The sequence below is a fragment of the Mesoplodon bidens genome (genome assembly GCF_964165515.1).
Source record: "Mesoplodon bidens genome assembly, chromosome: 8".
Taxonomy (NCBI): domain Eukaryota; kingdom Metazoa; phylum Chordata; class Mammalia; order Artiodactyla; family Ziphiidae; genus Mesoplodon; species Mesoplodon bidens.
In genome coordinates, this window is record NC_138165.1 from 29,651,222 (window position 1) to 29,780,618 (window position 129,397).

At 39.8% G+C, this 129,397-nt stretch overlaps 2 protein-coding genes across 4 annotated transcripts; one reads left to right on the forward strand and one right to left on the reverse strand.

Moving 5' to 3' along the window:
* Nucleotides 1–5,694: 5,694 nt before the first annotated feature.
* On the forward strand, nt 5,695–103,316 carry ABCB11 (ATP binding cassette subfamily B member 11). 3 transcript variants are annotated; one of them, XM_081243140.1, is made up of 29 exons: nt 5,695–5,781; nt 14,594–14,696; nt 16,000–16,021; nt 18,663–18,717; nt 19,483–19,721; nt 28,460–28,547; nt 29,898–30,031; nt 38,978–39,149; nt 42,020–42,144; nt 43,374–43,548; nt 49,574–49,687; nt 52,069–52,179; nt 54,408–54,533; nt 55,458–55,508; nt 55,925–56,128; nt 57,708–57,878; nt 58,392–58,593; nt 59,504–59,579; nt 63,900–64,002; nt 77,930–78,094; nt 82,819–82,923; nt 83,011–83,172; nt 85,406–85,609; nt 86,879–87,120; nt 89,856–90,012; nt 91,163–91,360; nt 95,674–95,880; nt 97,222–97,368; nt 98,447–103,316. In XM_081243140.1, the coding sequence occupies exons 2-29, from the start codon at nt 14,621–14,623 to the stop codon at nt 98,645–98,647; spliced, it is 4,032 nt and encodes a 1,343-aa protein (XP_081099266.1). In that variant the 5' UTR covers nt 5,695–5,781; nt 14,594–14,620; the 3' UTR covers nt 98,648–103,316. The 3 variants fall into 3 exon arrangements, with proteins under 3 accessions (XP_081099266.1, XP_081099267.1, XP_081099268.1); XM_081243141.1 differs by lacking the exon at nt 55,458–55,508; XM_081243142.1 differs by lacking the exons at nt 86,879–87,120; nt 89,856–90,012.
* A 6,056-nt stretch (nt 103,317–109,372) lies between these two features.
* G6PC2 (glucose-6-phosphatase catalytic subunit 2) lies at nt 109,373–116,245 on the reverse strand (the record flags this gene model as incomplete). Its single annotated transcript, XM_081242171.1, has 5 exons — nt 116,013–116,245; nt 115,328–115,437; nt 112,805–112,916; nt 110,679–110,794; nt 109,373–109,884 (listed from the first exon to the last, which is right to left on the reverse strand). The coding sequence occupies exons 1-5, from the start codon at nt 116,228–116,230 to the stop codon at nt 109,373–109,375; spliced, it is 1,068 nt and encodes a 355-aa protein (XP_081098297.1). The 5' UTR covers nt 116,231–116,245.
* Between the last annotated feature and the right edge of the window lie 13,152 nt (nt 116,246–129,397).

Here is a 129,397-nt window from a genome sequence, read left to right on the forward strand (position 1 = left end):
ACACTGGCTGGTCTACATTAGGATAAACCAACATTGCAATGCAGACAAAGACCTAGAATCCACAGAAACCTTGCCTGTGATGTCCAGATGAAGGCCCCATCTTTTCTGCAGAGGGTAAAGTCTTTAGGGCAGCAAAGCAAAGACTGAACTGCAGCTAGTATTTGGAGAGTGCCCAGAGTCTCTAGATATATTTTTAAAAATCCTTATTAGTATAAATTTTATGAAGCATCCTTTTAGGCATTACCGTTTGTCATGAACTTTATTCTTTTTATGTAATAACATGCATATTACAGACAGAGATAGTTTTCTCTTATTGTATCCAATTTAGCAGACACAGAAAAGCACAAGGCAGAAAATAAAACTCACCCATGTTCACATTTTTATAACCTACAGATAATCACTTTTATATTTTCATGTATTTTCTTCTAGCCTTTTTTACACGTCTATAAAGCAAAATTAGGAATATACTAATTTAGGTAGATAGAAGTTTCACCTCCCTTCCTGCCTGGGTGTGAGTCACAGGATAAAAGAAAGTAGAAGAGGAAAAATCCATGGATTACTGGTTCACAGTGTTATCCTGCCACACTGATCTCCAATAATCCCCACACAGCCATAGATCTCATTGACTTCTTGGGAAGGGCTTCTACTACACGACTATTGATACCTCATCATGGGCACCCTTGACTAGGCAAAATGGGATCGAGAAACTTCATTAAAAAATGTTTTTAAACGTATATTTTTCATGGCAGAGCCAGCTGTAGGATGTGATTAAGGAGGGTGTCTAATCGGTGGCTTGGGGGATGTTGGTGTGTACATCCACGTGCCATCCAGATAGACTAAAATCTTAGACTCTAAACTAAAATTTCCTAATCTTAGGGCATTGTCTCTAGGAGTCAGATCAACTTGGTGGTACCCATGCTGGAGGAGAAACTACTCTGCCTCCAGATCCAAAACACTTTCCTTCCCACATGCAGCGTATTTGCTCAGGATCTATGGCACAGGGAAGTTCAGACAGGCTTCATTACCCTATACATCACTCCCATTTTACAGATGAAGAAACTGAGGCCAATGGAGATTAAATAACCTGCCCAAAGTCACTTGGCTAGTGTGTGAACTCAAATCATTGTGATTCCAAAGCCCGTCTCTTGAGATTGGCTAGCTTTTAGCCAAATCTCCTGTGCTCATAGCTAGACGTCCTCTCCCAGTCTCTCTGGCAAGTAGATGTGACCATGTGACAGAGTCCTGGCCAATGGAATGCAGTGGAAGGGATGGATGTCATTTTCAGGTTTGGCTGTGGAAACTGTCCACACATAATGTTTCATATTTTCTCTTCCCTTGTGAGATGGCTAGATGCCAATGTACAAGGAGACCTTGAAAGCCACATGTTGAGGATATCGGCACCTCTGTCAGCCTGGGCCCCTGAGTGACTTGTGGATCAGAGCACCTTCCCCTGCTACCAATTTTCCTTCACTCAAGACCCATTGGACTTCATAGGAGTCCAAGTATCATTAACAAGTCTCATTACCTTAACTAAATCACATCGCAAGTAAGTGGCAGAACCAGAATACCAGCCCAGTTCTTCTGGCTCCATAAACCTGTGCTTTTTTCACTGTACCATTCTGCCTCCCTCTGTAATGAGCTAAATTACAGAAATTTTACCCTTCCAGGGAATTACCTGGCGGTCCAGTGGTCAGGACTCCGCACTTCCACTGCATGGGGCAGAGGTTCGATGCCCAGTCGGGGAACCAAGGTCCTGCAAGCTGCATGGCACAGCCAAAAAAAAAAAAAAAAAAAAAAGAAAAGAAAAAACAGAAATTGTACACTTCCACACAGTTGGCTTTAAAAACACAGAGCTACCCAAGGGTGCTCTAATCTAGCCACTTTTCTCTCTACTAATCTCTATGCCACAAAAACACAGCCAGTTATGTGTTAACTGATTCAAGTTGGCTTTTTGCAATTTATATTGATTTTCAAAGTGGTAATAACCAAACAAAAGAGTCCATCACTGTTGTACATGTGCAAGTTTCCCTGGACTGAAGTTCCAGTCTTAGACTGGCTGCAACACATCCTGCTGGAATCAAAAATCCTTCTTTGCCGGTCTTTCCCTATTTAAGCAAGCTAGATGCCACTGTTGCCCACAAACAAAACACCGTTTTCTAGTCTCTCCTCTCAGTAGACATCTGGTCCTTCTCAATGCTGCCTGCATGTGTTCTGTGACCTTGCTCACGCTTTATTTCTGACCTGGTCCTTCTCCTACTTTGAGACATAACTCAAATTTCCCCTCTTCTGACACTCTTTCTCTGATGATTCCTGTCCCTACTGATGTGTCACATTTTAAATACTTGAGACGCATTGAACATTTTGACAATTGATGTTTCGTCTTTTTTTTCCCCCTTAATTGCTTTTTATGTGGAGCCTTATCTTCCCTTTAAGATTTGAACATTCTCAGGGACATTAACTTAATGTTTACAAGTTGGAAATCGGCATAACACCTGACATGGTGTCTTGCAAATAGATGTTCAATAATTTGTTCTTAAATGGTTCAAGGAATGAAAGTAATGGTAACTTCTTTTGTTTCTTCCACAGTGAGTGCCCACAATGATCCTCAATATAATTTTTTAAACTGTTGGTTGAATTCTGTCTTCATGGTTTGGGGCCTTCCCTGAGGCATTTTGGTGTATGATTTTGAAACATGGCCCAAATTGGTCTACAGTGACCTCCAAGGCTCTACAATAGAGGTTTTCAAGCTTCAGCATGCTGGGGGCCGTCCACAGAGTTTCTGATTCAGTAGGTCTGGGTAGGGCCCAGATTTTCCAGTTCCAACAGGTGAGGCTGCTGCTGCTAGTCTAGTGGCCACAGCCTGAGAACCACTGCCTCCTTCCACCATACTGATACCACCTGCTACTGCTCCGCCCACTTATTCTACTCTAGCTACAGGGACTTCTTATGGCTCCTGAAACTTACCAGGTGTGCCCCTGCTTCAGGGATTTTGCATTTGCTGTTTTCCCAGATACTCACGTAACTTTCTTCCTTATCCCAGGTCATTCCTTACATGTCATCTTCTCCAACCACCTGATTTAAAATGGCAACACTCTCCGTCCCTCCCCTGTCTGCCACACGCACACATACACACATTCACACATACACATGCTCCCTATCACGTCCCTTTCCTGCCATGTTTTCCTCCATAGCATTTATCACCATCTGACATACATGATTTTTTTTTACTGTCTAGCTCCTCCCCCCACCAGAATATAAGGTTCCTGAGGGCAGGGATTCTCATCTGTTTTGCTCATTCCTGTATCTCAGAGGATAGAACAGTGTTTGGCACATAGTAAGCACTCAAATAGTTGATTTTTTTTTTTTTTTGCGGTACGCGGGCCTCTCACTGTTGTGGCCTCTCCCGTTGCAGAGCACAGGCTCCGGACGCGCAGGCTCAGCGGCCACAGCTCACGGGCCCAGCCGCTCCGCGGCATGTGGGATCTTCCCGGACCGGGGCACGAACCCGTGTCCCCTGCATCGGCAGGCGGCCTCTCAACCACTGCGCCACCAGGGAAGCCCCAGTAGTTGATGTTTTAACTGGAGGACAGCAGGGACCACGACCTTACCTGTTTTCAGACCATAAATCATAAAGAAAACACACCTACTGCTGAAACAAAATAGGAATGATTAACACGGTATTCACTCTGCCTGGGCCAACCCTGTCAAGGGGCCAGAGTTGAAGGAGCAAAGGAAGATGCCATTAACCCTCCCAGGGCCTCTGGAGGGGTCACTGCTCTGTCCTCACTTCTCATCTATAAGCTGAGGGGTGGATGAAATATCTGCAATGTTGTTTCCTTCTCTAAAACTCCAGGCTCTATCTTCCTCCTGGTCTATATGCCCCACAAAGGGAGGTCTTAGGACAGTAGGACCAGTGAGAAGCTCTGCTCAGTTTTCTCCTGAGCATTTTCACCCTTTGGCTTTTGTCAACAATTTCACCACAACAAAGTTAGCAAAATTCTATTGAGAATCTTCCCCCAATTAAAGGTACAATCCCATAGCTGTGCTGCCTTTTTGGTTTTGTGTCAATTTTTTTTTCCTGGGTCCTAATTGGTGCCAAACGCAATATTATTATATTTGCATTGTCTCAGAAGTCAGTCTACCCCAGGGATTCTCAAACCAGTTTAGATAGGGGAACATCAAGAAATCTTTCTTGCCTTTGCTGACCTTGATATATTGAGATTTTTTTTTTTTTTTTGCAGTACGCGGGCCTCTCACTTTTGTGGCCTCTCCCGTTGCAGAGCACAGGCTCTGGACTCGCAGCCTCAGCGGCCATGGCCCATGGGCCCAGCCGCTCCGCGGCATGTGGGATCCTCCCGGACCGGGGCACAAACCCGCATCCCCCGCATCGGCAGGCAGACTCTCAACCACTGCGCCACCAGGGAAGCCCTATTGAGATTTTAACATCTAAATATAATAACACACAAAATTTGGGGCTAAATCACAAACTATCGAAATCCTGTATATAGATTCCAGTAGAGACAAACAGTAGTGGAAGCTGAATTTCAAAGAGAAACTTATGGCCGAAAAATTTTAAATTGAGAAAATTTGATCTTATCATTTAATTTGATCTTGCTTTCTGCAAACTGGGAAACATTGGTCCATCCACGGCATTTCAGAGCATGGGGTGGAAGAGGGTTAGCTTAGAGTGGTCAGGAGCATAGGTTCTCAACCTACTAGTTGTAAGACCTTGGGTGGATTATTTCACCTCTCTGAGCTTCAGTTTCCTCTACTATAAAATGGGAATAACAATGATAGCACCTAACTCCTACGGTTACTGAGAAGTCCAAATAAGGTGGTACAAGTTAAACTCTTCAACTGAGTCAGGTACCCAATAAAGTGATGACCAGTGTTGGGTATTTACTATTCATTGCTGAAGGCCATAGTGAGGAGTGTTTAGGAAAGGGTTCACTCAGGTAGGGAGAGGAAGAAGAAATAAGAGCATTTGAGAAGATGGAAGGACCAACACGAAGAGAGAGGAACGGATATGGGTGGCAGCAAAAAGCTGTTGGAGAAGCTTTATGTGTTGATTTGACTTGGTTTTCTGTTCATTTGAACCTTTTAAAAAATCATTAATCTTTACTTACACAGGGCTTCATCTGGTGGGTAGAGCCTGAGGTTATTGACTGTTCAGACCAGGGTGCAAGGGTCATCTGAGCACACAGAGTTTTGAGCAAAAGGCTGTTTCAGGTGTTCTTTGAGGTTATCTGTCTCCATGAAACTCTGGGGCTGGGGCAGGAATATCAGCGCCTGCAACCTAAAGATTTTCCAAGAGTGATCTTTTAAATTGAGGAGGAAAAGCTTTAAGGTATTTTTGTCTGCCTTGTTATGTTTTCAAGCAACTCTTCAAAAATAATGGCCTATAAACAGAAGAGTTGGACATGGCCAGAGTCACAGTGCTCTTGCTGGGCACCCCCCGCTGGCTTCTCACCTCTCCTTCGAAGCTGAATCAACACTTTCCAAAGCCTGTTGACACCCTCAGAGCGATTCCCAAGTGCACTCTGTGTTTGGGGTTATTATTTTGAGTGTGTTCAACCTTTCCTCAGATGTCACTGAACTCTGCTTAGGCTGGCCTTCAGGGCATTGACCCTTAAGCAAATAGATAGAGTTCTCGAAAAAGCTTGAATTCTGTTCAGTGCTTTACAATGATGAAAACTGAAGTTGGAACGGGTTAGAAAACTATTTGACTCTCCACAGTGGAGTCCATTGTTTCTTCTGGCTTCTTCAATTTCACATTCACAGGTAAGTGACGTATATCATCTAGAGCATGGGAAGACCATGTTCTGCAAATTCATCTCCTCTAAGTCTTACTTTGTGGTGTGTTGTGTTTCTGATTCATTAAAGGCTGGCCTCTTGTTATGCAATAAACAATGCTACAGGGCTTGGCTAGGAACTTGCAGAATACATTAATGATTTCATAATATTGTATATAATACAGATAAATCTTTGTTGCTATCTCATTTATAGTAATACTTTTTTTATGCATCAATTTTCTTGAGAATGTGTGTGCGTGTGTGTGGTGCAAATGGGCAAATAGATTGAATAATCAGCGCAAAGTAAAAATGTTACTGAACTTTTTAAAGTTGGCTTTATGAAAGCACAATTCTGTATGCACTGACCACCACAAATCTTACCCCAGAAAGCTGGTGCTGGTTTAATACAGAACTATACTGACTCCATTCTCCTAGTTTTCAATAATTCAGATGCTGGAAAATATGAGCTCTGGATTCATGGCTAGAAGGGGAAAAGTTGAATTCTAGAATCTTATTTCCATTTTTCGGTTTCCCTAGACAGTAGAAAGCACATGTTGCTGATGATTTGAACACATTGATCAAATATCATTCACATTTAAGACTGGGAATAAAGTGCATTTTTTCCTAATGTTTTGAAGGGGGGAATAGCTTTCTAGACATTTTAGAGGCAAATTATAATGATTGTACTTAGAACTCAATATTGGCATCTAATAGTGGTTATTACTAAACTTTTAAGGTATTAACTTATTATTTTTTTATTTATTTTTATTTTTTTGGTATTAACTTATTTACAGGCTATTTCTTTTTTTTTAAAAAAATACATTTATTTATTTATTTATTTTTGGCTGCTTTGGGTCTTCGCTGCTGCGTGCAGGCTTTCTCTAGTTGCAGCGAGCGGGCGTTACTCTTGGTTGCAGCACGGGCTTCTCACTGCAGTGGCTTCTCTTGTTGCAAAGCACGGGCTCTAGGCACGCAGGCTCAGTAGTTGTGGTGCACGGGCTTAGTTGCTCTGCAGTATGTGGGATCTTCCCGGACCAGCGCTTGAACCCGTGTCCCCTGTATTGGCAGGCGGATCCTTTTTTTTTTTAACATCTTTATTGGAGTATAATTGCTTTACAATGGTGTGTTAGTTTCTACTTTATAACAAAGTGAATCAGTTATACGTATACATATATCCCCATATCTCTTCCCTCTTGCGTCTCCCTCCCTCCCACCCTGCCTATCCCACCCCTCTAGGTGGTCACAAAGCACTGAGCTGATCTCCCTGTGTTATGCGACTGGCAGGCGGATTCTTAACCACTGCACCACCAGGGAAGCCCTACTGGCTATTTCTTAATAGAGGTTCTTTCTGTGTGCAGCCAACCCTCACCTTATGCCCCCCTCCCCCAGACTTAGTTACCCTCCTACTCTGCCTGTACCACTCTTGTCATTATCTGTTTGAAACCTCCATCTCCCTGCCTAGAGGTTTACATGCCCTTCCCCCCACTAGATTGTAAGCCCTTGAATAATTTGTGTGTCCTACTACTAAGCGTAAAGGTGACAAATATTTGCTGATGAATACTAGAAGTGGATTTGGAAGTAATTTAGGAAAAAAACACTGCTCACTCTGTGGTTTTAAAAGACACTGAAATTGCTAGAAAATGCCGAATTCCTTAGCAGGAATCAAGTATTAGGTTTACTTTGCTTTATGAAGGTGAAAGAACTATACATATAGAGACCAAGCAGAAGAGCAGGGAGGAACCTTGGTGTTAAATCCTGTTTTCTTCAAGAGCAGTTCCTTAGTTCTCCGTCTCATTTGCGATCCTGTGAAGCAGGCCTATCCGTCTGCCCCTTGAGGATCACTGTGTATTTCTTTCCCTTCTCAGTCAGCTGTAGCCCCCATGGCTAAAGGGCCTCTGCTTCATCTTATCCCGGGACAGTGTCTCCACGTTGTTGACACACACCTGCTTATCTGCAAGGCAGTATTTTTCTATTTTCCTTGCTTCTTGGTATAAATCAATATTTCTTTTCTCCTTTAATGATCCTTTGGAGAAAGAAATCATTTGCTGGGTTTGATCATAATAAGGGTGCCCTTCCTACATACCTAAATGTCAGCCGTGAAAGACTTGTTAAGGGCTTTTTAAAAAAAAAAACAGAATTTGTGGCTTCAAAAGGGACTTCCAAATTCACGAGGAGCAGGTGCAGTTCTGCTCTCTGAGCAGCTCAGGGAAGGGGAGAGTGTGGTGCTGGCGGCCTTGAATGGTTTTACAGAGGGGAAGACTTCACGAGAGAAAAGCTAAAGCCAATATTCACAGTGTGATGTGAGGTGCAGACGCTGTTCCATCCCCGAGACTGGCCTCCCGCCCCTCAGTGGCTGCTAGAGCATTTAGATCCTTCGAGGCCTAAACGTGGAAAAAATCTCAGCCTCTTCCTCCTGAATTCAGTCTAGGCAAGATCAATGTTTTTCAAAAATAGCATTTGGAAGAAAATGAACCGGAATGCAGAACAGATCTCCCCAGAGAAAATTCAAAGCCGAGAACACTGGTAGAGTTGAGAAGCTGTGTCCTAAAGTGACAAGAGCCTGGGCACCGTTGGCCTGGCTGTCTTGCATCACACAGCCTGTTTCCTTTGGTCACCTCAAGCCTGTCTGCACAGGAGTGAAGTGAACTGCATAGGCCCCTGGCCTTGGTAAACGAGGGGGCACCGCTGCTGGGCCTGGGAGATTTCTGTCCTTCCCAGCCCAATCTCCCTGTCTCTCTGGGTGTGGGCTTATCAGAGTGTTGTGTTTTTTGAAAGTATAAATACGATCATATCTTTTTCTTGTCTAAAAGCCCTTACTAGTTCCCATTGCCCTGGGGATAAGGACCTAAGTCCTCAGCATTAAGGATTATGAGGCCCTGAGGAATGAAGCAGCCACATCCTCCAGAGCTGCCCCATCCATGTTCCCTCAGACTCACTGGACACCCTTGGGTCCTTGAACCTATGTATTGTCTTTTGAGTCTGGGCCTTTGCATGAGCCTGGAGCGGCCTTCTCTCTCCTGTTCCCTTGGCTAACTTTCCCTATGTTCAAGGTCCCATGTTAACTGTGCTGGTTCCAGAGCCTTCCCTTACTCTCTAGACAAGGGCAGGGCCCTGCTTGAGGGTCTAGGGGATACCTGTACTTCTCTTTTACTCACAGTCACAGTGCTTACTTCTTACGTGTCAACTGCCTTCCCTGTCACAATGTAAGTTCCATGAGGACAGGCAGGTTGGAGGGCTGGTGTGCCATAAGATTTTTAGGCTGGGTAAATCAGCTCTCCAAAGATTTCTTCCTGGGCTTCAGGCTGTCCTGAACTGACTTCATAATGCAGGGGTCTGCAAACCTATGTGTGAGGAACTAGACAGTGAATGTTGAGGCATTGGCGGGAAGGTGGGAATGGCCTATGTCACAGCAACTCAACTCTGCCATTGTAGCCCCAAAGCAGCCAAGGGCAAAATGATAACAAATGGGCATGACTGTGTTCCAAGAAAATGTTATGTACAAAAACAGGCAATGGGTTGAAAGTCCTGATTATTATCATATCCTTCAGCCTGGAAGGATTCCAGCTACTGGGAGAACTGTTTTTACCCCAACCTGTTCCTTCCTTCCTGCCCTCTTTCCTTCCCTCCTTCCCTCCTTCCTTCTTTCCTTCCTTCCTTCCTTCCTTCCTCCCTCCCTCCCTTCCTTTCTTTCCCAATTCTTCTGCAGTATCAACAGCCAGTTGCTAGTGTTGACCCAGCTTTTGGTGAAGGTCAACCCACTCATCTGTTGCTCCAGGCTGGTGTCTTGAGGTCACACTAGCAGCCTTGGTGTGATGGCCCATGGTGGGCTCTGACGTGTTGTCCTCAGGATCTTTGATTTGCTCCTGGCACAGCCTATAGAACCTGTATCTCCTCCAGCTTTGACAGCCTCAACCCCCTGTGCCGCTGCTCCCTTAGCCCCTTTTCTGAGGTCTCTCACTGTCCCAGGTTCTCTCGGGCGACCATCCAGGTGCTGCTCTCTGTCTCCTCTCTCTCCTCCCTGGCAGTTGTCTTCCAGAATGCTGTTGCTAATGTTCTAAGGTAGAAAAATCCTTGCTATTACTACCAATAAAGGTCAGGAGGCTGTTCTCTAATGTAGATTTCTGTGTTGATAAGATTAGACATTTTATTAAAGAAAAAGAAACTTTGACCCTGGAGAGTGAAACAGAAGCGCAGGTAGTACTCAGGGTATAGACCACGTACCATTTGGCAGAGGGGGAAACTGGTGTTTCCAGTTTATCGTGGGCGATTCAGAATTCTTGGGGGATTCCATGATTAGGTGGCCAAAATCTGCTGATCAGTGCTTAGAAAGCTTGATTTCCTACTTTTAACTCCTAGATTCTCTTAAGTTTATTGAAAGACAATTTTTCTGGGAGACCTTGAAAATTCTCAATCTGTTCCCAAAGAGATTTTTTAGAGATTAAAATAATTTACTATATAAAAAGGTAGAGTAAAAAGGAAATAGCTTGGTAAGTTATTTTCAAATCTGAGTTCTTTTGTGTGGGTTAAAGTACAACTTTGTTATTGTAAATTGTTAAGAAACCCTAATTAAAGCTTCTTGCAATGCATGATACCCAAGTACCTTTCACATGCTTCAGGAAGCTCAAGAACAAATTGTTAGCTTAAATGCTATAGATAATAGCTGAGAGAGTAGAATTAGATGACATGACTTCTGCTTGCACTCTTAAATCATAAATGTACCAAGTGAGGAAGAGACATGCTCTCACCACCCTGTACAACAAATGTGCTTGTCACTGAAATCTAGATTCCCACTATGTTTCCAGGGTTTCAGAGACTAACAGAGATGTTCTCCAGCATCTGCTCTAAGAATTTCCCAGGATCTCATCTAATAAAAAGGGAATTAACCAGTGGGGAAAACATGGTCTAATGATACATCAGGGTACACTTATAATGGTATGAGGCCATTCATCTAACATCTAATTTTGGAAACAATTTTTTTCTGGAAAATACCACAAGCAAAGTCTTCGTTTATTCTTTCTAGTAATTTTAATATCTCATTGCACTTCTCCAAATGTAGTGTTATGAAATTGCTACTATCTTTGTGGGTGCACACAAGTAATTAACATTTTCAACACAATGGCCTTTAAAGGTCATCACGGAATTGACCGGAGATAAGGCAACTAGCTTCCGTTTCTTTTTTTTCCCTCTCTTTTTATTTATTTATTTATTTATCTGTTTATTTATTTATTTATTTATGGCTGCGTTGGGTCTTCATTGGTGCACGCTGGCTTTCTCTAGTTGCGGCGAGAGGGGACTACTCTTCATTGCAGTGCCTGGGTTTCTCACTGCGGTGGCTTCTCTTGTTGTGGAGCATGGGCTCTATGCACGTGGGCTTCAGTAGTTGTGGCATGCGGGCTTCAGTAGTTGCGGCTCATGGGCTCTAAAGCGCAGGCTCAGTAGTTGTGGCGCACAGGCTTAGTTGCTCCGTGGCGTGTGGGATCTTCTCAGACCAGGGCTCGAACCCGTGTCCCCTGCATTGGCAGGCTGATTCTTAACCACTACGCCACCAGGGAAGTCCCCTAGCTTCCGTTTCTGACTGAGCAACCGATGCATGTCCTGTAGCACTGGAGAGAGTGTGTCTTTTAAAACATAGCTCCTTGGAGTGGACTACTGAAGTCCAGAGTGATGCATTGAATATTGAGGTAGAAAACAAACAAAAGAACAGTCCCAGATATTTGGTTGCTGGCCTGGTACTCACAGCTAAGCTGTGTTATTCTCCTATAAGAAATAAACAATCTCATGGAATACTAACTGAATTAGTCAGGGTTCTGCAAAGGAACAGAAAGAACAAGATTATATATAGATACATAGAAAGAGATTTATTATGAGTCATGTGATTATAGAGGCTGAGAAGTCCTACAATCTGCCATCTGCAAGCTGGAGACCCAGGGGAGCCAGTGGTGTAGTTCCAGTTGGAATCTGAAGGCCCAAGAACCAGAAGTGCAGATGTCTGAGGGCAGGAAAAGATGATGTCCCAGCTAAAGCAAAAGGGCAAATTCACCCTTCAAAAAAATTAATTAGTTAATTTTTTAATTGATACATAGCTGACATATAACATTGTGTCAGTTTAAGATATACAACATGTTGATTTGATACATTTATTTATTACAATATGATCAACACTGTAGCTTTAGCTAGTACCTTTATCACATCACATAATTATTATTTCTTTTTTGTGGTGAGGACATTTAAGATCTAGTCTCTTAGCAATTTTGAAGTACACAATACAGTATTGTTGACTGTCATCACTGTGCTGTGTATTAGATCTCCAGAACTTACTAGTCTTCTAGTTGCAAGTTTGTACCCTTTAACAACATCTCCCCAACTCCCCCCAACCCCCCAGGCCCTGGTAACCACCATCCTACCCTCTGTTTCTACAAGTTCAGCTTTTTTAGATTCCACATAAAAGTGAGATCATCAATATTTGTCTTTCTTTGTCTGGCTTATCTCACTAAGCATAATGTCCTCAAGTTCCATCCATGTTGCTGCAAATGGTAGGAATTCCTTCTTTCTCATGGCTGAGTAGTATTCCATTGACTTAAAGCATGGAGAAATCGGGGCCTGGAGAAATGTTAAAAAACATATCCAACAACATAGAGTGAAGCCATAGGCAGTACTGGGATCTGTGGAACTCCAAAGTTCACAGGCAATGCCAATTGCCAATGGTCTCTAAACACTGCCAAATATTTGCACACCAGTGGAAAGAAACCTTTTTAAATGAAGAGCTAAGCCAGGAAAAAAAATAATTGGAGACTGGAGTTTTAAAAAAATGTCTCATTTTGGGCTTCCTTGGTGGTTCAGTGGTTGAGAGTCGGCCTGCCGATGTAGGGGACACAGGTCCGTGTCCCGGTCCGGGAAGATCCCACATGCTGTGGAGCAGCTAGGCCCGTGAGCCATGGCCCCTGAGCCTGCGCATCCGGAGCCTGTGCTCCGCAACAGGAGAGGCCACAACAGTGAGAGGCCCGCGTACCGCAAAAAAAAAAAAAAAAAAAAAAATTCTCATTTTAAAATTAGGAAATGCAATATTACAATTATGGTTCATGTTGTTTTATTATTTTCTCATTATCAAAGAGTTTCTTTCTTTGCTTTTTGAAAAAAAAAATTTGGGTCAAAATTTCAAAAACGGTATAACCAGCAAACATTGCAGCCTGAATGTAATATTGCTATGTTAAAGAAATTTTGTTGTTGGATAAAAAATTCTGAATTTGTTTTTTTTTAGTATTTTTTTAACTGACCTCATAAACTACATAGTTAATGTTTCACACCCTGCACTTTTTTTTTGGCTGTGCTGGGTCTTCATTGCTGTGCGTGGGCTCTCTCTAGTTGCGGCGAGTGGGGGCTACTCTTTGTTGTGGTGTGCAGACTTCTCATTGTGGTGGCTTCTCTTGTTGTGGAGCACGGGCTCTAGGCTGATGGGCTTCAGTAGCTGCGGTGCATGTGCTCAGTAATTGTGGCACACGGGCTTAGGTGCCTCATGGCATGTGGCATCTTCCCGGACCAGGGATTGAACCTGTGTCCCCTGCATTGGCAGGTGGATTCTTAACCACTGGACCACCAGGGAGGTCCCTCTCACTCTGCTTCTTAATATTGAGTTTATTTTTTAAAATTTATTTTGTATAAATCATATTGATAGATACCATCATCTTGATAGTACATTTGATATGACGTAATGAGAAGGGTACTTTATCTCTGTGGTCTTCCTCCCCAAAACACACAACTCCTGTCTAATCATGAGAAAAACAGCAGATAAATCCCAATTTCAGGAACATTCTGTAAAATAACTGTTCAGTACTTCTCAAAACTGTCAAGATCATCAGAAAGAAGAAATTTATGAGAAATTGTCATGGCTAAGAGAAGCTTAAGGAGATTTGACAACTTAGTGTAATGTCTTTATATCTTCACAACACTTTGCACTGTTGGATATTTAATCTTTGTCAGTATTTCAATGAATGGTTTTAGTATTTGTCACTGATCAGTACCCAAATGCATTCATTGGGTTGCAACATAATGATTTTTCTAATTTTATGGGCTTTTAAACATCTGGAATGGATATTAATTTTTACTGAATACTTTTTCTCCATCTATCAGGATGATCCAATTTTTTTACATTAGACAATCATTGCATTTCTGGGATCAACGTTGCTCACTATGTTTTTTTCATAAACTGCTAGATTATATTGAACATATTTAGCATTCTAAACTCTACTTTCAAAAATAATTATAATTCTATTTTTTTCTTATAACATTTTTATTTGTTTTAATGTCAAGGTTATACTTATGTTATAAAATGAATTAGGTAGCAGTTCTCCTGGTCCATGCTGGACTTTCCATATTCTGGATCTAGGGGTTGCATTTACAAAGGAGCACTGAAACCTACCCAGCAGTATTTGGGTGTTGTTGTTCAGCTCTACTGACCCAAGAATGTCACCAGTTGGCTGTGCCCTTCTAGTGCTTTTTATTTTTACTCACTTAAAAAAATCAATCAATCAAACAAGTAAGCACAGATAAGCAGAAAGAACAAATAAATAAAAAACAACCATCCATCCAGGAACCAGAGAAAGTCATAATCAATGGTTTGGGTTTATGTTTCCTAATAATTAGACTCGTTCATGGGGTTATTAACCAATTAAAAAAATCTACTTTTGTCTGAGATTGTTAATGAAGATAATTTCTTGAACCAAATTATTCTTTCACTTGGCTACTTTGGTTAAGGAAGAGAAAATAAATAATAATCACAATGATTCTTTTATTTTATTTTCTAGAGTTATTGGCTGTGGACTGCAATTACCATGTCTGACTCAGTAATTCTTCGCAGCGTGAAGAAATCTGGAGAAGACAATCATGGTTTTGAGTCAGATAGATCATGTAAGTGGCCTTTTTCTCTTACTGTCTCTTGTACAAAGAGAGGTGAGAACAAAAGTGGAACAAGCTAGTGAAGGTTTAAGGAGAAGAGAAAAATCAATGGCAATAAATAGAACTGTTATTGGATGGTCTTCTAACATACTCTAGGTGTTTCTCCCTAGAATCCATCTAGTGGAATGGCTGAGAGTGTTAGGTAAGAACACACAAATCCTGGGTGAGTGAAAGCATCTCACCTGTAAATATCTCTTCCCTGGGTAGAGTAGGGTTGTTCTAGCACTGGCTATTATTATTACCTTTATACGTATATTGTTATAATTGATTATAGTAGTAAATGTTTAGTGAGCGCTGCTCCCTGAGAGGAACAGTTCAAAGACTCTGCTGGCCAGAGTGAGGTAATGTGTGTAGCACTAGTACATGGTGTGTAGTGAGGGCAGATGATTCTAAGCTTTTTTTTTTTTTTGTAAATCCTATAATTTTACATTTTATAGAAGAGGAAACAGAGAGTTGGATACATTTTTGAAAACTTGGCAAAGATCGTGTGACTAATAATTAATGGAGCCGTAATCCTAGTCTGGTTCTGATTCCCAAACCTAAGAGGTTAATCTCTATCTACACTGTAATGCCTCTTTACTCTTAATGAAATGAAATGACGTGAAATTTAAATGCCAGGGGAACCAGGATGTGCTGTCCTATGACAATGGTTGGCATTAGCACCTCGGGTTCCTTTCCTTGTGGTTTCCCTACACTCAGGACCCTGAGCACCCATTTTCACCTCCTCCCCTCCATCTGCTCTGACTTATGCTGGGGAAAATAGTACGTGGCTCAATCCTATGGCTTCTACTGGCATGGGGGTGTCAATGGTATCTTATTGTTTAGTTGATTTGTGGTCTGCATTTTAAGTAGACAAATTCTGATGTTTATAAAGAACCAAACAAGAAACAAATATTCATTTTATTTGGTAGTTCAAAAAATCAGACTTTCTTTAGCTAATTTAGAAATGTTGGTCTTTAGTTGACATCCAGAAGGTAAAAAGATTTCATTTTCTAGAGAAAAGTCAAGAAATGTAGTCAAGGCAGCAGTCCTGAATGTGAAAAAAATGTCTTCTATAATATGGAGAGAGAGAGAAAGAGAAAGAAAGAGAGAGAGAGAGAGAGAGAGAGAGAGATGAAAAAGCAAAAAATTATTTTGCATTATTCCATGAATAAAAGTAATTATAGAAATGTTTGTCCAGAGCAAAATTGTTAATGACTATGTTTCATTTTGTCATTATTATTAACTGCTTTTTGTATTGTTTTTATCCTGACAGATGACAATGATAAGAAATCAAAGTAAGTGACTACTCAACAATGCATCACATCTTCAAAATAATTTCCTAATATTCCCATAAAAGGCACAAAGCAGAAGCAATATTTTTACACACATTGCACTGCCTACAAAATGGTATATATAATCCATTTTTTTTCTCTTTAAAACATTACTATAATTTGATTTCAGAAACCTTTGGGAATATTCCTTCTGGATTAGGTCCAAATCTCCCCTATATGTCCAGGAACACCACAGAATTTCTGAACTAAATGAGCAGAGGAAAAATTGGACAAGTATGATTTCATGGGCACAGAGAAGAAAGCCCAATTCTTCCCAAAAGCAAATAGTAGAAAGCTAAAATGTAATTATTAGATGTTTCTCTTTAAGAGTTTAAATTCTCTTATAAAACAAATGCCACTTAATCATACTCGGCATGAGGGCAGGATTAAAGGAGTCTAATGTAGAAAACAAGGAGGTACCAGCTAAGTTTCTGAAATAGAGCTGGTGGAAAGGGAGAGGTTGAAGGTACTTAAGACATTTTAAGTAATTCATGGCAGAGGGATGTGGTAGTTGTGGTAACATTAGCTTTGGACTTGGAATGGTCGGGTCAGCTGGGCGCCGAAGAACCATTCTTCCTCACTGGGTGGGAAAGAGATGGAAAAGGGCATGGATGCAGATGAATGAGCTACAATGAGGATGAGCAGGAAAGCTGAGTGAGTGCTTTGGTTTTTAGAGGATATGAACCTTTCTCCTGATAAGTGTGGTAACGTAAACATGGAAATGGAGATTTGAAATGATGTAGGGGAGGGTTGAAACTTTAAAGACTTTGGCCATGGAAGTTTCCATTGAGAAGGTGACTTTGGAGAGAAGGTATGAAGGAGGTGAGGGAGTTGGCCATACAGATATCTGAAGAAAAAGCATTTTGGTGAGAGGAAGTAGCAAGTGCAAACACCCAGAGGTGGGAACAAATTTGGCATGGACAAAAATCAGCAAAGAGGCCAGGTGGCTCGGGTGGTGAAAATTGGACTGAAGTAGGAGAAAACAAGGTCAGAGAGTCAACTGGCCAGACCACGGAGGGCTATGGATGTGTCAGCAAGGATCTGTGATTCTACTCTGAGCTGGAAGGGAAGCTTAGGGCAGCCAAGTGCTAAGCACAGCATGTGCAGCACCTTTCAGATGGTGGAGAGGTTGTTTCTAGCAGGCCCAGCAGCCTGGCTTCAGGAGGAGAAGGGGGAACAGCTGGCTGAATGCAGAGATGGGGTTTCCAAGGGTGGATATGGGGAAAAGGATTGAGGATGATGGTGAAAGTGTGGTCCAAATGGCCAGCAGTAGGACCTAGGATGCTGAGTAAGGAAGCAATATCTTGATGGCGTTTAGTGATTGTAAGTAAATGGAGAGTTTAAAGGACTGCGGGTCTCAACTGAGATGACAAATAGGTATAGAAGGAGGAAGGAAGTGAGAAAACAAGATGCGTGCTCAGTCTCAAAGAGCCGATAGAGTAGACTAGTTCCTGGTGAAAACAAGACCTGCGGTATATTCATGAATGGATGACTCAGGTGAAGTGGAGATCCCTGGAGTTGAAAAGTTCAAGTTTGGGTTGAGTACAATTTTATGAGCAATAAAATGAATAAGAAATAATAAGTAAATATGAGTTTATGGGAAGTATGGGAGTTTTTTTGAATTTTTTATCATGTCAACATTATTTAATGTAGTTGTAAAATTTTTAAGTGCAAGAAGGAAGCTGTAAATTAGATAATCCAACCACCTCAACTTATAAGGAAATGTAGGTAGAAAGAGGCCGAGGTTCAAAGCTGAGGTCCAATAGTTATTTGCTACTGTAACAGGGAGTACAGAGTACTTTTTATTTTCTCTTAGCACCTCTCAGAAAGACCTCAGTGAATCTCTACTGAAAAAGAGATACAGCTATACTGAAATCTCTAGAAGAGGTAAATCTGAAAGTAATAGCCAGTTAAAAAAATTTTTTTAATTTTATATTGGAGTATAGCTGATTAACAATGCTGTCCTAGTTTCACAGCAAAGTGATTCAGCTATACATATAAATGTATCTATTCCTTTTCAAATTCTTTTCCCATTTAGGCCATTACAGAATATTGAGCGGAGTTCTCTGTGCTATACAGTAGGTCATTGTTGGTAGTTTTTGTTTTAGTTTTTTTTTTAATAAATTTATTTATTTATTTTTGGCTGTGTTGGGTCTTCGTTGCGGTGCACGGGCTTCTCATTACGGTGGCTTCTCTTGTTGCGGAGCACGGGGTTTCGGCTCACGGGCTTCAGTAGCTGTGGCTCGAAGGCTCTAGAGTGCAGGCTCAGTAGTTGTGGCATGTGGGCTCAGTAGTTGTGGCTCACAGGCTGTAGAGCGCAGCCTCAGTAGTTGTGGTGCACGGGCTTAGTTGCTCCACGGCATGTGGGATCTTCCTGGACCAGGGCTCGAACCCGTGTCTCCTGCATTGACAGGCGGATTCTTTACCACTGGGCCACCAGGGAAGCCCCCTGGTTAGTTTTTAAGATACCAGTTTTGGAAAGAATTTCGCAGCTAGTGGGGGCTTTCTTTCTTACTAAAGAATGACTCATAAAATCACCATCTAGGAAGAATTTCTCATTGTTTTGGAAAGGACGGTCTGTAAACCCCTGTGTTTTTATCCTCAGGTTAGAAGATAAGAAGAAGAAAGGTAGCAGCAGTCAAGTTGGCTTCTTTCAATTGGTAATAAAACTGTGCTGATTTATGGCACAGGTTTTGCCACTGTGAGTTGTTCAGGTGGCGGAGGAAGTGTTATAGTCACATTGGCAGGTTTTTTAACTATGATGATCACTTTTTCAGTCATAAACTGTCTACGTGATAACATGTTGAATAGCAATTAGAAATTTATTGCTGATTAAACACAAATTCTATCTGGTAAATCATAAAAGTGTTCTAGAAGATAATCTCTAAGCCCCTAATTATCATTTTAGTAAGGAAAATTATCATAGTAATAATGTTATGTATACTTATTCTTATGATGTCTTTAGAAACTCCATAGTGTAGGTATTTTTCTCAAATTTGCAGAGTGGAGGCATTTCTGGGCACAAATAGGTGCTCTTCATTGTCAATATCAGTTCTGGGAGCCGATATTGCTGAATAACCCACACAGAATATCTACATGGCAATAGCATGTGTGCCAGTGATTGTTTCCCCCTTAAGCTGGGAATGAATATCTAAGAACTAAAGTCAGCTCCTGAGATAAAGAGAATGAATTATGAGACTAGGAAAGAGATAACATGAACTAACAATGTAAGAGTCTAATGATTTAGATAATCGATGTACTGTTTATCTCAATATTAGTGAGAACTCTACCTTTCAATTAAGATGATTCCCTTAAGACTTGGTGTTGAATACTATTTATCAGAATCTAGTAACTAAAATTAAATAGCCCTCCTACCTCTCCTGCTTTTCACCCATAGATGATCTCTGAATCCTTTGTTTTTCAAGTTTCGATTTTCTTCAAAGACTGACATTTGGCTGATGTGTGTGGGAAGTTTATGTGCATTTCTCCATGGAGTAGCCTATCCAGGCATGCTACTGATTTTTGGCACAATGACAGATGTTTCTATTGAGTATGACATGGAATTACAAGAACTCAAGATCCCTGGAAAAGCATGTGTGAATAACACGATAGTATGGACCAACAGCTCTCTCTACCAGGACGTGACAAATGGAACGCGCTGTGGGTAGGCTGCTATTTTTTACTTTTCACTTTTTTGGCTTGTATCTTAGATTGTAATTCAAAATGTGTGAAAAGAACCTTATGGACTGAGCTGGAGTGGTGTCTAACACAGAGCAAAAAGAAACATAAATTTACCCTTATTTCTATAATTACTCTGTCCTGAAGTTCTTCCTGTCCTACCAGATTTTTAAAGCTTAACAATTACAACAGCAAAACACAGAACTGGAAATTGCTCATTAAATACATCACCCAAATTTCACCACTTTGTAGACAACAGCCTTGAGGATGACACTACCAATACTTGATGCAGTTGGAGGATGACGCATGAATTTTACTTGAGTCCTTGTCATGTCTCATATCCAAGACTTCCTTTTTCCTCTTCCCTGTTTCTTCCTTCCTTCCTTCCTCCCTCCCTCCTATCTTTCTTTCTTTCTTTCTTTCTTTCTTTCTTTCTTTCTTTCTTTCTTTCTTTCTTTCTTTCTCTCTCTCTCTCTTTCTTTCTTTCTTTCTTTCTTCCTCTCCTCCCTTCTGTTCCTCAGCTGCTGTGGCCGTGGCTGATGTCCCACTTGATCCCCAGCCTTCTCTCTACAATGGGAATTTCATCATTCCTGTGCTCTAGGACTTGGAATAGGGGCCGTTGGTCTCAGTTAGCAGTTGGGTTTCTGTGGAAGAGTGATGTGGTGCTATGAATAGAAGACAACCATGCAGAATTAACCAGAGCTCACCATGCTCCTGTTTTGTCTGTCATAAGCCCGACAGGCTGCCTTGTAATCAGTGAGTCTGTAGGGTACACAGAGTTGATTCACTGTCATAGCATGGACTTTGCAGCCTGCCTCATGCTGCCTCAGGGCCAGAACAAGCTCATTTGCACGTATGAACCCACTCAGGTTCAAGAACCAAGGGCAGGGCACATCCTAGCTAGAAAGACACTTGGAATGGTGCCCCCAAGTGAATTTATATTTTTTTCCTTCATTTAAAATTTTTTCTACAGACTTGATTCCAGATATGACAAATCCTTCTAAATCACTGATGTTCTTCCATAATATTATTTGTTGTTAGCATCTTTCATTCATTTACTAATTTAACCAAAATTTTTGGAACACCAATTATGTACCAGGAAAATGTGTAAGCATCATGGATACAGTGGTACCTTATGAATCATGGTCCTTGTATTTGTGGAGCTTGGGTCTAGTTGGTGAGACCATAATGAAATCAACCACCATGCAAATAAGTACGTAGTTATAAACTGGTTAGCACTTGACAGGGAAGTACAGGATAACATACAATGTGCAGAATTAGACTTAACAAATAATAAGCCTACTCATAAGAAATAAATTTCCAATGTCTAAATATGTATATTTCTCTTCTAAATTTGGAAGTAACACTCAGAACAATTTGCATAAAAGAGAGACTGTCTTCGGGCTTCCCTGGTGGCACAGTTGTTGAGAGTCCGCCTGCTGATGCAGGGGACACGGGTTCGTGCCGCAGTCCGGGAAGATCCCACATGCCACAGAGCAGCTGGGCCCGTGAGCCATGGCCGCTGAGGCTGTGTGTCCGGAGCCTGTGCTCCGCAACGGGAGAGGCCACAACAGTGAGAGGCCCACGTATCGAAAAAAGAGAGACTGTCTTCAATGACAGTATTTATTTATTTATTTTTGGCTGTACCACACGTGGCTTGCAGGATCTTAGGTCCCCAACCAGGGATCGAACCCGAGCCCTCAGCAGTGAAAGTGCAGAGTTCTAACCACTGGACAGCCAGGAATTCCTAATGACAGTCTTTTAAGTCTTTCATTTATATTGGAGAACAGAATTGAACTGATTTTTTTTTTTTTTTTTTTTTTGCGGTACACGGCCCTCTCACTGTTGTGGCCTCTTCCGTTGCGGAGCACAGGCTCCAGACGCGCAGGCTCAGCGGTCATGGCTCACGGGCCCAGCTGCTCTGTGGCATGTGGGATCTTCCCGGACCGGGGCACGAACCCGTGTCCCCTGCATTGGCAGGTGGACTCTCAACCACTGCGCCACCAGGGAAGCCCCTGAACTGATTTTTACAGAGTGGTATGACTACAAAATGTAAGCTAATCCATTTTCCCCCTTTGAAAAAAATCCATTCAGACTTATGTATGATGTAAATTGACCCCAATCATTAATAATGCTTGAAGATAAATTCTTCAAGGGAAAATTCCTGAAAGTATATCCTGTTATGTCTTAAAAATTGGAAATAAATGTTAGAGGGACCAAAATTTGAGACATATTTTTTCTCAAATGCTCATAAATATTTATTAGATGAACTAAAGAATGAATCTGCCTTTAACGTCTGCATCACTGGCATCCATTAGAAAGGAATTCACCATGGCTACCCATTACTTTATTCATTTTTACTGGGTCCTATACTTGAGGGTGAGTAAATAATTCAGAGCAAATAGGGGTTTCAGAAATTCCTTGGCTTTGGCTGAATTCACATGATACCAAACATGTAAATAGATATTTGATTGTGTAGACCACACCTTTCTCAGGCCTTTCCTTTACCAGGAACTCCATTGATGAGTTAAATATTTTAATCGTGAGCTATTATGGTCATTGACATGAATACTGTTTGTTGCACTTCTGAATAAATGTTTAGCTTTCGTGTGGTAAGATCACTGTGAAAATGGACTTGGGTGGGACAGAAGAGAGGGAGGGGACATTTTCTTACCTGTAAGTAGTAAACATGCCTCCAAAATTACCCAACTCTTTCACAACTTTCTTTCTTGGAAAAAGTATATCATTAAAAGTACAATGTCTCCACCTATTATAATTGGTGTGTTAGTCTTGTACTATACAAGGCAACCCAATGATTTTATCAACATAAGCATACATGTATAATGTAGGAGCTGGATTTTCTCTTTCATCGTATTGGTTTCCACATATCAATTGTAATCCATTGGATGGAATTTTAGGCTGAAGCCTTCCAAATGGCTCTCGGAGAATAAGGCTAAAAAGGATTACAGAACGTTAGGCCTCCTGATTAGCTTCTCAGAATTTATTTGCTCAGAATAGTCAAATAATAAGGTAACAGAATGAAAGAAGAAGAAAGAAGGAAATATCACAATGCAGTTTTCTTTCTTTCTTTCTTTCTTTTTGGCTGTGTTGGGTCTTTGTTGCTGTGCACGGGCTTTCTCTGGTTGTAGCGAGTGGGGGCCACTCTTTGTTGCGGTGTGCGGGTTTCTCATTGCAGTAGCTTCTCTTGTCATGGAGCACAGGCCCTAGGCACATGGGCTTCAGTAGTTGTGGCATGTGGGCTCAGTAGTTGTGGCACACAAGCTCTAGAGCACAGGCTCAGTAGTTGTGGTGCACGGGCTTAGTTGCTCCATGGCATGTGAGATCTTCCCAGGCCAGGGCTCGAACCTGTGTCCCCTGCATTGGCAGGCAGATTCTTAACCACTGCGCCACCAAGGAAGCCCCATACCTTTCTTTTCTTTTATCCAGTTAAAGTGTAGAAACTCAAATGGAGGCTACAATGTCTTGTAACTTAATTGTGGAAGTGACATACTATCATTTCTGCCATTTTCTCTTGGTCACACAGACCAGCCCTGGTATAATTTTGGTGAGGATTACACAAGAGTGTGAATACCAGGAGACAAAAACAATCAAGGGCTCCTTGGAGGCTCAGTACCACAGCCATTGGGAAGTTTGTGTCCTTACCTGCCCCACATATGGATGCATCGATGCAAAAATCAAAGTCTGTACTTTCTCTTGGATTTCAGTCTATTTTCTTAGCAACGTATATTTAGCTTATGCACTCAAGTACTATTTTGAAGTTAAACACTGTAAGACAATGTACTTTGAAAAACAGCTTTATTGAGATACAATTCACATACCATAAAATTCACCCACTTAAAGTATAAAACTCAATAGTTTTTAGTACATTCATAGAGCTGTGCATTCATCACCACAATCAATTTTAGAACATTTTTATTAGCACACAATCCCCCTACCCCATATCCCTTAAATTTCACTCCCCAATTCCCCATCCCCCCTCAGCCGTAGACAGCCACTAATCTACTTTCTGTCTCTGTAGATTTGTCTATTTTGGACATTTCATGTAAATGGAATCATATAATATGTGGTCCTTTGTGACTAGCTTCTTTAACTTAGCCTGTTTTCAAGATTCATCCACATTGTAGTGTGAATCATACTTCATTTCTTTTTATTGATGAATAATATTTCATTGTATGGATATAATACATTTATAGCCTGGATATAATGAGTGGAGTTATCCATTCATCAGTTGATGGACATTTGAGTTGCTTCCTCTTTTTGGTTATTACAAATGATGCTGCTATGGACATTTATGTAAAAGGTTTCTTGTGGACATATGTTTTCAATTCTCTTGAGTATATACCTAGGAGTGGAATTTCTGGGTCATATGATAAATAAATGTTTAACCATTTGCAGAACTTCCAGACTGTTTTTCAAAGTGACTGTACCATTTTACATTCCCACTAACATGTGTGAGGCTTCCAATTTCTTCACATTCTTACCAACACTTATTAGTATCTATATATTTTTAAATTAATTAATTAATTTATTTTTGATTGCATTGGGTCTTTGTTGCATGCGGGCTTTCTCTAGTTGTGTTGAGCGGGGGGCTACTCTGCATTGCGGTGCCCGGGCTTCTCATTGCGGTGGCTTCTCTTGTTGCAGAGCATGGGCTCTAGGCGCAGTGGGCTTCAGTAGCTGTGGCATGTAGGCTCTAGAGCACAGGCTCAGTAGTTGTGGCACATGGGCTTAGTTGCTCCGTGACATGTGAGATTTTCCCAGACCAGGGCTCAAACCCGTGTACCCTGCACTGGCAGGTGGATTCTTAACTACTGTGCCACCAGGGAAGCCCCAGTACCTATATTTTGACTGTAGCTCCAGTAGGCTGAATAATGGCCCCCAAAGATATGTAGGATATCCCTGGAATCTGCAAATGTTACCTTGTATGCAAAAAAGAGTCTATGCAGATGTGATTAACTTAAAGATCGTGGGTCGGGGGAGATTATACTGGATTACCCAGGTGGGCCCTAAATGCAATCACTAGTATTTTTTAAAGGGACAGTTACTAAAAAGAGGCAGAGGGAGATTTGACTATAGAGAGAAAAAGAGAGGCAAGGTGACTATCAAGGAAGAGTTTGAAGTGATGTCCCAAGCTCAGGAATGCCAGTAGCTACCAGAAGCTGGAAGAGGGAAGAAACAAATTCTTCCCTAGAGCCTTTGGAGAAAGTACAACCCCGTCAGCACCTGAATTGCAACCCAGTGAAGCTGATTTCAGACTTCTGGCCTCCAGAAGTGTGAGAAAGATGGAAGTATGTGTATATATCAAAGGGCAACAAGAGGAATCTTTTTTTTTTAATTTTTAAAATTTGTTGGCAGAGGTTTTATTAATTAATTAATTAATTTTTGCTGTGTTGGGTCTTCGTTTCTGTGTGAGGGCTTTCTCTAATTGTGGCAAGCAGGGGCCACTCTTCATCGCAGTGCACGGGCCTCTCTTGTTGAGGAGCACAGGCTCCAGACGTGCAGGCTCAGTAATTGTGGCTCGCGGGCCCAGCCGCTCCGCGGCATGCAGGATCCTCCCAGACCAGGGCTCGAACCCATGTCCCCTGCATTAGCAGGCATATTCTCAACCACTGCGCCACCAGAGAAGCACCCAAGAGGAATGTTTGAATGATGAGAATATTCTGCTCTTCATTTTATCGATGTCAACATCCTGGTTGTGATATTGTCCTATAGTTTTGCAAGATGTTACCATTTGGGGGAAAACTAGATAAAGGGCATATATAATCTCTCTGTAATATTTCTCACAATTGCATTAGCCATTCTGGCAATATGCTACCCTAGTGTGTGGGTATTCTATAAAGCAACTTTACCCAGTGACAAACCATTTGTCCATAGGTCAATGTCCCATGCATTAATGAACATGGACCTTTCAACATTTTGGAAGTAGGATATGGACACATTTCTGCCAATTTGGGTTGACACTGATATTCACTCTAAGGTGTCAATGCTACTGGGTTTACAGGGCATCAGAACCATTGAAAGGAGCGCTCCTGGTGAGGCAATGCACCTTGTCATAAAGACCTCATATTGTTGTAAAATATCTTTTACCTTTTCCCTCTAATTGTCATTTCTCTCCCCTCTTCTCTCTTCGACAAATGCGTCAGGGGAATCTTAATTTATCCAAGTAGGCATGTATCAATTTTGTTTTGTTTTTCTTTCTGTTGAAGAGAAAGACAGTCTGTGGTCCAAATCACCTTTAAACTTTACAGAATCCTTACTAGGATTTTATAATCACAAGAGCTTTCCACCATGCAGATGATGAAGTCTGATGTGCAGTCAAAGGAACCAAGTTGACGTCCCCTTTTCCTTCCTATCAGTTTTTCTGATAGGTTTGCTCTGTTGTCCCAGAAATATTCCCAAGTAGTCTTTAAAACTCTAAGGATTCTAATGACTTCTTCCCAGAATCAAATAGAAGTGAGTTAACCATTCGTTTCTGGGGTGCCTCAGGAGTGAAAGCAATCACAAACTACACATGTTCTATCCACACCCCCCGACAGTGATGTTATGTTCCTGAACTTTGCTCCAGTAAATCTCACAGCTGGGTCAGTGCTCAGAGCTCTTAGTCAAGTACATTCATTCATGACTGGCAGCTGCGGTTTTCACGACAGGCCCTCTCACCTCTGCTTACAGTGTCTGAAGAATAAATGCACCACAGGGAATCTAAGTAAAATTTTTGGACAAATGCTCATAGTTTTCTGTTTTGGGACACCCAAATTTTATTTCACAAACAGAAACCAAGAGTATGCACTCATTTATTTATTTAAAAAAATTTATTGGAATATAGTTGCTTTACAATGTTGTGTCAGTTTCTACTGTACAGAAAAGTGAATCAGCTATATGTATACGTATATCCCCTCTTTTTAGGATTTCCTTCCCATTTAGGTCACCGCAAAACACTGAGTGGAGTTCCCTGTGCTATACAGTAGGTTCTCATTAGTTATCTATTTTATACATAGTATCAATAGCATATATATTATGCACTCATTTATACATTAGAAGTCTTTACTCATAAATACTGCATTATACACTCTATACAAAGATACTTAGCTTTTGTAAGGGCCTCTGATCATGGATACTTGTATACAAGTTTATGACTTTCTAGATCTTTTTCATTCTGGGGGTTCCCTTAAATCATCCTGAAAGACTGGGAATGTGGTGAACACAGACATATTAGGTGGTTTGGAGATCGTCAGAGGGGTTGACCAAGGCAGTTGTTTCCCTTCCTCATTAGTATTTTGAAAGTGAAAGAAAAGTCAAGAAACATTCACTGAGTACCTACTTAATGGGTAAGGTATCGTACCTGGCTTCGGGAGTGGGAACAAGCAGCTTACTTAGTCTTTGCTGGCAAGTAGCTTGCAGTTTACTAGCAAGAGAAACATTAATATACTCCATATAAATATATTCAATAAAAATATTGAATAATAGTGCAAGGTGGCAATAAAATCTGCCATGGAATAATAGTTTGTTCTGAATTAAATAAATTATACTTAAATACTTGGTCTGAGTTCAGTAGAGGGAGAGAACAATTCAAGCTTGGGTCACAAAAAGAAGGCCTGATAGAAAGCAGAAAGCTGGTAGACTGAGAGCATCTAGGATAAAGATGCTACTTTCTGATTCTCTAAAGAAATAGACATCATCTAGCTTATCCCTGAGGATCGGGTATATCAACAACCAATATGTTAATTTTTTAATGATAAAATTTCTTATTTCCCGAAAGCGATTTCAGAATCATTTTTTCTCCCCTCCCTGCCCCTGCCAGTTCCAAACCCTGTGTCGCAGTGTGATACTTGTAATGGGAAAACACTGTGTAGTTTTCTTGCTTTCCCACAAGTTCTTTGACTTCAGCCTTAGAAATTGTCCTGGGGAGCGAGGATTCCTGGGCTGTGGTCAGCACAAAGACTGGGTTAATAAAGTGTTGTTCTCTCTCTATGGGAAGATGACACACACATTTCTCCTAGTGTTACTCTGAGAGAGGAAGGAGTTGAAAAGCTGGCTTAAGATTGCTGGACAGGTAACAGTAAGCCTCCTGATTTACAGCACACATCTCTCTACCTGTGCCTTTCCAGACACTTGTCTGGCTTTTTTTTTTTTTTGCAGTACACGGGCCTCTCACTGTTGTGGCCTCTCCCATTGTGGAGCACAGGCTCCGGACGCGCAGGCTCAGTGGCCATGGTTCACGGGCCCAGCCACTCCACGGCATGTGGGATCTTCCCGGACCGGGGCACGAACCCACGTCCCCTGCATCGGCAGGCGGACTCTCAACCACTGTGCCACCAGGGAAGCCCTGTCTGGCTTTTTAGAACATTTCTCTAGCTGTGATTGCACCATCACTAATGATGAGCATGAGTGAAAGGGGCCTTAGTGGACAGAGCTCCGGGCTGCCATCTAGGGTCCCCTGTCTTCCAACAAATGCCCATTAATTATTTCACAACCCTCGCATCTCTGCCTGTAAAAATGAAGGAGGTAGGCGTCTTTGCTATGATGGATACCATGAGGTCTGTTTGGGGATTTGGATTGATTGTAATTCTACACAGGTAAAATGCCTTACCCATATTTAATAGAAACATACAATATGTATATTTTAAATTCCTCTGTACTCACAAATGCAATCTTTGTTAGCTAGATCCTACCTGTGACTCTTACCATTTTTTCCCTCTTTTGAAGGTTTCTGGACATTGAAAGTGAAATGGTCACCTTTGCCATTTACTATGCTGGCATCGCTGTCATGGTACTTGTCACAGGATATATTCAAGTTAGTGACGCCTCCATTTTATTTATAGATCAGCAGCTGGGTTCACAGACGTGACAATGAAATGCAAAGTGTGTTCTTTTTTTTTTTTTTTTTTTGCGATACGCGGGCCTCTCACTGTTGTGGCCTCTCCCATTGTGGAGCACAGGCTCCGGACGCGCAGGCCCAGCGGCCATGGCCCACAGGCCCAGCCGCTCTGCAGCATGTGGGATCCTCCCAGACCGGGGCACGAACCCGCGTCCCCTGCATCGGCAGGCGGACCCCCAACCACTGCGCCACCAGGGAAGCCCCCAAAGTGTGTTCTTTAAAGCTATTCAGAAGCCCCAAGGACTACAGCTTTATTTCAGGCAGACAACAGACGGTGGGGAAGGATTTTTCCTCTCAGTTGGGGAGGAACGCTTGTCCAGAGAAATGGAGAATAGACTTTTAGCTTCAGTGTCTTGTTCTCCCCTGCCCTCCCTGCTTCATCCTCTCGTCTAAACTCAGAAATAGACAGCTGTGGGTGTGTTCATACAGGGAGAGCAAGTACGAACCTTCTTCGTACCTGGAAAAAGCTGGGAGTGGGGAGTTGGAGGAAACCAAGCTTGACTTTCTTTTTCTCTGTTTTGCTAAAGTCACACCAAACTGCAGTCCAACCCAAGTTCTGTAAACTGAATCCATATTCTAGATTTCAGTTATGAGAGGGTTTGGAGTTAACTCTTATTAAGGAAGAAAAGTATTTCATCTTTTTCCTACTAACGTAGGAAAAATAATAAATCCCCCCTACTCTCCATTCACTAAAGAATTCCAGGAAGTTAGTGTTAGTTGTAAATATAAATGAGTCAATTTTCACCATTCTGGCACTGGAGTTTTAATGACAGTCTTATTTTGCTTGCATGGGGAAAACTGTCAGCAAGATTCCCTGCTTATGTCATAATGTTTGCCTTACTTTCTCTGAAAATCATTGTCCAACAGCTGGAAAACAATGTATGAATGCTTATTGGCAGGCTTCTCAGGGGAAAAATTCATCAGAAGTGGCATGCAAAAGTAGTGATTTAAGAGCAATAATTTATTTTTGGTGTAATAAGCCTTTTTTTACACATGAGGGAAGTGAAGCTTAATAAGGTTAACTCTGCAAGTGGCCGAGCTGGATTCAAACCCAAGCCTCTGGCTTCCCTCTTTACAGTGGTTCGGCTCAGCCCCACTTTCGGCTGCAGATGTCAGAGCTCACACCTTAATTCCCAACAAGAGGCATGTTGTGAATTACTTTTGTCCTTTTCTCAACTGTCATAGTGAAAATATTTTCTTCTGAAAAGAGAAGGAATTAATGATTATTTTTATCACAATGCTAAACATTTCTTGCTCCATTTACAGATATGCTTTTGGGTAATTGCTGCAGCTCGTCAGATACAGAAAATGAGAAAACTGTACTTTAGGAGAATAATGAGAATGGAAATAGGATGGTTCGACTGCAATTCAGTGGGAGAGCTGAATACAAGATTTTCTGAGTAAGTGGCTGGTAGGACATTTTAATGAATGTGTGATTTTTCGCTAATGAAACACTTGTTTCCAAATTAAATAACAATTGGAAACACATTTTCAGTTCTTTTTGATGCATTTTGTCTCTTAAGTTGGGCTTTTATAGGGAGCATGGCTTTTTTCATAGGTTTCATGGCTTCATCAAAATGACTATTTTTTTTTGAACATCTTTATTGGAGTATAATTGCTTTACAATGGTGTGTTAGTTTCTGCTTTATAACAAAGTGAATCAGCTATATGTATACTTATATCACCATATCTCCTCCCTCTTGCACCTCCCTCCCACCCTCCCTATCCCACCCCTCTAGGTGGTCACAAAGCACCGAGCTGATCTCCCTGTGTTACGCGGCTGCTTCCCACTAGCTAGCTATTTAACGTTTGGTAGTGTATATATGTCCATGTAACTCTCTCACTTTGTCCCAGCTTACACTTCCCCCTCCCCGTATTCTCAAGTCCATTCTCTAGTAGGTCTACGTCTTTATTCCTGTCTTGCCCCAAGGTTCTTCATGACGAATTTTTTTTTTTTTTGGATTCCATATATATGTGTTAGCATACGGTATTTGTTTTTCTCTTTCTGACATACTTCACTCTGTATGACACACTCTAGGTCTATCCACCTCAGTATGAATAACTCAATTTCGTTTCTTTTTATGGCTGAGTAGTATTCCACTGTATATATGTGCCACATCTTCTTTATCCATTCATCTGTCGATGGACACTTAGGTTGCTTCCATGTCCTGGCTATTGTAAATAGAGCTGCAGTGAACATTGTGGTACATGACTCTTTTTGAATTATGGTTTTCTCAGGGTATATGCCCAGTAGTGGGATGGCTGGGTTGTATGGTAGTTCTATTTTTAGTTTTTAAAGGAACCTCCATACTGTTCTCCATAGTGGCCATATCAATTTACATTCCCACCAACAGTGCAAGAGGGTTCCCTTTTCTTCACACCCTCTCTAGCATTTATTGTTTGTAGATATTTTCATGATGGCCATTCTGACTGGTATGAGATGATATCTCATTGTAGTTTTGATTTGCATTTCTCTCATGATTAATGATGTTGAGCATTCTTTCATGTGTTTGTTGGCAATCTGTATATCATCTTTGGAGAAATGTCTATTTAGATCTTCTGCCCATTTTTGGATTGGGTTGTTTGTTTTTTTTTGATATTGAGCTGCATGAGCTGCTTGTAAATTTTGGAGATTAATCCTTTGTCAGTTGCTTCATTTGCAAATATTTTCTCCCATTCTGAGGGTTGTCTTTTCATCTTGTTTATGGTTTTCTTTGCTGTGCTAAAGCTTTTAAGTTTCATTAGGTCCCATTTGTTTTTGTGTGTGTGTGTGTGTGTGTGTGTGTGTGGTATGTGGGCCTCTCACTGTTGTGGCCTCTCCCACTGTGGAACACAGGCTCCGGACGTGCAGGCTCAGCGGCCATGGCTCACGGGCCCAGCTGCTTCGTGGAATGTGGGATCTTCCCGGACTGGGGCACGAACCCATGTCCCCTGCATCAGCAGGCGGACTCTCAACCACTGTGCCACCAGGAAAGCCCCCATTTGTTTATTTTTGTTTTTATTTCCATTACTCTAGGAAGTGGGTCAGAAAGGATCTTGCTGTGATTTAAGTCATAGAGTGTTCTGCCTAGGTTTTCCTCTAAGAGTTTGACAGTGTCTGGCCTTACATTTAGGTCTCAAAATGGATTAACATTTTGAGTTTATTTTTGTGTATGGTGTTAAGGAATGTTCTAATTTCATTCTTTTACATGTAGCTGTCCAGTTTTCCCAGCACCTCTTATTGAAGAGGCTGTCTTTTCTCCACTGTATATTCTTGCCTCCTTTATCAAAGATAAGGTGACCATATGTGTGTAGGTTTATCTCTGGGCTTTCTATCCTGTTCCATTGATCTATATTTCTGTTTTTGTTCCAGTACCATACTGTCTTGATTACTGTAGCTTTGTAGTATAGTCTGAAGACAGGGAGCCTGATTCCTCCAACTCTGTTTTTCTTTCTCAAGATTGCTTTGGCTAATGTCTTTTGTGTTTCCATACAAATTGTGAAATTTTTGTGTTTCCATACAAATTGTGTCTTTTGTGTTTCCATAAAAATTGTGAAATTTTTTATTCCAGTTCTGTGAAAAATACCAGTGGTAGCTTGATAGGGATTCCATTGAATCTGTACATTGCTTTGTGTAGTATATTCATTTTCACAATATTGACTCCTCCAATCCAAGAACATGGTATATCTCTCCATCTATTTGTATCATCTTTAATTTCTTTCATCAGTGTCTTACAATTTTCTGCATACAGGACTTTTGTCTCCTTAGGTAGGTTTATTCCTAGATATTTTATTCTCTTTGTTGCAATGGTAAATGGGAGTGTTTTCTTAATTTCACTTTCAGATTTTTCATCATTAGTGTATAGGAATGCAAGAGATTTCTGTGCATTAATTTTGTATCCTGCTACTTTATCAAATTCATTGATTAGCTCTAGTAGTTTTCTGGTAGCATCTTTAGGATTCTCTATGTATAGTATCACGTCTTCTGCAAACAGTGACAGCTTTACTTCTTCTTTTCTGATTTGGATTCCTTTTATTTCTTTTTCTTCTCTGATTGCTGTGGCTAAAACTTCCAAAACTATGTTGAATAATAGTGGTGAGAGTGGGCAACCTTGTCTTGTTCCTGATCTTAGTGGAAATGGTTTCAGGTTTTCACCATTGAGGATGATGTTGGCTGTGGGTTTGTCATGTATGGTCTTTATTATATTGAGGTAAGAAGTTCCCTCTATGCCTACTTTCTGGAGAGTTTTTATCATAAATGGGTGTTGAATTTTGTCGAAAGCTTTTTCTGCATCTGTTGAGATGATCCTATAGATTTTCTCCTTCAGCTTGTTAGTATGGTGTATCACATTGATTGATTTGCATATATTGAAGAATCCTTGCATTCCTGGGATAAACCCCACTTGATATGGTGTATGATCTTTTAATGTGCTGTTGCATTCTGTTTGCTAGTATTTTGTTGAGGATATTCACAACTATGTTCATCAGTGATATTGGCCTGTAGTTTTCTGTCGTTGTGACATCTTTGTCTGGTTTTGGTATCAGGGTGATGGTGGCCTCGTAGAATGAGTTTGGGAGTGTTCCTCCCTCTGCTATATTTTGGAAGAGTTTGAGAAGGATAGGTGTTAGCTCTTCTCTAAATGCTTGATAGAATTCGCCTGTGAAGCCATCTGGTCCTGGGCTTTTGTTTGTTGGAAGAGTTTTAATCACAGTTTCAATTTCAGTGCTTGTGATTGGTCTGTTCATATTTTCTATTTCTTCCTGGTTCAGTCTCAGAAGGTTGTGCATTTCTAAGAATTTGTCCATTTCTTCCAGGTTGTCCATTTTATTGGCATAGAGTTGCTTGTAGTAATCTCTCATGATCCTTTGTATTTCTGTAGTGTCAGTTGTTACTTCTCCTTTTTCATTTCTAATTCTATTGATTTGAGTCTTCTTCCTTTTTTTCTTGATGAGTCTGGTTAATGGTTTATCAATTTTGTTTATCTTCTCAAAGAACCAGCTTTTAGTTTTATTGATCTTTGCTATTGTTTCCTTCATTTCTGATCTGATCTTTGTGATCTCTTTCCTTCTGCTAACTTTGGGGATTTTTTGTTCTTCTTTCTGTAATTGCTTTAGGTTTAAGGTTAGGTTGTTTATTTGAGATGTTTCTTGTTTCTTAAGGTAGGACTGTATTGCTATAAACTTCCTTCATAGAACTGCTTTTGCCGCAACCCATAGGTTTTGGGTCATCATGTTTTCATTGTCATTTGTTTGTAGGTATTTTTTGATTTCCTCTTTGATTTCTACAGTGACCTGTTGGTTATTAAGTAGTGTATTGTTTAGCCTCCATTTGTATTTTTTACAGATTTTTTCCTGTAATTGGTATCTAGTCTCACAGCGTTGTGGTTGGAAAAGATACTTGATACGATTTCAATGTTCTTAAATTTACCAAGGCTTGATTTGTGATGCAAGATATGATCTATCCTGGAGAATGTTCCATGAGCACTTGAGCAGAATGTGTATTCTGTTGTTTTTGGATGGAATATCCTATAAATATCAATTAAGTCCATCTTGTTTAATGTATCATTTAAAGTTTGTGTTTCCTTATTTATTTCCATTTTGGATGATCTGTCCTTTGGTGAAAGTGGGGAGTTAAAGTCCTCTACTATGATTGTGTTACTGTGGATTTCCCCTTTTATGGCTGTTAGTATTTGTCTTATGTATTGAGGTGCTCCTATGTTGGGTGCATAAATATTTACAATTGTTATAAATTCTTCTTGGATCGATCCCTTGATCATTATGTAGTGTCCTTCTTTGTCTCTTGTAATAGTCTTTATTTAAAGTCTCTTTTGTCTGATATGAGAATTGCTACTGCAGCTTTCTTTTGATTTCCATTTGCATGGAATATCTTTCTCCATACCCTCACTTTCAGTCTGTATGTGTCCCTAGGTCTGAGGTGGGTATCTTGTAGACAGCATATATATGGTTCTTGTTTTTGTATCCATTCAGCCAATCTGTGTCTTTTGGTTGGAGCATTTAATCCATTTACATTTAAGGTAATTATCGATAATGTATGTTCCTATGACCATTTTCTTAATTGTTTTGGGTTTATTATTGTAGGTCTTTTCCTTCTCTTGTGTTTCCTGCCTAGAGAAGTTCCTTTAGCATTTGTTGTAAAGCTGGTTTGGTGGTGCTGAGTTCTCTTAGCCTTTGCTTGTCTGTAAAGATTTTAATTTCTCCATCAAATCTGAATGAGATCCTTGCTGGGTAGAGTAATCTTGGTTGTAGGTTTTTCTCCTTCATCACTTTAAATATGTCCTTCCACTCCCTTCTGGCTTGCAGGGTTTCTGCTGAAAGATTAGCTGTTCACCTTATGGGGATTCCCTTGTGTGTTATTTGTTGTTTTTCCCTTGCTGCTTTTAGTATTTGTTTTTTGTATTTAATTTTTGATAGTTTGATTAATATGTGTCTTGGCATGTTTCTCCTTGGATTTACCCTGTATGGGACTCTCTGTGCTTCCTGGACTTGATTAACTATTTCCTTTCCCATATTGGGGAAGTTTTCAACTATAATCTCTTCAAATATTTTCTAAGTCCCTTTCTTTTTCTCTTCTTCTTCTGGGAGCCCTATAATTCGAATGTTGGTGCATTTAATGTTGTCCCAGAGGTCTCTGAGACTGTTCTCAATTGTTTTCATTCTTTTTTCTTTATTCTGCTCTGACGTAGCTATTTCCACTATTTTATCTTCCAGGTCACTTATCTGTTCTTCTGCATCAGTTATTCTGCTATTGATCCCTTCTAGAGAATTTTTAATTTCATATATTGTGTTGTTCATCACTGTTTATTGGCTCTTTTGTTCTTCTAGTTCCTTGTTAAATGTTTCTTGTATTTTCTCCATTCTATTTCCAAGATTTTGGATCATCTTTCCTATCATTATTCTGAATTCTTTTTCAGGTAGACTGCCTATTTCCTCTTCATTTGTTAGGTCTGGTGTGTTTTTGCCTTACTCCTTCATCTGCTGTGTGTTTCTCTGTCTTCTCATTTTGCTTAACTTACTGTGCTTGGGGTCTCCTTTTCACAGGCTGCAGGTTCATAGTTCCCCTTGTTTTTGGTGTCTGTCCCCAGTGGCTAAGTTTGGTTCAGTGGGTTGTGTAGGCTTCCTGGTGGAGGGGACTAGTGCCTGTGTTCTGGTGGGTGAGGCTGGATCTTGTTTTTCTGGTGGGCAGGTCCATGTGTGGTGGTGTATTTTGGGGTGTCTGTGGCCTTATTATGATTTTAGGCAGCCTCTCTGATAATGGATGGTGTTGTGTTCCTGTCTTGCTAGTTGTTTGGCATAGGGTGTCCAGCACTGTAGCTTGCTGGTCGTTGAGCGAAGCTGGGTCTTGGCATTGAGATGGAGATCTCTGGGAGATTTTCGCCGTTTGATATTACGTGGAGTTGGGAGGTCTCTTGTGGACCAGTGTCCTGAACTTGGCTCTCCCACCTCAGAGGCACAGCCCTGATGCCTGGCTAGATCACCAAGAGCCTGTCATCCACACGGAAAAAGAGAAAAAAGGAAAAAAAATTATATATATATCGTTGCTCCCAAAGTCCACCTCCTCAATTTGGGATGATTTGTTGTCTATTCAGGTATTCCAGAGATGCAGGGTACATCAAGTTGATTATGGAAATTTAATCTGCTGCTCCTGGGGCTGCTGGGAGAGATTTCCCTTTCTCTTCTTTGTTCGCACAGCTCCCGGGGTTCAGCTTTGGATTTGGCCCCGCCTCTGCATGTAGGTCGCCTGAGGGCATCTGTTCTTCACTCAGACAGGACAGGGTTAAAGGAGCAGCTGATTCGGGGTCTCTGGCTCACTCAGGCCGGGGGGAGGGAGGGGCACAGAGTGCGGGGCGGGCCTGCGGCGGCAGAGGCCTGCGTGACGTTGCACCAGCCTGAGGCGCGCCGTGTGTTCTCCCGAGGAAGTTGTCCCTGTATCCCGGGACCCTGGCAGTGGCGGGCTGTACAGGCTCCCGGGAGAGGAGGTGGGAATAGTGACCTGTGCTTGCCCTCAGGCTTCTTGGTGGCGGCAGCAGCAGCCTTAGCGTCTCATGCCCGTCTCTGGGGTCCGCGCTGATAGCCGTGGCTCATGCCCGTCTCTGGAGCTCCTTTAGGCGGCGCTCTTAATCCCCTCTCCTCGCGCACCAGGAAACAAAGAGGGAAGAAAAAGTCTCTTGCCTCTTCGGCAGCTCCAGACTTTTTCCCGGACTCCCTCCCGACTAGCCGTGGTGCACTAACCCCTTCAGGCTGTGTTCACGCCACCAACCCCAGTCCTCTCCCTGGGATCCGACCGAAGCCCGAGCCTCAGCTCCCAGCCCCGCCCATCCGGCGGGTGAGCAGACAAGCCTCTCGGGCTGGTGAGTGCCGGTCGGCGCCGATCCTCTCTGCGGGAATCTCTCCGCTGTGCCTTCCGCACCCTTGTTGCTGTGCTCTCCTCCGGGGCTCCAAAGCTTCTCTCCCACCCCGCCCTGCCACCCGCAGTCTCCGCCCGCGAAGCGGCTTCCTAGTGCGTGGAAACCTTTCCTCCTTCACGGCTCCCTCCCACTGGTGCAGGTCCCGTGCCTATTCTTGTGTCTCTGTTTTTTCTTTTTTCTTTTGCCCTACCCAGGTACGTGGGGGAGTTTCTTGTCTTTTGGTAGGTCTGAGGTCTTCTGCCAGCGTTCAGGAGGTGTTCTGTATGAGTTGTTCCACATGGAGATGTATTTCTGATGTATTTGTGGGGAGGAAGGTGATCTCCACGTCTTACTCTTCCGCCATCTTGAAGCTCCTCCAAAATGACTATTAAAAATTGAAAGTCGGGATGCTATAATTTGGTTTGTAGGTCCTGGACTAAATACTAGAAATGAAGTATTATAGAAGAGAGTTTAGAGGACGTAGGGTTATTTGATCTCGGAAAAAGAAATTGAGGGATGTCACAATCTATGTACCCGTAAGGAAAACAATATGATTAGAAAGAATTATCTTGCTTTGCCTGTTGACATAATTTCCACATATAATGACAAAAACAAAAAAAAATTCAAAATAGTTTGAGAAAGATTCAAACTGAAAAACTAGATTTAAATCCAGTTTACACCTAAATACTAGTTTGGGTCATTAATAGTTTCCCCCCACCCCCGCCCTGAGTAATGAGAACCGTTGAACTGTGTTGAATTAAAGTTTGAGGTCCCATGAAAGACAGTTAGTGTGTAGTGTAGTGAAGATAAAAGCAGACTGAATGTTGGGGCCCCTAGACTCCAGCACTCATTCTGCCCTTTACTTACTTTGACCTTGAAGAGATACTCAACCTTGCTAGGATACAATTGTGTAATCTCTCTGTAATGTCTAAGGTCCTTTTCTGCTATCAAGTCCTGAGCCTTGTTTGCTCCATCTGGGCAAGAGATTATGGGAATGTTCATAGGAATATGAATTTAATGTAATTAAATCAACCAATACTCTGGAGCACTTACCCTATGCAAGGCATAAAGATATACCACAGAGCTCCTGATCTCAAGGAACTTACAGCCTAGTAGGAGGGATAAAGGGTTCAAGCAAATAATGAGAGCTAACGTACATTGATTGTTTACTATATGCTAGGCACTGGTCTACATATTGGGTTGGCCAAAAAGTTCGTTCGGATTTTCCATATGTTACAGAAAAACCCGAACGAACTTTTGGGCCAACCCAATACTTTATGTGTATTAACTAATCCTCACTGCTACCGACTGAGGTAGGTTCTGTTTTTATCTTCATTTTATAGATGAGGAAACTGAGACACAGAAAGGCTAAGTAACTTGCCCAAGAAGAGCTTGTGTTTAAATTCGGAGTCTGGCTCCAGAGTCTGTGCTGTTAACCACAATTCTATACTGCCTATAAGCAGAAAGCAACAATTACATACACATACATACACACATGTATACAGATTAATTACATTGCTATGGAAATACAGGAAAGTAGTTATTACTTCTCCCTGGGGGATTATATAAATTTTTATGAAATAGGTCGTATGTGAGTAGAACCTTGAGGCGGAAAAGATTTAGCAGGTATAAAGGAAAGAAGGGCTGTTTAGGACCAACCAAGGATATTAGCTTTAAGAAAGAAAGGGACAAATAAGAGGGTTTCCAAAAGTCTTTGCCTATGTTGAATGAACACTAGTCAGGAAAACTGGATTAAGGACACACTCCCTTGGCTATGAGGAGAGAGGCTTGCTGCCCTCCCAAGCTGCAGCAAAATTTCCAAGATGTGAGAAGCTATTAAGTTTCCCAAGGGCAATGGGGTACAGAAATAGGAGTGTTTAGAAAGGAAAGATTGTACTTTCTCAGCAAGATATTGAATTGACCAAATTCAGTTTTAGTGACCAAAGCCTCTCTTGTTTCTAGTGATATTAACAAAATCAATGATGCCATTGCCGACCAAATGGCCATTTTCATTCAGCGCATGACCACGAGCATCTGTGGGTTCCTGCTGGGATTTTACCGGGGTTGGAAACTGACCTTGGTTATTATCTCTGTCAGCCCTCTCATTGGGATTGCAGCATCCATCATTGGTCTGGTAAGAATGTCTTCTCACTTCTCTCCATGGGAAGACTTTTGCACTGAGAAACAGCCAAAAATATGAAGCTTGATTCCCTTCTCCTGAGTATGTTTAGTCAACATCATTATCACCATTTTGATTTATTTTGTTTGATTATTCCTCAGTATCAAATAACATTCCATTATTAGATTAGGGATTAATAATGTTTTAATAACACAAATATTATGGTATTAATAACAATAACAACTACATTAATTGAATATTTACTATTTTGCCAGGCACTATTAGGAGCCTCAAGGACATGATCTCTAATTTTACAACAATCTTATAAAGTATTAATGCCATTTTAAATATAAGAAATGGAGGTTCAGAGAGGTAAAGGGACTTGTCTGGAACTGCACAGCCAGTGAATGACAGAATAGGATTCAAATTCAAGGAAGCCTGATTCTAAATCCCCACTCATTCTGCAGTGTGCCTGTGGCTTCCCGTGGTCTCCCAAGTTCAGATGCTCCCCTCAGAAAGGCCCAACAAATAAAAGAGATTTCTGCAATTACACTGTGTTCTCCATTCCATCTGATCAGTTTCAGAGAGAGGGTTATCTGACCCATTCAGAGAAGTATCCCAGTCACAGTTTCGATTTCCCAGGTATGCAGGCCAAGAAAAAGTATAGGAGTAGGAATTTGGGGTCATCCCAGTTAAAAAACACTCCCAAGGATTGAGAAATTATTCTACTAGAGCAGCCACATTAGATAACAGGTCATGGGGTCAGGGACACTAATAATTTGCTGTAAATGAGAATAGAATTTAAGTGAAAAGCTGCACATACGTTCACATCATTGAGCTACAGGTACCAATCTTCATGACTGTATTTTCTAGCAAAATACTCTCTGCACTCCGCTGGCTGTATTACTCAAATATTTCCCAGGTAATACAGAGGGACAATAGCAAAGAGCTCATTCCACTTAACTAGGTCACCACCTGGCTCTACCACCTGGCTCAAGAAAGATATGTTCAACTTGTCAAAATGTCAGTTTCCTCATCTTTAAAATAAGGTTAGTACCTCCCAAAGTCATTATGATGACTCAAGGCATTATCCATGTTATGCACTTAGCATGGCATCTGGCACAGAATTAATTACTAAAGAGATATTAGTTTTTATTTTTTTCCCAATCCACCAAATCATGCAAGTTTTACAACAGTCTTTCCTACCAAATGCTTTCCAGCTGCACTCCAGGGAAGCCTCAGCTTCCACAGAGGGTCACTGGGGAGTCTGCAAACATTTGATTCAGGCTTTTTTTCCCTTCAAAAAAATTTAATCTCTTTCTTCAAACCCACAAAAGGTTAATATTCACACTCAAATGGATCATATGTCACGTTTTCACATGTTGGAGACCAACAGCATAAACTGGTTAACTTGATTTCAGATAAGCTCAAAGCACAGTTTCTCTTGTTGTCTCAGTGTCCATATTTCAACTTCTTGTAAATGTGTCACCGATTTGGAATGTTGTAGCTCTGCACTTGTTTCTTCTTGAATTCAGGTGTGTGCATGTTTGTGTAAAATGATTCGAGCAATTTCACTAAGTTCAATTCAAAAGCAGGACAAAAAAAGGTGGAGGAGGCAATATATGACACATTAGAATATGACATATTAGAACTGATTGTAGGTTTTGTATGCCTTTGTATGACTTTTATATACCTACGATGGGAAATATGAACAACTGTTAGATATTTCCCAATATACATCTTTTAAGTTCCTATATCAGTTTAATTGAAGTATCCAGAGATTCTTTAATGTGCCATTACAATAAAAACTGATAACATTCTCAACTACTTAATTTTCTCATTACTATGCTCATTACATATTTCAGAAGTAAATTAGAAGAGGATTGTGGTAAAAACTGCCATACCATCCAACGTCAAATTTTAATGTTGATTAAAATAGCCTTACTTTCCTTTATTGTTGCCTTTCAATTCACAAGATTTATAAAATGTGGACTTGTGAAATAAATATATTGTAATAAAATACCACTTTTACTTATCTTATATGTTAAAATTCTGTCTAAGATTTTGTTTGATAAGGGTTTTGCTGCTAAAAGTTCAGAAAAACTTGGAAGATAAACTTCCTTAGTCTGGGTACTATATATATTTTTAGGTTTCTGAGTCAGTTAATCTTCCACAACATTTGCTTTTTCCCCTTCTTGTTTCTTAATCTGTGCCAGAGAAGTCTTTGGTGGTTGATTCTAACTAGGACTCAATCCAGGTCCAATTTTAGAAAAACTAACTTGTTTAATATTAAGTGCAATGTCTTTTTCTTTCCTTTTGTAAAAAGCAAAACTAGTTAGTTGAGTCCCTACAGTTGAGTCAAGTGGTGTAATATTTATCTGAAGCTTTCTCCTATGGAATTACCTCTGCTGCATCATGCCTTTGCATGCTCAGAACCTCTCCCTTATTCTATATTCTAATGAATATGACACCTGCATGGGCCTCTGGTCTTTGCATGTGGTATTTGTCTGTAAACTGTGACATGGCCTTTGGACAATAGCAATGAACTCTGACATGGTTTGACTTGAAAACGTCATTAATATGATGACTGAAACACTGTGGTCACATAGAATGCCCTATTTAGTACATACTCTGTGAGAAGTTTTGTTGAGGCTGACTTTTAATGGAGTCATTTTGATATGTCAACAACCAAACACCCATGGATGAGGATTAACATGGCTCAAACTTGGACCAAATTCTTTCCTCGGTAAACGCTGTTCCAGTGGGAATCTAGTCTTGTATTAAACTGTGCTACATGTTTGCTCTGCTAGATGAATCAGTGAATGGCGGAGTGACTTACCTAATTATCTGGTCTTCACATTTTATTTTTTTCGTTTGGACTTCAGAGTGTGTCCAAGTTTACAGACCATGAATTGAGGGCCTATGCCAAAGCAGGGGCAGTGGCTGATGAAGTCCTCTCATCTATTCCAACAGTGGCTGCTTATGGTGGTGAGAAAAAAGAGGTTGAAAGGTTAGTTAATTGAAATGTCTGCCACTTTCCTGAACTTTGTTGATCTGCATATTACCCTGAATCTTCCCCATTTTGTATAAAGTGGCAGATTCACTTTGCTATGGTACCCTGAGGGAGCTTTTGTTCAAGAGGTAGCTAAGCTAAGCAATTAGATTGGTCAAAGCACCTACAAAAGACTCCCAAGACTTTAGCTCTGTGTTCTTGAAGATGATGCAGTTGGTGGCTTTTAGAAAGCCATCTTAGGTTGGATATTTGTTTCAAACTCTGATGGTGTGTGTGTGTGTACACACACCATACTTCATGCCAGTCTAAAACACTGTCTTCTGACATTAAGGAAAATCCTACCTGATCTAAAATGCAATTTTGCACATTTTTATTGAGCACTTTTTATTCAATGTGTTTTATTCAGCTACTACTGTACTATATACTCTTTTTAAGTCTAAGATTTCCATTTAATCAAATAAAAGTTAGCATTGATATATTATAGACCATCATTATAGAAGATTAACTGTTAATGAAAATCAAAACCTAAATGACCAAAACAACACAGTTGTCAAAACTTTGATTTTATTTATTCTTCCATTTATCTAGTATTTGTTGAGTGCTTATCAGGTGCCAGGTACTGATTTTATAAAACAGACACCAACTTAACTAAACTTTTATTTCATATGTTGTAGATCTAGTATGATCACATTCTCAGTTGCTACCAAATTCACCAAATGAAAAAGAGAATAGGATTTACAACCTCTGATTATCCTCTTTTCATTTTTTTTCTTTTGCTTCTTTTGTTTGTGAAGTGATTACCTTACTTCTCATAAAAAACTGCATTAGCATATTTCCTCCACTATGGAAGATATTATCTTTCATGTCATGTGACTTAATGAGAGAATTCAAACACAAATAACACTAGACCCCTCATGGTCAAATATTAGTGTTGAAAATTCTTTTCTCTTGGGACAAAGCTTACCCCACTGTACTCATCCAAGAAGTAATCAACTATGAGGCTTTGTTAGGCATCATCCTTTCAACACATTGTCATTGCCAGGTTGAAGCAAATTTTAAGGAACTACACAGGCATTATTGTTGTTTTCTTTCCCTAAAGCTGCTCTGTGTTTGGAATGATTTTATAATCATTGATTAAAACCACTGCATTGTGGCCTGTTTTAAACATTTTAACTTGAACTGCTGCTGCTGTTGCTGAAATAGACTCAAATGTTTTCTCTTCACAGGTATGAGAAAAATCTTGTGTTTGCCCAGCGTTGGGGAATTAGAAAAGGGATAGTGATGGGATTCTTTACTGGATTCATGTGGTGTCTCATCTTCTTGTGTTACGCTCTGGCCTTCTGGTACGGCTCCAGACTCGTCCTGGATGATGGAGAATATACGGCAGGAACCCTTGTCCAGGTACTTCCATCTTGATGACCTAGATAGAACATTTCCTGCCGGTATCTCAGAAAAGTCCACAGTGAAGGCATTCTGTTTATCCCCTTAGTGTCTGAAGGAGGAAAGCCTCAATGATTTGATGGAGTCCATCTGTTGAAACAGCAATACTTATGCCTTTTATAGTAAAGGGATGCTGAGCATTTGAGTTCATGAGACTCGTGATTTCATGCTTTCCAATCAACGGAAGATTTTATAGCTGTAAAACAATGATTTTTCTGATTGAGTCCAAAAGATGAAAATGGAAAGTCAGGGATCTCCTAGTTAAAAATTAACAGCTTATGTGGTTGAGCTTAATAATGGCATAAGATATGTGCTAATGGACATAGTTGTTACATACACTCACTCATAGTTACTAAACTACAAAGCCAATAATATCCTCAACTGAACAGGTAATACAAGTATATTTTATTCCTCACTTGCACTGTAGCCATGCTATAGCTAATGCCTTGGCTACTTTAATTTCCAGTATCTTTTCAGTTGTCTTTTCAAGAATTAATTATTGAGCATCTACTATATGCCAGACTCATACAAAGTGTAGAGAATTCAGTAGTGAGCAAAAGAAATGTGATATTTGCCTTGATGGAATTTACAGTTTAATGGGGAAGCTAAACAATAAATAAACACATAATGCGTAATGACGATGGTATTATATGCTACAGAGGACAGGGACCTCGACAGTGGATAGCAGGTGTGGATGGAGTCAGGGAAAGCTCTTTCTCCCGCTCACCTTTCCTCCTTAGTTTACACCGCCTCTCCTTACAGTTAGACTGTTGTCATTGTTCAAATTCCCAACTGGATGGCACTTCCCCAGTCAGGTCTCCCATGCTCATCCAATCTTTTATTCTCCTGCATGGTTTGCTGAACTTTTCCTTCAGAGTCCTTGAATGAATCTGAACACTTGCATTTATTTACATTTGTTCCTGTCCCTTCCCACCCTCACACAGTAAGCTCCATGAGGTCAGGGAGGTAAAACATGAAATATATGTTCCATTTGGTCTGTTAATTATTCAATAAATTATATTAATTTAAAAAGCATGGAAGTGGTTTCATATAAGATTCTTAAAAAAATATTTTGGCTCCAGATTCTAGGTAGGACAGGCATCAATTAAATAATGCAAAATATCATAATTTTGTGCACCAGAAATTTGCTAGCCAGAAGCCTTCAATTTAAGACCTACTGCTTTTATATAAATACTTATCTAGGGAAAGTTGAATAGAAATTTCACTTGCAAATAGAAATGATTATTAGAGGTCAGACCATAATCATTCTAAGGCACTGACTTTATTTCATTAAGAGCATGGTAATACACTAAGAATGACTTTTTAAAATTCAGTTTTTCTTTGAAAGATAAACAGATGGCATCACTTGAAGTTTGTTTAAAAAAATTAAATATGATAAATCATGTTAAAATGTTTTATAAACCTTAAAGGGATAGCATAGATGGAAAGTGTTACTATTATCGTAATTTAACCACTTTCTTAATAACTTTAATATAGCTTTGCACATTTGAAAAGCCAGTGAAAGTAGTGCAGGTCTAAAATCTGACTATAAAGTCCTTTGTCTTTATTGACCTAATGATTCTTAAGAACTTTCAGCTTTACCACACTAGAAACCAGTAGTTGACTTTAGTCTCAGCAGCTTGTATCTGCTCGCTATGCAGAAAGATATGCACTGAGAAAAGACATCCTTCTTTTGATTCCTTGCCTGCAAGGAGGGGACAGAAGTGTGTACAGATAACGGTTCAGAGGGAAAGATGAAAAAATGGTAAATTGAAAATACACAATTCCAGTTGGAATCACTGAATTACCACTGAGTTACCCTTGGTAACTCTCTCCAGTGAAGATCCAATTTTATGGTTCTGTTAAAAGATAAACTGAAGCATATTAAAATTTTTAGAAGTTTGTTTGAGAAAAAATAATTCCTTTTGGGCACAACAAACCAGAAATGGTTAGGGGGGTCTATTAATAAAAGCTAGGGGAAAGACTTTTATAGAGAAGTGGAGGAAGCAAAGCAAAGGAATTATTTGATCGACTGTAACTTAAGTAGTTGCCTTATTGGGGAAAGCCTAATTGGCTGTTCGTGATTGGTTGTCCTTAGGTTTTGATTTCTTAGCCTTGAGGCATGCAGGCTTAGGTTCTGGTCGCTTAGGTAGGCTGCTACATTAGGTGGCATTAAAGCCACCTCGGTCTGACGGCGTCCTTGTTTAACTCATTTAACAAGTTCTCACCTTCAAGTTTCCTGCCCGTTGGATTATAGGCTACTCTATACCTTCTGTAAATAATTCCTTCTCTCAACTGATATTTCTTGAGTACTTACTATGTGCAGACATGGCACACTATGTGTCTCTAACATTTTAATCATCAATAACTAACCTCACCTCCTTTTCCTAAACTTTTCCTTGCAAGCCTCCACTTACATCTTAAGAAACTTTTCTCTGGGAAGATGAGAGGCATTCTTTAACAGTATAATCATTGGTAAGCATTCCCTTTCTGGTTCTCTCTCTCCCTCTCTCTCTCCCTTTCTCTTGAGCGTGCATGCACTTTTTTGGCCATGCTCTGAGCAACAAACTATAAAGGCTGAGTTTGCATAAGCTGAGTTGAGTGTTTTTAATACATTAAACTAATTAACAATTAGGTTAATCTAACACATTTTGTGATGCACAAAATCATTATTGGCTGCATGGTAATTGGGCATAAATGATAAGTATTTCACATAAATGACTGTAATTAGTATCACTTGTACATGGACAAAAAACATACTCTATGATCTATTATGAAAAAAAGATGAAAGGGAACTGAATGGTGCTGATGGCTGCTCTTTCTTGCCCCTCTTAAGTTTCAGGACTCGATAATGAAAAAGTAACAGCAGTGATAGAGAGGAACATTATTCAGTGTATACAAGGTGTCAAGCACTGAGTGAAGTATTTAATATAATTACCATGTGTAATACTCACAACTTCATTCTGTAACTGATGCCATTATGCTACCAGTTAAAAATGAAATGGAGCCATGAGGTTGAGAAATATATGCCAGATAGCACAGGGTGGGATTTGTGCTCAGATCCCTGTGACTCTGAGGCTTGACCCATTAACTACTGTCTTCCTGTTTCTGAATCTCTTCCAAGGGGCCACAGATCCCTTTTTATTTAATTTATTTATTTACTTATTTAATTGAACTCTAGTTGATTTACAATGTTGTGATAGTTTCAGGTGTAGAGCAAAGTGATTCAGTTTTTTATATATATATATATATATACCCTTTTTCAGATTCTTTTCCATTATAGGTTATTACAAGATATTGAATATAATTCCCTGTGCTATACAGTAGGACCTTGTTGTTTATCTATTTTATATATAGTACTGTGTATCCATTAATCCCAAACTCCTAATTTATCCCTCCCCCCTTTCCCATTTGGTGACCATAAGTTTATTTTCTATGAACAGATCCCCTTTTCTCCAGCACAGCACACCCACAGATAAATTATTCCGCAGAGGTCTCTTTTGCCCTCCCTCTTCCCACACCACAGTCCACAGGGCTGAAGAGTGAGATATTTGGGGTGAGAAATGATGTGTGCTAGCTACTGCGATGGTATTAGGATGTGTACCTCTGTCTGTCTCACTCCCTCTTTCCCTGAGGACCCCGAGAGAGATGTTTGCTTGAGGTAGTGCTTGCAAAGCCAGGCTGAGCAAGGGTTTGACTCCAAACTTCAGTTCAGGCCACTAGTGAGTTGGTCTAGAATCAGCAAACCATGGCCCACAAGTGAAATCCAGCCTGTGGCCCGTTTTTGTAAATAAAGTTTTATTGGAACATAGCCACAGTCATTCATTTCCTACCGTCTATGACTGCTTTTGTACTACATAGTCGGGGAATTGAGTTGAATAATAGCTTCAGCCCATATGGCCTAAAAAGCCTAAAATCTTTACTAACTGACCCTTTATGGAAAGTGTTTACTGACCCCTGAACTAGGACATGTGGAAGGCTTCATTTGCTCAGTTAGAAAGACCTCTGATGCGGGTGGTCTTAACACAAATTAGACCACAAGTACTGTTCTATCTGTTCATCTTCTCACTTCCTAAGTGTGGAATCTCACTTCTTTCATCATCATCATCACTATTATTTATGTGGCTGACATTGGATTAATCACCTTTACACACATTATCATTTACTTCTCATAACAATCCCTTGAGGTATATGCAATCATTATCCCTGTGTTACAGATAATGAACTACTGGGGCTTGAGAGAGTAAGTAATCTGCCAATGAGAGGAAGTACCTGCCATAATTAAGGAAAAGGACAGATGGACAGATGAAGGACAGATGAAGGGAGAATGTTTGTCCCCATGCATAGAATAGGGAATTCAGGGAGAAGGCAAGAAGGGGCCGGCCCACAGCATCCGGATATATAGAATAGAGAGGTTCCTGAGAGGGAGGAGATGCCTGACTGGCTTTGAGAAGCTCCATGGTCCAGCCATAAGGGAGAAGGAGAATGGGGAGGGGCTCAGGTATTTTGCCCTGGTGTGCTATAACCCGTGGGAAGAATCCAGCTCATGAAACCACCACAGACTAGGTTTATTTGATTACCCGAAAAAGACTACATTCATACAGGTGCCAACCTTTATTTTAGCTCAGAAAAGAACTCCAGTCCTCAATAGATGGTGGCCAACGAAACAGCCTCCATGTGAGTCACATGACTAAAGCTTGTTCTTTGGTTGAAAGGGTGAAGTCTTGTGCTTCTCCTAGAGGCCAACATGAGGAATTGTCTCTTTGCTTCTTTATAAACAGCACTGATTAAAAACAGAGTGCTCACCTACTAGAGAATGGACTTGAGGACACGGGGAGGGGGAAGGGTAAGCTGTGACAAAGTGAGAGAGTGGCATGGACATATATACACTACCAAACGTAAAATAGATAGCTAGTGGGAAGCAGCCGCATAGCACAGGGAGATCAGCTCGGTGGTTTGTGACCACCTAGAGGGGTGGGATAGGGAGGGTGGGAGGGAGGGAGACACAAGAGAGAAGAGATATGGGAACATATGTATATGTATAACTGATTCACTTTGTTATACAGCAGAAACCAACACACCATTGTAAAGCAATTATACTCCAATAAAGATGTTAAAAACAAAACAAAACAGAGTGCTGTTGGGTAGGAACATCTGATCATGAGCAGGTAGCCTTCCCCTAACTTAATGAGATGGCCACGTTGGTGAATCAAAGAAGAGCTTACCCAGCTCTACACAGGAACCTGGCCACTCCACTTGTGTGCAGCAGCAGTAGATGAGCCTGGGAGCTGGACAAAATGTCAGTCAAGAGCCTGGATTCAAATAATGCTCTACCCCTTAATACACGATGAGACATTGTGTAAATTAGGCAGCCTCCATACACCTCTGTTTCCTCTTCTGTTGTAAGGATTAAATGAAGTAATACGAGTAGAGCATTGAAACACATGCCTTACTATTATTTTTATTATTGCTAATAGTAGTATAGCAGTAGTTATCCTAAAAACTAGTTCACTAGTAGCAGGAATATAGCAGTAGCAGTAGTAGTAGGCATATTTGCACGTACCAGTCTCTAGGACAATCAAGCTAATCACAGTGTCTTTATCATTTCAGCAACCCTTGAACCAGAAGTCTTTAACATTATAAGGCTGTTTATAAAACGAATCAATTATCGTATCACTACTCGAACCCACTCAGTGTCTATATGCTGCCTTGCTTACACCTCTTACTGATCTAAAAACATGTTCTTCTTTGTAGAATAGTGATGTTCAATCAAAACTAATGTAGTCTTTTAAATCCAAACAGTAGAAAAATTGGAGATACTTTGCAGAACAAAAACTGTTCCTAGTGTTTCCAAAGAGCTATTTAGCTTTCAAACTCCCACAGAAGAATATTTCTGAGAAATCTTTGAGTTCACATGGGCAGCCCAAATGACAGTGAAGACTATTTACAAATTGATGAAAACTATGTTTGTCTCTTTTTATTACAGATTTTCCTCAGTGTCCTAGTAGGAGCTTTAAATCTTGGCAATGCCTCTTCCTGTTTGGAAGCCTTTGCAGCTGGCCGTGCAGCAGCCACCAGCATTTTTGAGACAATGGACCGGGTATGTAAAAGCAAAAAGTAAAGGCCATTAGCAGGTTGGGGCTGAGGGGAGGAATGAACTCATGAGGAATTTATCCTCAATGTTAAAAAATATGAGAAACTATCACAATGCCCTTAATTCAGCAGTACTTAAATAAGTGCTGTCATGAGCCAGACCCCATTCTGAGCTGGCAGTGCAGGAGTGAAATAGAACAAATAAGGCCCCTGCTCTCATATCATATGGGAAATAGGCAATACCGAAGTAGGCACATTCAAAGATAAGATAATATTGGATGGTGATAAGTACAAGGAAGGGAGTAAAATAGGTCAGTGTGAAAGTGCTTGGGATGGGGGATGGAGCATTTAAATTGAGTGACAGTGACACCGTTTCTGAGCTGAGAACCAAAGGAGGTGAGTCAGCCATGCAAAAGGGGACTCGTGGGAGGAGAGATGCCTGAGAGGTGAGAGCAGGGAGGTATTCATGGAAGAGATCTCCAGGTTGGAAAAGGGCTTGGTGAATGTAAGGAACTAAAAGTCAGTGTGACTGAACAGAGTGAGCAAGAGACAGAGGCTGGAGGAATGGGAAGGGGCCAGATCACGCAGGACTTTAAGACCAAGTTCATAAGATTAGATTAACTTATAATTGTGACAGAAAGTCTACAAGATTGTAAAGGACCCTGGCAGCCTGGCTAGGATTTCCCTGGTTAAGTTATTGAAGACATCAGAGGTCAAGCTAGAGAGGTCAAAATTCAAGAACAGAAGGGGGGAGGTGGCAATATGTTGTTTTATATTTTGGGGTTTCATTTATTGGGGTATAAAAAGATTGTTGAAAACCACATAGAGCTATCCAAAGTTTACCTCATTCTTAGGGTTGTTGCATGCTCAAATTAGATGACGAGTCTGAAAGGCCCCTGAAACGATTACAAAAAATTAAGGCGTTTAAAAATTATTTTATTGGGGCGTCCCTGGTGGCGCAGTGGTTGAGAGTCCTCCTGCCAATGCAGGGGACACGGGTTCGTGCCCCGGTCCGGGAAGATCCCACATGCCTCGGAGCGGCTGGGCCCGTGAGCCATGGCCGCTGAGCCTGCGCGTCCGGAGCCTGCGCTCCGCAACGGGAGAGGCCACAACAGTGAGAGGCCCGCGTACTGCAAAAAAAAAAAAAAAAGAATTATTTTATTATTTTTACTAGAGACCAAAGAAGAAGAAATAGATAACACTGTAGCCCCAAATAGAGTTATTATGATGAATTTCTCTCACTAGTGAGGGAGAGGAAAAAAGTTGACCCTGGATTGTTCTGGTAGTCGGAGATGACCCTCACTCTTGTCTGATGACCTAGCATGGTTAAGTTCTTTTTTTTTTTTTTTTGCGGTACGCGGGCCTCTCACTGCCGTGGCCTCTCCCGTTGCAGAGCACAGGCTCCGGACGCGCAGGCTCAGCGCCCATGGCTCACGGGCCCAGCCGCTCCGCGGCATGTGGGATCTTCCTGGACCGGGGCACGAACCCGTGTTCCTTGCATTGGCAGGCGGACTCTCAACCACTGCGCCACCAGGGAAGCCCTGGTTAAGTTCTGAATTAGGCTCACCACTAACAACAACAGAGGTGGAATTCAGCATATCAGTTGAAAGTTGGTATATTTGAAGACACCACTTGAGGAGGTTTAGTTAGTTTTAATCATCATCTACAATAGATACTTAAATGTTGGATACTACTGGACCTTGGCCTCTTGAGATGTCTCTACTTCCTCAAGTGAACAAATGGGCATATCACCTGTCTAGTTAGGTTACAGTGATGTTTACATAAATGAAAAAAGCATATTAAAGCACCTTGTACATTGTCTTCTGTGGTATCTCAATTGATAATACTCCATAATAATATCAATATATTATATACTAATATATTAATTATAGATCAATACTATATATTTCCATAACATCTTATGGAAAAACCCAAATGAACTTTTTGGCCAACCTATTATATTATTTTATTGTCATTATGTAATAATATATCATAGTAGTATACAATAAATACTAATTAATTAAATTAATGTGATAATATTTTATACCAATTATATGATCATTGACATGTTTTATATTAATTATAATTAATTGTATATTACTTATTTATGTAAGTTTTGTTATATATAAATATATGAAATATATTAATACTATTATATAGTAATGGTAATTACAATAGTAATAATCTCACATTAATTTCTCAGTGAATGGTAGTGAATATTATTGCTATCATTAATGCATATTTAATGTGGAAGCAACTTATCTTTGGCATATCACTGCAGTGTTTTACCTGGTTGTTGTTCTGTTTTATGAATCAGTTCAAACCGAGATGGACCGTAAATGCATATAATACATGCTGTTGCTATATTCCTTTCATATTCTACTCCAGAAACCCCTCATTGACTGCATGTCAGAAGATGGTTACAAGTTGGATCGAATTAAAGGTGAAATTGAATTCCATAATGTGACCTTCCACTATCCTTCCAGACCAGAGGTGAAGGTAAGTGCCAAATTCTTCTTGATGATTCATTTCCAGAGCCACAGAATAACTGTTTTTATGAAGCATGACTTATTTTCCAGGAACGAGGCGGAGAGACACGTTTCTCTGTAAGTATCCTCAGGTGTCTTGCGTTCCTCAGGCCACAAACCATATTCCTTGTGATAATAATATATGCAAATCTCTCTGGTGGCAACACAGTCTGGTAGCACACTCAGGTTAAGTCAACTGAGTGATGCTCTGATAAAATGAGTGGCAGATCCTGTCACTGTGAGCACAAGCTAAACAAACTGCAAAACAATCAGAACAATCCAGAAGGATGGCTTATCAATCACATCCTTAAAGCCTGCAGAAGGCGGGACACTGAACGGGTAGGGAATGAAGTGGCAAAGGAAAGCTGCTGTCTTTGACCTTTTTTATTTCCTATCTGTAAGTTCACAAGGATCTCTAGATCAGTCCTTTAAGGAAAGGTAATCTTGTGATATTGTGGTCACATGTCTTGTACTAGGTGATTGTCCAGGGCACATGGTGAAGAAAATTTACAGTTTTCCCGCACCTACTGAGCAAGTATCTTTAAAGCCAATTTACCCCACAGGAAAATTAGGACCTACTCCCCAAATGAACTGGCTTTGGGAGGAGACTTATTCTTCATTTTTAAAAGAGTATCTTTAGCCACCCTTTCTTTTTATTTTTTTAATTGAAATATAGTTGATGTACAATATTGTGCTGGTTTCACGTATACTACATAGCGATTTGACATTTGCATAAATTATGAAATGATCACCACGATAAGTCTAGTAACCATCTGTCCCCATACAAAGTTATTACAATATTATTGACTACATTCCTTATGCTGTATATTATATCCACGTGCCTTTGTTTTATAACTGCAGGCTTGTACTTCTTTATCCCCTTCACTTATTTTCCCCTCTGGGAACCACTCCTTTGTTCTCTGTATCTCTGAGTTTATTTTCATTTGGTTTTGCTTGTTTATTTATTTTGTTTTTTAGATTCCACATGTAAGATCATACAGTATTTGTCTTTCTCTGTCTGACTTATTTCACTTAGCATAGTACCTTCTAGATTTATCCATGTTGTCGCAAATGGCAAGATTTAATTTTTTATAGCTGAGTAATATTCCATTGTGTGTGTGCGTGTGTGTGTGTGTATATGTGTTTATATGTGTATACCACATTTTCTTCATTCATCTATTGATGGATACTTAGGTTGCTTCCATATCTTGGCTATTGTAAATAATACTGCAATGAACACTGGTATGCATGTATCTTTTCAAATTATTGTTTCTGTTTTCTTCTGGTAAATACACAGAAGTGAAATTGCTGGATCATATGGCAGCTCCATTTTTAATATTTTGAGGAAACTTTGTACTGTTTTCCATAGTTAGCTACCCTTTCTTAATACTATTTCTATTACCCCCACAGAACTCAATCCCATGCAACTTAATTCTAATACTACATACTTATAATGTAAGTAAATATATATATATATATATATACACACACACACACACACACACACACCTCATACACATCTGTATATAAAACATAGTTACATATATTCTGAGAACATTTCTGAAGTATATTTTTGATTACTGTAATATAGCACATATATATATATATATATAAACATTAAATGTCAAAGTATGTAAAAGTGCTTTGTGAAATATAGATCACAAGGTAGTACTTACTCAGTAAGGATTTTTGAACAGATGACTGAAAGCTTCATTTATAATATCTGTTTGGAGCTAGTTCATAATAGCTGTTCAACAAATACCGGTTGAATTGAAATACATTTATGTCATTTCTGTTTTTTCTTCTATTCCCAATGCCAGTAGTTTGTTTTAATAAAGTCTTCTACTGCTAAGTGGCTTTCTCCCCTAAGCTAATTGGGACAGTCTCCTTGAGGTATCCTGACGTGTCAGAAACATTTTAAATTAGATTCTAGAACATACTTTTCAAAGTCGGCCTGGCTTATTTACTTCAACAGTGTTTTATTTGTTGGCTACAGCTATCAGTTTATTGCTAAGTAATGAGCTAAATGCTAAAACCACATCCTAGGCATTGTTTACTAATTTTTCTGGTTATTGAGGGAAATCAGTGGATATTGCTGTGAGGGCATAAGTAAACACATACACAGTGTCCTCACAAAGCATTCTAACTTGTAGCCTAATTGACAGCAATCTGAACATTGCTCTTTTCTTTTCTCTGCAGATTTTAAATAACTTAAGCATGGTCATTAAATCAGGGGAAATGACAGCTATGGTAGGATCCAGTGGAGCTGGGAAAAGCACGGCACTGCAGCTCATTCAGCGATTCTATGACCCCAGTGAAGGCATGGTGTGTATTTTCTAGAAAATTCTTAATCCACGGGGATAGGAAATTGCAAATCGTTATACATTGGTCAGACACAAAGACCTAGCATACACTGAGACCATCCTGACATCTGCATAGTTGACAGTGATTTTTGACGGAACCAACTGGACTAATTCCGTCCATGGTGGTTGTGTTCGATAAATAACCAGTCCATATGCTCAGTGATGTAACTGAATGTGCAGATACATTCAAAATGGTATTGCTGCCTCTTTAGTGAGGGAACATTTCCATTTCTTTCTTCTTATTGTAACAAAATTATTATTTTTCCCTAAGGTTCTCCAAACACTAAGTATAAGAAAGTTTACATGACCAGAATTAACAGAGAACAGCTCTTGATTATTGCTTTGAGAAGTTAGGTTAAAAAACTACTGTTTCTTTCTCCTTGTGTTTATCTGACTATAAACATAGATTGAAACTTAAAAAAAAACTTAATAGTTGCTATTTATCAATATTATATGTCAAGTGCTTTATGAAAATCATCACTTATTTTCACAGTGACCTCCAAAGATAAATATGCCTGTTTTGCAAATGAGGAAGGAGAGAGATTGAGATCTGAACCCAGATCTGTTGGATGCCAAAGCCTATGCTCTTTTCACTCTGCCTCAAAATCATTCTTGTCAACATCTCCTTGATGCCTTTAGATAGGATCATTTGACTGTATATTAAATGACTTCCATGCAATGAGCTCTAAATAATGCATGTACTGTCAGAGTGACATGGCAAATGTGATAGAGTTCTCTTTCTTCACAGACACTTTGTTCTCTGATTGGGTATTCTTTGCTACATACCACCATAACTATATTCTGAATATATAGAAATCATGTTTTCTTGATGTAAAATTTTTACTTTTTTCTAATAGTAATAATTATTTACTTATCGCACTTACAGTTTCAATTGCTTTTGAACAGCCAAGTGTCATTTGATGAGTCTGGCCAGAAAGTAAGTTGTTCTAAACACATATATACAAGATAGAGATCATTGCTTATTTTCATTGTGTCTTTTGAAGTTCATTTTGGCCTCAAGTCAAAAGATAAAAATATTCAAAGTATGGTGAATAACTGACTCTACTCTTTATTAAGGAATTAAAAACTTTTCTACTCCTGGGCCGATCATGTTAAACTATATCAAGTGAACTTTATACCAATTGTGTTTCTACAGTGAATTGTCCTACAGCTATACTTGATTTCAATTTTGTTGTCATCCTTATATTAACAACCACATTGTAAGAGGAATTGTTTCTTTTACAATCTCGTTGGTCTCTTTTTTTTCTCCCCATAGATCAAGTACAACCTAGTAGTATAACTCAGAACTCTGAAGGATTCCAAGAGAAGTGACCTTGTATTCTTGTTCTCTAGGTGACCTTGGATGGCCATGACATTCGCTCTCTTAACATTCAGTGGCTTAGAGCTCAGATTGGGATAGTGGAGCAAGAGCCTGTTTTATTTTCCACCACCATTGCAGAGAATATTCGCTATGGCAGAGAAGATGCAATGATGGAAGATATAGTCCGAGCTGCCAAGGAAGCCAATGCCTACAGCTTCATCATGGACCTGCCACAGGTATCCCTAGCCTCTCATTCCAGAGGGAAACCCAGAAGTCATAGAAGGCAAAAAAATTACACAGTAATGTACATTTCTTTTCATTTGATTCCTAAATTATTAAAATCTTAATGTCATGTTTTAATTTTATGCCCAGAAGTGTATCTTGAGTTTCTCCCCTTTGTCTGAAAATATGTTGTTGTTAATATATTAAAAACCTACCAAACTGGGGTAGCTTTCTTTTAAAAGCTCCTTTGACCCAGATACAATTTCCTTATTCTGTCTATTAAGCATTTGTCTAAGTGGATGATAAGTTTGTCATGTGGCAGTAACTTTCACAATGCCCTTTTGATGGCTATCATTGTCAGTGCTCTTTAATTTTCTTGTGCTTGGGCAGCTAATACTGTGTCTTCAGTACTGTATCTCACATATTCAAAATTTCCTCATTTATCTTTATTTTATACAACACGACAACAAAAACCAACTCCCTAATAGTATACTTGTACGGATTTTGTGGCCAATGGTCTGCTAAATGGAAGAGTTATTATTACTAGTTTACACATAGTTAGTGCTTACTACATATCAGGCACTGTTCTAAGCACTTTACATCTATTAATTCATTTAACTCTCACAATCATCCTGTCAGGCAGCTACTATTATTATCTGCATCTACTGATGGAGAATTGAGGTTCCAAGAGATCAAATCACTTGCTCAAGGCAGGAGAGACAATTATCTCATCCAGGTGGTCTGGCTCCAGAGTCCGTGCTCTAGAATACTTCCTACTCAGCCTTCTGAAATATTTGTATGAATAGGATTTCAGCTGTATTATATAGTCTAGTGGTTAAAAAGTATAAAGCTTTAGAATCAGTCTGCCTCCATACAAATCCCAGCTTCTCTACTTGCAAGCCTTATGAACTTGGGCAAATTACTTTGCCCCCTCAGGCCCCAGTATTTCCTTATGCATCAATTGAGCAGAATAGTAGTACCTACCTCATGTGGCATCTGTGAGGACTAAATATGATGATATGTGTAGAGGGCTTAAATTCATGCTTTCTACATGGTAGATGCTCAACTCACGTTGGCTAATAATAAGCAAGATAAGAGTCTGACCACAATGCCCCATTGTGAGATTCCAATATAACGCTAGACATGCAAGATACTCAGTAACTGTTTGCTATTCATGATAATGATTTTAAAGCTACTTTGATCTTTCATTCATAATATATAGACAGTTTTAGCGTTGTGTTTTTCTGTGTTGTCTAGCTAGAGAAAAGAGACAGTGCTTTGATACATGCTCTAATCCTCTAAGATGGATTTTCAGGACCCTGATCCACTTTTATTGTGGTGGAAACATGTTATTTGAAGTTGAGCTAAAGAGAAACATTTTTACATCCCAGAATGAAAGGATAAATCAATATCTTGATTTTATACACAAATATTGATTAGATAATACCCTGTTTCAGGAAAGAGTCTTTTTAAGTGAAAGGCGGACCTGTGAAAATTCATGCTTGAGGAGGAAGCTAGAAAGGACCTTTGTGAAGAATCGGTCAGGATCCTTCAAATTCTACCTCTTCATTACTGATGTCACCTTCTTCCTAGCAATTTGACACTCTTGTTGGAGAAGGAGGAGGCCAGATGAGTGGTGGCCAGAAACAAAGACTAGCCATTGCTAGAGCCCTTGTCCGAAACCCGAAGATCCTACTTTTGGACATGGCCACCTCGGCACTGGACAATGAGAGTGAAGCCATGGTGCAAGAGGCACTGAGTAAGGTTTGTTGAAAGTCTGAGTTCCTTTCATAAGTCTGTGTGGAAATTCTTGTTTTGCTGTAGGGAAGGCAGCTGTGGAGAGAGGAGAGACAGAAAGAGGGACAGAGAAGGACTACATGGGTCAGTGTATCCACCTGGAAAATATTGGCTCACCACTATGTTCCTCACAGTTGAATGGAAGACATTATGATTTGCTTCTAAAAGCTGCACATGTAAAATTTTAAATCTTGTTAAGTCTAACATAAAATATGTGATTTAAAAAATTTCCATTTTGGTTTTCAGCTGTTGATTAATAGCAGCAACCAGACCAATTGCTGATTGGTGTGATGTGATGTGATGTGATGGCATTTATTAGCCACAAGAAGGCACGCTGGCATTTTCTAATGTCTGTACAGCCTATTTAAGGATCTTCCCAGGAACTGAGGCTCTGTCTTACTTGTGGATTCAGAGACTGCCCAAATGTCAATGTCAGCTCTGTCTTACAGTCTGGCTTAACTGTGCACTGTACTCTTACAGGTTCAGCATGGGCACACAATCATTTCTGTCGCTCATCGTCTATCCACGGTTAGAGCTGCAGACGTCATTATTGGTTTTGAACGTGGTACAGCAGTGGAAAGAGGCACCCATGAAGAACTGTTGGAAAGGAAAGGAGTTTACTTCACTCTAGTGACTTTGCAAAGTCAAGGAGATCAAGCCTTTAATGAAAAAGACATAAAGGGCAAGTGCCTTTTCCATTATGCTTGTACATTATATTAAATAGTTAGCTATATATAATGCTTTTTGGATTTCTATGCATTTTAATATACAGTATCTTATTTGTTCTCCTCAAAGCCCTGGGAGACATTGTATAGACGATAAAGGAAAGAACAATGTTCAGGAGGTTTAGTTATTGATCAAGTCATAGAGCTAAAACACAGGTCTTTTGTGGAAGAACTTTCAATTCCATCCCTTTTTTCCCTCACAGTTTGCAAATAGGAGAGTCTTCCTAGAGTGTCCTGCACTCAGTAGGAGCTCTCCTCTAGTTGGCTGAGTGAATTAACCAATGACTAAAAAGGTTTATGCTTATTTTCACTAATGTAGATAGATACTTCAGGCCCTAGTGTACCTTCTCTTTTTCAATCTGAATTTTCAGGTTTGGTGGTTTACCTCAACCTGCATTAACCAAACATTCAAAACTTTCTCTACCATATCACATCTGGATTTGTGAACACTATTGGGTAAAATGACTGTATACATTTAACACGTGATTTATTCTGAAAAGTTTTGGGTTTTTTTTAACTTGGTGCGTCTTTTTTTTTTTTTTGCCACCTCTAGTGGGCTTCTCATAAGTTTTTTGTGGTTAATATCGGCTATATCTATAGGTTATCTATTTCTGTGGTGATAACACATAGGCTATCATATAGTTCAAAAGATTCAATCTTGCTCAGTATTTTTATTTTTTTATTGTTGTTTTTGTTAGAATGTGCTGGACAAGTGCTCACTTTCATTTATTGCAATAAAGTTAACAGACTGTTTTAGCATCAGACATAGTAGTGATATGCTAGGGAAATATAGTAAATAATAATTTTATTTTGATATGGTTCTGCTTGTTGTATACACTAAGGGATCACTTGTGTTGTGTTGAATAGGAAAAGATGAAACTGAAGATATCTTACTTGAGAGAAATCAGACCTTTAGCAGAGGGAGCTACCAAGCTAGCTTAAGGTAAGCTTAAGTCACGGGACAGATTTTAAAGTTTTCAAATGTTCTTAGGAGCCCTCTGCAGCTAAGATCCTCTGGCAATACCTCAGGTACAACCTGGAGAGCCCTTACTTAAACACAGCCCCAGGTCTTGTGTAATAATGAACATGCAAATGAATCCTTGCTTGCTATATTGACATTTCTGTCTCCAATTCATAGAGATTTTTTGTTTAAGTTTGGCTTCTCATTTTATTGAGGGTAGGGGACATGATAAAGATGCTCTGTAGTTAAAATGTTGTTTATTAAGCTTAGAAGGGGGATTTTAAAAAAATCTGTTCAGACTTGTCTCCCAAAGCTAACTGTGGTATGAAGCACTGTCTTAAATGGAGGTCAAATTCATGCCTTTAGCTTCATTCTTTAACCTACTGAGCTGTAATTGAATTACAAATATTTCTGCTCCCAGAGTTACCCATCCAAAATCAAATCATTCTTTAACTAGATGAAATAAGAGATTCATTGTCTGACGTTTAAAGAGAATTTTCCTAAACATGAATTTATTTTTTCCTAGATCAATACATGGGCATTGACTTCCAAAGCATATTTTTGGAGCATGCTATATAGCAAGACTATAAATTTAGCTTTTCATTCTGGTTTAAAAGTTTAAAAAAAATAGTTCCTTTAATGTTAAAAGTCTATGTATTAAGAATAATTCTGCCCAGGAGTATTTGCCTATATTCGTGAAAATGTTATTCAAGATCTTTTTTTCTTAAGGTAGGAAACTATTTGTAAGCAACAGACTGACAGCATATTTCTCCACCATGGAGTTTACCATTTCTAGGACATTTAACTCAAGGCTGTGCTCTGAACAAAGACTCAGTTTAGGACTTGCTCTTTCAAGGTAGCTAATTGTTTATTGAAAAATGGTTAAAGAAGCTTAAAATATAATATTCAGATAACAACTCCAAGTCGTTCAAACACAGATTTACTTACTTTTAATATTCACTGATTTTTATTTTTCCTTTTAAGAACAAGTCTATTCAGAAAAATTCTAAGAAATGCTAGTTTTATTGAATTTTTTGAATTTGGAAAGTAATAAAACAATAGCTTCATGTTTCTCTATAAAATAAAAGATATAGAAATTGCCAAAAATGTTAGGCAATTTTTATAGACATCTGGTATTATGTTTAACCAGCTTTTTTTCTGATTGGAAGAAAAAAATTATAAAGGTCATTAGAATCACAATTTGAAGATACCAACTAACTTCTTAAACACAGAAAATGACTAGGCAACTCTTTTGATCACTAAGTTAAAGGTTGCAAAGAGGAGATGTATCTCACGGTCATGTCAACAAGAAAATTAATATTTCCTTAATTTTTCAGATGAACAGAATTTTTCCCATTCTACATAGTTTACTTACAGTTTACTATTAGGAACAGATAACCATCTTTAATATAAATATTTTCTATTTGGCTATTAGTTCTCACAAATTCTCCATTTTGGTGACTAGGAAGAGAAACACAGAAATACCACCTATACACAGAAAGTAGCTATTAACCTCCTGCAGAGAAAGATTTATAAGTTTGAGTAAGAAGGTCTGTTAAAAATATCTTATTGTGTATGCTGACAGATCTTTAAGATGACTCATTGAAATGTTCATTTGTATCATATTTCCTTGGCTTCAGTCCTTCTGATGCCTAAGTCTCTCTTTAGTAATATATTTTAGGTTCAAGAACAATTTCATGGATGACAGTAATTTCCTAAATAATAATGTTGACAGAGAGAACATATATTCCCAAATTAGCTGTTTTTATTTGTGGTGAGAAGTGGCACTCGGCTTCTCAGGAAGGGAGGAGCAGATGTTGTAAGTTTCTGAAAAGGGGTGTGATAGAATTCTAATGCTGGTGTTTATGGCAGACCAGAGGGGGCAGGTCAGGCCCCTGTCTCGCACCCTTACTGCCCATGGTCTCACTGGGACAGCTTATGCTAGACAGGTGGAATGGTGGGCAACAGGGAATGAGAGAAAGAGAGATTTAAGAAATATAAGATGAAGTAGTAGAAATTTGAGGGGACGAGGATCAAGGTCTTCTGTGCTCCGAACTGAACTGTGGGCAGCTATATTTTGATGCCCTCTTCTTCTGCACATACTCCTACCTTGGCTTCTACTGCTCTGAGTTTCTATTTAGGCCCATAACCTTAAGTCTCAGCCCTGTCATGCACTCTGCTCTCTCTAGCTGACACATACCTATTTCTCACACCTTTGGGAGATGACCTCTCAACCTTAGTTAGCCTAACTTAAAGAGATGACTCTATTGCTGCAGGGTTTCAGGCCAAGTGGGAGGGGATTGGGGTGTCCCAGAGGCCAGTTTGGTAGCAGGGAATCGGGGTGAGGTGTGGTTTCATGCCTGATCACAATAAGACTTGGCAATAGTTTGAGCAAGAGCAAGGAAGATGGAGGACTTGACATAAATGCGCCTGTTGAACCTGGTGACTAAGGGGATGGCGATGCCATCAACAGAATGTGGGAACAAATTAGAGTCATGCAGTTGATGTGTTGCTGCCTTCTCAAGAAGGCTAGATGAGCATCAATAATAGGCAGGCACCACCTTGGTATTTGTTTTAGTCTAACTTCTCCTGGATACGGATGACAGAGAGAGACTTATGAATAGCTCCATCTAGATCTCACTACCACAGCCGATGCAGGTCTCCTCATCTCTAAATCATTCTCTTTACACCGTACTTCTTCAGATTAAGTGCTTTGATAGTGTAACTTCTGTCCTCTCAAGTCTTCAGGATTGCCTCTATCACTTAAGACTCTATTTGCAAATGGCTGAAAACCTAAGCCAACCTGGTTTAACCTTTAAAGGGAAAGAATAAGTTAACATAACTCAATAAATAGTCCAAGGAGGCTTTGGCATCAAGCAAGGCTGGGGCTTCGATGATTTGTCCAAGATACATACAGTTTCTTTCTCTTCCCTTCTCTGCTCTACTTATTTTTCAGTATTCATTTTTCAGGAAGCTTCTTTCCTTGACATAATTGCCAACAGCTTCCAGTGTCACATACTTTCAAGTTTAATCTAGAGGAGAGTAGGAGTCTCCTTCCCAGAAATCTCAGGGAAAAAACAAAACAATTTGAATCAATCACTTCCTGTATCTGCTCTATACTAAGTATATATAACTAGTAATTCTGTCCCCATGCTTCTCTTTATACTGTTCTGTCAATCAGCAATGCTCTTCCCTCCAGCCTACAGATACCCAGATCCTACTTTAACCACCTCCTCTGTGAAACCTTTTATGGTAACACCTGACATACATTCCTTTTTCCTTTAAATTTCCATACTGTTTATTTAAATCTGCCTTATAGCACTTACCGCATTCTCCCTTACATCAGGGTTGGATGCATGCATTGCTCTTCTATAAAGTTTTAAGCGGGCTTCCCTGGTGGCGCAGTGGTTAAGAATCTGCCTGCCAATGCAGGGGACATGGGTTTGAGCCCCAGTCCGGGAAGATCCCACATGCCGCAGAGTGGCTGGGCCTGTGAGCCATGGCCTCTGAGCCTGCGCATCCGGAACCTGTGCTCCACAACGGGAGAGGCCACAGCAGTGAGAGGCCCACATACCACAAAAAAAAAAAAAAAAAAAAAGTTTTAAGCTCCTTAGGGAGAAGTCTGTAATTGACCAGTCTTTGTATCCCCCAAAGCACCTGGCACTGGTTTGCATGTTGTAGGTGCACGGTAAGCTTCTGTCAAGTGAATGAATGAACACACCAAGTTAAATTATATTTCAGTAAGAGATTTGTTAACTAAATCCATCCCTATGGGCAGTATATAGCCTGGAGAAAACCTCACTAGTGGCCCTCTTTCCTCCTACTGGTCCATTTGTATCCAGGTGGCATTATGCTAAAGCAAACATCAAGGTGAAAGAGAAAGAGAGAGAGGGAGAGAAGGAGAAATATCAAAACTACAACCTACAAACAGAAGGGAGGTAACAGTGATGGACCATTGCCATTATAGCAATTAGTAGAACCATGTGGGTTTGGAATGGATTTGAGTCTTGGACCTTTTTTTTGGTGGACTAGTGGAACAACTTTGCCCCCCTTCTCTTTCTCCCTCCTCAGTTATACTGTGAATCAGAGTCTAGCCTGCTGTCTACAGCAACCAAACTGATTAGCTTTGCCTTAAGAATAGCTCTATCAAACTTGATCAGGAAGCTCCCTTATCTGGTTACCATGTAACCTAGCAAACATTTCTGTTCATTTGACACAAGTGATGTAAACTTGGAACCAGCTGAGTCCTGTTCCAACCTGCCCATAATTTATAGGCTAATTCATCTTTCTGTTTACTTACAGAGCTTCCATCCGGCAACAGTCCAAGTCTCAGCTTTCTTACTTGGGACCTGAACCTCCATTAGCACTTGCAGATCATAAGTCTACTTATGAAGAGGACAGAAAGGTCAGGTACCGATCGCTCATGGGGGGATGGAAGAAGTCTCTCCTGGAGACTACTGTATGCCCTTTAAGTGAAGATGAGTTTTCAAGGCCTTTATCTAGTATTATTTCACTAAGTCAAACTAAATGGGAGACTCCATTAAGACCTGATGGAAACTCTAAATTTTACATAATGTTTTACATATTTTAAAAGAAACACAAATTAATTAAATACTTTTAAGAATACATGGTGGGCTCCCCTGGTGGCGCAGTGCTTGAGAGTCCGCCTGCCGATGCAGGGGATACGGGTTCGTGCCCCGGTCCGGGAGGATCCCACATGCCGCGGAGCGGCTGGGCCCGTGAGCCATGGCCGCTGAGCCTGTGCGTCCGGAGCCTGTGCTCTGCAATGGGAGAGGCCACAACAGTGAGAGGCCCGCGTACCGCAAAAAAAAAAAAAAAAAAGAATACATGGTAACTTAAACTGAGCTATTAAGGGTTAATTGATAGTTCTTAGATGAACCATTCTAATAAACACAAGCAAATTACAGGTACTTAGCAGATTATTTGATTATGTAGGTATCATTTAAAAATTGTTAAGGATATCTGAAAACTGTTTTTGTAAAATTTTAAATCTCCTTCTTAAATTATAGTAACCTTGACAAAAGTGTTTGACAACAGAAATGTTTGATATACAAGTTATCACAAATTTTAAACTAATGGGGACTGATTAAGTTTTATGGGCATTTGTTCAGTTCATACAATTTTATAATAATTGTTTAAGAGTGCATTTAAAAGTAACACTATTAATTTTAACATCATTCAAAACAACATAAAAATGAAAGAGATAGGAGAAGAATCAACACATATAACAATATTAAACTTTCTTCGTCAGGATGTCTATTGCTGTGGTGGGTACAGTCTAACTTTCACATAAGGTGACCATCCCTCCTCCTCAAATCCTTGCTTAATCACTGAACTTCATTCTTCAGCCCTGATACTCCCATTTTCGATCCCCCATTACTTTTCGTTTGAATCTTTTCATGGCAGTTTTCTTAATTGAGGCTTATTTCAGGTCATGTTATCTTATCCTGTTACTAAATTATAAGCTTCTTAAAGTTAGTGACTATATATTATTTATGTTTGTATCAACTTGGGCACCTTGCCTTGCCCTGAGAATAGCTCTGTCAAACCTAACCGGAAGGTCCTTTATTTGGTAACCATGTGACCTAGCAAACATTTCTCTTTATTTGACACATGTAAACCTAGAATCTGTTGAGTCCCATTCCAACCTGCCCATGATCTACAGACTCTTTGATCTTTCTGTTTAGTTACAGAGCTGCATGTAGTAGGACATCAAGGGATTTTAAAACTAGGATGCAAAATTAAATTTTTATAGTAAAATAAGGTCCAAACCACAAGATATATCAAAGAAAATGAGTCAGAGAATATTTTAATTACAAGCACATCCATTGTACATGATGTAATTTCAAATTGTCTTTAAAGAATTTCAGTATGAGAATCCATTTTGGGAGTAATTATAAACACTGATTCACAATGCTAAATTTGGAATAAAGTACTACTTAACAATCTTATAAATATGATGGAAGGATTATTAAGGCTCTCTTTTGGCTTTAATATATTGATAATAAATAGATAGAGGTCTCAATATCTAATAGAGATGGTTTAAATAAATTTCATAGAAGAACACCTTGTCTCAGGAGCCGAAGGATGAATCCAGTGAGAGAAAACGTTTAGCAAGCATGGTTGCTTACTGCATCTTGTAATTAAGGACTCAGCACCTCTTCTAGTTCTAGAAACAGGTTCTTCATTTATGTCTATGGTGCTGCCACTCATAACTACAAGATGCATTACGTAACGAGTTTAATAAGCTTCAAGGGATAAGGAACTAAACACTGCGCTGACGTTTCAAACATAACAGCACCAATCGTATTCAATTTTTTAAATAAATTTATTTATTTTATTTATTTATTTTTGGCTGCATTTAGTCGGGGTTTTTTTAACATCTTTATTAGAGTATCATTGCTTTAAAATGGTGTGTTAGTTTCTGCTTTATAACAAAGTGAATCAGTTATACATATACATATGTCCCCATATTTCTTCCCTCTTGCATCTCCCTCCCTATCCCACCCCTCTAGGTGGTCAAAAAGCACCGAGCTGATCTCCTTGTGCTATGCGGCTGCTTCCCACTAGCTTTCTATTTTACGTTTGGTAGTGTATATATGTCCATGCCACTCTCTCACTTTGTCCCAGCTTACCCTTCCCCCTCCCTGTATCCTCAAGTCCATTCTCTAGTAGGTCTGCATCTTTATTCCTGTCTCGTCCCTAGGTTCTTCTGACCATTTTTTTTCTTTTTTTTAGATTCTATATATATGTGTTAGCATACGGTATTTATTTTTCTCTTTCTGACTTACTTCACTCTGTATGACAGTCTCCAGGTCCATCACCTCACTACAAATAACTCAGTTTCATTCCTTTTTATGGCTAAGTAATATTCCATTGAATATGCGTGCCACATCTTTATCCATTCATCTGTCGATGGACACTTAGGTTGCTTCCATGTCCTGGCTATTGTAAATAGAGCTGCAATGAACATTGTGGTACATGACTCTTTTTGAATTATGGTTCTCTCAGGGTATATGCCCAGTACTGGGATGGCTGGGTCATATGGTAGTTCTATTTTTAGTTTTTTAAGGAACCTCCATACTGTTCTCCATGGTGACTGTATCAATTTACATTCCCACCAACAGTGCAAGAGGGTTCCCTTTTCTCCACACCCTCTCCAGCATTTACTGTTTGTAGATATTTTGATGATGGCCATTCTGACCAGTGTGAGATGATATCTCATTGTAGTTTTGATTTGCATTTCTCTCGTGATTAATGATGTTGAGCATTCTTTCATATGTTTGTTGCTAATCTGTATATCTTCTTTGGAGAAATGTCTATTTAGATCTTCTGCCCATTTTTGGATTGGGTTGTTTGTTTTTTTGATATTGAGCTGCATGAGCTGCCTGTATATTTTGGAGATTAATCCTTTGTCAGTTGCTTCATTTGCAAATATTTTTCTCCCATTCTGAGGGTTGTCTTTTCATCTTGTTTATGGTTTCCTTTGCTGTGCAAAAGCTTTTAAGTTTCATTATGTCCCATTTGTTTAATTTTGTTTTTATTTCCATTTCTCTAGGAGGTGGGTCAGAAAGGATCTTGCTGTGATTTAAGTCATAGAGTGTTCTGCCTAGGTTTTCCTCTAAGAGTTTGACAGTGTCTGGCCTTACATTTAGGTCTTTAATCCATTCTGAGTTTATTTTTGTGTATGGTGTTAGGGAATGTTCTAATTTCATTCTTTTACATGTAGCTGTCCAGTTTTCCCAGCACCTCTTATTGAAGAGGCTGTCTTTTCTCCACTGTATATTCTTGCCTCCTTTATCAAAGATAAGGTGACCATATGTGCGTAGGTTTATCTCTGGGCTTTCTATCCTGTTCCATTGATCTATATTTCTGTTTTTGTGCCAGTACCATACTGTCTTGATTACTGTAGCTTTGTAGTATAGTCTGAAGTCAGGGAGCCTGATCCTCCAGCTCTCTTTTTCTTTCTCAAGATTGCTTTGGCTATTCGGGGTCTTTTGTGTTTCCATACAAATTGTGAAATTTTTTATTTTAGTTCTGTGAAAAATGCCATTGGTAGTTTGATAGGTATTGCATTGAATCAGTAGATTGCTTTGGGTAGGAGTCATTTTCACAATGTTGATTCTTCCAATCCAAGAACATGGTATATCTCTCCATCTATTTGTATCATCTTTAATTTCTTTCATTAGTGTCTCATAATTTTCTGCATACAGGACTTTTGTCTCCTTAGGTAGGTTTATTCCTAGATATTTTATTCTCTTTGTTGCAATAGTAAATGGGAGTGTTTTCTTAATTTCACTTTCAGATTTTTCATCATTAGTGTATAGGAATGCAAGAGATTTCTGTGCATTAATTTTGTATCCTGCTACATTATCAAATTCATTGATTAGCTCTAGTACTTTTCTGGTAGCATCTTTAGGATTCTCTATGTATAGTATCATGTCATCTACAAACAGTGACAGCTTTACTTCTTCTTTTCTGATTTGGATTCCTTTTATTTCTTTTTCTTCTCTAATTGCTGTGGCTAAAACTTCCAAAACTATGTTGAATAATAGTGGTGAGAGTGGACAACCTTGTCTTGTTCCTGATCTTAGTGGAAATGGTTTCAGGTTTTTACCATTGAGGACAATGTTGGCTATGGGTTTGTCATATATGGCCTTTATTATGTTGAGGAAAGTTCCCTCTATGCCTACTTTCTGGAGGGTTTTTATCATAAATAGGTGTTGAATTTTGTCGAAAGCTTTCTCTGCATCTATTGAGCAACGTGTATCACGTTGATTGATTTGCGTATATTGAAGAATCCTTGCATTCCTGGGATAAACCCCACTTAATCATAGTGTATGATCCTTTTAATGTGCTGTTGGATTCTGTTTGCTAGTATTTTGTTGAGGATTTTTGCATCTATGCTCATCAGTGATATTGGCCTGTAGTTTTCTCTCCTTGTGACATCTTTGTCTGGTTTTGGCATCAGAGTGTTGGTGGCCTTGTAGAATGAGTTTGGGAGTGTTCCTCCCTCTGCTATATTTTGGAAGAGTTTGAGAAGGATAGGTGTTAACTCTTCTCTAAATGTTTGATAGAATTCGCCTGTGAAGCCATCTGGTCCTGGGCTTTCGTTTGTTGGAAGAGTTTTAATCACAGTTTCAATTTCAGTGCTTGTGATCCGTCTGTTCATATTTTCTATTTCTTCCTGGTTGTGCATCTCAGAAGGTTGTGCATTTCTAAGAATTTGTCCATTTCTTCCAGGTTGTCCATTTTATTGGCATAGAGTTGCTTGTAGTAATCTCTCATGATCCTTTGTATTTCTGCAGTGTCAGTTGTTACTTCTCCTTTTTCATTTCTAATTCTATTGATTTGAGTCTTCTTCCTTTTTTTCTTGATGAGTCTGGCTAATGGTTTATCAATTTTGTTTATCTTCTCAAAGAACCAGGTTTTAGTTTTATTGATTTTTGCTATTGTTTCCTTCATTTCTTTTTCATTTATTTCTGATCTGATCTTTGTGATCTCTTTCCTTCTGCTAACTTTGGGGATTTTTTGTTCTTCTTTCTATAATTGCTTTAAGTTTAAGGTTAGGTTGTTTATTTGAGATGTTTCTTGTTTCTTAAGGTAGAACTGTATTGCTATAAACTTCCCTCATAGAACTGCTTTTGCTGCATCCCATAGGTTTTGGGTTGTCATGTTTTCATTATCATTAGTTTCTAGGTATTTTTTGATTTCCTCTTTGATTTCTTCTGTGATCTGTTGGTTATTAAGTAGTGTATTGTTTAGCCTCCATTTGTATTTTTTACATATTTTTTCCTGTAATTGATATCTAGTCTCACAGCGTTGTGGTCGGAAAAGATACTTGATACGATTTCAATGTTCTTAAATTTACCAAGGCTTGATTTGTGATGCAAGATATGATCTATCCTGGAGAATGTTCCATGAACACTTGAGCAGAATGTGTATTCTGTTGTTTTTGGATGGAATATCCTATAAATATCAATTAAGTCCATCTTGTTTAATGTATCATTTAAAGTTTGTGTTTCCTTATTTATTTCCATTTTGGATGATCTGTCCATTGGTGAAAGTGGGGTGTTAAAGTCCCCTACTATGATTGTGTTACTGTGGATTTCCCCTTTTATGGCTGTTAGTATTTGTCTTATGTATTGAGATGCTCCTATGTTGGGTGCATAAATATTTACAGTTGTTATAACTTCTTCTTGGATCGATCCCTTGATCATTATGTAGTGTCCTTCTTTGTCTCTTGTAATAGTCTTTATTTAAAGTCTCTTTTGTCTGATATGAGAATTGCTACTGCAGCTTTCTTTTGATTTCCATTTGCATGGAATATCTTTCTCCATCCCCTCACTTTCAGTCTGTATGTGTCCCTAGGTCTGAAGTGGGTCTCTTGTAGACAGCATATATACACGTCTCGTTTTTGTATCCATTCAGCCAGTCTATGTCTTTTCTTGGAGCACTTAATCCATTTACATTTAAGGTAATTATCAATATGTATGTTCCTATGACCATTTTCTTAATTGTTTTGGGTTTATTATTGTAGGTCTTTTCCTTCTCTTGTGTTGCCTGCCTAGAGAAGTTCCTTTAGCTTTGTTGTAAAGCTGCTTTGGTGGTGCTGAGTTCTCTTAGCTTTTGCTTGTCTGTAAAGGTTTTAATTTCTCCATCAAATCTGAATGAGATCCTTGCTGGGTAGAGTAATCTTGGTTGTAGGTTTTTCTCCTTCATCACTTTAAATATGTCCTGCCACTCCCTTCTGGCTTGCAGGGTTTCTGCTGAAAGATCAGCTGTTCACCTTATGGGGATTCCCTTGTGTGTTATTTGTTGTTTTTCCCTTGTTGCTTTTAATATTTGTTATTTGCATTTAATTTTTGATAGTTTGATTAATATGTGTCTTGGCATGTTTCTCCTTGCATTTATCCTGTATGGGACTCTCTGTGCTTCCTGGACTTGATTAACTATTTCCTTTCCCATACTAGGGAAGTTTTGAACTATAATCTCTTCAAATATTTTCTCAGTCCCTTTCTTTTTCTCTTCTCCTTCTGGGACCCCTATAATTCGAATGTTGGTGCATTTAATGTTGTCCCAGAGGTCTCTGAGACTGTCCTCAATTCTTTTCATTCTTGTTTCTTAATTCTGCTGTGAGGTAGTTATTTCCACTATTTTATCTTCCAGGTCACTTATCTGTTCTTCTGCATCAGTTATTCTGCTATTGATCCCTTCTAGAGAATTTTTAATTTCATATATTGTGTTGTTCATCACTGTTTATTTGCTCTTTTGTTCTTCTAGTTCCTTGTTAAATGTTTCTTGTATTTTCTCCATTCTATTTCCAAGATTTTGGATCATCTTTACTATCATTATTCTGAATTCTTTTTCAGGTAGACTACCTGTTTCCTCTTCATTTCTTAGTTCTGGTGGGGATTTGCCTTGCTCCTTCATCTGCTGTGTGTTTCTCTGTCTTCTCATTTTGCTCTACTTACTGTTTTTGCGTTCTGCTTTTCGCAGGCTGCAGGTTTGTAGTTTCCTTTGTTTTTGGTGTCTGTCCCCAGTGGCTAAGGTTGGTTCAGTGGGTTGTGTAGGCTTCTTGGCGGAGGGGACTAGTGCCTATGTTCTGGTGGATGAGGCTGGATCTTGTCTTTCTGATGGGCAGGTCCACGTCTTGTGGTGTTTCTTGGGGTGTCTGTGGCCTTATTATGATTTTAGGCAGCCTCTGTGCTAATGGATGGGGTTGTGTTCCTGTCTTGCTAGTTGTTTGTTATACGGTGTCCAGCACTGTAGGTTTCTGGTCATTGAGTGGAGCTGGGTCTTGGCGTTGAGATGGACATCTCTGGGAGATTTTCGCCATTCGATATTACGTGGAGTTGGGAGGTCTCTTGTGGACCAGTGTCCTGAACTTGGCTCTCCCACCTCAGAGGCACAGCCCTGTCGCCTGACTGGAGCACCAAGAGCCTGTCCTCCACATGGCTCTGAATAAAGTGAGAAGAAAAGAAAGAAAGAGAGAAAGAAGATAAAATAAAATAATGTAAAATAAAATAAAGTTATTAAACTAAAAAATAATTATTAAGAAAAAAATTTTTAAGTGATTAAAAAAAAAGAAAAAATCGGACAGACAGACCCCTAGGACAAATGGCAAAAGCAAAGCTATACAGACAAAATCACACACAGAAGCATACACATACACACTCACAAAAAGAGAAAAAGGTAAAAATATATATATATCGTTGCTCCCAAAGTCCACCTCCTCAATATGGGATGATTCATTGTCTCTTCAGGTATTCCACAGATGCAGAGTACATCAAGTTGATTGTGGAGATTTAATCCTCTGCCCCTGAGGCTGCTGGGAGAAATTTCCCGTTCTCTTCTTTGTTCGCACAGCTCCCAGGGTTCAGCTTTGGATTGGGCCCCGCCTCTGCATGTAGGTCGCCTGAGGGCGTCTGTTCTTCGCTCAGACAGGACGGGGTTAAAGCAGCAGCTGATTCAGGGGCTCTGGCTCACTCAGGCCGGGGGGAGGGAGGGGTACGAATGTGAGGCAAGCCTGCAGCAGCAGAGGCCGGCATGACGTTGCACCATCCTGAGGTGTGCCGTGTGTTCTCCCGGGGAAGTTGTCCCTGGATCCCGGGACCCTGGCAGTGGTGGGCTGCACAGGCTCCCCGGAAGGTAGGTGTGGATAGTGACCTGTGCTTGCACACAGGCTTCTTGGTGGCGGCAGCGGCAGCCTTAGCATCTCATTCCCGTCTCTGGGGTCTGCGCTTTTAGCTGCGGCTCTCGCCCGTCCCTGGAGCTCCTTTAGGCAGCGCTCTTAATCCCATCTCCTCGCGCACCAGGAAACAAAGAGGGAAGAAAAAGTCTCTTGCCTCTTCGGCAGGTCCAGACTTTTTCCGGACTCCCTCCCGGCTAGCTGTGGCGCACTAACCCCTTCAGGTTGTGTTCACGCCGCCAGCCCCAGTCCTCTCCCTGGGATCCGACTGAAGCCCGAGCCTCAGCTCCCAGCCCCGCCTGCCCCGGCGGGCGAGCAGACAAGCCTCTCGGGCTGGTGAGTGCCGGTCGGCACCGATCCTCTCTGTGGGAATCTCTCCGCTGTGACCTCCGCACCCCTGTTGCTGTGCTCTCCTCCATGGCTTCGAAGCTTCCCCCGCCACACCCCGCCACCCGCAGTCTCCGCCTGCGAAGCGGCTTTCTAGTGTGTGGAAACCTTTCCTCCTTCACAGCTCCCTCCCACTGGTGCAGGTCCCGCCCCTATTCTTTTGTCTCTGTTTTTTCTTTTTTCTTTTGCCCTGCCCAGCTATGTGGGGAGTTTCTTGCCTTTTGGTAGGTCTGAGGTCTTCTGCCAGCGTTCAGTAGGTGTTCTGTATGAGTTGTTCCACATGTAGATGTATTTCTGATGTACTTGTGGGGAGGAAGGTGATCTCTGCGTCTTACTCTTCCGCCATCTTGAAGCTTCTTCATTTGGTCTTTGTTGCTGTGCGTGGGCTTTCTCTAGCTGCAGCAAGCAGGGGCTACTCTTCGTTGTGGTGCTCGGGCTTCTCATTGCGGTGGCTTCTCTTGTTGGGGAGCATGGGCTCTAGGCACACGGGCTTCAGTAGTTGTGGCACGTGGGCTCTAGAGTGCAGGCACACTAGTTGTGGCACACAGGCTTAGTTGCTCCACAGCATGTGGGATCTTCCCGGACCAGAGCTCAAACCCGTGTCCCCTGCATTAGCAGGCAGATTCTTAACCGTTGTGCCACCAGGGAAGTCCCAATCATATTCAATTTTTGCATTTTAATTTTTTCCCCCTAGCTTCTGGGTAAATATTTGACAATAAAAGTAAGAGCGTTAGGAAGGAAGGAAAAGAAAATTCAATTTTGTTGTTTTTGTTGAAGCTGGTAGATGACTCAGCATTGTTGCAGAGAACAATCAGATTTCCTGGAGGTCTGAAGATCAGGTTCCCAGAGTTCTCATGAGGCAGGGAAAACTCAGAAGGGAGATATTTAAATAAATGGAAACCTAAATCAAATATAGAGATGAGTTTTAGAGAAACAAAAATGTTCCCTAACGCAGTGTAATTTTATTAAATTGACACTCTAATTTCTCTCTCTAGTTAAGGAAGGAAAAGGAAAAAGGGAAGAAAGTGACAGGGACACCAATGCGATTTTGCTAAAGCTTGAAGCAAATAAAGGTCTTATGCTTATATTAATACTGCTCATTTGTAGGATAATTATATTAGAATCTTTTTAATTTGAAAATTAAGTATTTTTTAAAAGTAAACAACAGAATCAAGGTTAATAAAATTTAATCTTGTTATGGACTTTCTCATCCAAGTACATTTTAAAGTTTTTTAATAGTTAACTAAATTCTGTAAGATTAAGCACTGGCAAAATTCTTTTTTTTTTTTTTTTTTTTCTTATTTTGATGAAGAAGCTCTAACCTGACCTTCTGTTAATTGGGAGATGTTCTACCTTCTGTGGCAGTGCAAAAGTTTTACTTACATAAAGGAGTTATCTCCACCTTGTGGTCTCTTAGAGTTTTGACTCCGAAAACTTCAGGAAATGGTTTCAAAAGTCTGTCCTTCCAAACTCTAAGTGGGGTGTCTGACCCAACATCTCATAGTTAGCTGGTGACAGAGCCATGACTACAGCCTGTTTTCTCTTCCTCTCCAAGCTATACTCTTGGCTCTCATAAATGGAGTCAGATCTTAGTTACAATGCTGACAAAATTAAGATTAGAATTAGGGGAAACCTGCAGGCTAGAGGTTCCAGTCTCTGATATCTAGGCATCTCTTTTAGGGAAACTAAAAAGGTAGAATATATAGGAGATTGAGTCAAGGTCAAATATTAGAAATCCATAGCTTCATCACAGCTAATTTGGAGACAGGGTTTAGGCAATGGTTGAGAGATAGGACAGAGGATCTATAGAAATGACTATCAGTTTTTGATTATTTGGGGAGTCCCTGCTTCTTGGTCATAGTTACCATTTCCTATCATCATATCTTAAAGTCGTTATCGAGGCAGGAGACCCCTATGGATTGGCATGACAAAGTCAATGTAACAAAGTATAGAAATCGGGACATAAGACTTAAGTAGGAAGTTATATTTTCACCTGACCTACACAAGGAGATGGAAGGAAGGAAGCTGGGAAAAGCTCATTGTCTAGCATTGTACCATCTACATTATAAGTGAGTGATCAGTGCTTTTTAAATAAATGTTTTGTTGCATGTATGTGCCATGGGCATAAAAGCTTCATTCATTCTTTCATCCAATAAACACTGATTGCACACCTATCACGTGCCAGGTATTGTGTTAGGGATGCAAAGGTGAACAAGAGCCACTGTCCTTCTCCTTGCACTGGAGCTGCTAGCAGGATCCTTCATGACATATGATAAATAAATGAGCACTGTGCAACTTGACATTGACACAATAGAGGCAGGAACCCTGCAGTGAGGAAGCATATATAAACTTTAATAATTGTATCTATCTGTGAGTTACTTGTTTGCTATATATAATCTTTAGCTTTTTAGCTTTTTTGAGATGTGTAAATTCGTCCTTAGCTTTGCAAAATCCCAGAGGTAAAAACCCTTCTGTACATAGTGACTTTAATTTTCTTTTATTCTTCTACTGTCTTTTAGCAATATCAAATAAAAGTCAATCAAAAGTCAATTACTGGGCTTCCCTGGTGGCGTAGTGGTTGAGAGTCCGCCTGCCGATGCAGGGGACACAGGTTCGTGCCCCGGTCCGGGAAGATCCCACATGCCGCGGAGCGGCTGGGCCCGTGAGCCGTGGCCACTGAGCCTGCGTGTCCGGAGCCTGTGCTCCGCAACAGGAGAGGCCACAACAGTGAGAGGCCCGAGTACCGCAAAAAAAAAAAAGTCAATTATTCAGGGACAGATTTCCTAGTTTTTACATCATTCAATCTTAATAGCCTCATCTTTTGGGGGGTTGGGGCATAGTTTCCTTTAAAGTCAAATTTTTAATGAAAGGGGAAAAAACAAAATTATTCAAATTAATTAAATTTTGCTTCCTGTTAGCCTATCTTGGAATGTTAACTACTGGACAAAAGGTACTTCATACTGCTTTTAGATGTCTTTGGTTTTGTTGTTAAGGTTTAGGGATACCTTCAGATATCAGAAGACCAGGGAAATTTGTATCATATCAGACTGTGGGTGGACCATCTTGTGGGACAGTGGTTCCAGGAAATGTTGGAGTTTAATGTCCCTAGATGGTATAGCACAGCTGACACTTTCAAAACATTCAAACATGGCACCCCAAACGTTTAGTTCTGGAAGAAGTTTTGGAGATTGTGTACTGCTGAGGACCTCAAAAAATGGGCTTTGTCATCAGAATTACCTGAGGAGTATTTTTTAAAACACAAATTCACACTTAGGCTTACTAAAATAGAATTTCTGTTGATGGGACCCAGGTATCTGTAATTTTAATCTTCGACCCACATGAGTCTGGTAAGCGTCCAGAACTGGACACCAACCACTGTTTAGAACTGTAAAGGGTCTGATATCTTGCTCTATTGCAAGCTATAGCCTGACCCAATTTCATGGATGCTGGCAGAATACACAAGAGCTCTGCATCAGAGACAAACGACCTTTTACTCAGAGCACAAGCAGGAGCCAGAATATAGCATTTGCACTAGTTCCCCAGCCCAACCCCACTTCCCGTTAAGTTGATGCAAAGAGAGCCAGATGATACCAGCAAATGAACAGGGAGAGGAATCCTGGGCTTGAGGAACCTGATGTTTTTATAATGGGCAATAAGCACATCTGTCCTTTTCTTGGGTTGGAGACACTACCTCTGTCCTCCAAGGCTATTTGCTGTACAAATATGCTTGAAGAAATAGCCTGAACAGAGGAAGTCCATGCCTCTTTTCACAAGATGTGCAGAAACATGAGAGACCCATAGAGAATTGTCTTCCCCACACAACTTTCCTTTTGAGGAGGAGGTAACTGAGCCTCAGAGAGTTAAAGAACTCAGTGATATATTCCATTAGTGACCATATGAGGCCCATCCAAGAACCTCATTCTTTCTACACCTGTTTCCCTCATGCTTTCCCAGCCACCTGTCTTCCTCTCTGCATTGATTTCCTAGAGTTTAGTAAGATGTCAGAGGTGAAATCATTGAAGGATTTGCTGCATGAGTGAGTAGTAATGACAAGTGCAACTGTTGAGGGCATGCCAAGAGAGAACTTGAAATGGAGGCATTGAGAAATCTATCACCAGCTGAGCTGCCTTCATCCGTCCTATTTGGCTTGCAACTAGAATGAGAGGGACACCAGCCTTTTATTTCAATTGACTTGGTAATGTAGACTTTGACTTTGGAAGCGAAAGTATAGTATTTGAAGTTCCTTGCTGTCTTCTGTTCCTGACATTCAGCTCCCTAAGGCGTAAATTACTGCGTATTAATGAAAGAGAGCACTAATAGTTTTGTAGTCAATTTGCTGTAGACATTTTTAGTATATTTTAATAGAAAAAGTAAAAAATAAATCAATACAGATCTATATACGTCACCTAAAACCCTTTCTCGAACAAAGTGGGCAATAAATTTAACAAATTATTGAATAATGGGCCTAAAGACCAAGCACTGAACAATATCTATAACAAGGAAAAATGATGGTAAAAACGATGATGTTCTGAATATATTTGCCTTTAAGAGGATAAAAATTTGCTAGCTCTGACACTTTAATGGCAACTAAAGAAATTGGAATAGGGAAATTTTGAAATAATTTTTACTCCTTGTGAAGAAAATGCAGAATTTAGAAATCCAAATTGATTACCATTTACTTCTGGGCACTAGTTAAGGAAAACCTTAGAGAAAACATGCAATTGATAACCATCGACACCGCTTAATACATTTTAAAAATTATTTTGCCTTGTTTAGATACACTGGCCTGCCCTAGAGCTTTAGCCAGTTACAAGATTTTAGAGCTTTGACATTTATGAAGGACATATCTTGAAAATTTCACAAGTCCTCAAATATGTAAATACCACTATAGCAGAAAAACTTTCTAAAATTGGGGGGTTATTTTTCTTACAGATCCAACATATTTATTACTCCCCAAGAGTTAATACCTATGCAATTGTGAAATGAGAACTACGAGCTCACCTTCAGATGAGTAGACACTCTAAGATCGATCCCATCCAAGTCACAGCATGGTGGCAAGCAATTCAGAACGATTTTTCACAAAATAACAAATCACTTCGTCTCATAGATCGTTAAGGTCACTCCTAACCAATCAAACTATGACTCAAATCTGTGAATACCAAAGGGTCTGCTGTATAACAAAAGAGTATATGCAGAAATTTAGATGATTAATGTAACTCCCTCTTCCCTCAAGGACAAGAACATTCCTGTGGAAGAAGAAATTGAACCTGCCCCAGTGAGGAGGATTCTGAAAGTTAATGCTCCAGAATGGCCCTACATGCTGGTAGGGGCTGTGGGCGCAGCTGTCAATGGGACAGTCACACCCTTCTATTCCTTCTTGTTCAGCCATATTCTTGGGGTAAGCAAACAGCTGGACCAGCTTTATTCTCCTCCTACCTTTGGTTTGTCTATCAGTGGATATTGTCATTTTTGATAGGTTGACTCTTTGTTGTAATGTATTTAGCTCTTTTTTATTTTTAAGCTTTTTTTTAGCTCTTTTTTCTCATCTCTAAAGGATTAAAAATGTCTCGAGTCTCCATCACACAGGAGGTAAGAAGGTGAAGCGGTATTTTATTTGGGCTGGCAGCACCCTCCAACAGGCATTGTGTCTGTAAAAAAACAGCACTATGGCTGCAAATTTAGTGTCAAAAGAGGGCAGTTTACCTATATGCAAACCAAATCAGAATGCAAAGCAGGTTGGTTGAATAATACAAAAGGATTGGGGGGCCATTTTGCTCTTGCTGAACAGCTGAGGTACAAAGTTTGACTTGAAATAGCAGGTGTTCATGCATGTTGTATAATGCTCTTCTCTTCTGCTGGCTGCACCATTGAAATGGGGAGGTGGGGAGGAAACAGGAAAAGGAAGAGAGAAGTAAAATAAGGCATGGATAAAGCATAAGCTTATTTCAGTTTTTCACCTCCTAGGGGTTTTGATATTCTCCATCTGACTTCATTGTTATAATAATAATAATAATGACTACAAACAATAATTAGGCACTATCTAAGAACTTTATATACAGTAGTTCACTAAACTTTTCTAATAACCACCTGTGGTAGGTATCCTTATTGATCCCATTTGACAAAAGAGCAAACCAAGGCGTAAAGAATTTAGGGGAGTGAGTGGTAGATCTGGGATTTAAATCCAGGCAGTGTGACTGCAGAGCCAAGTTCCAATAAAACCTTATCATTGCAAAATTAGTTCTCAATAATCTATCACATTTTCTTAGTTGAAATTTACACACACACAAATCCTGTGAGGTCAACAAGGAGGCAAACCTAGAATCTAGAGAACTGTAACAACTTGTTCAAGGTGACACAGCGTCACACTGGGTGATGGGACCAGGACGAGCACCAGCCTTTTTGAAGGATTTGTGAGAGTCCTAAGTTTTAGTTTCCTCCTCTGCTGTTCTTTCTCTCTTGCGGTCTCTCTGTCAGAGTTCCTGACAAGAAGTTAAGTCCCCTCAGACATGAGTTGTATAGAAAGACTTGTATAGTCCACAGGCAAAATCAAATCAATCCTATAGGGAGGGCCTCAGCCACCGCTTCAGTTTTCACACTGCCCCCTTGTGTTAAGTGAGGAAATCATCAGAAAGGTAGGAAATTGGAAACACAGGGGCCAACTCTGGTAAACTGAATTTCTGGTTATGCTGAAAATATTTTAATAATTAATTTATATTCATTAATATCTAGTAAATACCATACCCTAAACATAATAGAAATGTTCTTTTATTCACTCAATAGGTATTTTTTGGTTATCTCCCCTAGACTAGGGACTTGGGAACACAGTGTCAGTCAGGGTGCCTTCCCTAATGCAGTTTCCAGTCTATGAGGAAGACAGACATTAAAACAAAAAATCCACTGATCATTCCCCAAATATTTAGGGATCACTTACTTTTTTCCAGACACCATTACTGGTATTAGGAGGAGCAAGAAAACCAGAGCCCTCCTGCTCTCATAAAGCTGACATTCTACCAGGGAGAGGCTCTGGAAATGCATTCCACTGAGCAGTGATGCAGATGTAGAGGTTGTAGGGGGTGGCACTGAATCTGTTAAGACCCAAGACTATGCCCTAGATGTTCACTTTTAAAATAATTCCAGGATGTCAACTTCTTTGCTGCTCATCTCTTTCTCTCTTATAAATGCAGAGTATGGAATGCATTCACTCAACTTCACCGAAACCCTGTGTATGAACTGCTTTGGGAAGAGTCCTGGGTTCCCTGCCAGGAGACTTTTTTTCTGCCCTGGGGTCACATCATGCCACTTCTGTGGGTCTCAGTTTCCTTAACTATAAGAGGAAGGATTGACAAAGATGATCTGTAAGATAACTTCTAGCTCTAGTGGTCTATGAAATTGGCCAAGTCAAAAAAAATTTGATGATCCAGTTACAACCCCTGCCCTTGGTTATTGGTGGTGAGAATATTCTCTGTGATTCTTCCGGTCACAACCAGAAAATCCTAGCCTGAGCAATTCAGCTTTTCACTTAAGGACTGAAGGATCAGAGTAGCAGGATTTAGTTGGTGAAATCCAAAACCTGCTCATCGTTAAGGCTCTCACGGGGTTATATTTGCTAAGAGGATAAAGCTTGGCTATTTTTCTTCTTTGCTAAAGAAGGTTGTTTCTGTGTGCCTCTTAGCATAATTATCACATATTCATCAGTGGGTTCATGATGCTTTCATCTCATAGGGTCTAATCATGAGTCAGATAATAGTCTGGTTTTAATTGCACTGTTTTCATTCTGACATATCTAAAGGGCACAATATTCACAGTTGGTACTGAGACCACGGTTTGGAAGGAGGGCCCAGCCAATGATTGGGCCTTAGGGGCCTGGTTGCTAATCTAGCGAAGCCTCAATGTACACGTAAAGCATAATTTCTCTGGTTCACTTTCCCTGGGTTTATTTGACTTGGAAAAGGTGCCAAGTGTTCCAAGCACTGCAGTTTGGACATAGCATGCTGGGGAAAAGCATGAACGCTGGAGTCAGCCAGCCCTGGACTTGCCGCTGGTCTCTGCTCTGTGCTGTCTGCATGCATCTGGGCAAGTGGTTTCCCCTTGATGAGTCTTAGCTTCCTAATCTATAATATGGGGCGAGAAAATCTACCTCACTGGGTTGTTTTAAGAATCCTAATTTAAGGAAATCCTCATTTAAGTTAAAGTAGGTTAAGTAACACATTTGCATCTGGTAAATAGCAAGAGTCTAGAGAATGTTCATTTTCTCCTTAAACAAACTTACCTTTACAAAATGATGTAGATGTGTGCTTGAACTACAGCTAGTCTAAAAACAGAAGAACCAGGAGATGGGCAGTCCTTTGGGTTGCATTTCAGTAAGAATGTACAAAGAACTCACGCAGTAGAGTTTGTGGTTGGGGGGGGAGAAGATTACAGACATCTGATGCCCAATCTTGAACGTAATATTAGCCAAACATTCTTTTTTAACACTGAGAAGACGGGTAATATCAAGAGCCAAGAGAGCGTGCCCAGAAGAAAACCACTGCACTGGAATCTGGAAACCAGGCATTTCCTTATCTAATAATAACCACCAGCTAAATGAACTTGGACAAAGGACTCAATCTTGTGGGCTTTAGTTTCCCATCTATAAAATAAGAGCTAAACTGGCTAATATGCAGTACTGTAGTCCATGATTATAATAGGTGACCTTAGAGAGGAATGAGAATTGTGGCATCACCGTTTGGGGTTTGTGGGGATTTGTATAGTGATTTTTAAAACCAAACTGAAATATGTCTTTAAGTCCTTGTATTTGTAAACTGTAAAGTAAACTTACATGAGTTATTCCATGGTGGGGTGAATGACTGTAGCATCTTTTGAACCCACTTCATTCATTAAGAATGAATGTATTCTTTGTTGCTAAGAACCATAACGGGCCCAAATGCTCTGTCCTAGAAACAGTACATCTCATTAATTTAGAACCCCTCTCCCTACTTTGGAATTTGTGATAATTTCAACGGGTTACTTCTGCTTTACAAAAAAGGATTTGTTAATGGAGTAGTATACATTGTTTACAGGAGATTTATTTGGCATATAGCAGGCATTCGATAAATATTTGTTGAATAAATGGTTTCCTTTGAGCAACTGCTTTCTGGCATTGTTCTAGTTACTCAAATTAATGCAGAGTAATAAGGAAGGATTTATTGTGCAGCTCTCTAATAACTAGCTTTTCTGAACTCTCACAGTTCCCTCACTTAGTCTGAATTAGGAGGGTTTTGATGTACCTAAAATCTATTTCACTGTAGGGCGATGTCATTAGAATATGCAGCTATTCTTTCCATTTTCATATTGCAACAGCTTGGGTCCCAATCAGTTACTTGAGCATGTGCCTGTAAGTTCAGAATATACTTATGAGTATAGTTTACCACTTATTATAGACTGAAAAAAAAAACCCACTCATAAGTTCCATAGTTTTTTGAGGGGAATGTTTTCAGCTTCTGGTGATTTAGAAGCAACGATTTCAGCCTCTGATGGATGGAAGCTTTTCTGTCCTAAGACAATTCCAGTCAATGCCTTGATAGCTAGTTGCTTTTTTGTGTGTGTGTGCCAGTTGCTTTTATAATGATTCTATTATTTGTATATATATAAGTAATCTATAAAACTAATAATAGGCGAGGTACCAGAGTGGGAAAGCCATCTTTTTATTGGGGAAAGACATAGGTCATATTACTTTGAGTTTTGTCCTGGAATAATATTCTCAGATTCTCAAGTAACTTTCCCCCTTCTTTTCTTCCTCCTTTCTTTTTTTCCTTGCCTTATTATGTAAAGAATTTGAGGCATTTCATCATATTTTTCATCTGTACCAAAGAAAAGCCAATACAATTGCCTACATCAGGCAAAGAAACGAGACAAAAATTCTGTCAGTCATAACCACTGGGTTTCATTCACCAGCCTTCCTTCCCCCACAGAGAATTAAGTGTACATGTTCATAGTTAACTTTGGTTTAATGCTAGTGTGTTTAAAGTGAACTGGTTTTTAACCCAAAGCCTAGAGAAATTTCTCTTAAACATATTTGAATTGATTTCTTTTGCTATTGTTTGTTAATACTAAAGTTACTTCCTTGCTTACTGTCTTGCAAAGACTTTTTCAATTCCTGATAAAGAAGAACAAAGGTCCCAGATCCACGGTGCGTGCCTGCTCTTTGTAGCAATAGGCTGTGTATCTTTTTGCACTCAATTTCTGCAGGTAAGGAATTTTATTTTTCAGTAAGCGATTTAGTTATTTTCCCCCTTTTCCTGTTAAAATATCACTGAAGACTCCTTTATGTTTCAGGGATATGCTTTTGCTAAATCCGGGGAACTCCTCACAAAAAGGCTACGTAAATTGGGTTTCAGAGCAATGTTAGGGCAAGAAATTGGCTGGTTTGATGACCTCAGAAATAGCCCTGGAGCACTGACAACAAGGCTTGCTACAGATGCTTCTCAAGTTCAAGGGGTAAGCCGTGGGGGAAACCAGGCATGTAGTAACTGGAGTAGATTTTCTTTCCTTTATGTATTCCAATAATCACGTAATTACAATAACCACGTACATATTTCCCATGAAACAGGAACTCGCGGGGGGGATACCCCAGAGCTACATTTTTGCCCATTTCCAAAGCTGACAAACAGCAGCTAAAGCACACTGTCTCCTAGGTAGTGCCCAGAATCAGTGTTATGGCATGAATCAAAATCTGTCAGAGTTTTGCATTTCCTCTGAGTCTAGCAATTGAGAAGAATTTTCCCTCCTTTCTCAGATCGTTGTTTTTTTTTTTTTTTTAGGCCCAGAGGCTCAGATTCCACGAGACTTAATGGCGCCCGCAGAGGGTGTGTGTGGAAAAAAAGCCTCCTTCCACAGGTGCCTGGCTTGTAAGTTAGTCTTAGGAAAAGAAGCTGTTCTAAGCAGCCCAGCCGGGAACCTGAGGGAAAGACAGAGATGATTGCTATCTAGAATCCTGACACATTCCAAGGGCTGTCTTTTCTGACTAAGGGAGACTAAGCTGTGGTTTCTAAACCCCACAACCTGTAGCCTTGTTCAGGAGATTTGCACAAGTGTACAAGATGAGGCTACACCTTTATTAAACCAGGCATTTGGGTTAAAGGGATAAGAGTTCAGTTTGCCTCTCAACACCACTGCTCACTTTCCATGAAAATCAGAAAAAGAGGAAAAAGAAAAGTCATGGTTTGCCCATGAGGCTCTTGGAAGAAAAAAACTCACTGGATTTGTAGTGCTGTACTGTATATCTCGACTTCTACCAGCTGAACCAACAATATGAACCATGATATGGAGAATTTCAAAGGAACATGGAATCCTCTTTAGAGGCAAATCCCTGTAAATTTTTCATTTTGATCATTCTACGCTTTTTCTATTGTATAAATAGAAAATGTGTTTTCCACAGTCATTGGGTCACACCGTACCTATTATTTTGTAATCTTTCTTTTTTCTCCTGAAACAATCTGATGGGAGCATATTTTGGTCCTTATATATGCTTCTACAATGAATTTTTAATGAATGCTTAATTCATCATTTTAATATATCATCATTTCTCAAAGAATTCCCCGTTTAGGTCCTCCCTCCCCACATAAGCAATTTATATCATTTTGCATCAAGCTTGTGGCATACCCTTGACTATATTTTTAGTTCTCAAAATATAATCACTGGATCAAAATGTATAATCATTTTGAAAGGTTTTAATATGCATTGTCTTACTGCTTAAAGTTTTTACCAATTTTACTCTCAACATTTGCATATTCTAGTGTCTAGTTTACCTTATTCTTGACCTTAGATTAAATAAATAAGCCAAAATCTCATCTCTTCTATTTCTGCAACCTTCAATCTGCAAGGAGCTTTTATAGGTTATTCATTATCACTATAATTAATCTCACGCTGACTGGTCTAGCTCTGATACCCATGAAATGAAATTAGTCAATACATGAGCTCCCAAGAAGGTGTGAATAAGATGTACTTTTATTAATCCAGCCTTCAAGTGCATTGGGGGGGCTCTTTAATTAAAAGACCCTCCCTTTTTAAAACAGAACTACCATATGATCAGTAACTCCACTCCTAAGTATATACCCAAAAGAATTGAAAGCAGTGACGAAACAGATCCTTGTACACCCATATTCGTAGCACCATTATTCATTATGGCCAAAAGGTGAAAACAACCCAAGTTTTCAACAACAGATCGATGGATAAACAAAATATGGTATATACACACAATGGAATATTATTCGGCTTTAAAATAAATGAAATCCTGATACCTGCTGTAACATGGATGGATCTTGAAAATATTATGCTTGATAAAATAAGCTAGACACAGAGGGATAAATATTATATGATTCCACTTATATGTGGTACCTAGAATCGGCAAAGTCATGGAGACAGAAAATAGAATAGAGGTTAACAGGATCTGGCTGGGGAGAGGGAGGAAGGGATGTTAAATTGAATGGGTATAGTTTTTGTTAGGAATGATGAAAAAGTTTTGGGAATAAATGTGGTGATAGTTACAATTGTGAAGGTATTTGATGCCACTGTCTTGTACGTTTAGGAATGGCTAAAATGATAAACATTGTTATGTATATTTTATCAAAATAATTTTTTAAAGCCTATCTGTTTGCTACAAAATAGCTTTTTCATGATATTTAGTTAGAGACTGTGTGTCTGAAATTGGTTGATCACTGTTGGCTTGCAGGCTGCCGGCTCTCAGATCGGGATGATGGTCAATTCCTTCACTAACATCACCGTGGCCATGATCATCGCCTTCTTCTTTAGCTGGAAGCTAAGCCTGGTTATACTGTGCTTCTTCCCCTTCTTGGCTTTATCGGGAGCCATACAGACCAAAATGTTGATGGGATTTGCCACTAATGACAAGCAGGCTCTGGAGGTCGCAGGACAGGTAATCTCCCAGACCCACTTTTCAGACTGCTTATGGCTGAGTGGCTGTCAGACTGCTAAGAATGAGGGGTGCAAACAGACTTAAGGAAGCTATCAGCCTACAAACATTCATGGTTAGAAACTTCCCATTAGCCTTTTTCATATATGCCTCTGATGATATGAGATTGAGCAGGTGTGGAGAAATAGTGGGGAAAACACAGAGGGTTACATGTTCAGTTTCCTGTCAAACAGTTATTTTTTCTACATCCCAGTTTGGTGTAGTATTCTCCTTTGCAAGAGAGGATAGTTCACTTTCCTGTCTATTTGGTTTTTTCAGCTTAATGGTTTCTGCAGGTCATGCCACCCACACAGAGAGGAGTTACTATCTTTTTAATGGCACATGCTTTTAACTTTCACATTTCAGTGTCTGCCTGACTTGGGGCAAATGTCTTTCCCAAAGAGAACCATGAGATATATACAGTTTAGGTCTCGAATACACTTAGGTTTTAGCTATGCACTTTTAAGAGTATGTTCTAATTAAATCTGGTTATCAGAGGTAAATGAAAATATGGTGGCATAGACAGATATCAGGGATAAGGAATCATGCACACACACATAAACACACCCTCACCTTTTAACAAATTTACTATAAACTGGGTTTTTTCTCTTTAAAGAAGGAATGTGAACATTGCCCAAGTAGGCAGAAGCCAAAAGAATTTCATATGCCAATAGGAGGAAGTAGCCCACTTTTGTACCTTTTTTAGGATAGCACCCTAATTCAGAAACAGTGGTTATTTACCCTAGAGTAGAGATTGAAACAAATACAAATTCGTAGTATAGACTAAAAGATAAACTTCATACTCAGTTTTAATCTATCTTATATAGTATTTGGTCATAATTTTTTAAGAAATAGAATCTAATATTTTAGGTTTATATTATTAAACAATCTTTTTCTCTCAGACACATCTAAAGATACCATTTTGAACATTTCAAATGAATTCACAAAGATAGCCTTGTGTACCGTTTTTCCCCCTCTTCTCTCTTCCTCAACAAGTAGAGGCAACAAAGCCATGTTAGGATCAAGTAGAACTTGTGTTGAACTGATAGAATGTCTCAGGGTCCAGTCAAATTGATCTCCAGCAACCTCTCTATGTTCCCAGATGATGCCCCCATCTGTGCTGTATACTGCCTTCTGTCATTTGCACCAGATCTAATCCATGTAATGGTTGAAAATGTCATGAAAGCAGTTATCTCTGCTCTTTTATTTCTAAAACTCTTTTTCATTCTTCAGATTACAAGTGAAGCCCTCAGTAATATTCGCACTGTGGCTGGGATTGGAAAGGAGAGGCAGTTTATAGAAGTGTTTGAGGCTGAACTGGAGAAGCCATACAAGACAGCCATCCGCAAAGCAAATGTTTACGGATTCTGCTTTGGTTTTTCCCAGTGCATTGTGTTTGTTGCTAATTCTGCTTCCTACAGATATGGAGGTTACTTAATTTCCAATGAGAGGCTCCATTTCAGCTATGTGTTCAGGTGAGGACTACCTGGCCAAAGTCATAAAAGATCAGCACTCCAGGGAGGAATGATCTGGTTCTATCCATTAGCTTCTGCTGCTTAAACCATCCCAAACATGGTGTCTTAAACAGCTCAGATTTATTATTTCTTAAAAGATTCTGTGTGCTGTCAGGGTGGTTCTTCTGGACTAGGCTGACTCAATCAGGCTTCTGAGTGCCCTTCTCTCTCCACATGGCCTCTTAGCAGCTGAGCTTGTTTTCTTCACATTGTGCTCTCAGAGTTCCAAGTGCAACAGAAGATTGCAAGCCCCAACATGCAAGCACTTGCCAACTCTGCATGCATCACATTTTCTAATATCTCTTTGGCCAAAGAAAGTCATACGACCAAGTCCAGATTCAGAGAAAAGAGGAACGGACCCCATCTTTTGATGAGAGGATCCGATAATTGTTTCTCCTTTACTCTCACACGGCTATCACATGGCACTGACACCTGATGGCTGTCCTACAGTTCAATTTATCGTGACACTATTTACCTGGAGATAGCGTTGGGTCCTCCCACAGGTTAAGGTCTCAGTCCTACAAGACCGCCCCTCCCCCAACCCTCCACACCAAAGCAAGTCCAGGTCATCACCTGTGCTTCTGACCAACAAGCTGTAGACCCAAGGTTCCCATGACCTCATCCTCAGCTTTGATTAATATGCTAGAGCTAGAGCGGCTCACAGAACTCAGAGGAACATGTACTTACTAGATTACCAGTTTATTACAAAAGGATACAACTCAGGAACAGCCAGATGGAAGAGATGCATAGGATGTAGTATGTGGGAAGAGCTTGGAGTTTTCATACCCTCGCCAAGAATGCCACTCTCCTCAAATCTCCACGTGTTCACCAGCCCAGAAGCTCTCTGCACTCTGTCTTTTGGGTTTTTATGGAGGCTCCATCACGTAGACCTGACTAATTAAATCACTGACCATTGTCGATTGAACTCAATCTCCAGCCTCTCCCCTCCCCTGAGGTTGGGGAAGGGACTGAAGTTCCACCCCTCTAATCTCATGGTTGGCTCTCCAGGCGACCAGTCCCCATCCTTAGGTTATCTAGAGTTTTTACCAAAGTCACTTCATTAACATAACAAAAGACACCTCGGTCCTCTCAAAACTTGGGAAATTCCAAGGGTTTAGGAGTCTGTGCCAGGAACTGACAAAAGACCAATATAGTTTTCTTATCATAAGTCACAATATCACAGAGGAATAAAAAAATCATATTGCAAAAAAAAAGGGTGTGTACAGAGTAATATGACAAATTAAGCATTTTCACAATCTACCATACTGGTTAATGCTGAGAAAATCTAAAGTCCTTGAATAAGATGGTTCCTAGAACTACCTTATTTGAACTCTACTTTTTGTAAATAAGGCACATATCTAGCTGACTCTTCCTAGGTAGAGACAGCAAAGACTAGTCAGGGGAATTTTGTTCTTTTGTTTATAGCTGCAGTCTGCTCTCCTAATAAGGTTAGCTTTGAGTCCAGTTTCTCACATTTCCAGACACCTAAGGGTGTCAGGGTACCAAGGGACTGGGTGCACATGCATATGGGTGTGGTGTGATGGGGCAGGGAACCTTGGAAGGATGAGGGGGAGACGGTCTGAGAAAGCCTTGGAGGACATTAGGAAAATCGGTCCTAAAAGAAATCTCTTCTCCAGCCACGAGTTCTATCTGCTCGCCCTCTATCTTCTTCTAGAAATATAGAAGAAATTTTTTTTCTCCTGCCCCACCATGCCCACCTCAACCAGGAAAGTCTCCTTTCTAAATTTTTGCGTATGTAGAGCTACTAACCCTAAATCAGAAATCACAAACGCCTTGACTTGTTTAGTTTATGTAAGACTTTTGAAGAATTATTTGCCAACGTGTAAAAATTGGGGCACTACAGAAAGCTCCCAATTTCCGGCTTCTCTTTAAAAAATGAAAGATGACCTTCCATCATTTCCTATTTTATTCCGGGTGCTTGTCATAGCTTTAAGTTTTGGACTGGGCTCCTAGAGATGTCTGGCTTTGCCAGTCTGGCCTAAAACAATTTCTGCTTATGAACTGAGCAGTAAAACACACAGAGACACCCTACCCCACCCCACCCCCACTGAGGCAGGCCCCATGGTGCATTACAGTGCAGGTGGACAACTTTGGGGGGCGCCCCTCGCAGCATGGTCTATAGAGCAAAAGGGCTATCTCTTATCATATTTATCATTCATTTATTTATTCACTTATTTGCTCATTAATTATGCACACATTGAGGCTGGGACAAGTAGAAGGATACAGGCAATTGCATCATGTTACATGCCTGCTTGGTACAGAATTGATGCTTATATCACCAATCATTGTCTTTTACACATTAATCATAGATTCATAGAATGTTAACGTTGTAAAAATGCAACGCAATCCGGTGATCTTTCAAACTCCCTCCTTTTTTTTTTTTTTTTCTGAGAAGTCTTTTTTTCTCAAACAAATTTTTTTTAAAAAGCTGTTGTAGTTGAAGCAGGGTTTGGAAATCTGAGACCCGCCTTGTTCAATCCTCCCCTCACCCTTTCTTCTTAGAACACAATTTGAAAAAGGCTAATCTCTCCAATCTCCCATTCCCAGACAAGTCTAAAGAGGCCTGCTCAAGGCTGCTTGGTCCTTTCCAGGGCTAGACCCCCAAACTCCTGCCTCTTAGGCCGTCACACCAACCACACCACGCCCTTTCTACCTGGGTGTCTGTCCAACTACAGGGTGATCTCTTCAGTTGTAATGAGTGCGACAGCTCTTGGGAGAGCATCCTCTTATACCCCAAGTTATGCCAAAGCTAAAATCTCAGCTGCACGCTTTTTCCAACTGCTGGACCGACAACCCACAATCAAGGTGTATAGTAGTGCGGGTGAAAGATGGGTAAGTATAGAGGGATAAGAGGTCAGTGGGGGAGGCTTGTGCTTCTGTGTGTGTGCAGAGCAGCCATTGGGGCTGATTATTCAAGACCACTTATCTTCTAAATTCTGCAGTGTATGGGTGAACTCATATGCCCTCGGAATGGACAGACAGTAGATTTACAAATGTAAAGGAATGAAGTACCTTAGCATTAAAAATTCTTCATAAAGCTGGAACTTGAATAAGGCAATGATATCCAGGGAATACTTGTTTTATAGTACACAGGTACTATAAAACACACTTAGTTCCGGAATGAATGAAGCTACATGTCTTTTGAGACCTACCCAACCACCAGGATTTCTATTGATATCCTGGTACAGAATGTAGAAAAACCAGTTTCTCCTGTCCAATAATACTGATTTAATTCATGTTTATCTGTGTTCCACGTGAGCTCATGTGGGCTCCCAGAAAATTAATTTGACCTCAATGAAATATCACTTTTTCTAATTGATAGTCCCTACAGGTGTTTTTAAATCTTCCCTGCCTAATTTTTAATATCCCAGTATGTTCAAGAGAGCCCAAAACCCCTAAACCCCAGTAAAGTCAACTAAATTCAGAAATCTTTTAAAATTGGTCAAATGCCCTATTTCTCCCTCAGCTCAATAAAAGGTAAGTCTCTGTGTAGTTTATTAAATGTCTATCCTTTTCCAGAGTTCACATGTCAGAGAGTACAACTCAAGGTATTTCACCTTTGCAATTTAGGGCTCAAGTAACTTTCTGTGTAAGTCATTTCAAGTGTAATGCTATTATTTTAAATCTCTGGGGGAACAGAGCTGTAGGAATTTGCAGTTACTGGCTTCTGTGATGCAATTATATCCTCTATTTTCTTCCATGCAGAATGTCAAAGAATGGGTGACCAGGAAATCCCCTTAGGTTAGAATGGGAATAAGAGATCAAATATCTTTAAATTCAATGCTCAAGCCTCCTTTTATTCTACATCTGCTGGAATAGGGACTAGAATGCCATTTCATTAAGTTGCTGTCTTTATACTTTGCACTTCAGCAGCTCGGTGTTGAAGGTATCTTAAGCAAGGATTTAAAACTCAGGCTTATGTGCATTTTCAATAGTCTAGATTCTAGTAGAGCATATATAATTCTAATCTTCCCGTCCACAGGACAACTTCCAGGGGCAGATTGACTTTGTTGACTGTAAATTTACATATCCTTCCCGACCTGATATACAAGTTCTGAATGGTCTCTCAGTGTCTGTTGGTCCAGGGCAAACCCTGGCATTTGTTGGAAGCAGTGGATGTGGTAAAAGCACCAGTATTCAGCTGCTGGAACGTTTCTATGATCCTAACCAAGGGAAGGTGGTAAGCAATGCAAAATTCTCAATGCATTTGAAAATTTTGCTTTCTGCAGAGTATCTCCAACCCCTAAAAGTCATCTTCAAGGTTATGTCTTGCCAGACTCATTCCAAAGCGCTTGCCTTGGACAGTATTTTCCAGTTCCAGTCATTTGCTGGTTGACCTGATTCTACCTCACAATTTCTAACATTATATTCTTCCCAGTTCCAGATGGTCTGCTGACCAGTTAGGCAAAGAAAACTGCAAAGCTGGAGATGAGTGTACTTAACAGAAGCATTCACTTACCTGTAAATGGGGCAGAAAGTGCAGACTAATCAGGAAACTAATGACTGGGAATGGAAAAAGTGGGGGTGATAAGAAACACAATGATAAATGAGTAAGAAAGGGAATTTAGTATGAAAAATCTGAGACAATCCTGATTCAAGAAGCTAAAGTCTAAATAATATAAGGACCTCAAATTGGTAGTCATATGCCATAAATCTTTGGTTAGGATGTTGGTGGTTTGCTTTGTTGCTTATTTTCCACAGAATTTCTTCCTTTTTTCTCTTCTTTTCTTTTTCCTTTCTATTTTTTCCAAATAATATATGCAAAGGAGCACAAAGTAGAAGAAGAAAGATTTGTTAAAAAAAAAAAAAAACCCAACCCCTTATTCCACCCTTTCCACCCCCCATTCTCCATTTTCCTGCTCAAAGGCAACTATCTTTAACCACTTTATGTTTTTAGATCTCCCAATGATTACCTCAAAGTCCCTAAATAATATGCTTATGCTGCTGTTTCATGATTTAACGAATTTAGGCCCTCTGTTGATTTATTCTCAAGAGATGGAAATTTAGCTTACCCTCACTTCTCCCCCTCCTTTTACCCACCTCCTCCCAATATGGTTACATTACTTTTAAAAGTTCTTTTATTTGTAAATTTAATTAATACACTTCTGTTTCTTTTCCATCACCTATAGATAACATCTCTTGAATTCTCATTTTCTAAGATGAGAATATTAGCAATTCTACCTCTATTTTCACCTCTTCCTCCCTCTTTTTATCTCTCAAGTCCTAATAACTATACTTTTATATTATCTTTTTTTCTTTAATTGGAGTATAATTGCTTTACAATGTTGTGTTAGTTTCTGCTGTACAATGAAGTGAATCAGCTGTATGTATACATACATCCCCTCCCTCTCGGACCTCCCTCCCTCCCCCTTCCCCCCCATCTGGGTCGTCACAGAGCACTGAGCTGAGCTTCCTGTGCTATACAGCAGGTTCCCACTAGCTATCCGTTTTACACATGGTAGTGTATTTATGTCAAACTTAATCTCCCAATTTGTCCCACCCTCCCCTTCCCCCACTGTGTCCACATGTCTGTTCTCTACATCTATGTCTCTATTCCTGCCCTACAAATAGGTTCACTATTTTTCTAGATTCTACATATATACGTTGATATACAATATTTGTTTTTCTCTTTCTGCCTTACTTCACTCTGTATGACAGACTCTAGGTCCATCCACATCTCTACAAATGACCCAGTTTCATTCCTTTTTATGGCTGAGTAATATTCCATTGTATATATGTACTACATTTTTAAAAAGAGTATAAAATGCTTACCTTTTGTTTATGACATTTATTATCTTTCATGCTTTTGCTCTAGGTTGATTCTAAAAGTTGAAAATCTATTAACAACTTTTATTATGGCTAAGTAAATATTGTTCATCTCATAGTTAAGTAGTGAGGTACATTAACATTACATTTTTCTTTCTTGATTGTTTTTCTGAAAGACTTTCTTTTTTCTTGCATTCTCTGCCTTTATAAAATCTTTAGTTTCTTCCAATGTCTCTCTCCTGATACCTATTCAGAGGAACCTGCTTCTTTCCCTTATTTCTGCCACTGCCTGGACTAATTACATCCTATACCTGCTGAACAACTGTCAGCCTATGAGTTTCCTGCAGTATCTTTTGGATTAGATCCATTATTTCCTAGTTCCCGTATCTTCCTCTTTCTTTTGTTTTCTGTCTCATTTTGTTGGAGTGCATCTGCAAGTAGTTTTCTAAGAAATGATTCAGAGGTGTGGGTCTGATTGATTATTTAATCCTTCTTTTTTGAAAAAGGACTTTCTGATATCCCTGAATAGTATAATCTTCATTGCAATGAGGATAGATAACATGATGAGAAATGCTGAAAGAAACTTGAAAGAGGCAACTAAAGTTTCCCTTGCATAAAGCAAAACAAGAAAATAAGCAAACAGATAGTGGTAAAAATCCAGGAAATTATGAAAATAAGGAGTAAGAGTTGATTATCTGTAGTTTATAATCACTTTTATTAATTTTAGGTATAGAGATTTTAATTTGTTTGAAAGTATTTGGTGATTGATGAATCTAGAAAGTACATTGCACTGGGGGTCTGATCTATACAAAGGACAGGATCCAGTTTCCCCAAGTGTCAGATCTTTCATGTCTATCACCCAGGTAGACTGTGAACTACATGACATGCAGGGACCTGAATCCTTCATGTTTGACTTCTTCAACATTAACATGTATATTAAGTATATTTCTCTGAATGTACTCAGTGAATGTTCTGGTCGCAGGTAGAAAGCAATGCCCATGAAGAAATCAATATGATTCCTTGCATATCATAGCCACAATATATTTTGTTACATCATCGTAAAATGTTTCTACAAATATTTTTCAGTAGGAAAAATACCACCTTTAATGCAATTTTTAAAAATCCTCTTTGCTTTTAAGGAAGCTAACAAACGCAGACATTCAACATTTTCAACATTTAATTGGGTACCTATGATGTGCCCAGCACTGCATTAGGCCCTGTGGGAAATTCTAAGGAGCATGAAGCATGTCTTACACCTTCTAAGAGCTTACAACACTAGCATATAGACAATAATTAGCAAACAGCTCCAGTATTTAATTGTTAAATTGTGCTTTGCAGTCTATAAGTACTATGGAAAATGCATAGAGGAAGATGAGTGAGGGATAACTGTTGAAGAATGCCTTATATTTTTTCTAGTAGTGTTTGTTTTTTACACTGCCAAAAAATTATCTAAAACATCATATATTTACACCATTTAATATAATCTTTTTCTGAAATCATGGGGCCAAATACTTTACAGTATTGTAGTATGTGAGACATACTGTACCTTTACTATTCTAAGGCTTTTAAGTGAAAGAGCTCAAATGGTAGACATATGAGTTCCTGTAATTAACTGCCTAGATAGATCATGAGTTCCTAAAAAACAGAGATTTTTTTCTTTCTTTCTTTATTATTGTTTTAACATCTTTATTGGAGTATAATTGCTTTACAATGTTGTGTTAGTTTCTGTTTCATAACAAAGTCAATCAGCTATATGTATACATATATCCCCATATCTCCTCCCTCTTGCGTCTCCCTCCCACCCTCCCTATCCCACCCCTCTAGGTGGTCACAAAGCACGGAGCTGATCTCCCTGTGCTATGCAGCTGCCTCCCACTAGCTATTTTACATTTGGTAGTGTATATATGTCAATGCTACTCTCTCACTTCGTCCCCGCTTACCCTTCCCCCTCCCCGTGTCCTCAAGTCCATTCTCTACATCTGCCTCTTTATTCCTGTCCTGCCCCTAGGTTCTTCAGAACCACTTTTTTTTTTTTATTCCATATATATGTGTTAGCATACGGTATTTGTTTTTCTCTTTCTGACTTACTTCACTCTGTATGACAGGCTCTAGGTCCATCCACCTCACTACAAATTATTTTTTCTTTATATAACGTACAAAAGACTGTCTAGCATGGTGCCTTTGTGGCAGGTAATTCAATATATGTTTGTTGGTTGACTAAGTGAATAAATGTACTCCTTTCTTACTGGGGTCTGTTATCTCAATTATTCAGAGGTTAGTATCAGTGAAATCAAGGAACCAAGTTTGATTCTTACATTGTCCAATAGCTTTACATAGGAAACCCCATTTCAAACCCCATGGAGTCTCAAAATCGAGGAATTTTATGTACTTGGAGAGGATGTACTGCACCAAAGGATAAGGGGAAGTTTTTTTTTGTTTTTTTTTTTTAACTAGATACTGTCTGGAGTGCCTTTCCTGTTTGTGTAATACTACCTGTAGAACTAGAATTTGGGAAACAAACAACCATGTCTGATCACAGCTTTGACACCACTTTTGGCAGACACCACCTCCAGAGGTCAAAGGCAACATAATTTATTTCCAAGAGTCCTTGGATTGTTGTCTCTTAAGCAAAGCAAATATCTTGTATAACACTAACTCTAGTATACAAACTTTCCTCACTGCTGGAATTCTAAAACTCAGTGCCCTGATTGTCACCTCTATTGGCAGATGATAGATGGCCATGACAGCAAAAACATAAACGTCCAGTTTCTCCGCTCTAAGATTGGAATCGTTTCCCAGGAACCAGTGTTGTTTGCCTGTAGCATAGTGGACAATATCAAGTATGGAGACAACACCAAAGAAATCCCCACGGAAAAAGTCATAGAAGCCGCAAAGCAGGCTCAGCTGCATGACTTTGTCATGTCCCTTCCAGAGGTGGGTACCAAGTCAGAGTCATTCCCTATGGCAGATGGGGAGGGAGAGAGGTAGAATGATTAAAAAGTATTATGATTGTGGATCAAGGAGAAGGTCAAAGGCAACACAACTTATTTCCCAGTGCCCTGAGGTCATCTCAGTCTTTTACGCAAAATAAATGTCCTTCATCAACATAATCTTTAGTTTTGGAAAGTAGTATATTATCCAATGCAAAGGATTCTCTATTACTTGTTGTAAGTAAAGCAGTACCACATTGAGCATCAGCTTAGCATAACGGAAAAAAAATCCTGAGATTTGGAACAGACATTGATTTGAATCCAAGCTTGGCCACTTTCTAGTGTAAAGTTACTACTGTAACAATTACTTTTCTGAGACTCAGTCGTCTACAAAATGCAAAAAATAACTTAGAATGAGAGAGCACACATAATAGCCTCAGGAAGAAAGCTGCTGCTGTTACTATTGTCATCATGATCATTTCATTACTTGGCAGCAACTCCTGTGCATGGTGGGTAAGTTGCATTTGCCTTGGAGTTCCTTACTTTCCCAGAGCCAAGTTTGAATGTAGTGTGATATTGACTCTGCATTTTTCCATCCACCAAGGGTTTCTCTTGGTGGTTGATCACTAAGAAAATTAAGACATGGAAACTGAAAAACAGTAATCGGGAGAAAATGATTTCTGTAAACATTAAATGATAAGCTGGCTAGAATAGTTAGTACAATACCTGATGCATAGTAAATACTCTGTGAATGTAACTGATTTTTACGTAGGCGTCAGGCAGGGATTTTCCTTCATAATTTCATCTAAAACAACAAATATGTTAACTAGTTATTAATATCTGCATTTTTCAGATGATTTTGCAGCTCACAGAAATTTAAACAATTTGTTCATTATCACAGAGCTGGTATGCAGCAAGAGTGAAGATTGAAAGTTAGACTTGTGTTCCAGAATGATACTACCTCAACAAGGGAATGGACCAGGAGATCTCTTGAAGGCCCTTATATGCCTAGGATCATTCTGTCTTGGAAAGATCTTCCAGACAGGAGTTGGGAATCTTAAATCAGGGAGGATCTCATATGCAAGGAGAAAGAGATCAAAAATACAAACCTAAAAGAAATGCAGAGAAAGGGATACAAAGTCCCCGTGTTTCCCAACGTGAAAGGTCATAAAACGCCATATTTTTTTTAATATTCCTAAATGGATTTGACATCCTTTATACAAATTATTCCCAATTTCAAAAAAAACAAATTATTTAAATCCTCAGAGGGGTCATTGATGCGGGCTCCATACAGCACAGGAGCAATGGCTGTTTCTGGTTCTCAAACTTACCATATTTTTTCCAGAAATATGAAACTAATGTTGGGTCCCAGGGGTCCCAACTCTCTCGAGGGGAGAAACAACGCATTGCTATTGCTCGGGCCATCATACGAGATCCTAAAATCTTGCTACTAGATGAAGCTACTTCTGCCTTAGACACAGAAAGTGAAAAGGTAGGTATTGATTTTCTAAAGTCTTAGATCATTATAAATGAGTTTTTTGCTGTAATATTTGTCCTTATAAAATGGTAGTATGGTTAATTTTCTGATTCATTAATAGTAGAAATTGCCCCTCCTTTGTGGCGCCCAAAGACAATAGTCTAGAGAAAGTGATTTAAAATAGGATTTCTTCAAATAAAAAAATTTTTTTCACTTTAAAATAAGAATTCTTTTTAAGACTGTTTAGGCTAGGTGACACTTTTTTCATGGGCAAATATGAGCTTTCTTAAATAAAATAAAGTAATCCAGGCCATCTGATAGGCATTTCATATTTTATAGTTCTAAAGTTCCATGGCAGAGCAGGTGGGAAGCATACAACACAAAGTTAGAGGCGGTATCTGATGTGCAGTTTGCATGAAAGGAAACGTAATTGGGCAAAACACAATTATGAAACTTACCATTTAGAATTAACTCCTTAAAAGTCAGGATTCTGTTTTGGGGAGAGCTAAAACGTCTTCAATGAAGAACAGTATTAGGAGTGCCTTTTGTTTGTTTGTTTGTTTGTTTTGTTTGCGGTAAGCGGGCCTCTCACTGCTGTGACCTCTCCCGTTGCGGAGCACAGGCTCCGGACGCGCAGGCTCAGCAGCCATGGCTCACGGGCCCAGCCGCTCCGTGGCATGTGGGATCTTCCCAGACCGGGGCACGAACCCGTGTCGCCTGCATCGGCAGGCGGACTCTCAACCACTGTGCCACCAGGGAAGCCCAGGAGTGACCATTTAATTGTTACCTTACATTGCTTCCTTGGTTTCATTTTAGCAAACTAGACCCTCAAGTATTGTAAAATTACTCTGTGATCTTGTAGTTTGGTTCATTCTGGCTTCACTGAAATTTTTCAGCTTGTAGACTGCGATTTAAGTCACTGATGTATTGCATTCAGCAAATATTTAGTTAATCCTCTCTCTCCTGTCAAGCCTTTGGGTTTAACCCCTGAATATAGAGATGTTAATCAGGTGGTATGAAACAGAACTCTCACGATGGTGGGCCAGGGAACAAGCATGCGTCTTTGCATCAACTTTCCATCTTCTCTTTGCAGACGGTGCAGGTCGCCTTGGACAAAGCCAGAGAAGGTCGGACCTGCATTGTCATTGCCCATCGTTTGTCCACCATCCGGAACTCGGATATCATTGCTGTCATGTCACAGGGGATGGTGATTGAAAAGGGGACCCATGAAGAACTGATGGCCCAGAAGGGAGCCTACTACAAACTAGTCACCACAGGAGCCCCCATCAGTTGACCTGACTTGAGAACTTCATGCACAGTTGGTGCACCAATTACAGAAGTGCTGTGGGTTTTCTTTTTTTCTTTAAGCAGAACTAATGATATTTTACTTTTACAGACACGGTCATACATTGGCATCTGAGCTAATTTCTAATAACTTTCAATAGTAATTTAGTTTTAACTGTCTGTATATAGAAAATGAAAGAAGCTAGGGTCAGTGGCAGTGAGAATCCAATGTCAAGCAGCTGCTCAGCCATCACCCAGTGCTTTCTCCATGCAGGGGCCAGTCCCAGTTACTACGTGGGTATTAACAAGATTTGGAGGAAATGAGACTTTGAATTTCTCAGGGACAGAGAACCATCCTTTGCATTTTTGAACCCTCAGTGTACACAAAGCCTGGTCGAGAATAGGCGCTCGACAAATGTTTTCTGAGCTGGGCCAAGATCATACGGAGAAGAACAGAAGGACTGAAGACCAACTGTATTTTTTGACTAAAGTTTTCTTGCATGTGAAATCAGATTCATTTATGTCTAAGGATGAGGATGGGAAAGGAGGACTTTGATACTCTGGATGCTCTCAGGCTGAAAGGGGCAGAAAAAGGCAAGTATTAGCAGGAGCTTACCAGTCAGGGATGTTGATTTATAGATTCAAGGTGTAGTATGTGGGTGGTGAAGTCTCCATTTACTGGACTAGATTCTGCCGGTGTGTCTGGAGCAGGGGGCTCTATCCCAAGCCTTGTCCCCCTCTTCGTCCCCCTCCACATTGGTTGCTGTCCTTTGTTTCTCCAAATCCCAGCGTGAAATGAAAATAGTGAATTTTACCTTGTATAAGTGTTTTCTTCCTATGGCCAACAAATGAAATTCTGCCTACAAATTAAGCCTGAGCTATTGTATATTGAGGTATATTATTTACGTTTCTGGTCCAGTGTTTCCTGATAAATAACCACACAGGTGGTTTAACAGGTTAACTAGTTAGGTCAGGAGAATTGATGGTTGCAAAGTCAGGGAGGGAGAGGATGGAGGACAGCATTCTAGTTAAGTTATGACAAATGGCAGTGACAAGTAACTTGCAGAATAAAAATGCCATGAGAAGGAATTAAGCTTTGCAGTAAGCATGTGCTCATCTTGTAATATTGAAGAAAGAAGACCAAAATCTGTTTAAGTTTGCATTTCAAAGAGGAGGAACATAAGCTCTGTGCTGGGAGGCTGCCAGTTTCCTGGAATAGAATGTATGGGGTGAGAAAAACGGATGATTAAGAGTTATTTTTTAGGGGTTTCCCTGGTGGCACAGTGGTTAAAGAATCTGCCTGACAATGCAGGGGACACAGGTTCAAGCCCTGGTCCAGGAAGATCCCACATGCCACGGAGCAGCTAAGCCCATGAGCCACAACTACTGAGCCCATGTGCCACAACTACTGAAGCCTGCATGCCTAGAGCCCGTGCTCTGCAGCAAGACAAGCCATGACAATGAGAAGCCCGCGCACTGCAACGAAGAGTGGCCCCGCTCGCTGCAACCAGAGAAGGCCCACAGGCAGAAACGAAGACCCAAATAAATAAATTAAATAAATTAAAAATTTAAAGAAAGAGTTATATTTTAAATAAGGTCCTTGGAAGTTATTGATGAAAGGGAAAATGTTCACTGGAGAAGGCTTGAAATGATTTGGGAAAAACATTGAATTACAACTTCAAAAATATAGAAATGAAGTTGCAAGTTTATTTTGCAACACCAGGAGTGCCAATGTCTTCATTTTTGTTCCGTTTCCGTATCCTGTATCACTCACAAAGATTTGGTTTCTACAGTTTTATATTATTGTTTCTCACGTGATGGAAGGACTTGCTTAATCTGTTGTGTCTGATCCTTATCTCGTCTTTCTGTAATTTCTAGTGCTTTCAGGATGGGTTCTGCTGTGATCAAACTCTCCCTGTTACCCCAGTTAATAAAAGTTTACAGAAGAAAAAAATAGAAGTATTGGAAGATAAAGTTGGGGAAATTTCCCTGAGGGTAGGACAGAAAGAGATGAAGAGTTAGAAAATAAAATTTAGAGGAACAATTCAGGAGATGCCATAATTAGCTAACAGCAGTTCCAGAAAGACAGTGTAGAGAAAACTGAGGGGGAAAATGATTAAATAGTCCAAGAATATGTCCTATAATTGAAGGATGTGAATTTCCAACTTGAAAGAGTTCACCAAGTGTCAAATATAATAAATAAACAAAGATCCTACCTGGGCCCACTATTATGCAATTTTGGAAAACCGGGGGAAAGGAGAAGATACTAAAATTTTATAAGAGACATATAATAAAGAAAAATAATGACATAGGATCTCTTGACAATGACACTAAAAGTCAGAAGACATAAAGATCTGCCTTCAGAATTCTGAGGGAAAAATTATCTCCATCCTGGAATTGTATACCTAGCAAACTATTCTCAAGAATGAGAGAGGCCTAAAGAAATTCTGTCATGTAAGTGTCTCAAAACTACATGGAAGCAGATACCCATAAACCAGAAATGCTACTATTTGAGAAAAAAATAGAAGAGTTGGCCTCTAGATCCTTTTGTATAGAAACACCTTTTTATACAGTTACTCTAAGTCTATTCTACATGTGCTCTTAGGAAATTGTTTCAATAGAAAGACTTTGAATTTAGTAGTGCAGTTGTGCATGCAATTTTTGGCAATCATACACTCACTTAAAAAGGTAGATCCTTTAATTTTTTGATGCTATGTCCTGAAAGAGGAAAATACATAGGATCATAATTAGGTATAGATCGCCACATATTTATTCATGAATTAAATGTAAGTTTCCTATCCTAAGATAATATCAGAATATTCTATTCAGGTTGTTTTAGGATCCTGCCTCATGTTTCCAACTAAGAGTTGGGTCTATTAATAGCTCTTATGCATGCAGAATCTCTCTGCAGTCAGAGCACATAAGATATTAGTGGAGATAAAAATTGCAAATTTGGTTGCTGTTTCCAAACACATTTTGAGATAAATTTACATATGCGTGTGTGCCATTATAAAATAAGCATTATGTCCATTTGTATTTGCTGAAAATTTCCAGATCAAGTGAATAATCTCACCTGCCTATAAGAGACGACAAATGAAATTAACTTAAACGAAATTTGAAACACAATTCCAATTTCTTTCACACTGTGTTCAATTAAATGTCCAGTTAATTTAAATGGATAGACTGTAAATAAAGCAATGCACATGATTGTCATCTAATTAGCCCTGGCCAACATTATAATGTGCTCATTAGTGAGTTGTATGGTATCCTAAGGCTGATAATGAGTAACCAGGGTACACGTGATTGGCATGTAGCTGTCTGGATGCAACTACTCAACCCAATAAATCAGCACTAAGACAAACTGTGCAGTAGAAAAAGGAAGAAGAATATATAGCCAGTCAGTGAGTTGGCAGTTCCTTCCTTCCTATAATTCAGGTACAGCTCCTACTCTCAGATACAAAGAGATAGATGTGAGAAGAACAGAATAGCTGGAGATAGAAGGGGAGCTGTTCACTGAAGGTGATCCAGAGCTAGTGTCTACAGGTAAGAATGACTACAGAAAAGAAAGAAAATTGTGCTATCTTACTGGTTGAGAGTATATATTTCTGATATATCAAGTATGGAATCAAAGTAAGAGATGAGCAATGTTTTCATAAAATACCTTAGAGTTTGAAAATTCAATTAATAATTTAAATATACCCCATAGTAACATTCACAAAGCATTTCATAATTTAGAAAGCACCTTGCCTTCGTAATTTTTTTTTTTTTTAAGCGGTACACGGGCCTCTCACTGTCGTGGCCTTTCCCGCTGCGGAGCACAGGCTCCGGACGCGCAGGCTCAGTGGCCATGGCTCACGGGCCCAGCCGCTCCGCGGCATGTGGGATCTTCCCAGACCGGGGCACGAACCCGTGTCCCCTGCATTGGCAGGCGGACTCTCAACCACTGCGCCACCAGGGAAGCCCACCTTCATAACTTTTGTGTGTTACTGTGAAACCATTTAGTAGGTTGCAGAGGAGGATGGCAGCTGTAAGTTGCATTCATTGTTATATACGTAAGAAGTTGTAGGATGACACCCAATCCTACACCCTTTCCCCTTGCTTTCCCCTTGAGATAGAGGGGCCTCTATCTCAGAGGTTGGAAAGTAAAATATTTACCTTCCCAGATTCCTTTGCAGCTAGGGTAAGCCATGTGACTGTTCTGGTCAATGAAATATAGACACAAGTCTCTATGGAGACTTTCTCTTCTGGAACAAAGCCTGGGTTAAGAAAGCCCATTTGCATTCCCCTTTCTTCTTTACTGGATGCACAGCAGCCATGCTGTGGCCATTTGGATAGAAGCCACACACTATGGATGGCACAGCAGGAAGAGAGACAGAGCCTGATTCCTGGACATCCTTAGGCAGCTGTTGCAGCCTGGACTGCCCACCTCCAGCCAACCTGTTACACAAGAAAAAAACACCACTCACTTGTATAAGCTACTGAAGTAGTTTGTCGTAGTTGTAGTTTTTGTTGTTGATTATGGATTAACACACTCAGTAGATACACTGAGATTTTTATTAATAAAAAATGTTGAAACATAAGTATAAAGACAATAAAGCAATGTTGAAGTATTGATGTGTGCACAAATGACCTCAAAATATGACTTTTCTATCTAGAAGTATTCCAAAAACATTGAGTGAAAGAAGAAATTACTCAGTCTTTTTGCAAAAGTCACTGCTATGAGAAGGAGATGTCACTGGATGGATGTCCTTTGCAGCTCATTCTAGTGGTTTTTCAGGAACATACCATATACCCTGCTTTATTACGCTTTAACTGAATGAGGCCTTTACTTAGAAACTTAGTGTTTTGTGATTATGCTTTCTCATCCTCTCCCATTATAAATTTGGTGTCAGACTGGGAATGATCTGGATTCCATTGGCAAGATATAGCCAGAGTCGAAAAGAAAGTGATGCAAGAAGAGGATGAATTTGAAAGGGGGGAAGGCAGAGGTTTAGAAGAGATGGGGAATAATGTTATCAGCTAATTTGTAGCTGGAGACAGTGTCAATCCAAACCTTCTAAGCCCACAGGCCAGAGATATCCCTGGAGTTTACCCAGAGCCTGGAGCCCGTGGGGATCTACCCCAGGGAAAGGCCTATATTGAACATATCCTTGATCCTCTAACACCTAAAGGCATTTAATAAGTGTTTGTCAGGTGGGCGGACAGAGGGGGTTAGAGAGAAAAAAAGAGCAAAGACCGAAGGGGCCCTATTTGAGTCTGAGAAGATTTTAGAGGCTATGTGGAACTGAATCTCTATCTTAATTTAGCATGGTCATCCTCAAAAACCTTGGCATCATAAAATTTGGTGTTAGAATTTTTGTTGTATTCAAGAAGTACATTTCAACAGCCATAAAGAATTAAAAAGTAAATATTATCTTTATTTCTTTGAGAGATCCACAATTAGTCCACAACAAGCTTACTAAAATGCTATTTCAAAGTTCTAGCACTTTCCTCACATAGCAAGTTGGTTAAACCCTTCCTCCCACAGAGTGAATTTTCTTGTGCTTCCCTTCTTCTCACTCAGCCTTTTACTGTACATATCCCATTAGTATCTCTTCCAGCAAGAAGAATTTCTTCTTTATGATGTTAAGGAAGGGGAAATGGAGCTGGTGATTTAGTGACAGGATTTCTTTTGTTAAGATACTTGAGCAGGAAGTCTGTGAATACTTTCATATGAATAACTTTGCCCTCTAAGATCAGTTACATTATTTCACGTCTCCATGCATCTCCTTTCATAGCGATACAATTCAGATACTAATAGGAATAGGATGTCTTAAAGACTAAAATGTATTACATAAATCTAAAATTGTTTATTAAAGTAGCAAATTACAAAATGGAGTACACTTTAGAATTTACAGCCTTGTTCATTTGCATGTAAGTGAAATTTAATGTACTCTGGCTCTTCTTCCAGTTTTATTGAATGAGATCCTCAGAGTTGCAGAATGTCGGAGCTGGAAGGAACCTTTCATTCTAAGCCCATTTTAAGCCCCTCATTTTAGAAACTGGTCAACTGAATCCACTAACATTAAATGGACTCCCAGCATCCCAGTGGTTAGACGCAGAGACAGGTTAGAACCCAGTCTAAGGACTCCATCACGGGTGCTTGCTACCAAACTCCAAGAAGTCTTTTGTACATCTATCTGTCTGTGAATTCTCTAGCACCTGCCCCCTTGAGTTCTGACACCTTTTGGGATCCATATAGGGATGTGCGGCACCGTCTCTTGATTGGCCAGCATGAGCAGGGCACCAATACTCCAATGCTAAAAGGATAAGATACACACAAAAATCTCACGAACTCGGACAGGAACATTTACTTCCCCCTTGTTAAGTCAATGCAGTCTTCAAATAGAAAGACAGCAGGGTCTCTACAATTTCTTTCACTCAAAAAAATTATAAAAAGGCGGAGTTTGGAATGATTCTGTAGAGAAAGAGATCTCGAGGATCAGATGCTTTCAATGAAGAATTACTGAGTTTGAGGGCAAGGGTGGCATCTAAGAAAGGCAGTGATGGGTGAACTCAACCCCCACCTTTAGAAAACCCCTTCCATTAATGGCAGTGCACGTGAGCAGGGATGACAGTCTGGCCAGTACTGTTCCCAAGACTGAATTCAAGAAGAAGTCAAGTCTTTGAACAGAAGTTGGGGCGTGATTGACCCAACTGATATGGAAGGCAGCGGGGAGCTAGAGGAGGAGGAGGCGCTTCATCTTAATCAGCTCTGGGTTACTTTCCCAGGCACATATGTGGCCTGCTCCTTCTGCAGAGTGCCCAGATTGTCCCAGGGCAGCGGTTTCTGCTCTCGCTTGGGCCAGCACTGGAAATGGGCCAAGGTGGGTGAGAGCGATCGCTCCTGTTGGCAGCCCCTGGTCTGTGCCACAAATCCCGCTCGGCAGGACCACAGCTGCCACTCTTCTCATTATCTTCCCTGGGTCCCAGCAGCTTCTTCAGAACATAGTGTTCTGGGGGGAAATATCACAGTTTTTGAGCAGAAGATAGATTCAGAAATCACCTGGCAAAATGTTCGAAGAAAAGCTTCTAAGAAATTAAAAACCAAATAATTGATCAGCTTCGTGTCGACCTTTATAACCTCAACCTTTGAATTTCTTCCCTCCTTGAGTGCAATCACATCTGTGCTACCCAAAGAAACGAGAAGAAAAGAAACGAGGTGTGATTTCTTCCAAGTCATTACTGTGATCTCCATCAAAGAACAGCAAAGACAGTAGTTAGTACTCCACACCAAGTCAGCCTCACAGTTGACATAAATTGCATTTGTCCTCTGCAGAGCTAAAAGGAAGTGTTTCTAATGCTTAGAAGTTTTTCATGAGTTGCTGTCATTGGGCAGAAGTTTCTGGAGTAATGCTTCTTACAGACCTTTCTTGCTGTTAACTGTTTTTTTTTTTTTTTTTTAAGAAGAACAAAATGAAGACAAAAAAATAAACAAGTAGCACCACTTTACCTTCAGTGTGGAATCACCATCAGAAAGCCTTCAAGCTAAGGGGAAGGAAAAATTAGGAACACCACCTTAGTTTCTTGGCAGCGTTGAGGTCCATTCTTCCAGAAGGCTGTTTGCAATTTCCAGAGAGGCTAGGACAGTCAGTCAACAAGGGCCAAATCCTCGGGTGCAACTAGATACCAGCGATCCTTTTTGAATAGATTTTGAATATCTTCAGAAAGTACTGATATCCAGCATATGGGTATGAGAGACCCGGACAAGCAGGAAAACTTGGTCAGAAAGTCATCCAGCCATGTGAATACTGGATAAAGCCCCACTCAGTTTTGTGACCCTTCAAGGGTTTCTGGGGCACAGTGCGGGGAGGGGAAACTCAGACTCCCTGAGTTGAGGTGACAGAGCTAAGAGTCCTGGGACACCAAGGCAGTTAGAGCTCACAGGACAGAATAAGACAAGAGGGCTGCACAGAGAGAGACTCCCAGATCTGCAGAGGATTCCTCTCCAAAACCTAGCAGAGTTTACTATTAACTTTTTATGGTCACTTTAATCCTTTGAGCCCCAGAAATGTTTCGTATCAGTTACCACACATGTTAAAATTTCTTTTTAAATGTGTGAAGATCACAATGGGATTTACTTATGACCATGCATGTTTTGAACCTGTTGACAGTAACTATTATTTTTTTCATCTGGAAAGTAACATCCATGGGCTAATCAAAAGATCTCCTGGTTGGAATAAACATACCTTGTTCATGTTCCACCAACAAACCGCTGATACCTCAGTTTCTCCATATAGAATAAAGCAGTTAATATCGATTCATGCTGTCTCACAGGAATGTGGTACAGGTGACAACATAAAAAAAAATTTTTTTTCAGGGAAAGCACTTTGGGACCTGATCTGTGTTATCAAATTCAGTAGCCACAGACACATATGAAGATTTAACTTTAAATTAATTAAAAGTAAATAAAATTTTTAAATGCAATTCCTCAGTTGCGTCAGCTGTGTTTCAGGAGTTTAATAGCCATATGTAGCTGTGGCTACCATACAGATACAGAACATTTCCATCATTGCAGAAAGTTCCATTGAAGTGCTGGAATATACAGTCTTCATATCCTTAAGAAATGACTCACATTTTAAATACCAAGTCTTTTGACTTTCTCTTATACTAAGTTTTTTTTGTATGTATATGTACCAGTTTGATCTTGAATTTATTTACAGGGTGTGAATAAATATAAAGCATTTAGAGATATAACCTTGAGTTTAAAGGGCACCTTATAATAATTTTTTAAATCACCCTTCTGTTGTACTGAAATAGGCATAGACAAGGCACCAACTTAACCCGCTAAGGCAGATATCCATTCAAAATGTTGTCAAAGGGAAGGGATTCCACACTCTTCTTGTTAATTTGCCTATCTTTTCAAATGTACATTTCTCAAGTCACTTGTCTAGATTTTCTCGTCTTGAAAGCTCATGATATTGACATTTTTCTTCTGAATATGTAGATATGTGGACATTATGAAAATATGGTTATAGTTACAGTTAAGTCAAATAAGCTCAATTCCACTTACTTTTGGCAAATAAATTGGAAGCAGAAGGGTCTTTTCCATCATTATTAAAGGCAGGCATTTTCTCCAAGACTGTGAGAAGCTCTTCTTCTTGCTGCCTAAGCGGTTTCTTTCTTTCTTTTTTTAAATTTATTTTATTATTTATTTATTTATTTATTTTTGGCTGCATTGGGTCTTCGTTGCTGCGTGTGGACTTTCTCTAGTCGCGGCGAGCGGGGGCTGCTCTTCACTGCGGTGCGCATGCTTCTTGTTGCAGTGGCTTCTCTTGTCGCTCAGCACAGGCTCTAGGTACGTGGGCTTCAGTAGTTGTGGCACAGGGGTTCAGTTGTTGTGGCTCGCGGGTTCTAGAGCGCAGGCTCAGTAGTTGTGATGCACGGGCTTTGTTGCTCCGCGGCATATGGGATCTTCCCGGACCAGGGATTGAACCCGTGACCCCTGCATTGGCAGGCGGATTCTTAACCAGTGCGCTGCCAGGGAATTCCCTAGTTATCAACTTAAAGTCCAGAATTACTAGGTCCAATGAGGGGAAAAAAACTTTACTGAAAAATTTTTAGTATATTAATATTCCATCAATAATAATTTTCTGAAATAAAGCTGTGGCTTTTCATCACAGTTCAGTACACACAGAACCCAGCTAATAGATATAAGCATTTCATAGTTTTCCTGGGTTAGAGCATGACCTTGAGAAAGGCACTTGATTTCCCTGGTTTTGAAAGATTAGCTCCTAAAAATAAAGTATAAAGATGTCATAGTGAAGAGATAAACCTTTGGGGGGTAAATAATGTTCTAAGCCGAACATCTTCAGCAGAATTTATTAAAATATTGGAAAGCACTACCATAAAACAGAGACCAGGAGTTAAGCAGAGATTCAAGTCCAGACAGTAACCTGGCCTGTTTCCTTCCCTGTGGATATGTAACCATAACTAGAGCTACTGCTGGCCCCATCAAGACCCTACTTGCATGGTCTAAGTCAAACAGCATATGGTATTTTAATGTCATTTCTGAAAAAATAGCTGATTTTACATGGCAAACATCATAGAACTTGTGTAAAAGCATTCATTCTTACAGATTTTTACCTCTTGAAGAAACAAAACATAGTGTCATGGAAATACATGTCAGAAGATTGGGTTCTAATTCCTATTCTGATGGTGGTGTGATAACGGTGAGTTCTTTCACCTGAATAAACCTCCATTTCCTTATCTGAACACTGAGGGTATCAGGTCTGATTGCCGTTAAAATGCCCACAGGAGCCAGAAGCAGCCTGACTTTAAGAAGATAAAGTTATCTGATACTCGGGGTCCTGTAGGGTACTGAAAACTGTGATAGCCTGCGAAGAGCATGTCTCCTACTGGGGACAATCAGCAACAGTGGATTGTCTCCAGGTGGGAATGCAGGCCCTGTGTTACCATATTGTCAGATTTTTCGGGAAAATACAGAAATTCAGGTTTTTGTGTCAAATATCCTTGTTTTAAATGTTGGCAACTAATCTAAAATAGGAAAAAAAAAAAAAAAAAAGACCACCCCGAAGGCCAAACTAATCATACATGTGAATGGATTGGGTCCTATGGCCGCCATTTTGTGACCTCCAAATGGAAGCTTCCAGTCTCTGCCTGCCCTGTGGTCCTACTGGAGGATGGAGGAGGAGGGTCATCCTGAGGCCACACGGCACTAACCCTCCGCACAACTCTAATTAATCTTTCTTTCACTTGGTTTCATTAACATATGAATACAGTAGGGAATCAGAGCAACCACAGTCAGTGGGATGGACGCACTTTTACAGAAAGACAGCACGTAAAATAAATACTCCGTGTGAGTCGGGATCTTGATGAAATGGTAGAGCTGCAGTGTGGTCAATGAGGCCAGGGTGCAGAGCAGCCGGAAGCTCAGCCTATAGCCGTTTTCCCCTCGGCAGCTCCTAAGGAACATCTCCGAGTTGATTGCAAAGCCCAAGCCAAAGAGGACCCCAAGGTTTCTCACGAGTCCAGCAAAAGGCGTGGTGTCAATGTGGATCCAGTCAGGGTTGGCACACCACTTCTTGGCTATGGTCACAGACCACAGCAGGTCAATGTCAAGCAGTCTGAGAAGCAGGTAAAAGCCAAGTGCAAACAGGAAGAGGAAGAGGTTGGTCTTCAAGTATGTGCTCAGGCTGGCCGTTTGGATCCTTGGAGTGTGTTCAAAGGCCTCTGCCACAAGCATACCTGGGGATTGGAAAGAGACACTGAAGATAACTGTCTGCCTTTGAGCCTCTCAGGAATTATTCCTCTCTGCATTAAAGAATTTAGCCATAGTTTTCAATGATAAAGGGCTGTAGAAACCTAGGTTCTATTCATTTTCCAAAGCCTTTTTTTAAGGCAATAACTAAAACCACACTTGCCCCATGGTCTTTTCACCATCCACATTAGTGCAGGGGGATGGGTCAGGAGTCCAGGGCACTGAGTGACAACCACTTCATAGGCAGAGCACTGATCTAGGTGCTTGCAATTAATTTTTCAATTGCCACAGCCAATTAACATAGAGAGCCTTCAAAAGGTACATGGGGCTGAACAGTGTAAACTCAGTCATGGTGAATGCTGCCTTGGAAATACAAAGCAGCTGCTGAATGAAGTCCACAGTCAGGTAATAATCACTGCAGGTGTTTCAGAGAGAATGGCATGGTGTGCAGGTTGGAAGGCCTTATTAAGTCCCCCAAACTGAGACACAAGCACGCTGTCCTAAGTGGTGGTTTGGGACTTGGACTCAGCTCTAGCCACACTTCAGAGAAGCCCATCTCACGAAGAGGTAATGGGTTTATCCTACTGAGTGAGAATGTACCATTGTGTCCATGGAGAATTTGAGAGGTGTGTGGAACCACTTAAGCTCCCAGGGTAGCATTAAGTATCAGTGGCTTGATAGGATTACCTGAGATTGGGGAACATTAGCAGAGCGAGTCAACATAAAACAAATGACACTAAAGCGTTCAATGACACAGCTAAAGGTAAGTGATCATATTTACCACCAATTACTCCAAGAATAACTTGATGAGGAAAATGTGTTGCTATGAATACTCTGGAGATGCAGACACTGATTTGAATCAACCAAAAAAGACTCCAAAGAAATGACCAGGTCAGTCTACGATGGAAGAATAGATACAAGCATAAAAGGCAAAGAAATTGTATCATTCATAAAAATGCGGGTGGGGGGTGGGGGGAGGTGACACCAGATGATCTTTCTCAGAGGAATCTTCTAGCTGTGATATAATATCATGATTCTAGAGTTTTTTCTTCCAAAAATTTTTTCTATGTACTCCATAGGATTTGAAAAGCTTTAACAGATGTTTCTACATTCATCAATGCATTAACTTAACCAGTGCTATATCCTGAGATTTTAATAAATGCTATAAAAGGAAGCCAACTTGGCATCCTGATAATTATTTTAATGAAGTAGGGGAAATTCAAGTTTGGGGGAATTATTAATGTTCACAACGATCAAGAATGAAATATATATATTTTTTACTCCTTGTCATATGTGCTTCCTCTTTCCTTTCTCAGCCTCTCTTTGCTTGAAGAAAACTCACAGGAGAGGCAGCTGCCACGCTTATGAAAACACATGAGCATTCCATCAAGGGCAAGTTTTCACTGGGTTTAATTTCACAGACTCTCAAGAGTCCTGGCTCCTTGTTTTTTGACACGTAGAAAATAAGGAACAGAAAAGTGACCTATGGGTTATATGTCTTGGATTAGAAGCAGCAGTGTGCAGAAAACTTAGAAAAATATTTAAATCCAAGCAATGCTCATCATTTTAATAAAAAAAGAATTAGCAATAATGAGTTCTAGGAATCCTTGAGTGTTCTGAATGATTTGTTCCTGATAATTGGACCAAACTTTGATTACTGAAAAATTAAGGAATAGAGAGAAACAAGACTTTCAAAGAGAAAGTAAGCAGGAGTTATCCATATGGAAGAAGAATCAATAAGGGTGTGCTAATGCTTAGGTAAGGTGTAGGCACTCAGTACATTTTGATGGATGAAGGAAATGTTGCAGTTGTAAGAATCAAAGAGGAGTCAAGAGAATTTCTTTTTAGAAGAAACAAATGATTTTCCAGGTTTGGGAACTGGAGGAGAAAATGAACTACAGAGAAGAGGTGAGGCTTAGCTAGATTCCTACTTTGAAAAACTGTCTATGGATAGAAAATGCTAATTTCTTTAAATTACAACTTTCTATTGTTGTTGTTTGGGATAATGAATACCTTAAGGCATACAGGTCACAGTCTCATTAGGATAAACTTTAAAGATACCCAAATTCCTTTGGTTACTTGTTTTGTATATTACCCAATATTACTCTAAAAAGTAGAATATGAGATGGATCTTGGAAATCTTTTATTATAAAGAACTTATATAATTGTGTACGTTTCAGTATTTTTTATGCAATTAACTGACAAATCTTATCTCAGGTAGCCTAATAATTTATGATTAAAGTGGTGCTCAGAATTGTTTTAATGATAGAGTATATCAGGAAAGAAAAGAAGGAAAAAGTCTAATTTCTACAAAAATTTTGAATAATCTTAAAGGTCTAGGCCTTTCGAAATGTTATGAATGTACTAACATTAAATCTACTAACATTCAAATTTAAGTTTGTCTCTAGAATGTTTTTAATTAAAAAGGTTGCATAGTCTTTAAAGCTAGAATATATTCTATTGATGTCAAAATCATTGGCTGTTCAAAGAAGAAAGCATAATTATACGAAAGTAACGGATACATTCAAGGGGAATGATGCTTCTCAAAATGTCTAGTTAATCTTAAAGCAAGGGAATGTGCATGCAAAAATACATCATTATATAATTTTAGATGACCTATTTGTGAGCTACCAAAGTGATTATTGTATTATGGAAACCGAAAGGCACATTTAGAAAGTCATTAATCAATTAAACATATCCAACCCTATAATGTAATTGCTGTGAACTAATTAAGGTATTATATTAAAGCAGAATATTAATTTTCTATTCATCTTGCTATTTTGGATATGATAGAATTGAATAAGCACATTTCAATAACTAAAAATACACTAAACTGAATTTTTCAAAAGACATTCTGTGTTTGAAATTGTCATGTTTCAGGGCTACAGGGACTGGAGCAAAGCTGACCTGTGCAGAGTGGTGAATGACTTATCCATCCAACTGGTGGTATGGCCCAGGGCAGCTGTCACCATGACATACCAGACACATGATGAGCCCATTGCATGGCCAGATGGACTTCCTGCAACAAGAAAGTGGCAATCCATTTGAAAGGTGGTTAATAGAGTATTACTATCAGAAATGGACAGTAGAATAGCACACTAGCCATGAATATTACAAATAACTCAGAAAAAAAAGCCACAGGGCACAGGCTCTATGTAATGTTTAGAAATAGGTAGAAATAAAGAAAACTGAGTCAAATTGAGCCTCAAAATACTATTTCAAAATTTTTCCCCAGGTTATTCAAGTTCATCAAAGTCCAGAAATCAAAATATTCAAGGGTAAGTAAGAACTCAGGCTGTTGCATCAGAAAATCTGCCACATCCTTAGTCATTCTTCGTATCTAATTGTTTTTTTTTTTTTTTTGCGGTACGCGGGCCTCTCACTGTTGTGGCCTCTCCCGTTGCGGAGCACAGGCTCCGGATGTGCAGGCTCAGCGAGCATGGGTCACAGGCATAGCCGCTCCGCGGCATGTGGGATCTTCCCAAACCGGGGCACGAACCCCTGTTCCCTGCATCGGCAGGCGGACTCTCAATCACTGTGCCACCAGGGAAGCCTAATTGTTTTTAACTGATGAGAAAATTGAAGTACTTGGATTGGATCTTGAATCAGCTTATTTTCCTTGGGTTAAAAAGTCAAACATCTAAAGGCTATCATTGCTATGTCTGATTTACCAACTGACTGCTGGGAACCAACAGCTACTCCCATGCCTATCTTGTGGCTGGCCGCTGCAGGAGTCTTTGTCATTAAAAGGATGAGGGAAGCTATAAAGGGGTATTAATCCTGGCAGAAGAAATCAGCAGACAGGTAGCCTTTCTATTCCCAGAATGTCTTTCCCATGTTGCTTGATCTTTTTTAAAAAATCACTTTACTTTGATGTCCTCCCTGAGTTTTTACCAAGGGGAGATTCATTCAGGTTAAACACCAGTCTCTTTTTGAAAAAAACTACGTTAAATAAAGACTAATCTATTTCTTATAGATCTGTTTCTTTCAAGTCTATTCCTTAAACAGGAATTTTCAGAGCCTTTTATATGCTTCATGACTTGTAAATCTTCAAGGAGTGAATGTAAAATGTAATATTTCTTTTCTTTTCTTTTCTTTTTTTTTTCCAGAAAATGTCTCATAAGACAGAACACATGCTGGGAATTTCTGGGGTAAACCAAAGTAGCATTTCAATTGTCTGAAAGGCTATCTATCCATCCATCCATCCATCCATCCATCCATTCATCCATCCATCCAACACTGCTTTCACAAAGATAAAATACACACCATCCCTGACATGATGGAATGCACAGTCTATTGGAGGAGACAGATATTAAAGAATTAACTATAACATAGTTTGATAAGTACTATAACAGATGGATGTCTACTCTTATGACAGCAAAAAATAAAGATATTCAGAAAACTTGTTAGGAACTTACACATTGACTGTATTCAGGGTTAGTCTCAGGATGTCAAATGCCAAGAATTTTAGGCTATGTAACAAATTGTGGTGAGGTACAATATAACACAGTCTTAGAAATTAAAACAACGTGTAGTTTACCTTTATATATATATATTTTTAAAACCTTTTTTAAAATCTTAAACTCAACTCCCATAGTAAAGATTTTACACTCATATAAAATCTTACTTATAATAAAAAAGAAAATGGATCAAGAAGTCTACTTATATACTGTATACACAAGAGAAGAAAGAAATTTGAAAGAAATAATTATAAGCTTAGAGAGAATTTCTATAGGCAATAGTAATACCAGGAAGTCCTTATCTTTCTTACGGCAACTGTGTCTATTGTCTCCTCATTCATGTGATTCTCAGAAGATCTATAATCACTTTGAAAATTGCACGGCAGCAGATAAAGCAACATTTCTAGGATTTTAATATAGGTTTGGGGGAATGTGTTCTAGCTAATTGTTTTTTGTTTGTTTCAGTATCAAACCATGACATTTTTCTAAAAAACGCCAACTATAAAATCATTTGGGGCATCCCTGGTGGCACAGTGGTTGGGAGTCCGCCTGCCGATGCAGGGGACACGGGTTCATGCCCCGGTCTGGGAAGATCTCACATGCCACGGAGCAGCTGGGCCCATGAGCCATGGCCGCTGAGCCTGAGGGTCCGGAGCCTGTGCTCCGCAACGGGAGAGACCACAACAGTGAGAGGCCCGCGTATGGCAAAAAAAAAAAAAAAAAAAAAAAATCATTTGGGGGGAATATTCTCTTAATTAACCCTTTTACAAATATAAAAATGAAATTTTCTTACTGATAAAACTTTTGTCCTTTTCATTAGCAATTTTTGTTTATGAACTTTTAGCATCCTCATGCATGACATTTTCTTTAGTGTGCTTTATGATATCGTACAGTTATTAGTTGATAATCATGCACAATGGCTTTCTATTGGAATATCTTTAGTTAACCTGCGGCTGCTATAATTGCTTACCTGGACCTGTTTCACACGTAGTGGGGAACTGTTCAAGGCATGGACTTGAGTGATTTGGGTAAATCTGAGTTTCTTGGACCCACCAGTAAGGCCGATGACCAAATAATATCCTGTATTTAAAGAAATATAAATATGCATATATATTTAAATATACAACGATTACTTAATTGGAGACTAACAATTCTCTCCTATAAAAATGAGTGAAGCAGAACATTGATGGGGAAAACTCATGATTAAAAGACTTTGAAAGAACTTGCTTTCTGGCCTGTGTCTCAATACAGAGGATGACAGTCATTTGGAGTTTGGGCATCCTAGGTTCCAATAAAAACAGGGACTTTTTTCCTTGCAGGGGATGTCCTTGGGTGCTTTGGATACTTAGACTGGAAATATCAAAGTGGTTCCTGGAATTATCAATCTGTTCATTATGGTGCTGCTCGTTTAGCTCACTTCTTGGTTAATCACATCATATATGTAACAGGCTTTTGGAATTTTCTTCTAAGTCAGATAAAGCATACATTTCTATGCCTTTATGTAAGTTCTATTTAGGAATAGGTGTTTCAAGTTAACTGGTATGTTTGAAAGATTTTCCAAGTAAAACTATACACATCTGAAATGTGATCATTAAGACCAAGCTACAAATTTAAGAATAAGCTTTAGGAAAAATGAAACAAAACAGAAGGCTTACCATTTAAAAATAAGATTGAACCAATCCCCAACGACTGCTACCCATATCATCTTGGTTCCAACTGCCTGATTAAGTTGAAACCAAAGTGGAAAATAAATAGAAAAGATATTCCGGGGATCTCCAACACTGGACATAAAATTTAGGAAACTGTAGTAAGCTCGGTAGTCCTTCTGCAAATGCTGAATAATGAGCACTCCGTTCCTATGAAGGAAATCCATCTTGAAAGAGAGGCAATTCTAAACATAGAGCAAGTGGAGCCGAAGTGCTCTGAGTCCCACCGTTTTTATATGGTACCTTCATGGCGTGTCCAGCCATTACTGCAACATGTGATACTGACCATCTGTGGAGAGGGCATGTCTGCCCTCCTCTACTGAAAAGCTCATCTGCTTATAATTTTAACTGGTGCCAAAGAGGTGAAGCACATGCTGATCTGTGACAAGTAGAGGAGAAATTTGGGTAGAGACACAATGCATTTCTTATGCAATCTCTCTTTTGTGTGAACAGTTGGATCATGTTTGCTTGAAATTTTTTGCACAGTTCATTTCCTTCAAGGGCAGAGACATTAGCAATTCTATGCTTGGCTAGAAGACTATGCAAATAATTACTGCATGTCAAATAGCCCTTAAAGACATGCATTTTAATTTAAAATAGACTGTGGCTCTTTGACTATTTTATTGGGTCTTTCAGGAAAATGGATGAGTAAATATCTGGGCATGAAGAATTTGTATGACATGACAGATTGTTTTCTGATTGCAGACTTTTAAATAAAAAATATTTTGAGATTTCTTTAGCAAAGAGAATAATATGATGGATATGGAACAGAGAAGGAAATACATGGAATATATGAAATCTGGAAGTAAATGTGTTGCTTTTTGACCATGAAGCCAGAAAGCAGAGGTGGAGATCACTGGGTAGTAGATCTCCTGGGTAGTGGAACCGTTAGGAATGAGGCATATTTTTATTGACTAGAGAATACAATTGAGAGCATGGGAGAGTTGCTCACGTGACAGATTTCAAAGGGCTTTTGACCAATCAGGAAAATGGTTTGCTGAAAACAGAGCGTGCAGTACAAGTACATTGGAAGCACGAAAACAAACATGTAGATTGGGAATAAACAGAAGGGCAGCTCAAAAGGAACTATGAATCCAAGTCAGAAATGAGATGCTGGATTGCAGAGAGCAAAGTTTTGTCTGCGAGGATGCCTGTGAAAGCTATCAAGCCCCACCAGGTGGCGGAGGGTGGAGGTAGGTAACCTGACTTATTTTACCATTCAGAGTGTTGTCTTTGCTACTCCCAGCCACTTAGGCATCTTCTTCACAGGCTGTTAAGTATCACTCTGAGCTTCTCTTGGAGCCCTGCCCCATCATTTAACGGCACCTTGTTATGGGGATCCAGTCTACAGGTACCTCCCCAGGCTCTGTGGCTTCTCCTAGAGGAAATGTCTTGATTGGCCATTAATCAAGGGGTCGATTTGGGGTGCTTCCAAACATCTCACGTCTTTGTCCTACCTCAGGTAAATTAAATTTCTGGTGATGGGACCTAGGCATTGGCATTTAGAAAATACTTTCCAGGGCTTCCTTGGTGGCACAGTGGTTGAGAGTCCGCCTGTCGATGCAAGGGACATGGGTTCGTGCCCTGGTCCGGGAAGATCCCACATGCTGCGGAGCGGCTGCGCCCGTGAGCCATGGCCGCTGAGTCTGCGCGTCCGGAGCCTGTGCTCCGCAACGGGAGAGGCCACAACAGTGAGAGGCCTGCGTACCACCAAAAAAAAAAAAAAAAAAAAAAAAAATCACTGGGATAAAGCAATTCATATATAACCTGTTCTCCTTTTGGTCTTAAGCCCCTCTCTACGCCAAAAGTCAACCTGAAAGAAACTTCAGTGACATTTAATATGTCAGCTATTGGGTGTAGCTGGATTTCCTGACAAATTCGATTTTTGCACTAAGTGATTTATCTTGTTATCAAGACTTCAGAGAATCTATCTCTAGAATTTAAAAAAACAAACCAAAAAAACCCCTAATTTCCAGAAGAGGTGAAGCAATGGTGGCAGTTGAAATGCACTCCTCATAAAACAGGACGTAGTGATGGCAACTTTGCTCACTGAGTTTCCTGGGCTGCTCACCTGGAAGGAGCTTAAAATACAGCCTGGTTTCTGTGGATGAGAACTCGGGTCTGATAGTCACTAAGTGGGATGGCAAATGACACCAGGTCATTTTTCAGAAAGTGACTTTACAAGGCTTCCAGGAAATGAATATTAGTCTCTGTCCACAGTGAGAGCCTTACCAGTCTCCTTTATCATTCTTATTGCAGTGGGAGGAGAACCAGGAAGTAGTCAGCCAGCCCTGGCTCTCCCCACATTTTGCTCTTCCCTCAGGCAGCCCATGAATGACACTCACCCTCCTTCTGCCGGTAGTGTGCTAATCTGAATCCGAAGGATGTAAACGATGGGATAAAATCAATTGTGCTGAAAACTCAGTTGTGCTTTAGAATGTCTTGCATTTATGTTCTACCAATTATTTACCTTTAAAAATAGTCCACCTTTTTTTTTTTTTTTTTTTTTTTCCGGTACGCGGGCCTCTCACTGTTGTGGCCTCTTCCGTTGTGGAGCACAGGCTCTGGATGCGCAGGCTCAGCGGCCGTGGCTCACGGGCGCAGCCGCTCCGCGGCATGTGGGATCTTCCCGGACCGGGGCACAAACCCGTGTGCCCCTGCATCGGCAGGCGGACTCTCAACCACTGCGCCACCAGGGAAGCCCAGTACTCCATCTTACTATCCAATTTTAACTTCACAGAGGTCTAGTAATCCTCATTTTAGGGATGAGGAAATGAACAAGTAACCTGCCCGAGGTCATTTCTTTAGTGCAGGAGCCCTGTTTGGAGATGAAATTTTGTTTCCAGAGCAATGTTTCTTCTTAGTCTAAGCCTTGGCTGGGTTGCTCAAGGCCAACATTGGTGAGATTTTTAAACAGCTGCAAAATGAGTAAAAGCTGATGCTATAACCATCTTGTTTCAAATGCTTTCAACCACCCAGAACTCCAGTTTACCTGTATCATGACTGGTTGACACTGGAGCACACCTGGCCAGCTGCTTGATCACTAAGAAGAACTTCACAGATACATTCACCACTTGGAATTGTTGGCTGGCTTATCCCATTATTTGACAGCAGGGACACAGTGGGGATTCAGTGGATATTATTACCTTCCCAGTCACTGACATCTTCCCTGAAGGAAATATCAAGCGGCATGAAGATGGGCACCTCAGAGCTTGAAGGTGGCTCTGATTCCCATCCTCTACTGATGGCCCTGGGACCCAGCACACATTTTCTTCTCTGGGAACCGTCATGTATAGAAATAAATTAAAGCCACCCAAATGAGAGCAAACAGACGTTATTTACTATTCTGCTCACTATAGCAAGAGTCAGCCACCATCTCATGCATCTGACACAAGCTCAAAAATGGGCAGAGGAGTGGAAACACATTATAGTGAAAAGAAGGAAGGCCTCAGGTATGTTCTGATAAGAGGTTGTTGGCTTGGGCAAGCTAGAGAGGAGTTTACAAGAAGCAGAGCATCTTAGGTGATTGGTTTGGGAAACATATTTTGCTTTCTCTGATTGGTCCTGAGTTGAAGCCAGGGGCAAAAAATAGGGAAGCTAGCAGTCACTGACCAAATCCTGACCATTCTTGGCATTTTGCTTCAGAGGCTGTGGTCAAAGTTCTGTTGTCATATTTGGTCCAGCCATTGTCCGTTTGTATACTCAGTCTTTCACAAGACAAATTGAATAAGCTTATGTCAGAAGTAGTTTATGTGGCATCCCACCAAGAAATAAGGGACTCCCATGTCTACCCTGTGATTCTATAATTCTTATTATTCATTGAGTTAAAATGAAGACATACACTTGCTTGCCAAGGACAAATCAATTTATTCAAGTATATCACTACTCTGTGAGGCATTAGCCTTGACTAATCAGAGTCTGTGCTCCTGGCTTTTTTGTTTTTGCATATACAGGTTCTATAATTTCCATAATCTCTTTAATGAAACATAAGGAAGGACACTGTTTTATTCTTTTTCTAAGAAGAGCTACATATTTCATCATATGCATTTTCTTCAGAAACATCCTTAAATCAAGGTGTGAATGATATCAATACATTGTGTCTTATAATTAAAAATTCAACTTCTTGTTCGTTCAGTCCTTCAGAGTCTGTGGACTGTATGGAAGTTGGCTGAACATTAGTGTTTCATCTTAGGTGGATAATTTAGAAAGACTGTCGCCTGAGGACCATCTGGTTCTGTAGACTGTGGGATAATTAACCAAAGAAAAGCACCTTGATTTCTTTTGCCTTTTAACAGGATCTGCAAAATTGGCTTCCTCCCCATAGTTCATCTTTTTTCGTCTTTTCACATCTTAGCTTATATGAACTTTCTCAGAGTTGCCTTCTCTGATCAGCTTCCTCACCATTCCTGTAATAGTGCTTTCTCTCCAACACTCTTTTCTTTTAGGGGTTGTATTAGTCTGCCAGGACTAATATATGCAGTACTAGACTGGGTGTTTTGTTTTTGTTTTTGTTTTTAATTAATTAATTTATTTTTGGCTGCGTTGGGTCTTCGTTGCTGCACGGAGGCTTTCTCTAGTTGCGGTGAGCGGGTTCTACTCTTCGTTGCGGTGCACGGGCTTCTCATTGCGGTGGCTTCTCTTGTTGCGGAGCACGGGCTCTAGGCACACAGGCTTCAGTAGTTGTGGCTCATGGGCTCAGTAGTTGTGGCTCGCAGGCTTAGTTGCTCTGCGGCATGCAGGATCTTCCCAGACAAGGGGTTGAACCCGTGTCCCCTGTATTGGCAGGCAGATTCTTAACCACTGTGCCACCAGGGAAGTCCAGACTGGGTGGTTTAGATAACAGAAATTAGAGCCTACAAGTCTGAGATCAAGGTGTCGGCAGGGTTGATTTCTTCAGAGGCCTCCGTCCTTGGCTTGCAGGTGGCATCTTCTCCCTGTGTCCTCACGTGGTCTTCCTTCTGTACAAATGTGTCCTAATCTCTTTTTATAAGGACAACAGTTGTACTGCATTAAGGCCCACCCTAATGACTCCGTTTTAACTTAATTACTTCTTTAAATACCCTAACTCCAAATAGTCACATTTGGTAGTACTGTGGGTTAAGACTTTGACATATGAATTTGGGGGGATGCAATTCAGCGCATAACAGGAATTTAATTATAATTTGTAATTGTATATTTGTCTTGAGCTTATGTGTTTAATCCCTTCCTCCTGCACCACAGTACAAGCTCCACAAAATAAGGGATCATGTTTGCTGTGTATATGAACCACCAGTACAGTCCCTAGCACAAACCCATGCAGGGGCTGATTTCCTATGACGCTGGAGAATCTTGCATGGGACCCTGCCATTATTGCTGAGAGCTGCTGCAAGTTGTAATACAAATTTTATAGTCTTTTTCTTAAAGAGAGGACCTAATATTAGAGAAGCTTTAGATCCCACAAGTTCTGGAACTAACCCTAGGCCTGTTATAGTTATTTAGTAAATGTTTCTTGAATGAATGGATTATTGAACAAAACTTGATGTGACTGCTAACTTATAAAGAGGCAGTTAATCTAAACTCGAATGCATTTTTCCACAGAGACGATGTTATAAGGTGTCCAGATCAAGAAAGCTTCTTTAAGGTAGAGAAAATTATGTAAAATGTTTATCTAAGAAAAGAGTAATATTTGTATGCATCTGCTTATGTTTAAAGATAATAGAAGAATAAACAATTTTAAATGTTTTAAGGTTATCTATAAAGGAAAGAAGGGAATAGAGTATAGGGAATGGGAAAAACTAAATTTCTTCAAATACACTTATTTTTTAGATTTGAATTTGAAGCCATGTAAATAGTTTACATAATTATAAAATTAAATTAAATTTTAAAAGCAATTCCTAAAAAATTTTAAAATGGAACACATGAAGAAAAGGAAAACAGTGCTTACTTGACCCATTGTACCTGTAAACTATTCACTTCCAGCTCTACAGCACTTATACGTGTTTATGATTTTGTTCCTGTGGGAACCCTCTTTTAAAGTATTTCCTTAGTCCTCCTCAGTTTGCCATCTGCCACCAGTTGCTTGGGGTGGAGGTACTCCCCAGAACTTATCCTATGTGGGTCACAGCAGGAGGGAGATTCAGGAGGTTGGCTCTTTTTGGTACTAATAATCTTCGAGTGGATATTTCCCACCAATAACAGAGCCTGCCTGATAAGCTGGGTCATTTCGAAGTCAAGGTTGGTAGAGTTCAAGGTTTCTCCCAAATTGATTCACCAAGTGATGGAGCAAAGCCATTTCTAAGCTCTGGAGATCAAGATCCAAAAATGGATAGTTTCCTCATTTTTCATTTTGAGGTTGTCTTTCTCAAAGTGTGTTCTATGGACGACCTGCATGCAGATTACCAGGCCCAGTCCAGATCACCTAATCAGACTCTTTGGGAACATGGTCCAGATATGTGCATTTTGATAAGCTTCCTACGTGGTTCTTATGCACATTGAATTTTAGAAGCTCCATCTTAATTCACCTCTCCCTTGATACAAGGCATCATACTCTTCCTGTGCATCCTATGTGTAGTTTACCCTTCTTTATAGAACTTTCTCACTTCTACCCTAAGGCATTTTCTCTCAATTACCTTATTTGGGGGCCTATACTACCCCACTCTTTCCCATGGATGTAGGCTTAGTGTGTTCTGGCATTCATCCTTTTATAGTCTCCTTTCCTTTCTTTTTTTATCTAAGGCCCATGGTAGACACCTCAAAAATCTTACCTATAATTAACATTAGTTTTCTTACCTTGCCAAATAATGTGTATAAATGGAGTTGACTTCCAATTGTGAGATTCTTCTTCTTTTTTTTTTTTTCTTTGCTGTACGCGGGCCTCTCACTGCTGTGGCCTCTCCCGTTGCGGAGCACAGGCTCCGGACGCGCAGGCTCAGCGGCCATGGCTCACGGGCTCAGCCGCTCCGCGGCATGTGGGATCTTCCCAGACCAGGGCACGAACCCTTGTCCCCTGCATCAGCAGGCGGACTCTCAACCACTGCGCCACCAGGGAAGCCCAATTGTGAGATTCTTGATCAGAGTAGAGTAGAAGTAGGGCAAAGTGATAAAATTTCAGTCTTCCACTCAATTCTTCTGCTGCTTCTCCTTTGCACTGTGACATCTCTGCCTCTTCCTCTCTCCCTTTTCTCTCTCCTTCTTCCTCTCTCTCTCTCCTTGCCTCTGTCCCACCCTCACACTAGATACGTATTGAGCTCACTCTTTGAATCGGTCACAAACGTCAACCTTCTCCTATAGCCTGAGAGCAAAGACAACTCAAAGGGAGCAGAACCAAATCCGTACTGTTCACCGTTGTATCTCGGAATCAAGCCAGGTGGGCTCCACATAATGAGGGGCTTCAGAAAATTGTACAGCCAGCCACCATCCCCTTTAGGATCAATACCTTTTCTTCCTGCTGTGGTAGAACTCTGCATTTAACATGTTCTGTTCATGTTTTGTATGATGACTAGAACTCTGCTGTGCCAGTAACAGCATGTCTGAACAAAAGAAATCTTTAGGAGTGTGTGCTTTGGGGTCTAATATTAGCCAAATCTGGTCACTAGGCTAGGAGTCCCTTACCTGAATTTGATTTATTTAGAGGTCGTTGAACTTCTTGAAATCGTATGCAAAATATTAGTGCATGTGCACATTTCTTTGAAGAAAGCCATAGCTTTCACAAGATTCTCAACGGCATCCCTGACTCAGACAAGTTAAGTAGAGCGTAAGTTTCACTGGGATCCCATCCACTCACTGTCCATGGTGCTTATGCCCAGGATCCCCCCATTTTCTCAGTCTCTTCAGAATTATCTTCAGTCCTCCAGTCTCCTCAGCACAATTTGTTTGTCTTGATGCCTTTTTTCCTCTTAATGACTAGATTAAAAAAATCTTTCGTTTGGGGGGCAGAGATAAATTAGGAGCTTGGGATTAACATATACACACTACTATACATAAAATAGGTAAACAACAAGGACCTACTGTATAGCACAGGGAACTATACTCAATAGCTTGTAATAACCTATAATGGAAAAGAATCTGAAAAAGACTATAGCACTGCGCTGTACACTTGAAACTAACACAACATTTTAAATTAACTATATTTCAATTAAAAAAATCTTTTAACCCGATAGTCAGTCTCAAAACCCTGTACTGTTGCCTTATTTTTAGTTAATTCCAGTAGTTGAATGATTCCAGTTCTTCCCAGAACATTCTTATTCTGATTCATTTAGATTTTCCTGAGGTTTTGATTTGCAGTAAATCTTGCCTGTTTTACTTAGATTGCAACCTGTAGGACAGAGGCTAGAATTTCTTCAATATGCTTTGCCATGCCAAATATTATATAACCACAAGATATATTCTTATAACATGAACGATTCATCTATGAGTTATAGCACTCACTGCAATTCAACATCATTCAGAGATATTTGATTTTAGCTTGTGTCACTGGTGCAGTGGCAATAAACAAAAATTTCTTTTGGAGGCCTTTAATGTCTCTGTGCATGGTCGTTATCCTTTTACCACAAGCTTATCTGCTTTCTGCAAGATAAATTGTATTTAAGATCTCTCCAGTGTCACCTTGCAATTTAAAATGGATTTATTTCAGACCGAGTTTATACCCTAGTGACTTTCAGAAAATAATTACCTCCACTCTGGCTAGCATCCCAGGAATATTGGCATTCCATAATGACACTATTATAAGTGACCCAGCTACAGCTGTTCCAGGTACCCCCTCCATGAGTCTCATTATATATTCTTCCCTAGAAATGATCATGAACTATACATGTATAAACTTTTTCCTGGATCACCAAAGGACCCAGTGGAGTTACCCTTGGACAATACTACTCATTTTCTTCACAGTAGAGTTAAGATACTTTATAGCTGGGTTCATATTTTGTAGATGGTCTAAAAAATTCCTACTATGTGTATTCTCAAACTTCAGTGTGCATTAGAATTACCTGGATGACTTGCTAAAGCACTAATTACTGGGACCCACATCCAGAGTTTTCAATTCAGTGGGAATGGAGATCAGTCTGAGAATTTGCATTTCCAACAAATTCCTAGATGAGGGTGATATTGTTGGGTGAGTGCGGAACATCACTTTTTTTTTTCTGGTACACGGGCCTCTCACTGTTGTGGCCTCTCCCGTTGTGGAGCACAGGCTCCGGACGCGCAGGCTCAGCGGCCTTGGCTCACGGGCCCAGCTGCTCCGTGGCATGTGGGATCTTCCCAGACCGGGGCACGAACCCTTGTCCCCTGCATCAGCAGGCAGACTCTCAACCACTGCGCCACCAGGGAAGCCCACGGAACATCACTTTTGAGCAGCACTAGTGCTGCAAGACATAATTCTTACATGTACTGGTCAGGACAGGGATAACTCATACCTCAAGGAGCTTGTGATCTCGTAGGGAAGATATTTATGTAAATAACATACTGCTGTGTCCTTAGGGGCTAACAGATAGAGTAAGTGGACAAGAGGAAAAGCAGATTTAACTTTCAGCTTATGAGATCAAGGAAGCCTTTGTGGAGGAGGTGGCAAGTGACTAAGCCTTGACTGATAGGTAGAATTTAGAAATGCAAGACAGCAGGATGAAATGGAGAAATACATTCCATTTGAAATATATTGCATTAAAAACTGTAAAAGAAATCCCCATTTTTTTGATATTTACGAGACAATTCAAAATTTGAAATTGTTAAAATTTTCAATTGTCTCATATGTCAAAATTGTGTTTTTAAAACAGACTTTTAATGCAATATGCTAATCAATTAATGTTAATGTTTTTAGTGTTCTAATGGTGTTGTAGTTATGTCAAAATGAGTCCCTAGCTTTTAGAAAGGCATACTGAGATATTTGTGGGTGATATGACGTGTTGTCTGGGAAAGTGGATGGGGTCTGGATAGAGCAGTGTTGGCCAGTGGTTGATGGTAGCTGGGGCCTTGTGACGAGTACATGAGAGATTCATTATACTATTTTATTCACTTTTGTGTATGTTAGGAATTCTTCATAATAAAAATTTTCAACAACAGAAACTATATGAGCAAAATTAAACTAAAGAAGTTCAGGGCTCACTGTTTATTTCTATCAGAATATAAAGTAAACAATTGAACAATAAGGGTAAAATAGTAACTTGAGACCAAGTCAATCAATGATTTGACTTGAATGCCACTAAGGAGTATGGACTATATTTTTAAGATAATGAAGGAACACTGAAAGTGTTTTGAACAGGGAAATAATATGAAAAAAGTGCACTTTGAGAATATTATTGTGGCAGTAGTAGGCAAAACTGATTGGGAGGGCAAGTGTCTGAAGGTAAGGACCAGGTAGTAAGGGCCTGAATAGAGATCTAGAGAATTGAAAAAAGGGAAGGTGGGGGGTGGGGGGGGAATATAGGTGAATCTGTAGGTGTTGGCAACCAGTTAACTATAAAGAAGTCATGGAAGATACCAAGATTCTGAACTGGAGGACTGGGAGAACTCCAGTGCCATTAAAAGAAAGGGAATATTGGGGGCTTCCCTGGTGGTGCAGTGGTTAAGAATCCACCAGCCAATGCAGGAGACTCGGGTTCGACCCCTGGTCCGGGAAGATCCCACATGCTGCGGAGCAACTAAGCCCATGAGCCACAACTATTGAGCCCGTGTGCCACAGCTACTGAAGCCCTAGTGTCTAGAGCCTGTGCTCCACAGCAAGAGAAGCCACCGCAATGAGAAGCCCATGCACCACAACCAAGAGTAGCCCCCGCTCGCCACAACTAGAGAAAGCCCGCGTGCAGCAACAAGGACCAACGCAGCCAAAAATAAAATAAATAAATTTTTAAAAAAGGGCATATTACCAAGAAAATGATAAAATTTGTTTTTGAAATGTTACTAGTGAGGAATCTTTGTGATATGACCAGAAGATAGCTAGAAATATGTGACTGGAATGCAGAAAAGTGGGCAAAACAAGCTGAATCTGAGAGACAACTATATGAGATGGGATGATATTGCCCTGGGAAATAAGTTGGTAGGAAAAGAGGGTCAAAGACTTTGGGAAGCATCTAAATTTAGGGATTAAGGAAGAGAAGAAGAACCAGAGAAGGGACTAGTAGAGAGGTAGAAGGAATAAAACTTCACATTCATGTAGGTACTTTAGCTTAGTGGCATCAACTATTCTGCCCATAACAATTAGACCAAAATTAAATTACGAGAAATAAAAACTGAATATTCTTTGTACACCCATGTTCATAGCAGCATTATTCTAAATAACCAAAAAGTGGAAACAACCCAAATGTCCATCAATGGATGAATGGAGAAACAAAATGTATATGCATATGTATTAGTCAGCGTGCTACAGAGAAACAGAACCAAGAGGATGTGTATACGTGTGTAATAAGGAATTTGCTTCTGTGAGGATCTTTTGGATGTTTCTGCCCACTCATACTAGAAGTCAACCTAACAAAAATAGTCCACTAAAGAGGGCAAAAAAATGTCAGGTACAAGATGTTCACCTTAGTCTAAGAGATGTAGTTGCAGCCTGTGTCAGTCTTGATGATCTCAAAGCCTTGCTAATGAGCAGTTTTTCCATTTTGCTCACGGATCAGTCATGCGCATCCAGATTCCATCAAAAATACATTAGAGAGATGCTGCAAGCATTATTCTAATCTGAAGAAACAATTTATTATCTTGAACTAGTAAAGGCCTAAAGAAATTGCTGAAAATGTTTTCTGATTATTGTTAAAAATTTAGTATTCATTATGCAGAAACTAAAATTGTATTTGTGAGACACTGGCAAATTATTAAATGGATAATGCTTAATAACCACACCTAACTGATTAATTAATTCAACTTGGATTGGGGTGGAAAGGTTGCATTCTGTATTTATCCAGACATAGCAGAATGCATGTTTCCTTAAAAGAAGAATTGTACAAGTAGTGTGATTGTCTTGTTTTGGGAGCTATATGGATTGCCTTAGCTAAAGTTAGTAATGAATTGCAACAATTTCTCTATTTCTTTGCTAACTTAGATTTTGTTCTATTTAAAGTCTTATTTATATGTGTTTTAATATGACAACCTATTGCATAGGAAGTAGGTAGGGTATAAATCATAAAAACAAGAAGCCATTTTGAGTACTTACCTTATAAGGACCTAGTCCAAGGTATTTGCATTTACTTTCTCTTTTAGTCTTCACATTGGGTATAGGAAGAAGATACTACTCTTACTGTTATTATTATTATTACCCTCACTTTACAGATAAAGAAACTGAGGTTCAAGAGACCAAGTAACTTGCCCACCATCACACTTATCACATGATGGAGCCTGGATGTCAAACTCAGGCAGTCTTACTACAGAGTTGAAGCTGTTACCCACTGTGTAATTAATTGAAGAAGTAAATTGACTACAGGACATTAGCACTTGGTTAATATGTACAACAATATCCTCTGAAACTGAACAGATTAAAATTATAACTCATGATGCTTCTGCCTCTCCACAACACCCCTCCCCCAACACACCAAACCTAATGTGAAGGCAATTTCAATTTTGCCAGCAATATTACCATTGTCTCAAACCTTAAATTACCTCTGACTTACTTCTCTCCTTGCACTTTTATATACAATACAGCCAATCAGAGACAGCAGGTAGCAAGAATCTTGGTTATTAAAAGTTTTTTTTAATCTATTTTTTATAGTATTGAACAATACTATATTAGTTTCAGGTATACAATGTAATGATTCAATATTTTTATAGAGTATATTCCATTTAAAGGTATTTATAGGGCTTCCCTGGTGGCTCAGTGGTTAAGAATCCACCTGCCAATACAGGGGACATGGGTTCGAGCTCTGGTCCTGGAAGATCCCACATACTGTGGAGCAACTAAGCCTGTGCGCCACAACTACTGAAGCCCACGCGCCTAGAGCCCATGTTCTGCAACAAGAGAAGCCACCTCAATGAGAAGCCCGCGCACGGCAACGAAGAGTAGCCCCCGCTCACTGCAACTGGAGAAAGCCCGCGTGCAGCAACGAACACCCAACGCAGCCAAAAATAAATAAATAAAACAAATTTATTTTAAAAAGGTATTATAAAATATTGGCTATATTCCCTGTGCTGTACAACACATCCTTGTTGCTTATTTATTTTATACATAGTAGTGTGTACCTCTTAATTCCCTACCCCTATCTTGCCCCTCTCCTGGCTATTAAAAGTTTTGTGTCATTGAATTTCTACTGGGTTAGGGACTACCAGTACTAGGTACTGCCTTTTAATGTCTCTGCTTTAATTTACAGGATCAAAAACAGAGAATGAAGAAATTTTGGAATTTGTTATTATAAGAAGCCAGTAAACAGTAATATTTCAGT

Coding starts and splice junctions, on each gene's coding strand:
- ABCB11 (XM_081243140.1), top strand. CDS start 14,621: ATGTCTGACTCAGTAATTCTTCGCAGCGTGAAGAAATCTGGAGAAGAC. Junction 43,549..49,573: donor CGGCAGGAACCCTTGTCCAG/GTACTTCCATCT, acceptor TTTTTATTACAG/ATTTTCCTCAGTGTCCTAGT. Junction 97,369..98,446: donor TAGACACAGAAAGTGAAAAG/GTAGGTATTGAT, acceptor TTCTCTTTGCAG/ACGGTGCAGGTCGCCTTGGA.